This window comes from Micropterus salmoides, unplaced genomic scaffold (genome assembly GCF_014851395.1).
Source record: "Micropterus salmoides isolate LMB-PRFRI ecotype aquatic unplaced genomic scaffold, ASM1485139v1 Ms_hic_scaffold_7, whole genome shotgun sequence".
NCBI lineage: Eukaryota > Metazoa > Chordata > Actinopteri > Centrarchiformes > Centrarchidae > Micropterus > Micropterus salmoides.
Window position 1 is genome coordinate 36,044,795 of NW_024044459.1, and position 144,179 is coordinate 36,188,973.

The 144,179-nt window shown below is 41.0% G+C and overlaps 3 protein-coding genes and 2 long non-coding RNA genes across 12 annotated transcripts; 3 read left to right on the plus strand and 2 right to left on the minus strand.

Moving 5' to 3' along the window:
* Positions 1-2,907: 2,907 nt before the first annotated feature.
* On the plus strand, positions 2,908-43,223 carry LOC119891540. 6 transcript variants are annotated; one of them, XM_038703260.1, is made up of 5 exons: positions 2,908-2,992; positions 37,735-37,817; positions 38,368-38,482; positions 38,859-38,928; positions 40,971-43,223. In XM_038703260.1, exons 2-5 carry the CDS (start codon positions 37,736-37,738, stop codon positions 42,939-42,941), a joined length of 2,238 nt encoding a protein of 745 aa, XP_038559188.1. In that variant the 5' UTR covers positions 2,908-2,992; position 37,735; the 3' UTR covers positions 42,942-43,223. The 6 variants fall into 6 exon arrangements, with proteins under 6 accessions (XP_038559188.1, XP_038559186.1, XP_038559189.1 ...); XM_038703259.1 differs by lacking the exon at positions 2,908-2,992 and adding an exon at positions 36,972-37,080; XM_038703258.1 differs by lacking the exons at positions 2,908-2,992; positions 37,735-37,817; positions 38,368-38,482; positions 38,859-38,928 and adding exons at positions 21,909-22,599; positions 24,258-24,348; positions 26,650-26,703 and having other exon boundaries at positions 41,193-43,223.
* On the minus strand, positions 30,239-31,216 carry LOC119891627. Its single transcript, XR_005442471.1, has 3 exons — positions 31,094-31,216; positions 30,937-30,992; positions 30,239-30,294 (listed from the first exon to the last, which is right to left on the minus strand). It is a non-coding gene; the product is annotated as an uncharacterized LOC119891627 (long non-coding RNA).
* A 9,219-nt stretch (positions 43,224-52,442) lies between the features above and the next one.
* Positions 52,443-72,269, plus strand: LOC119891543. Of its 2 annotated transcripts, XM_038703268.1 has the most exons (6): positions 52,443-52,580; positions 53,235-53,317; positions 54,740-54,854; positions 56,687-56,756; positions 57,603-57,635; positions 70,045-72,269. In XM_038703268.1, the coding sequence occupies exons 2-6, from the start codon at positions 53,236-53,238 to the stop codon at positions 71,926-71,928; spliced, it is 2,184 nt and encodes a 727-aa protein (XP_038559196.1). In that variant the 5' UTR covers positions 52,443-52,580; position 53,235; the 3' UTR covers positions 71,929-72,269. The 2 variants fall into 2 exon arrangements, with proteins under 2 accessions (XP_038559196.1, XP_038559195.1); XM_038703267.1 differs by lacking the exon at positions 70,045-72,269 and having other exon boundaries at positions 52,446-52,580; positions 57,603-59,884.
* Positions 72,270-76,396: 4,127 nt separating this feature from the next.
* On the plus strand, positions 76,397-102,156 carry LOC119891544. 2 transcript variants are annotated; one of them, XM_038703270.1, is made up of 5 exons: positions 76,397-76,461; positions 95,602-95,684; positions 97,106-97,220; positions 99,047-99,116; positions 99,957-102,156. In XM_038703270.1, the coding sequence occupies exons 2-5, from the start codon at positions 95,603-95,605 to the stop codon at positions 101,880-101,882; spliced, it is 2,193 nt and encodes a 730-aa protein (XP_038559198.1). In that variant the 5' UTR covers positions 76,397-76,461; position 95,602; the 3' UTR covers positions 101,883-102,156. The 2 variants fall into 2 exon arrangements, with proteins under 2 accessions (XP_038559198.1, XP_038559197.1); XM_038703269.1 differs by lacking the exon at positions 76,397-76,461 and adding an exon at positions 94,815-94,948.
* LOC119891623 lies at positions 100,954-102,670 on the minus strand. The gene is made up of 4 exons (XR_005442465.1): positions 102,583-102,670; positions 101,427-101,538; positions 101,205-101,273; positions 100,954-101,019 (listed from the first exon to the last, which is right to left on the minus strand). It is a non-coding gene; the product is annotated as an uncharacterized LOC119891623 (long non-coding RNA).
* Positions 102,671-144,179: the final 41,509 nt, after the last annotated feature.

Sequence of the window (144,179 nt, forward strand, 5' to 3'; positions counted from 1 at the left end):
ATGCAGCTTTCTCTTCCACACAGTGCTTAAAAGCTTGCATGAACGTTTTGAACTTCAGTGGGTCACCTTCAAAAACAGGCATTTGTCTTGGTGGCAGTTGGCTTGCTCTGTGTTGTTGAATGTGCAGCTCGGATATTTCATTTTGCTTTTGCAGAATTTGTCGTGTAGAATTGTCATCAACTGCATGTACAACATTTTCAGCGGGTCTTGCAACTGCAACAGGTAAGCCTTTATTTTTCCTCAATCCTGCAGACTTCTCAAACCTTGCTTCAGGAATGTCAGGTATTTCTTTCGATCTTTGTTTCTCAAAATAAGATCCCATTTTATCCTGATCTGAAAATGCTTGCAGTACTGCCAACTCTGCATCCGAGGCTTCAATCTCAGCATCCATTTCCACTTGTTCCATTCTTTTGCGTAATGACTCCACCACCTCCTCCATTTCATGTTTCTTTTTTAGCACTGCTGCGCGTGCCAGAAGTGCAGCTTTCTTGGCTTCTGCTTGTGCAACTTCAAATGCAGCCTTGCTTGATCGACTTGATCTTTCACTGGTGCGGCTGTTAATGCATGATGACGTGCCAACATTTGATACACTGTCCGTTGGCTTTATTTCATCCTCAAGGTGAACCTCTTCTGCAGTACCATTATTTGTACTCTTAAAATGATTTTCCACACACTGGCAAAATTCATGCACACTTAAAAGCTTTGCTTTGCTTCTCTTTTTCCTCTACGGGTAACAACTCAAGCAGATTATTATGTGCAACTTTTGCGTCATTAATCAAAGCTTGATATTTGCTGAAGCTGCCTTTTATTTCAGCTTCATAACCAGACTCACACATTAAACCTTGAACAGTTTTTTTTAGATTGGCGGCTTTACTTAATTTGGATTTTCTTAGTGTCTCCAAGTCATTTAGTTTAGAAAGCAATGCTTTTGCTGTAGCTTTTATAGATTTTTTACAGAGGCTTCTTCTTTATCATTTTGTGAGTCAGCCGACACCACATGTGTTACCTCGATACCTTGATCATTTTCATCCATTTTACATCACTTTTAACCAAGAAAAAGCAGACAAAAGAAAAACATTTCATTTAAATATGAAAACGAGAAATCAGAAATAAAGTATAAACACTTGACTTTTCTTGTGTAAACCCCTCGACCCAGATGTCTTATTTCAAGTCCTCGTTTACTTTAACCAGATGTCAATATTTTGTGTTCTCCTTTTATTCTTGCTGTTTATACTTTAATAACTGCAGCTCTTAATGCATACATCTTTTTATGTGTGTGCTAACTGCCGTTACCTCCTTTGTCTGAGTATCTGCATCAAAGTGCCCCTTCTTCACTGTCCAATGTGAAGCCGCACACAAACCTCCGTGACCGTCGCCTATGGTGTCCGTCCGTCTTTACCGCGTCCCATCCGGACCTCCTCACTGTTCACGGTCAGTCTCAAAGCGTTTTATACCGACGTCCGTTAACGATCTCGATCTCCGCCGTCCGTCACCTCCATGATGGCCGCCTCACTGTCCAATGTGAGGCCCGCTGCGCCATGGGCCTACTGCATCTGATGCGCCAGCGTTTCCATTCAGCCGATCACCGTTACACGGCACGAACAGCATAAGGACCGTGTCGTTTCAACTTGATCAGTCTTTTCCTCATACAGAGGTGGTTTGACTAATTGTTGGCGCACATTTAAGTTGTTTTGCACGCGTGTTTCAGGCGTGCTGTTTCCTTTGGCTTAAAATAATAAAATAAAATAAAATAATAAACTTTCAAAAGTCTAAACTTAACGTCGGATATGCCAATCCTTTTATTAACATAACAAAAAATAAAACATTTATTCAAAAATAACTTAACTCAAGTCAGTCTCCATAATTACACGCCGTGCCTCACGTTCAAAAACCATGCACCTCGTAGTGCGCCACACCTGCACTAATTACCCAGTGTCTTAAGTAGACTTGTGGCTGCACACAGCGCCAACCCATGGCTATACACAGAATGGCTCCAACAACCTTCATTTACATTTACTCATTTGGCAGACGCTTTTATCCAACGCGTCCTACATTTGAAGAACAACATACAAGCATCAATAAAGCGTATCTAGCATTTGTCATGTTGTACTTTTTGTTTTTGAATAAAAGACTGTTTATTAAAGGAGGAGTGCAAAGAGTGTAAATTATCTTGTTGAGTCCGATTACATTTCAAGATCTGTCACCAGTTTCATCTCTGTGTGCATTTCACTGGAGCATTTAGGAGACAACGAAAGGGAACTTCACCTGAAATAACTTTTACTTCATTTTAATATCTTTTTGTTTTTACAGTGTTTTATGAAAGATGCCTAATAAAGTGAATTATTACTATTAATAAAGGCTTGGGAACTTTATCTCAGCACTACAGTATACTCTCATAAAGGTTCTGGATGTTAAATACACATTTTATTTGCAAGTGTGTTAATGAAACCCTTTGGAAGAAAGATTTGTCCTTTTGGCTTCTGCTGTTGTATCGAGGGGAAACATGTTGCATGTTCTAAAGCCAGAGTAAAATGGTTTGATTCCGTAAAACAAACAGCCTGATTACATTTGTGGAACTGATGCAGTTGATCAGTTGATTGGGTTCCTGAACACCAACAGCTAACGAATGTGGTCCAGTTACAAAGTTACAACAACTACCAGGGTCCACTGACCTTCTGTAGCAGCCCAGGAGCTACAGTACAGCACACAGCAACTGTACTAAAACCACAAGGCAGAACTTAAGAGTAAGATAACAGATGCACTACCAATAGTAGTGATTGTAACATGTAAAATAGTGGTTTTTGAAAATCGTCCTTCCTGCCCAGTCCTAGGGGGGCGGGACTTGGCCTTAACCTGTCAGGCAACACCTGAACATATAAGAGGTCTGGATGAAGCCCTGCTCAGTCTGTCCCTTCGCTTGCTGCAGAGAGTCGGTCTGCACGTTATATTGCCCATCTTTCCCAGTTGGCTGAGCACCGGACGCAACATTTGGGTAAGTTATGGATATTTGTTTTAGGTACTGATGTTTCTGTTTAACAGCTCTCACCTCTGGGCTTCATGCTTCAACTGGCGTGTCAGTGCAGAGGCTTTTTAGATTAAACTACCACAAAGTAAAGTTTCTACAGTGGTAATAAAACAGTGGTAACGTCAAGAATGATCATAATTGTGATATTAAAGCATTAATGGTTGCACAAATGGTGGTGAACAACCTGGAGGCTGCACACCTCCCCGGCGATGAGACTTGACACCTGTTTAAAAAGAACTTTAGGGTATTTAGTTTGGATTATGGTGTCAGTTACTGGATCACTAGTGATGGGAATTACAGCTATTTTAAATAAATCTGCAAGATTCTTCATCTGCAATACAAAATACAAGATGGTTACAAAATAATGCCCTAATTAAAATGAAATAGTATGGTTAATAAATAATATTGCCACTCTATACAGACATACTAAAATTAACAATTAGTAAAAGTAATTAGTGTAAGGGTGATTTGTTCTTTGTCATGCTTTCTTTTCTCAGACAGGAGCTCCTATTGTTCACTTACTGTAAAAGAGCAGAGCGTTAAAGGAAAAGAGTTGACTCGTTTGCGACCGACACATCACCATAGATCACATAATTATTTATTTAATTAATAATTTAATAATTATTTATCAGATGGAGAGATGCTCTTTGCAGCCTATTTTTTCAGATGAATTTCCCTAATTGTAGGATATAAAGGAAATCATTTTGCTTTTGCAGTGTAATGGTAAAACTGTAGCCCACTTCCGTAACGTTTCAATCATTCAAATCGTGGAACTAACATGTTTGTTATTAGCTGCTGCATTAAGAAAGTTTTACTTTTGTTTTCTCTTAGAATCAGAGTCAGCTTTATTTGCCAGGTATGTTTACACAAACGAGGAATTTGACTCAGGACTGTACAGCCGGAGGACATCAGAGGGAAACCAGATATTGTGAAGCTGAAGTAATAATTGGAAAGGGTCAGTTCATCACTACCTTGATTATAAGAACTTTAAATGTTTTGCAGAATGATGGCCGGGCGGATAAAGAGCCGGAGGACTCTGAGTCTCATTATCCTCCTCTGCCTCTTCAGCCTCACTGAACTATTTGGTAAGAAATATTTTACATTCAGGCACGTTCAGGCTCTCTTTTACGTTTTCAAAGTTTTAACAATATTTGATTTGGCAACACCAGCGGTTACCGAGGTAACAAGGTGAATAAACAGCTTGAAACAAGACACAATGTGTGAAATCAATACAGTGACAAATCTGTGTTTTACAGCTTCATTAATTGAGAGAATTTCACTTTTGATCTGAGAAATCCAGAAAACGCACACCGCGTTCTGTGTTCAACAGGTGTGCATGAAACAAATAACAATCAATACTGCTGAGTCTTGTGTGTCAGCACAGGAAAACCGTCATGGCAAAAAGAACTGCTGCACCTCTGACGGTGCCATCAGGACGGCTGCAGGGTCATCAGCCATGAGCCGCCCTTCATTGATGTTTCGCACCATTATTCCCGGAACATCTTGGGATGGTGGAGCAACAGCAGGGATGTCTCCCTGCCGCCCCCTGCAACTGACCCTAGTATGTTTAAGACCCTTGGCTAACCCACGGCTTATCTTTCCTCCTCAACCAAAGCCAGAAACTCCTCTTCTCTGTCTCCTCAGCCAGCTCCCTCAGGGTCTTCCTCAACTTTGCCCCCTTGATGCCCGTGGTCTACAGGAAGCACCGGGTGGATGATCCCACAAAGCCTCTGCAGCCAACCTCAACAGGAAAGGTGGCTGCTCTCCACCCAGCTTCTCTGCACTCAGCAGCCACCTCTGAGTACTTTATCCTTTTTCTGTTCAAAGGTTGCCTCTATTCTTGCTTCCCATGGGACTGTTAGTTCTGCCATGATCACTGCTTTGTCAGTTGTTGACCATAGGACCATGTCTGGCCGAAGAGATGTTGGGATGATCTCAATTGGAAACTTGAGCTGTCCTTCAAGGTCAACCCTCAGATTCCAATTGCTTCCAGGCGTCAGGGTTGTTTTCCTTTGCTGCTCCTCATTGCCTAACAAAGTGAATCAGGTGTTGTTGCGTTAGCGAGTTATTGTGGTTGGCCTCCAGTCTGCTTACCTCTATAACCTCTGCCAGTTTCCTCAAGACTTGGTTGTGACGCCATCCATATCGACCTTTCACCAGCACTATCTTACAACTAGACAGGATGTGCTGCTGGCTTGGTTTGGGGTCATTGCAGAGCTGGCATCTTTCCTCTGAGCTGTACCACATATACAGATTGCCTGGGCTTGGCAGTGTGTTATATGTGCCCCCAATGAAGAAGCCTAACCTAGCTTGTGGAATCCTCCACATATCCGCCCAACTTGTGACCCAGTTGAATACGCCTTCTCAGGTTATCCAGCTCCCTTGCTGCCATTGCCCAACAGCTCTGACCCTGTATTGCCACTTCCAGATCTCCCTCACAAATGAGAAACAAGGAACAGATCTATAGAGTGAGCTGAGATAGCCATATGTTCTTTTAATGATATAATCAATGTGAGGAAACTCGTGATCAGTCCACATTCCAAGGTATTTAAATGAGTCCAATTTCCCCATGGGAGACCCATCCTCAAAATAAAATATGCAAATTAAGAGTACAAGGTTGTCTGTGCCTCGGAGCAAACATCATACAACAAGAATGGTGTTTGGGATGAGGCACAATGATTTTTATTTGTGAAGCCATTTTTGCGTCACAATTAAGTCGGTTAGTAATTTGTTCTGGATACATTGAATATCAGAATCAGCAGTCTAAATGACAGTATCATCAGCATAAAAATTAACCTTGCAGAAGGAACAGGTGTGAGATTAATCATTAATGAAGACTGTAAACAAAAGAGGTCCTAGAGTGGATCCTTGAGGAACCCCCTTATCAACCAATAAATAATCATACAATGTACCTTTAAAAGAAACACTGTCACCTATTGTGAAAATAAGATTCAAACTAATTCCATAGTTCCAAGCAAAATTTAATGATCTGCAATATCAAAAGCCTTACAAAGGTCAATAAAAATAGCACCAGTTACTGTACCTGCCCCTTATCAAAAGCAGAGAAAATGTCGTTGGTGAACTTCAATACAACTGTAGAAAGTTAGGCCTAAAGCGTAATTGGTATGGGTATAAGATATAACTTAATAATTGATTAAAAATCATTTTCTCAAATATTTTGGCATTGGTGTAAATAATAGAAATAGGCCGATAGTTATTCATATTAGAGGCATCATCTGCTTTGAGGAGACGGGTAACTTTTGCATATTTCCATGTGGTGGGAACAGTGCAAGTAGTCAAAGACAAATTAAATAAGTCCGTAAGTAGAAATACCAATACATGAGCAGCAAGTTTAATAAACCTAGGACCAGTATCAGGACCAGTATTACTGTTATCCTTATGAAAATATTTTCAAAGTTAACTGGATCCACTTAAGGAGTGATATATTCAGCATGAGGAACACCTATAACTGATCCTGTGGATCATGAAGTATGACATTTTTGTTTCAGAGGTGAGAGAGGATGAGTGGGAGAAGTTCAGTCCTGACATCGCAGCACTGTACCGACTCAGAAGATTGTCTGTACCCATGTTTCATGAAAGGATCAAGAACCCTTTAGACCAAAGGTATCTGGATAAATGTCTCTTTTACAACTGAACACACAGTATTCTATATATTTAAGCAAATATATGCATATATTAGGTGCCCCTGTCATCTTTCTTATGAAAATAAGGTTAAGCTGGGATGAAGAAGTTTCAGAGACTGATGAAGACTTAAACAGCATGTTTTATTGACCCCAGCCAGGAAGATACAGTACCAGCATACAATGTGTAAATATATGCAGGGCCAACACCAGATCTCAAGGGTACCTTCTGTCAGGGGATATTTACGCTTCCTAGAACTACAGAGATTCACTAAAGCCTCGAATATACAGATGTGTCAATACGAATACAAAGATACTACAACAAATAATTAAAAGACAATAGATATTAAAAACAAGATTAAAAGACAAATATGTGAAACTGAGCTAAAAGCCTGAAACTTTTTTAGCCTAGATTTGAAAGAGTCTAGTGTCTGGGCTAGACTTGTGGTCAAGCACGGCTCTGCATTCTGCGATCAGATAATGTTGGCTAGGGGTATATATTGGTCAGGTTCTATTGTCAGTACTTGGTTCCACATCTGGTTGTTTTAGAGTGTTTTTAATCGAGAAAATAAATTAAACAAGAACTGTATTTCATCTTAGGGACACATCCATCCATGGGGCCAGAGCTAAGAGATCCAGTAGAGGGTAAGGATACATTCACTCTTTCTTTTCAACTAAACTCTTTGGTTCAGATCTGTGAAAATACTTTTATTCAAAATCTCATGCAGAGCAAGCAGGAACCTCTGGGTCTGAAAAGTGAAGACAATGCTGAAGTGCCTTAAACCTGCACTCTCTCTAAAGGCCAGCCTGCTGCAAAAAGAAGTACGATTGTATAGGAGTCTAAAAGAAAATGAGGCGACTACTTAGCTGATATATTACCTCAGTAAACAAGTCTTTTTTTCCACCCAAGTCTTCTTCAACACAGCATGATGTTCATTTAGTAAATTGTGGTCCCATTTAGAGGAAAACAGACCAAAAAGCATGGGAGGCTTTAGGGTGGGACGACCTTGTGAAGTCGCAACCACAGTGACCTGTCAGGCATAGCAATGTGCATCCCTCCACAGCTCCACCCTCTTGTCCAAATATGGTCACTTCTGGTTCAAAAAATCCAAGATGGTGACAAGGGGTGTAGCGCAAAATTCTGGACCCTGTGTATAGGCTTCTTGATGGACCCCTTCCCACATCCACGGCTATTCATTCTACTATGTCTGTGGGGTCTCCTCACATGAGGGCCGTATATACCCAGCAAATAATCCTCAGATTAAGATGAAGTAAAAACAAAACACCAGTAGACGTATCGATCATAGTATGGAATAAGACCAAGATCTTTGTATCATACAGTATATCTCATCTTTCAGCTTCGATTACATTTTTATACAAATTAAAATGTGTTTGATTATGCAAAATATTTATATATTTATACCTATTATACTTCTTTCTTAGGGAAGGTACTCTCAATCTTAAGTCATTAACTTTTTCACAAGGTCTTCGTCAGGTTTTAACTAATTTGTGTAATTATTGTGACTACCCCTCTATTATAAGCATGTTAATCTTCTTTTAGGGTGGACATTGACCAAAGTTTGCATGGCCTTTTACAGCAGTGTGAGGAGGGGTTTACATCTTGTGAAACTCAGATAAAACAGGTTGGTGGATTTTAAAAGAAAATCAGTAAGCAACACTGAGTTTAGAATTTAATTCAATACTGGGATCTAAATCTAAGGGCAGAAATATGTGTCACTATACTGAATTTGAATAACATATCTTAAAAGTTCAACTTCAAATAGCACTGAATAAATTAGTTAGGTTGATTTTAAACCTCAATAATAGGACCCACGTCGGCTCTTCTGAATTTAAGAATCTAAAATGGCTGACAGTTGAAAACAGGGTGAGGCAGTTGAAACTGAGATTAACACGAAAGATTTTGCATAGAAATGAGTCATGGTATTTTAAAGATCAGTTTCTAGTGACACATTTCTGCCCATACAAAACAGTTAAATTAATAAAACTTGTTCAAAAGAACCTCAGAAAACATGGAGTGAGATACCATATGTTTCTTAAATGATTATCTTGATCGAATTTTTAATTATATTAAACTATTTATTTTTAACTTTCCAGCATGTTGATGACCAGAAGATACAAGTCCAGCAGGAGTACAGCATGGATCCTCATTACTCAGTAATAGTCAGCAAAGAATGCCTGTTCAATGTCTCATGTGTCCCAGAAGCAGACAGCGACACTGTAGTGAAGATATTTGGAAGAGTTTCAGAAGATGGACAAACTGTGTCTGGCCTTAAAGCAGTCTTAGAAACAAAGCAGGGGAATCACCAGATCTACCAGCTCATGAATCAACCTGACTCAGTTTCTCGCTACCAAATCCCACAAAGAGCGGTTGATCATAGCACACAGTATGACCACCAGCAGATCCTCATTATGCAGGATGACCCTACTGTCAGAAAAGCTGCTACTTCTCTTTATGAGAAACGTCCAGCAGTTACCTCTGTCTACGTTCTTGATCAAAACCAGAGACCCAAACTGATCCAGGGTGCCTCTGTGCCTCTGTCAGAGGACAGCAGACTGACGCTGGTAGGCCACGGCGAGAGAGACACCTCTGGAGAGACGAGACTGGCAGGGTACACGGCTCAAGACGTCGCCAAAATCATTCAACGAACCTTCAGGACGGGCGATAAAATCAAAACAACAAGTGTGGTGGCCTGTGAGGTCGGATCAGATGAAGAGTTTGTTGAAACCCTGCTGAGGGAGCTCCGTGAGACCGCCAACATCGAGACAGAGCTGCACCTCAGGAGTGCTGTGCTGCAGGTCAGACACACAGGAGAGATCATCACCCAAGAGATCTCTAAGGAAGGGCTGCGATGGAGACATAATGATGATAGCAAGAAGGTGGTGGCAACCCTCGATAGGAACGGAGACGTAATTATCAGAACTGAGCCTGGCAGGAGAGGAGAGGAAGTTTTTACTAATGAGAGAAACTTTCTAATGCCCCCAAAAAAGAACACACAAAAAAACCCTGGCGGTAAAGGAGAGGCAAGTAATACTCAAACAACCTACAGAAACAGCTGGCCTGAAGAGCCACAGAGATTTATTGACCAGAATGTTTTTAGTAGGTTTAAGGATCCTGTCCAAACACGTAATGTTTGTGATGAACTTGAAGCTCTGTCCTGGGGCTTCTTTCATGCAGACCTGCCACTCCCACAAAAAGTAAACACAGAAAACCTGAACCTAAACCAGAATTATGTAATAGGGATAAAAAAAATTTAAGAAAATGAGCTGTATGAGATTCAGGGGATAGAGAATGAGCAGGCCATTAAGCATCTTCTTTCCAAGTGTTATGAGATTAACACAGGAAAAGATGTCAGAAGTATCATCCATCATTATGCAAAGACTGGAGAAAATGAGCCCACATACCTGATGGTCAAAGACTGGATATACGTTGTTGATCCTGTAAATCTGTATGTGTATCCAGTTGGAAAAAAGCTTGACAACAATCAAAGAGAAGATGTCAAGAAACGTATTAGTGGACAGACTGACAGAGTGGATTACAGAAACCTTCAAGCTCAAATAAAAAAAACAACATATGCTAGTTATGTGAAAGATATTTTCCTTGGAGTGAAAACTTTCCTACAGCTAAAAGATGAGCCCTGGTACACCACATATTTCACTGCATCAGTTATAGCTGAATCTGCTCGAAACTTCCGGACATTTCCTCTGATTCTCATGGCTCTGGATATGACTGAAAGCAAAGACAACAACATCAAAGAGGAAGGAGAGAATTTTCTTTTTGAAGAGCATTCAATGGCAACAGGAGGTAGTTGGATTAACAAGGACCTACGTGGATTTAAAGGCTCAGCAACACCTGAAGTTTCCAGCAAACCAACTGCTTCCTCTAGTATAAAGTCTCCCCTTGAAGAAGTCATAGGCAGAGAAGTCAAACTGTATAATTTGTGGACAAATACAAAAGGTAGTATGTCTAATGAATTGGATATTGAAGAAGTATTCAAGATTGCAGAAAATTACAAGGTAACTGATCCCTTTAAAGACAATTACAACACTTTCAAAACAGAAATAACAGAAATCAGTGGAGCTTCAGCATCTGGCGCATCCAAGACCTAAAATCTGCCCTCGACTTGGAGAATTCCTTTAAACTCTAATCTTGTTTCTCCAGAGGAAGAGTATTTTCTGCTCAACAAATCCACAATCAGATAAAGACAAAATTTGGTGACACTCTGGCACAGCTGGACCTCCAGGAGGGCAGCGCCAGAATAAAGAACTGACAGTTCAGATTACTGTTCTCAAATGTTTCATAATTAAATCAAATCAACTGTGACAATCACATTTATTCTCAAATGCTTAAACACTGTAACCAGGCCATTGAAGTAAAATTTCTAAACCATAACTCCATTTTTCTAAAAGCACACCCATTTCTACAAACAAATCTCTTCATCCTCACCGCCTACACCATGTGGTCATTGAGAAAACAGTCAACATTGTTCACTCAACCAGCACAGCTTGAGCTTAATTAGCACACAGCTACCCAGGTGGAAACAAAGAGTCAAAGAGTCAGAGTCAGTTCATTCAGTTTAGGAACAATGGATTCAGAGAAATCTGAAGGAAGAGGAGGAGGAGGAGGAGCAGAAGTTGGGTCAGGGGGGAAGGAGTAGTGGGGAGAGGAGGAGGAGGTGGAAAACAAGAGTCTCTGACCTGTCCCAGACCAAAGAGAGGACGCTGGGGCAGAATAATTTGTTGTTTGTTGTGTTGTACTGTACAGCACATTAAGGAGAAAATGTAAATGCTCCGTACTTGTATAGCGCCTTTCTAGTCTTTTCAACCACTCAAAGCGCTTTTACACCACATCTGCATTCACCCACATTCACACACTGAGCCTAAGTGCTCAAACGGAAACTAACATTCACACACACTCATTCACTGGTGGAACAGCCGCCAGGGGCAAATCAGGGTTCACTATCTTGCCCAAGGACTCTTCAACATGCAGCCTGGAGGTGCTGGGGATTGAACCGCCTACCTTCCGATAAACGGGCAATCCGCTATACCTCCTGCACAACAGCCGCTCAGGAGGTAACAAAAATGTGCAAATGTTTAAATTTGTTATTTCTTTTCTGAGGCGGAGAACCACAAGCACCATCACTAATAATCAGTTTTTGTAGTATTCTTTTGAATTTCTCTCACCAGTGTGTCAGACTGTGTTGCTGTGTGTGTGTTTCTGAGGGCTTTTGTGTTTTGTCTGAAGGCAAAGTTTGGTTTTTCAGCAAGATTGAATGATTTTGAGTGGAAAGCTTCATTTTGACCTGAAAAATACGATGTTTGGGGAATTGGGTGAGAAGTTGTGGATTTGTGTTTAGAGTTTTGAGAAAAAGAGGCATAATTTAAAAACATGTGTTTAAGCAATCAAGAAAAATACTGTAAGAATCCTTTATCATTTATTCTTGAAAAATAAAACCATTCAAATTCGTATTTGTCTTGAAATATTATTTATCTCTAACTCTTGAAACAGTTTTTCCACAGAAAAGTCCACAAACCAACGGGTGACGTCACCATGACAATGTCATGGTTACAAAGAACCACTGGCCCGAAGCTGAAACAAGTTGGAGAACCTAAAATAAAGCCAGTGTTTCTGTTAATCTTGTTAATATTAATAACTTTCAGCCACACTGGATACAAGTCAGAAAATGGAAATATGTAGAAAGAATTAAACATAAAATAATTTTGAATGGTCATTAAAGCAAAACATCTTTTAAATGTAAAAAAATGTAAAAATCAAAAATACTCCCTGAAAGTAATTTTACCGTCAAAACTACAGCTGGATTTATGGGAATATTGTTTCTTGAGATGTGTGTTTGTGGTATTTTCACTCATAATGTACTTTTCAGCTAGAAAAAAACATGTTTAACAAAAATAAAATAAGATTTTAGGATCTTTTCACACAGTAAAGACAAGAACTCAGCTTGTAACAAAAAACACAAATAAGCCTGAAACATCCTGAACCTGAAGAATCCAGTTTGTTAAATGATTTTTTAAACCTGCAGTGAAACGACTCCAGTTTGTTTCTTACAAGCAAATCTGTTTGATATTTGAGACTTTTTGCACCAATTATTATTTAAAGCAGAGAATTAAACCCCACCGCTGGACTAAAACATAAAACAGTACTCGTGGAGTTCCTCAGGGCTCACTACTGGAGCCATTTGTGTTGAATTTGTACATAAATTACATTCTTCTAAAAAGGTTATCAAGTAATTTATGTTCACAAATACTTGGGCTCTGAGGAACAGACACAATTTGTGAACGAAGTGATTAGTTAGAATTGACAGATTAATCAATAATTAAAATCTTTAGTTGCAGCCATTTTCATGTGAGACGCTCGGGAGAGTCTCAGGGTTTTAATTTGATTCATTTTGACCAAAGATGAGGCTCAATTCTTTGACCTTAAATATTAATGTCAGTGCAAAAATCTCAAATATGAGGCTGGTAACGAACGTCTGATACACGAAGCTCACTGATGAAATGAAGGAAACATCTTATTTTTGAATCTTCAGATTTCAGCTGATTCTCCTGGTCATTTGAACAAAGCCAGATGTTTCTCACGGTGTAAAAGCCTTCAGACGTTCAGACCAACAGTTTTTATTCCTACTTTACTGTGTAATGTTCCAGATGTTTGTTTGGATTCACTAGTTTGGTTTCAGTGACGGAGGAATCACTCAGTTTTCAGTCTAACAGCTGTTTCAGGCAACATCTGGAGAAATGAAATAAAGAGCTCCAACTATTCAGGACGTTTCCAAAACATTTAGCAACGTGTTGATTTCCAAAGCGACCAAAGTGTGGAGGAACAAAAGCTCGAGGCTGAGGAAGTTACCAGGTGGTTGACAACAGATGTGATACCTGCAGACAGTTTCACCTCCTGTACCTGGTTTCTCTTTAAAAAAGGAAGTTTAATGTCTTTAAAGCACAAAGAGAAAAATAATCCATAAAGACGAAACATTGTGATTCAGCTTTTTATCTTTTTATGTTTCTTTACAGGCGTTTTACCGTCCATGAAACTGGAAATCCTTTGAGCAGATCCAGAGAGATCCAGTTCCAGCGCCAGTAAATCTTATTCTTAGTGAAATTAAAGAGTACAAGAATCATGCGTCCGTCTTCTCGGCGAAATTAAACGACACTCTGAGGCGGCAAACCAAACAAATCCTTAGAAACCTGAAGAAACGGGACCTTGAAGAACGCTGCTGATGGGATGTTCTGGGGGGGTTGAGTCTTTGGATGAAGCAGGTTTCCTGATGGAAAAATGCGGGTCAGTCGAGTCGCCTTCATTTTAAACCTCGTTCAGTCACTCACAGTGTTTTGCAAGAAAAAAGTCTTTCAAGATTGTCCGCCATTGTGTCTTTGACATCATCATCAGTCCACAGTTACAGTCTCAGAGTCCGGTCCAGTCCTGCTGAGGTGTGCTGGATCAGCTCTACAGTGTCTCTGACCTCCACGAGACCAAAGAGCAGTTTCTGAACGAGCCTGAAGCGTCTGTTCAAACTCCGCTCCTCTAAATTATTACAGTTTTTCTCAGTTGTTTACACACAAATTCTGGTACTTGAGACCACAACATGTAACTCATTCACCAACCCCCTGAACCATTTCTGCTAAACTACAAGCACAATTCCTGCTTTACACTCAAAATACAGTTCTAAAACACGCTTTTTTCAAAACACTACACACAATTCTCTGCACAAAGAACACACTGCCATTCAAATATGCACACTGACTCATCACAAGGGCAAACACCCGTCACAGTTTTCCAACTAGCAGTCAGAGCTTTAGCATAAGAGGGCAACAGGTAAGCTCGTGGATGCCAACATTGGAAACAGAGGCATAGCCAGAGGAGTGAGAGGACCAGGACCAGGACCAGGACCAGGACCGTAATCTCTGATGAGATCCGAGCCACTTTGGTTGATCATGTGGTCAACCATGGTCTAACAATGAGGGAGGCTGGGCAAAGAGTACAGCCAGTCTGAGCAGGTACACTGTAGCATCCATCATCCGGACTTTCCAAAATGAGAATAGATAAGAAATCTAGTCTCACTAGCAAATTGCAGTACTGCATATCAATACAGAACTCAATGAGTACAGAAGTACAGTATTGCCTGTGGACTGTTCTGTAGGACTGTAAAAATAATGTAAAGTATGTTTCAAGTATTTAGGAAATGTATAACTACTTTGTATTTACAGTGTTTTACTATTTGTTTGGCAGAACTGAAAGATTACCAACACAAGGTGGTCGGGAACGTCTTCTGTCTCCTGAACAGGAAACTGAAATCATAAACATGGTCCTAGAAAACACAACGCCATAACATTACAGCAAATACAAAGAAAAATAATAGAAAACAATGACATGTTTCCAAATATTGATAGGGTAAGCTTATCAACACTGGACCGTGTCTTGCGCAGAAATCATCTCAGGATGAAGCAGGTCTACAGGGAGCCATTTGAACACAATTCAGAAAGAGTCAAAGAATTGAGATATAACTATGTGCAAGTGAGTCCCACAATTGATGCACACTCAACACTGTATACAGTAAATTATACATATTTCAATATTGTAATCATAATGATGTCTATTTCTGATATTGTCTTGTGTGTTTCAGAGAGTCCTTGAGCTAGAGGTGGCTGCAGTGGAGCACCGGTTCATCTTCATTGATGAGGTTGGGTTCAACCTCACAAAAAGACCAAAGAGGGGAAGGAATGTCGTCGGCCAGCGTGCCATTGTTGAAGTCCCTGGCCAGCGCGGAGGGAACATCCCAATGTGTGCAGCGATTATCCACCATGGCGTCATCCATCACCATGCTACCCTTGGCCCCTACAACACCGCCCATCTGATCACATTCCTGAACACACTACACAACACACTCATTCCACCAGATCAGGTAGACGGCCCAGAGCAGCTCAGGTACGTTGTTATTTGGGACAACGTAAGTTTCCACAGGGCTGCTCTGGTTCGTAACTGGTTCACTACCCACCCACGCCTTTTAGTTGTTTATCTCCCTCCATATTCTCAGTTCCTCAATCCTATTGAAGAATTTTTTTCTGCCTGGAGATGGAAAGTGTCTGACCGACATCCACAAACGTGTATACCTCTTCTCCAAGCTGTGGAGGATGCATGTGGAGATATAGCAGCTGATGCTTTTCATGGCTGGAATCGCCATCCTAGGCCATATTTCCCCCGCTGCTTGGCCAGGGAAAACATTGCTTGTGATGTGGATGAGGTGCTGTGACCAGACCGCAACAGAAGAGAGGATGCAGCATAATTTGTTTTTAGGTTGTTTTTTTTTTACTGTAACTGTGTACAGTCAATTCTTCTGTTGTTTTGTATGTAGTGTATGTGCAACTTTGTGTTGGTTGGGAATGGGATGTACACTGTGTACATTGTTTTTGTGGGACAAATAAAATATTTGTTACCGTGTATTTGTGTGCAAGTATAAAAACAATATTCTCAAATATTTTACAACACACTTATGTATGTACTGTCTGTAGTAAGTGTAACACTGAACAAAAAACAAGTCATTATGATGAATGGAGAAGAAGTGTTTTCCATTCATCATAGTGTTTTACATTGAGCACATCAGTGTTCAACTGGTTCTAATGAATATCTATTCATATGATGGTTTGTGTGTCATTTGAAAACAAAATACCATTTTGAGAAGAAATAACATTGTTTTGAATGTAAAGTTTCATTTTGCAGGAGTTTGCCCATTGTGTGTTTTTTTTGTGTGTGTGTAGAGCTCTGAGAATATGAGGCATTAGAGAAAAACTGTAACAATCTTGAAAAGACTATGTGAGCATTTGCAAAACTGGCTGTGGATACACATGGGTTTTCTGGTGGATGACTGAGTGAGAAAATGATTATTGAATTTTGAAAGCTGTGGTCAGTGAATGTCTTTTGTGTTACTGTAAATCAATGCATTTTGTATTACAGCAAGGCAAGAGTGAGTCTCAGTTTGGTCCACATAGACTTTTGTTGTGCTAACAGTCTGAAGAGTTTTGAAAAAGTGAACTCATTATTGAAAAATACTTATTAGCAATTGTAAAAACGGTAAAAAGTATAGTAATCACAACTAAGTACAGTAAATATATAGTATACTGTAAGTACTGCAAGTAATGCAGTATTGAATATCTGTACATTCAAGTAAGCCCAAAGAACAAAGAAAACTATAAAGGAAAAGCACATTACGCTCAAAAATGTTGTGCAGCTCAAAGTCAAAGGGTGACATTGCCTCCACGCTGGCCAGGGACTTGACCCCATGTTGGTTTGATCACATCATTAGAAACAAGTGTGCAGAATTATCAGTTGTTGTGTGTAAAAGATGACAGCTGTGTTGTAGTTGTGTTTAACTTTTGCTTTTAGATTTTTGTGTCTTAGGTAGAGAATTGTGTGACAGCAGTTGTAAAAAAACTGTAAACAGCACATTTATTTCAGACTAATGGGTGGAGGATGGAGGAGAAAGTTGTTCTACTGTTTCTGCTTCACTATTTCTCTGTCAGCTTACTCAAAGGCACAACCTGCTGGGGGAAGCCCTACAACACAACCACACATATTACAGTGTTTCTGGATCGTTCAAACATTATAACCGGACTTGTGAACTAACATTTTAAAACCATAACGCCTTCATTTCTCTCTGCCTGAACCATGTGGACATTCAAAAGAGGAGGGAGGAGCAGGGAGAGGAGGAGGTGGACAACAACCAGAACTGCATTTGTAGGACCCTTGTTTACGCCATGTTACTCTTGACAGAAGCCCTTTACCCTAACCATCACAGGCCGTGCGCAAGACACTTAACCCCTCGTTGCTCCAGAGGTGTGTGACCTCTGACATGAATAGCAATTGTATGTCGCTTTGGATAAAAGCGTCAGCTAAATGAATAAATGTAATAAACATAATAATTAATTTATTTTAATGCATATGCAATTAATCATCATTCTGGTGTTCTATAACAGGGGTTGAGCTGAAACAATTAGCCAATTATTTGATAGACAGAAAATTAATAAATCAAAAACAGAGAAAGGCATAAAATCCTCCTGGTGATGATTTGATCAACATGTTCCATTAAACTGGAAAGTCAAAAGAAGAGTTCAACAGTTTCTCCACAGGGTGGCGCTGTTGGTTCTTTAATATTCTTATTGTTTATGTTCTGCAAGAGAAACATTGGATTGAAGAAGTGTGGTTAGTTGGTTGTCATGGAAACTATAAATGCCTAAATTTCCATTTTATTCCGAGCACCTCGTGAACTTTTCATCCTTGTTAAATTAAGTAATTAGTCTAATCTGAAGGCATTTTGATAATCAATTCGTCCTCATTTCATTATTTATTACCAGCTTCTCAAATGTTGAAATGATATCACAGGAAACTGAAAACCTTTGGGACATTTGGACATTAGAGTCGTTTTTCTGACATTTTATTCACTAAAACAAAATTCATTAAATTAATCAATCATTGATTTTAATATGACGACAAACTCAGGCTCTTATTTTCAATTATTAAACAAAAATTGCGGTTTTTAGTCTAAAGAGAAAAGTGTCTGTCTGTTTCCAGGCTAATTAATATGGGGTCTCTCTCAAATAAACTGAACATTAATTTAAATAGGCCAACAGATATTTGCATTAGCCTAGAGGCTATACAGGCTACTAGAATTACATATATTGAAAGAGAGAGAGAAAAAACAATAAAGGCCTTCTTTAAAAGTAAAAGTCCTGTATTCAAAAAGCTTAGATATATTAATTTTACCATATTTCTGAATAATGAATGAGTCATCATTATGGTAACTTCTTCCAGGTAAAGTTCTTAAACTATTTGAAGCCTCCTTATTCTTCAGTGAGTCAGCTCTGTTGATCTCGTCATTCAGTGAAGAATCGAAAGTGAAAGCAGCCTGCAGTGAGTTTAAAAAAGTTTCTGCGAGTCATTCTGATGAAGAACAGAAACAAACAGTTTCACTGCGACATGAACAACATGTAAACTGTAGAAACTCATTAGGCTATAATATCATACAATAACTTTTAGGCTACTAATTAATTATTAAATACTTTTTACTTTATCTGACAGCTTCAGTTACTAGTTTAAAAAAAAAGCTTTTCACAAAAAAACCTTTAAAAAATTGGATGTTTTGATTATAAATTAAATTAGGCTACTTAACAGTTTATACAAGTCCAGCAGAACTACATCAGTTAGGCTAACTGACAGAAATTTAATTGGCAACTGATTGGTATTAGTCATTTTTCATGTAAAAACATTTTATGGTTTCAGCTTTTACTTGATTATGTTAATGTATTTTTAATCAGTTTTAGGTTTGGACTGACAAAACAAGCATTGTGAAGGTGTCACTTCGGGAACTGTGACAGCATATTTTCAGAATTTATTACAATCGATTAATGTAGAAAAAATTATCAGCTAATTAAAATTAAAATAATCATTAATTGCAGTCTGATACAAAATAGTTCAACCTCAACCAACTACATTAATGCTTGAGGAAAAATAATCTAATGATATAATAGTAGACAGTGATATGGGACTTTTTTCTCTGCTTTGAGTAGGCTACTTTTGTTTTTAATAGGCTATTTCTACATTTTCCTGCCTACTTACATACTTTTACTTAATTTTCAATACAGTAGCCTAGGCCTACAGTGAGGTATTGGTACTTTTATTTTTATTTTATTTTATGAACAGGCCAATAATCACTTATGACGCATTTGCAATGGAAAGTTAGGCTAGTGGCGTAGACCAATCAGCTCTCTGGAAAATGACACCACCATCTGTTGGAAATCCCACAGATTGTTTTAATAGGCTGCTTTATGTTTGCTGCAGTGACGTGGAGAAACTCTTGTCTATAATCCTCCGGAGAGTGATTAAAAACCCCAGGTTACTGTTGCCTTGGCCTACAGGTTTTTCCAGTAGCCTACTAACGTGTGTTGAATGTGTTGAATAATATCCCGACCACACTGCTCATAATATTCAGCCTCACATAAGACAAATAAAACTCATTTATTTTAACGGCTGCGTCACAGTGTGTGAAACGGACTGGGAGCAAATAAACACATTTATTAACAAAGCAGTAAGTAGCTGTAAAACCCTGTAGGCAACAATTGCCTAAGGCTTTTAAACCATAAAGCAGCCTATTGGCTAAAACAGGATTTCCTACAGATGGTGACGTCATTTTTAGACGTAGAACCCACGTCAATTTTATTAGCACAAGTCATTTCTTTGTGTTAATTGTTATGATAACTAGCCTCTTACTGAAACGTGTGACTGAAATCAGATAAGTTGGGAAATTTGTAGTGAACTGTACTTGTACTGTAGCCTATGTATGAATGCATACATAGGCTACAGTAAGTTATTCTTAGTGTGGAACATTTGCTTTTATTACAGACTTGCTTATGGTTTCCTTTGTGTGAATTGTGTGTTCATCTATTTAAAACTAGTACGTTGCTGGACCCAGTACAGAAAGCTCGGCTGCTGCAGAGTCAAGTTCAGTGGAGGTAGGAAAACAGCAATGATTACTCTGTCATACAGGTTTGTTTGTCTGTGTACCAACATATTTACATTTTTAAATCCGATATGATATACAATTATTTTTGAGTTAACATAAAGTATACAAAAATGTTACTAGTTTTTGCTGCTTGTGCTTTAGTTTATGTGGTATAAAGGTGAGTATGATATCTATCTCTCTCTACATACATACATACACAAACACAATTTTTATGGCCTTTTATTCCCCAACTGGATTTATGGCAGTTGGTGGTTATACAAAACACAGGAATAACTTTATTACTTATCTTTTGCTTATTGCATCTGATCTCAACTATGTGATTTAACCATACCACAATATGTAAACAGCTGCCATAAACTAGTTTACAGTCACACTGGTAGACTTCAGTTACTTCGAAACAGGAACTCTGGACCTAAATCCTTGACAACAAAATCTATAAAACAGACAAAATCTAGACTAGAGTAGTAGTGGCCTTTTCTAAATAGAGAAGAGAGTTCATAAAAGGTGAAATATTTGAATTTACCAGAAAACACACCATACATTCATATCCAGAACACAATTGCCCCAACACAGAAACTCAGAATTAACATTTTATGAATGAAATCAGTAACTCACTGTTCTAATGTCCAGTGTGCGCCCTCAGGACGCCCACACACCAGGAACGCGTCTCCCCTCTAAGTCAGCAGAAAAATATGAAATAAACATTGTTTATTTACTGCGTCAATATACACACTAAAAATTTTTTTTTGTTTGTTAATACACTTTGTTGTCACTCACGCTGTCGCCGCTGGTCAGAGTCTCTCCCCCTCATGGTGAACATGCGCGCGCGCACACACACAGCTAGTTCACTCTTCCGTCTGCCGATCTTAAGGATTATTAATGTACTTTATGGGTTATGGAGATATCCTCCGTATCGATAATCCAAAAGTACATCCTGTGCCGTTTCCATAGATAGTTTATTACTGGGCGAAGCCACCCCGCTGATTTGAATGGAGAGCAGTGAAGCCAGTTTTATACTACTACAGGGCCTGTAGTAGTATCTTGCTCATGGGAGTGTTGGTCTTAAAATGAGCTGAGGCCAGGCACATTGTTGGCGCGTTGCTATTGAGGCAGCAGAAAGCGATTGTTTTTGTTACTTTAGGGGCGCATTACTGTGACACTGTGCGCATTTACGCATTTGGCACAGCAGCGTAACTTCATTGATTATTAAAATCTCCTGACACGCCGACAGGATCGGTCAGGATCTAAAGTTAATGATGTTCTGTGTTCTTTTACAAATCCAAAAGCTCTCACACAGAAACTCTTTGGTGAACAGCAGCCGTCCTCCTGATCAGTCCTCCATCAGAGCGTCGAAATTATTTCAGAAGCTAAAAGTTGAATTCTGTTTCCTCTGTCATGTCAAGTTTATAACTTCAGTTTTTTTCTGTTTTTGCTGCTCAAATACCCCACAATATTTGTTGCGACTTTATTGCGCACATGAAGTTTAAATGCTCCGTACTTGTATAGCGCCTTTCTAGTCGACCACTCAAAGCGCTTTTACACTACATCAGCCGCCCCGTTTAAAATGCACTTTCTCTAATCATGAAAGTAAATCGTGTAGGGGAGAGACGTGACCCACGACCCGTTCATCATAGTTTATATTAACGCAGTGCAGTGAGGATAATGGCGATCGTACCACAAAATAGCTACTTGAGGGAATTTGAAGTCGTCTCCAACGCGTAATGGTGCAAACAATCACGTCTGCCATGGCATGTGGTTAACACTTCATTTTATGCAGAATATAATTACCTACAAAAACCTGCTGCTTGCATTAAGGATGTAAATAGAGCTCTTACTGTATGCAAGAAAAAACAGTAAACACGATGCTAACGCTAGGATACGACAAAATCCATCACGATCACACACACATGCACTCAAACACGATTCTGATGACCTCAAAATCAATGATTTCAGTTATTTTGCTTTGTGTACATACACATTGCAAAATAACGAGGCGACTCTTCCACGCCACCAGAGCCAACTTCATCCATCTCATCAACAAACAAGGCTTTAACCAGAGCTATGCAGGACAAAATGGTAACCAAACCATTGTGTTGCAGCCAGGTTCAACATTTTTTGGCCTGACTGGAGTCTGCAGTTTTTCATTGTACTGTAGTTGGAACACGGGCTGGATGTTGTTGTTTTTTTCCTTTTCTCTAGCTGCAATGTACGGCAGTGGCTCTTACTTTGCAGTGGACCTGGTCTACTCGGCACAAGGCTACGCCAAGCCCAACGCCATGAGGCACAAGCGCATGTATCTGGCCAGGATCCTGGTCGGAGACTTCACCCAGGGTAGAGCTGGCCTGATCACCCCGCCCGCCAAAAGCTCTAGGAATTCTGCAGACCTGTAAGACAGTGTTAAAACTTGATAAACCTGCCAACCCAACCATGTTTGTCATCTTCAATGACATCCAGGCATACCCAGAATACCTGATCACATTTAGATGAGCTGCTGGTAGTGCAACAACTCTGATAAAACAAACCTCTGTCATATGTGCTCTAGTTTAACTAATTAATTAAGTAATTATAGAGTTGCCAATTTCTTGAATTAGTTTTCAAACACTGTAGAAGAAAGTGTCAAACTGTATCTGAGTTAATGATTTAAGTCAACTAGAAAAAGTTCCAATAAATTAACAAAAAGCGCTTAAAGTGAGTGAATATTTTAAAACCGTCAACCTTCATTTATGATATTCTATTGTTTTGTTTTGGAATATCATTGCAACCATTGTGAATTGAGTTAAATTTAGTGACTGTCAGTACTTGTGCTTTACATGGTTCAACATCTGTTTGTTATAGTGTTTTTAATCAAAGGAAAACAGGAACTGTATTTCATCTTAGGGACACATCCATCCATGGTGCCAGAGTTAAGAGATCCAGCAGAGGATGCATTTACTCTTTGTTCTCATCTAAGCTTTTTGGTTCAGATCTGTGAAAATGCATTCAAACTCTCAGGCAGAACAAGCAGGAACCTCTGGGTCTGAAAACAACCAGCAGGGGGCGACTCCAGCAGCTGCAGAAAGAAGTGTGATTGTATAGAAGTCTGTGAGAAAATGTTTCTACTTGTCAGCTGATTTATTCCCTCAGTAAACACTTTCCTGATGAGTTTCTGGTCTCAGTCGCTAGTTTCAAGTCTTCTTCAACACAGCGTGATGTTCATTTAGTAAATTATGGTCCCATTTAGAGGAACCAGGAAGCAGGGGAGGCTTTAGGGCGGGGCTACAAGCTGACTGACAAGTCAACGGCAACCTGTCAGGCATAGAAATGGTATCCCTCCCCAGCTCCTCCCCCTAGTCCAAATATGGTCACTTGTGGTTCCATAAATCAAAGATGGTGACTGCAACTATGTGAAACTCAAGGCTCCAAAACGGTAGTCCACAATGCAATGGGTGACATTTATAAACTTGTTTTTTTCAGTCTGTGGTGCGGACCAAACCACCGCGTTGATACCACTGAAAAGACGAGTCTCACTGTGAGCACCCGTCGCCTACTTTTCTTCGTCTCATTCGATTAATGTAGCTGATTATTGTAATTTTCCAAGAACAAATGCCAAACATTTGAAGTTTTCCATCCTCTCAAAAGTGATAATGTTCTAATTATTAATAATTTCGTTTGTCTTATATTAAATTGAACATGTTTTGGTTTTGGACAATTAGTTAACAAAACAAGACATAATGACATCACCTTGTGTGAACAGGTATTTTTCACAGTTTTCTAATCTTCATGAATCGATAATATTTATTCAGTTTAAGTAAAAACAAAACACAAGTAGACATATCGAACATAGAATGGAATAAGACCAAGATCTTACAGTATATTATGTCTTTTAGAGTCAATATGAATTATAAAATCCATCAAAATATTTCATTTACGTGTTGTTATTCTTCTTTCTTAGTTCTCTCAATCTTAAATCCTTAAATTTTCACATGGTCTTTATCAGGTTTTACTGAATTTGTGTAATTATTGTGTGAACGCAGCCTCTATAATATCATGTTCATCTTCTTTTAGGGTGGACACTGACCAAAACCCAATGAGTTTGCAGTGTCCTTTGCAGCAGTGTGAGGAGGGGTTTATATCCTGTGACACTCACACAAAACAGGTTGGTGGATTTTAAAAGAAAAATCAGTAAACACCACTGAGTTTAGAAGAACTGAATTCAATACTGGAATCTAAATCTATGGTAAGAAATATGTGTCACTAGAAGCTGAATTTGAACAACCATAACGACAACAACAAAATCATATCAGGCTACAAACCTGTACTGGACTCCTGCTGGAGGAAAATGTTTTTGTTGTGTTTAACGCATTCATTAATTAATGCCAACTATTATTTTATTTCACGTTCACGCTTTTTTCAAGTTCAAGTTTTTATTATTATTTTGAAAGTCCGTTGCTCACTGGCTCTGAATACTCATACAGTCAAACTAGGGCTGCAGCTAATGATGATTTTAGTATTTGAAGCTTCTATAGATTATTTCAACGATTCATCAACGTGTCGTTTAAGAAGTACTTTTGCTTGGCAGCGCCCCCCCCCCCCCCCAAGTAACGGGATCAGCTGTGCAAGTTTATAGGTGATAGATATTTATTGGTCCTTTCGGAAATTCATTGTGTGTCATATAGCAAACATCAGACTGACAACCAGACAGCTGCTTTACAAACACAAACATCACCCGAGTACAAGGTATACTAAAGGCTCGTGCAGACTATACGACCTTCAGTGTTGGCCGATGGCCATGCCATTCACACAACTTGCCGTCATATGATGACAATTTTGCAGTCGTTGTGGCGTTCACACTACTTGACTGATCGGTGACAGGGGGTCACACACTATACAGGAGCTGAGGAGGCCGGCGTAGGAGGCCTGGAACCTCAAGTAACCAAGCTGGACTGAAGGCTGGCAAATGGACAATGGGGCTGAGGTCCACGGACGGAGCTGCTGGGCTGATGTCCACTGGTGAGACAGCTGGGCTGAGGTCCGAGAACTGAGCACAGGGAGGAGAAGTTGGAGGAGGAGCTGGTGCCGGTCGGACCACCGACGGGGGATGAGGAACAGGAGTTGGCTGGACCGCCAACGGAGCTGGTGCTGGTCGGACCACCGACGGGGCATGAGGAACAGGAGTGAGCTGGAGATTAGGTAGGCTGCTAGCAGCGCTAGCAGGCCGGGGATCAGGCAGGCTGCTAGCAGCGCTAGCTGGCTGGTAATAAGGCAGGGCAGGAAGGGGGCTAGCTGGCTGACAGCTAGCTGGTTGGCTGACTAGCAGTCCTTGGTCTGGTCCTCTGACTCTAATGCCAAGTCCATCAAAAAATGAGGCCAGAGAGCTTGATGTCCTGGAGTCCCCAACCAGCCTGGATGCCGGAACCAACATATGAGGGGGATGATCAGGCAGGACTTTCAGAGGGCTAGCAGCGCTAGCAGGCTGTGGATCCTAATGCTAATTCTCTTTTTAGCCTTCTACCATCAGGCAGAAGGGTAAGAAGCATCAGCTCTAGAACCACCTGTTTTTCAAATAGCACCGCAGGCTGTGAGGTCCCTCAATTCACACCAACAATCCTTATCTGCTCTGCCTATACAACTACGTCGTTCTCCTCAGTGTCACTAAACGTATTAGCACTCTGTCTGATTTTTGATTATCTGTTATATATACTCATTAGTATTGTTTTGTTTTTATGCTATATATTGTGTATGATGATGTGTGGTTATTTTTGTCCAATATTGTCTTGTACTGTCCTGAATGAAAATCACTAAAATGAATTCCAGACGACTTGCGTCGTTTTGGCAAATAAAGACTTGAACTTGGACACACACACACACACACACACACACAGGGTTAACGAGCTGGGAGGAGGTACACAGGTGATACTAATGAGACACAGGCAGGCCGAGAGAGAGCAGGGGAAAACAGAGAGACTGACATGCAGAGGGATCACTGGGGTTACTGAACACTAGACGACAGACAAGACCAGACCAGACCAACCGAACCCAACAGACCAAAATAACAGATAATAAACTGACCAAACTCAAAAGTGCAAAACATGGCAAGGCTGACAGGCAGATTGTGACACGCGCCCGCTTGTTGCTACACCTTGTGCTCGACCACTTCACCTACAGGGAAACCTGATGCTGAACATAGACTGTTTAGTGCTGCTCCCTGATAAAAGAAAAATGTTTAAGTTGAGATTTACAATAAATATTTTATTGGTACTGTTTAAAGGGAATACTGCTGGTAAAAATCACCTGATTTGTTTAAAGTGTATGAAATTAAAAGTGCACAAGCACTGCACTACTTTAAAATTCATTATTCACTTAATTTATTCAATAATAATGTGATTAATCGCAATTACATTTTCTAATTGTTGCCCTGCACTAATTAAGTTATTTATATTTTCATGTTGATGAACAGAAGATACAAGAGAGGCTGCGTAGCTCTTCGGAGATCTCCCACAGCTACAACCAAGTCATGAATCAACCTGACTCAGTTTCTCGCTACCAAATCCCACAAAGAGCGGTTGATCATAGCACACAGTATGACCACCAGCAGATCCTCATTATGCAGGATGACCCTACTGTCAGAAAAGCTGCTACTTCTCTTTATGAGAAACGTCCAGCAGTTACCTCTGTCTACGTTCTTGATAAAAACCAGAGACCCAAACTGATCCAGGGTGCCTCTGTGCCTCTGTCAGAGGACAGCAGACTGACGCTGGTAGGCCACGGCGAGAGAGACAGCTCTGGAGAGACGAGACTGGCAGCGTACACGGCTCAAGACGTCGCCAAAATCATTCAACGAACCTTCAGGACGGGCGATAAAAGTGTGGTGGCCTGTGAGGTCGGATCAGATAAAGAGTTTGTTGAAACCCTGCTGAGGGAGCTCCGTGAGACCGCCAACATCGAGACAGAGCTGCACCTCAGGAGTGCTGTGCTGCAGGTCAGACACACAGGAGAGATCATCACCCAAGAGATCTCTAAGGAAGGGCTGCGATGGAGACATAATGATGATAGCAAGAAGGTGGTGGCAACCCTCGATAGGAACGGAGACGTAATTATCAGAACTGAGCCTGGCAGGAGAGGAGAGGTAGTTTTTACTAATGAGAGAAACTTTCTAATGGGCAAGAAAAAGAACACACAAAAAAAACCTGGCGGTAAAGGAGAGGCAAGTAATACTCAAGTTACCTACAGAAACAGCTGGCCTGATGAGCCACAGATATTTATTGACCAGGATGTTTATAAAAATTTAAACAGTTATGTAAAAACTGGTTGTATAGAAACTTCAGCTCTGTCCTGGATTATCTTTCATGAAAAACTGCCACTTCCAGAAAAAATAAATACAGAAATTTTGAACTTAAACAATTTTGTAATAGGGGAAAGAATAAAAAAAAAGATAATAAGATAATAAATAATAAAGATAATAAGATAATAGATAATAAAGATAATAAGATAATAGATAATAAAGATAATAAGTATGATAAAGTGGATAGAGAATGAGCAGAACATTAAGCATCTTCTTTCGAAGTGTTATGTGATTAAATCAGGAAGAGATGTCAGAAGTATCATCCGTCATTATGCAAAGGATGGAGAAGATAAAATCACATACCTGATGGTCAAAGACTGGATATACGCTGTTCATCCTGTAAATCTGTATATACATCTAGTTGGAAAACAGTTTAACCATGAAAAAGATCAGAACAGATGGGAAGCAGTCAAGAAATGTATTGAACACCAGGTGAACATGGAACAATATAATCAGATTCGAAGTAACATTAATGATAAAAAACATAAATTAATATATACTAAATATGTGAAAGGTATTTTACTTGGACAGCACAGAGAGAATCTTAAGCTATCCATTGAAACGGAGGCCTGGTACACCACATATTTCATTGCATCAGTTATAGCTGAATCTGCTAGAAACTTCCGGACATTTCCTCTGACTCTTATGGCTCTGGATATGACTGAAAGCGAACACCAAGGCAAATCACTGGAGTTTTTTTTTGAAAAGCATTCAATGGCAAGAGGAGGTACTTGGATTGACCCGAACCTACGAGGATTTAGAGGCTCAGCAAAACTTCCACCAGATGCTTCCCCTAGTAGTAAGGCTAAACTTAAAGAAGTCCTAGACAGAGAAGGCGATTTATATAATTTCTGGATAAATACAAAAGATAATGCAGTATTGGATGATGAAAAGGTATTCGAGATTGTAGAAAAATTCAATCTAACTGAAGGTGATTCAGCTGAAATTGAAACAATTGTCAAAAATTACAGCGATTTCAAAACCAAAATAAACAGTGGACCTTCAGCATCTGGCCCATAATGGCGGCTACGCAACTTAGTGTTTGGTGTGCACATGTTGGAGTTGAAGCTTTCCCTGGTAGGATGAAGGAACGTTTCTCCTTTGGGATTCGTTCATAAATCCTTGGTAGTGTTGCAGTGAACGCGGTTAGAGCAGTTGTCTCGGGGGCACATCCCTGGAAACGAGGGGGGTTGCTGTTTATGCAGTTGCCTTTCTCGCTCCAGTGTTTTTCAGTGCATAAGTACCCACTGTAAGTAACTGCATGAAGACTAGGGTTGAGGTTAATAAGTTTCTGGGTAGGTAGTTAGTGGGACGGCTCTGATTTTTATAATTTTTGCACACCTGATACTATCTTGTTATGGCCGCTGTTGCAGGTTTCTGCCTCTTAAAGGAAGTTTTTCTTTGCCTCTGTCTCCTAGTGCTGCTCTTGGTGGGAACTGTTGGGTTTCTTTAAATATCATAGAGTACGGTCTATTCCTGCTCTTTATGAAAAAGAGCTGTGTGATAACTGTTGTGATGTGGTGTTATATAAATAAAAATGATTTGAATTGCTTGATGACATGTCTCTCTCTTCTCCTGGTCTGACGACTGATTCTGTTCTGTTTGTTTCTTACAGCCACACACTCCGCTCACATATACTGCGTACATACTGATCTGACAGACACCTACAATTGTATATTTTGCTTAATTAACTATCTAGCATTATTTTCAGACTGTGTGGTTTCCCTCTTTTGTCACCTACTGTTGAGCCAGGTTGTGACAAAATGGACAGTTCAGATTACTGTTCAACGGTTTCATAATCAAATCATAATATAAGGATTATATGTGACAACAGGGGCGATTAACACATAACAATCAGTAAAGCAACATGAAAATGCCAAACTCACAGGCTCAAAGTCTGAAGTTGGTATCGATCCATCCTTGGGCTTTAGTCTTAAAGTGAGTCCTGGTTTATAACGTTACCGGGCCTCTGTGTGAAATGGTGAGCACAGTGCAAACACCTTTTTCTGGAGTGCAGGAAATGGTCAAAAACCAAGTGTGCTGATTGGCTGAAAAGGAGTTCTGTTCATCTGCACTGGATTGCTCTTCCTCAATGAACCAGATGAGTCTTTCTGACTTTGAAATTTAATTTCAAGGAGGGAATTTGAATTCGGAGAACTGAATGTAAAAGTATACAGAGTTGAATTGTTAGTGAGGAACAACTGAATTTAATTTTATAATATTAAATTTAGTTTCAAGTTTATTGGAATTCAGTTTCAATCTAATAACTTTTGTTTGAAATGTTGCTTTTTTTAGAATAGAAGTATTCGAGTTTAGTATAAATTCAAATGATACTATTTAAATTCAGTTTTATACAATTAGTCAAGTTGAGCAATTCAGATTATAGTGAGAAATATCAGCCCATAGATAGAGGCGGCAGTGTGGATAAGGATTTTAGGTTGATGAAGGCATTTAAAAAGGAACATTAGTTTGTGGGTTTGTCATTAGTTTAATACCAACAGTAACTATTTATCACTATCACGCCGCACATGTGCAGCCTGAATCTTGACCAGTGCAACAGTTTGCATTCTGATTTCCCCAATGTGTTTGTTCAGAGTTGGTGAGAATATTTTCTACTAGAAACATTGAAAGACGCATTTTACAGGATGAGCAGCAAACGCTGAGGATGATCTGTTACAGCAGAGACTTCAGATGGTTAAAAGCAACAGCAAATAAAAACAGATTTAAGATCCTGGTGCTTTATTGTCCTCAATTCTGACACTGACAGCTTGAGTGAGAAGCAAAGAGAGAAGGAAGAAAGAACAAAAGGTGACCGACCGTTTCTGATACACAGTCAATTCTAATTAATCATAAGTGATTAATTAGAATTGACATCTTACTATATAATATCACAGATGTTTGTTTGGGTTCACTAGTTTGGTTTCAGTGACGGAGGAATCACACAGTTCAGTCTAACAGCGCTTTCAGGAAACATCTGGAGAAAAGAAACAAAGAGCTCCAACTATTCAGGACATTTTTACAACACATTTAGCAACATGTGTTGATTTCCAAAGCGACCAAAGTGTGGAGAGTGAAGTTTAAGTAAAGAAACCTGAAGGTGGTCATGTCGAGTTTGAATGAAGCAGGTCTCCTGATGTAAAAATGTGGGTCAGTCAATTCGCCCTCTTTTTAAACCTTGTTCAGTCTGTCAGTGTTTCACAAGTCAAAGTCTTTCTAGATTGTCTTTGACATCATCTGGAATCAGAGAATTTAGACTTTGTACTTTCCTTTAACTTTCTATCAAACAGAGTCGGAGGGAGGACACTGCTGCCTGCCACAGTGTCGTTCTTGCTGCTGCCACCGGGGGGCACCAGAGAGAGACTTGAAATCTGCACACATGTTCATTTTATCAGACAAACTTACTCCTCTGTGGTCTCGTTCTTCGTCTCCTCTGACAAACTCCCTTCTGGGTCAACCACCTGACACACACACACACACACACACACACACACACACACCGCAGTTACTACAACCACAATTCCAGTGAAGTAAACTTTGTGTTTTGCAAATATTCACTCACTTTGAATTTGATGCCTGCAACACATTCCAAAAAAGCTGGGACAGGGACATGTTTACCGCTGTGTTACATCACCTTTCCTTTAACAACACTCAATAACAGTTTAGCATCATCGATGTAAAAAGTCCTCCTCCTCTCATCTTGCCGGGGTCTGGCGCTGACAGCTCGGATCACGGACCACCTGCCGAGTGTCGAGGGGCCGGTCTCTGAAGAGGGCACAACAGTCTCAGAATTGCGTTGCTTGATCGACAGGAGTCCCATTTTGTACAGACCAGCATGGCTCCTCTTCTGGCTCTCTTTCCTCTCCTCTGAGCGATCGCCGCAAATTACTCACACGGGTTGGCTGAGTGCAGACTGGGGTGAGGAGCCAAACGCAGACAATGGCAAGGTGAGAGGATTCAGTTTATGGTGATTTATTAATTCAAAAAACTAAACTGAAACAGGCCTACATGGAGCTCGAGACAAAGTCCAAACAAAGGTAAACACAAGGACGTGACCAAGACTGGAGACAAAAGCAGGCATACATATACACAGGGACTAACGAGCGGGGCGGGAGCAACACAGGTGAGGCCAGCGCCAACGAGACAGAGACAGAGAGTCTAGCAGACAGGCAGAGAGACACCACACATTAACAACAAGGACCACAGGCTGAAGCAAGGACTAAACAGGACTCAGATTAGACATGGGCACAATAACACATAAGAACACAGACCAGAAGTGAACACTAAGACATGAACTAAGGTACAGGACTAAGAACTAACTAAACCAGACTACACAGAGAAACACAGAACCAAAAACTTAAACAGGAAACATGAACACAAAAACCACATTCCTAACAATTACTCCATAATTAAATAAATAATAATAAAGAAGACAAAGGAGAAGCAAAATCTGTCTGGCACAGCATGGTAACTCCTCATACTGTAGAGCAGGCTGCTGGGCGGGACGGGTAAAAAGAATAAAGTCAGTTAGATCCTCTAGTTCATTTAACGGAGCCACGAGCACCGAAGTATAATTCTTTGAGATGTACCGTGATGGTAAACAGGAGAGACGTTGGTGAAGGTGGTGACTCCCGACCTTTGGAGCCTCAGAGAGTCTGAAAAGAATCTAAAGGTTTTTCCATTAAAGAAAAAACTACGTAGGCTGCCGGTTCTTTAGTGTGAGGCTCTCTGTGCATGAGGTCGGCCTAGATCCTCTCTCTCAGATGAATAATTCATGTTAGGCCTATTTGATAATCTAATTTTTATACAAGTAATATTTATACTGGTTTAAATAAACAGTTTGATGGGATCTTTGCTGAGTAAAAGTTTTGTGGACAAAGAATTAAAGGCCTGTCCTAAATAAAGGCAGGTTGGGTTCAGTTACTGAAGCAAATTAAAGCCCGGGCTGTTAACTGAAGTCTGACGGTTGCAACAACCAGACATCTGTGTTGCTTATTGGCCTTTTGTGAGCCACGAACTTGATACTTATTCCAACCTTGACTGTTTCCAAATGTAGAAGTATACTTGTAGTAGTTTTGGAAGTTGTCCCACTCATCTCTGCTCCAAGTATTTAAGAGCATTTCCTCACTGGTGTTTTTTTACACACAGTAAACTCTCGCGACCCTGCAGCCTCTTTTTGTTCCACAGTACAATTTCACATTTATTCTGTTTTGTCTAAACTCCACACACAGATCCCTTCGTGTCTCACCGCCTACACCATGTGGTTACTGAGGAAGCACTGACATTCAGTACTGTTCACTCAACCAGCACAGGTTGAGCTCAGTTAGCACACAGCTACGCAGGTGGAAACACAAACATGCACAACTGATAACGCACCGATCAGAAGATTCAATAGAAAGATAAAAGGGCCAGAGTCAGTTCATCCAGTTTAGGACCAATGGATCCAGAGAAATGAAGGCGGAGGAGGAAGAGGAGGAGGAGGAAGAGGAGGAGGAGGAGGAGGTGGAGGTGGAGAACAAGCGTCTCTGTCCTGTCCCAGACCAAAGACAGGACGCTGGGGCAGAATAATCTGCTGTTTGGTGTGTTGTCCTGTTCAGCACAGTCAGGAATAAAAAAAATGTGTGCAAATCTTCACATTTGTTATTTCTTTTCTGTTCATCATGTGAAAAGGTTTCTGAGGCGGAGAATCACAAGCAACATGACTAATAAAGCAGTGTTTGTAGTGTTGTTTTGAATTTCTCTGGGGTTGAACTTGACCGACCTGCCTCATTTAGTTGGGTTGAATCGCACTAGAGTTCGTTTCCCCCTTTGTGCGGTTCGTTTGTGTGAATGCAGCAATCGCCCTCGGGTGCGCACCAAACACGGACCAAACAAGCGGACCGAGACCTCCTTGAAGAGGTGGTTTCGGGTTCCTGGGAATCAGCATCACAGAGAACCTGACGTGGTCGTCTCACGTCCCCACGCTGGTCAAGAAAGCTCAGAAACTGTATTTCTTGAGGAAACTTAAGAAGGCCAAATTCCCACGCCAAGTTCTTGTCAGCTTTTCCAGAGGAGCAACAGAAAGCATCCTGACTGGAAACATCACTAACTGGCACGGGACGTGCACGGCCCGGGACCGGAGGGCTCTGCAGCGGGGGATTAAAACTGCTCCAAAGATCACTGGTTCAGGTGTGATGAAGACGTTTCTGACACTGATGAAGACTTAACGTAGCATGGCTTACGGAGCCCGGCCGAGGAGATCCAGAGCCGTCACACAACATGCCAACACCAAATCTGAAGGATACTTCCTGTCTGATGATACAGTCATGGCCAAAAGTGTTGGCACCCCTGAAATTTTTCCAGAAAATCAAACATTTCTCACAGAAAAGTATTGCATTAACACATGTTTTGCTATACACGTGTTTATTCCCCTTGTGTGTATTGGACAAACAAAACAAAGAAGGAAAACAAGCAAATTGGACATAATTGCACACAAAACTCCAAAGATGGGCAGGACAAAATTAGTGGCACCCTTAACTTAATATTTGGAAAAAATAACTGAAATCAATCGCTTCCTATAACCATCAATAAGCTTCTTACACCTCTAACCCGGAATTTTGGACCACTCTTCCTTTGCAAACTGCTCCAGGTCTCTCATATTGGAAGGACGCCTTTTCCCAACAGCAATTTTAAGATCTCTCCACAGGTGTTCAATGGGATTTAGATCTGGACTCATTGTGCATTTCTGTGTGCTTTTTGAAGTATGTTTGGGGTCATTGTCCTGCTGGAAGACCCACGATCTTGGACGCAAACCCAGCTTTTTGACACTACATTGCGACCCAAAATCCTTTGGTAATCCTCAGATTTCATGATGCCTTGCACACAGTCAAGGCACCCAGTGCCAGAGGCAGCAAAACACCCCCAAAACATCTTTGAACCTCCACCATATTTGACTGTAGGTACTGTGTTCTTTTCTTTGTAGGCCTCATTCCGTTTTCGGGAAACCGTAGAATGATGTGCTTTACCAAAAACCTCTATCTTGGTCTCATCTGTCCACAAGACGTTTTCCCAGAAGGATTTTGGCTTACTGAAGTACATGTTGGCAAACTGTAGTCTTGCTTTTTTATGTCTCTGTGTCAGCAGTGGGGTCCTCCTGGGTCTCCTGCCATAGCGTTTCATTTCATTCAAATGTCGACGGAGAGTTCGTGCTGACACTGATGCACCCTGAGCCTGCAGGACAGCTTGAATTTCTTTGGAACTTGTTTGTGGCTGCTTATCCACCATCCGGACTATCCTGCGTTGCAACCTTTCCTAAATTTTTCTCTTCCGTCCACGTCCAGGGAGATTAGCTACAGTGTCATGGGTTGGACAAAGGAACATCTAGATCTCTGGAGATGGACTTGTAACCTTGAGATTGTTGATATTTTTCCACAATTTTGGTTCTCAAGTCCTCAGACAGTTCTCTTTTCCTCTTTCTGTTGTCCATGCTTATCTGCTTTCAGGTGTGATTTTTATATTGCCCACACCTGTTACTTGCCCCAGGTGAGTTTAAAGGAGCATCACATGCTTGAAACAATCTTATTTGTCCACAATTTTGAAAGGGTGCCAATAATTTTGTCCTGCCCATTTTTGGAGTTTTGTGTGCAATTATGTCCAGTTTGCTTTTTTTTGCATCTTTGTTTTGTTTTGTCCAATAAACACAAGGGGAATAAACACGTGTTAATACAATACTTTTCTGTGAGAAATACTTGATTTTCTGGAAATATTTCATGGGTGCCAACACTTTTGGCCATGACTGTATTTATCCTTCCTAGATCTACAGAGATTCACCAAGTGTCCAAATAAAGTTATTATTCTCTCCTCTATTGTTGAAAATGAGATAAATGTGAAGGAAAGTGCTTTGCCTGGTCTTAGTTTTAAGAGATAAAAACTGCTTAACTCAAACTGCTTGACTCATATTGTAAAAGTACAATCAAATCAATTTATCAACAAATATTAGAAAACATGTATTTAGTTGATATATTGTTAAAGTATTGTTTAACTATATTTGTTTCTTATTTTTGTGTTTCTATAGTCTCTATTGCTCTGAACTTTACGCAGTCTCTAGAGACCTTTGGGTGTACGTGACAAAACTTCACTTCACAACTTCAGTAAATGTTGCCAGTAAGGGGTGAAGCTATGGGCCGCGTTTGCTGGAAACTAAAACCGCGAGATAAACAGACAAGGCGTGCCTTCGTGACACACGTGCGCATTTTCTCACCCACAAGATGGGATGTTTGCAAAGAGGTGTGAAGAGAAAGTTTTACTTCTTGAATTTATATTATTAGTGTTAATTTTTAGTAAACTTTAAAAGTTGTTTTTGCGATGGTGATTCTCCTGTGCATTCATGGTGATATCAGTAAAGATCAGTAAAGAAGGCCCTATTTGATAATGTAGCACCAGCTGTTGTGGAAAGAACCTCATTTCATAACCTGGAAGTGTTGTTGTTTTTTATCTAAAAGGGACAGTGCGTATTAATGGACATCTTAGCTTTTCAGCAACGTAAATATGCCAGAATCAGCCAGAAGGCTATTTTCCATCAACGTACGAGGTAACACAGCCAAACATTGGAATTGGATATGATACAACACAGTTTAGCAGACAGGATTATGTAATATAAGGTGCTGTTTATGCAGTAAAGTACAATTTAATTATGTTAAAGTGCTGCTTAGTGCAGGAAAGTGCTGCAGCTAGTACGATAATCACACACGTACACAAACAATACAGCGAAGTCTGTTAGTGGTCACAAATTTGATGTGTCTTGTTCCAGCCGGTAACTTGTTCCAGATCTCTGTCCCCTTAACTGACAACACAGATTGTCCAGATGTTGCACGTCTGTAAGGCGCCGTACAGTCACCTCTCGTGGTTACAGTTGTGCCACCTCCAGTTGTTTTCAATTTAATATTCTCCCTCGGTGGTGGTGGGGTAAATCCATGTAGCATCTTATATATAGCACAGGCCTATTTGAACTTTGAAACAAAAAAATTCAAAGCTCAGCAAGTTATGTTTCTGCAGGATTAAGCAGCAATGAAAAGAAAATTATTTTCTATCGAATATTTTTAAGGTTCGTTTGAAAAGTGACTCTACTGGTTTGAGTGTTGTGGCATTTGTAAGTGACCGGTTTGCATTGAAGATGTTTATGGGGAAGAGACCTATATTTTGTTGTGCTTTTACACTGTGGCCTCCAATATCTGGCCTTTATTGGAATTCATCACTTTATTGTATTAAATTAGTTTGCAGAGACCTACATGAGATGTTTATTAATTCTTCTTTTTCAGTGATTTTCTTTCTCAACTTTTTTGCTCCTGTTCACATGTGTTGAAACCACCGGGCGGGAGGGGTAACCACTCGTAAAAGGAGAAGTGCAGCGTGAGAATGTAAAGACCAATCAATGTGAGGATCAAGCACTGGCAGCCAATGAGACCTGTCTGTCTGTTCTTTATTTAAGTTGCTGACCCTAGAGCTCCGGGGGCAGAAGAGCTGGTGAGGTAGATTTTTGTCAGACCGTTTTCCTTCCCCTGTTCCGAACTGGTAAGTTAGTTTTCTGATACTTCAACATCCACACTGCCACATTAACACACCTCATTACAGATTAAACAGTAAACTGGTCCTTTGTGCTCCCTGGAATCTAAAGGGAGAGAGGAGTGAAGTGGTTGACTAGGAAACTTTTGAATCTGGAGTTAAGACATTTAGTACAGACGGTCAGACCAGCACCTAGGATTGAAACTAGCTTGGTATCAGAGGTCGCCCTTTTTCCTAAGTGGTATCTGAATTCACAATGAGCTAAGGGCGCCCGGAGTTTCCTTGCAGAAGGGCCACTTGTCGTTACACTGTCCATGTGTGAAGAGTCTGTTGGTCATTGGTTCAAATCAAGACACGTCGTGTGTCCTTCAAGCCACATGCAGCACTTTGTACATAGAGCCAGTGCGTCTGTCTGTAATGACACAAAACAAAGGTTATCTAGACCGTGGCTTGCCCAACAAAATGTATGTAATCATATATAATATTGTCTAATATTTCTTAAAGGGGGAGTTTTCTTCCAGTACTAGTCACATTGTTTCACATTACATGCCCCATAGTGGTTACTGTAAAGCTCATCAGGACATCAGAGGGAAACCAGACGTTAAGCTGAAGTAATAATTGGAAAGGATCAATTCATTATAAGAAGTGTGAAATGTTTTGCAGAATGATGGCCGGTCGGATAAAGAGCCGGAGGACTCTGAGTCTCCTGATCCTCCTCAGCCTCCTCAGCCTCACTGAACTATTTGGTAAGACTGATTGCAGGATTCACATTTGCAACGTTTCTGTTTGTACTGTAATTTATTGTCAGAGCAGGTCTTTGTGATACAGAAAAGAAAAAGATGAGACAGTTTTACAGATCAGAAATATCTTAATACAGGAAACGGCCCTCAGACTTTATTTTTGTAAATGTGTCCGTTGTGATGTGGATGAGAATCTGTAGCCCGACAGCCGAACAGTCATGTAGAGAAATATGCTGACAGATTGCAAAAACAATTTGGCATGTAGTGACTTCAATTCTGATCTGAGAAAAACTGCAATGACTGAGGCACAGACCAAGTGTCCCCCAGGGGCCATTTACCAGGAGGGATCTCTTTAAATACTGAACTTCCCTGATTTGTTTTAACCAAAACACTGTCAGGAAACCTCGTAACTCCGATAACAAACTAACTCATACAGTGACAGTAAGTGTGGGTTAATACTGCAGGAGACTCACTGAGCTGCTGCTACATTTTAATAAAGTGTCAGCCAATAAGCACGAGGAACACCTACATACAAAGTATAACATTTCTGTTTCAGAGGTGAAAGATGATGAGTGGGAGGAGCTCGGCCCCGACATCGCTGCCCTGCACCGCCTCAGAGGACTGTCTGAACACATGTTTCACGAAAGGCTCCAGAACGCTTCAGACCAAAGGTATCTGGAGAAATGTTTAGATAAATATCTCAGGAACAACTTCATGGAATTTCTTCACCTATCGATAACCTGAATAAATAATCCACAGATAAAATTTAAGCAAAAACAAAACACAGCTAGACGTATTGATCATATCATGGAATAATAATAACCGAGATCTTACAGTATATCATGTCTTTCAAAGTCGATTGACATTTTTATACAAAATGTGTTCAAAATATTTCATTTATACCAATGAGTTGTTATTATTCTTCTTTCTTAGTTCTCTCAATCTTAAATCGTTAACTTTTCACATGGTCTTTATCAGGTTTTACTGAATCTGTGTAATTATTGTGTGAACGCAGCCTCTATAATAAACATGTTCTTCTTCTTTCAGGGTGGACGTTGACCAAAGTTTGCAGCAGTGTGAGGAGGGGTTTACATCCTGTGACACTCAGATAAAACAGGTTGGTGGATTTTAAAAGAACTGAATTCAATACTGGAATCCAAACCTATGGGCAGAAAGTAAATTAATTTGAATAATAATATCAGCCCCCCTGTACTTTTGATGAGAGTCCTGCTGCAGGACTACGTTATTGCTGAATAGCAGCTCTTCTACAGCTCAGGAGATGAAATTGTGATTCTCATTTCATTTCAGTTTCAATGTTGTCTGACCTGTTTCTCATGTGTTGCTCCTAAAATTCTCTCGGAGAAATCGGTGAGACGGAGCATTTAGCAGCAGGAGTCATATTTGAGACTTGAGGGAAATACTTTGCTCAGTCTCATTAATTATTTTCCTCCTTAGGAGAAGAAAATGAACAATAGGTTTGGATTTGAGAAGAAGGAGAAATGGCCTTTGTCTCACCTTAGTATTTAAAGGCCATTTGTGTCTTGGAGAAATTAAAGACTATCTCTTCTTGGATTTAGCTTTCCTACGGGCTCTGCTGTCCTTATATGTCTCGGGCGAATCGGTCTAGTCATCTCAAAAGTGGAGGTATGGCAACAGCTACAAGAAGTGCAAAAAGAGAGAAATCATTTTTATCAACAGGACATTTGATTTTGACTGTAACTGTTTGTTGGCCAGTGAACTTTTCTAAGTGAGATTCTGTGATGTTGAGATTGCAATGCGAGACTAATGACTGCAACAGAAGAGATCCAGGGCTGTTTTCCTATATGTATTTACACTGGAACTGTAACAGAGCTACAGGTTTGTCACTATTGCCGTAACGCAACGTGTATCTGTGAATCCGAATGTTGGTTGTGGTCTCGACCTGACTTTAAACACAACGCCCAGCGTGCTGCTACAGCTTTCGTTTATGAGCAAGTTAGCGGCTTAATCAAAGTTACCAAGCATTGCCAAAGTAGGCTACATCTATAAAGCAACAGTAAATTACCTCTGCTTGTATCGCCCCACAAAAGAACGCACAGCAACTCTGTCAACTGTCTCATTTTCTGTTGCTACCTTGTTTTCAAACTGAACCTTACACCTACTTTACCTATAAATCATTGAGCTACATTGTAGTTATTAAATATCCCAAGCCATACAAATACATTTATTATGATTTTTATAATTACTAATAATAATAATTAAAACTAATAACATTAATTTTGGGATCCTGCATTCTGGAAAATTTTTCTGCACCAATTTAATAAGGAAATGTATTTTTGTTATGTAAAAGGAAACACAAAATAATATTAAATTATAAAAAATATAGTGTAATATAATGCAGTAAGGCTCTCAGGCATTCAGTATTGCTGTCAGAAATGTTTATCCTGTATATCAACTATTTTAATTTAATTTCTTCACTGCTGAGTCAGCACACATGCAGGCATGACTGAAGTAACCTAAAGTCTTGAAAAGGTGCATGTGGCACCTTTCTTATCCACGTTGCTGCAAAAATAACATCCTACTTCTTTTATGTGATCTATTGTTGTTTATATGGGTTTGTATAACCTTAACTACTAATGAAGTAATAGCGCTAATAATTAAACAAATCTAACTCTAGTGTCTTGCTCATAAGAGCTCGCTCTGTTGAACTCTAGTGTGTACAATAGATGTTAGATACATTAGCCGCAGAGCGTGCTATCACAGATTTGAACGCTTTAACCTACTAAATAAAAACATTAACATGCCAAACTTTCAGGTTCGGTCTCAACCAACACAAGGATGTGCATTTCAACAACTTGACTTCGAATTGTGAAAACTGACAATTGTGAAAGTAAATAGACAGATGAATCTGAAGTTTAAAGTTTATTGGAATTTAGTTCTAAACTAATATTTAAAATTAATATTAATTTAAAATGATTCTATTTAAATTGAGCAAATTCAATTAAAATCTAAATTCAGTTTCTAGTGACACATATTTCTGTGTTAAATAAAAAAAGATTAAGAGTAAATTAAATTAAAAGAGTTCATCAGAAAACATGGAGTAAGATACCATATGTTTCTTAAATGATTATCTTGAGCTAATTTTTAATTATATTAAACTATTTATTTTTAACTTTCCAGCACGTTGATGAACAGAAGATACAAGTCCAGCAGGAGTACAGCATGGATCCTCATTACTCAGTAACAGTCAGCAAAGAATGCCTGTTCAATGTCTCATGTGTCCCAGAAGCAGACAGCGACACTGTAGTGAAGATATTTGGAAGAGTTTCAGAAGATGGACAAACTGTGTCTGGCCTTAAAGCAGTCTTAGAAACAAAGCAGGGGAATCACCAGATCTACCAGGTCATGAATCAACCTGACTCAGTTTCTCGCTACCAAATCCCACAAAGAGCGGTTGATCATAGCACACAGTATGACCACCAGCAGATCCTCATTATGCAGGATGACCCTACTGTCAGAGAAGCTGCTACTTCTCTTTATGAGAAACATCCAGCAGTTACCTCTGTCTACGTTCTTGATCAAAACCAGAGACCCAAACTGATCCAGGGTGCCTCTGTGCCTCTGTCAGAGGACAGCAGACTGACGCTGGTAGGCCACGGCGAGAGAGACAGCTCTGGAGAGACGAGACTGGCAGCGTACACGGCTCAAGACGTCGCCAAAATCATTCAACGAACCTTCAGGACGGGCGATAAAATCAAAACAACAAGTGTGGTGGCCTGTGAGGTCGGATCAGATAAAGAGTTTGTTGAAACCCTGCTGAGGGAGCTCCGTGAGACCGCCAACATCGAGACAGAGCTGCACCTCAGGAGTGCTGTGCTGCAGGTCAGACACACAGGAGAGATCATCACCCAAGAGATCTCTAAGGAAGGGCTGCGATGGAGACATAATGATGATAGCAAGAAGGTGGTGGCAACCCTCGATAGGAACGGAGACGTAATTATCAGAACTGAGCCTGGCAGGAGAGGAGAGGTAGTTTTTACTAACGAAAGAAACTTTCTAATGCCCCCAAAAAAGAACACACAAAAAAACCCTGGCGGTAAAGGAGAGGCAAGTAATACTCAAACAACCGACAGAAACAGCTGGCCTGATAAGCCACAGAGATTTATTGACCAGAATATTTATACGGCTTTCCAAACTGCTCTTAATGAACTTGAAGCTCTGTCCTGGGGCTTCTTTCATGCAGACCTGCCACTCCCACAAAAAGTAAACACAGAAAACCTGAACCTAAACCAGAATTATGTAATAGGGGTAAAAAACACAGTAAATAACCAGCTGTCTGGTATTCAGTGGAAAACGGAGCAGCAGGACCTAAAGAATATTCTTTCCAAGTGTTATGAAATTAAATCAGGAAAAGATGTCAGAAGTATCATCCGTCATTATGCAAAGACTGGAGAAGATGAGCCCACATACCTGATGGTCAAAGACTGGATATACGTTGTTAATCCTGTAAATCTGTATGTGTATCCAGTTGGAAAAAAGCTTGACAACAATCAGAACAAAACTGTGGTTGAGAACTGCATAGTTAAACAGATAGGTAAAGAAAAATACACAGACATGCGAAAAGAAATTCTTAATAATAAAAATAACTGTTCTCAATATATGAAAGATATTTTCCTTGGAGAGAACACAACTGACCTACAGCTTTGCGCTGAGCCCTGGTGCACCACATATTTCACTGCATCAGTTATAGCTGAATCTGCTAGAAACTTCCGGACATTTCCTCTGATTCTCATGGCTCTGGATATGACTGAAAGCAAAAACAACAACATCAAAGAGAAAGGACTGAAGTTTCTTTTTGAAGATCATTCAATGGCAAGAGGACAGAGCTGGATTGACCCGAGCAGACGTGGATTTAGTGGCTCAGCAACACCTAAAGGATCCAGCAAATTAGAAAATCAAAAACCTCGGTCCAAGGAGCAATTAATGACCGATCTTATAAATGTCCTAACAGAAGAAGTCAAACTGTACCGCTCGTGGATTCAAATGAAGGGAAACAAAATTGACTTTAAGGTATTGCAGACGGCAATTATGAATTGTGATATTGAGAAGGATTACAAAACTTTCAAAGAAACAATAAATACAATGTGTTAGGAAGCTACAATGACAGTTTCATAACTTTCTGAGAATTCCTTTAAATTAAATCATATTTCATCCAGAGGAAGAGTATTTGTTATTTATCTGAAGACAAATCCACAATCAGATAAAGACAACATTTGGTGACACAGAGCTGGACCTCCAGGAGGGCAGCGCCAGAATAAAGAACTGACTGTTCAGATTACTGTTCTCAAATGGTTCATAATCAAATCATCTGTGACAATCATTTTAAGATTCCTTTATCATTTGTTCTTGGAAATAAAAGCATTCAAATTATTATTATTTGTGTTGAAAGATTTCTTTCTTGTCCTTCTATCTCTAACTCTTGAACCAGTTTTTCTGTAGAAAGCATAGAAGCATTTTCCACAGAAAAGACTGAAATAAATGCTGAGACTGTCCTCAGACCTGAAGACACAGGTTCAACCAGAGACACAAAGACACAAGTTGGGTCAGCTGAGGTTCACAACAACAGTGGGTCACATGGTTCATGTTCCAGTCTGATCACAGCGACCTGCAATGACGGTTATGAAGCTGGAATAAGTAGAAAAAGGAAACATTGGTGTTGAAACTGAAATAACGTTACTCCAACTCTGCTCAGAGAGTGTAGCAAAGACAGACTTGAAACTTCTGCACACATGTTGATTTTATCAGACAAACTTACTCCTCTGTGGTCTCGTTCTTCAGGCCACTCGTTCAGTTTCCTCTGACGAACTGCCTGCTGGGTCAACCACCTGAAACACACACAGCAGTTAGTGTAAAGTGTTGAACCTCACGGCTTTCACGTGATCTCTGTGTGTTTCTGGGGATTCATCGTATTGGTCCGAATATAGGACTTTTTCAAGACTCATTTTTGGAAAAATACTTTCTGAAGACCAAATCTGAAGCAGAAGGAACTAAAGCAGAAGGAACTAAAGCAGAAGGATCTAAAGCAGAAGGATCTAAAGCAGAAGGATCTAAAGCAGAAGGATCTAAAGCAGAAGGATCTAAAGCAGAAGGATCTAAAGCAGAAGGATCTAAAGCAGAAGGAACTAAAGCAATGTCCAAACACAAATCAGGTTGAATTTATGTATAAAGATGGTTTCAAGGGTTACAGGGATGAAGAAGGGGGTGAATAATCAACGAGTGTTTCTGGAGCCAGTAATTCTCTTCAGTTTCGTTGTGTTGTTAATATTACCTCATTTTTCCTGAGTTGCTAAAATTTATTCTTTCCTTTTTAGTTAATTTTTTCCTTGTTTAAATGCTGTACATTTTAAATTGCTCTTGGGTAGATGTGTAAATATTTGGAATGCGGGTCGATTATTTGTAAGCTTAAAAAGTAACTTTAAAAAGTCTTTTGGAGTCCTTGAAGATCTATTCTAATCACTTCCACTTTCAACACACTGAATAAAGTAGAACAAGGTAGGTTGTTGTTTTTCACATCTTAATCATCAACATCATAAAATAACATTTTTAATATCTTTTTAAATGAAATGTCACATTTAAATTACTGATAAATAAAATGTACAGTGTAATTTAAATGTGACCATTTCATTTAAAAATATATTGAAAACTTTATTTTACTTAAAAGATGTTAAAAACAACAACCTACCTTGGAATCAGACCTCCTGCCATTTTGCCAATATTACATATATATATTTGGCGCCATCTGATGTTGTGGGTGTATATGAACATTTGAAGGGTTAGACCCATAGACTGTATATAAAAAGGTTAGACCACGAAAATGAGACAAGGTGAGTTTTTCAGAAGAATTTCCGGGGAAAAACCCGTCTAGTATTCAGACCAATATTATTTTATTATTATTATGTATTTCTTATACGCAGTCTATGGGTATGATACGCGGGTACGGATTGTTGACAGCGGAAAGACAAACAAAGATGTTTTTGGTGAGTTTTATTTTGTTTCTGTCCAGTTTGAGTGAAATGTGTAAAATTCCTGTTTTTCCTCAATGGAGTCTGGTGGGCCGTGGGGCTCATTTCTTTTTGGTCTGACATGCTGGTGCTGTGGTGCAACATTAATGTGGCACACAGCTCCTTTTGTTAGGAGACGGGACAGAAAGGACCCAAACGCAACGCTCAGAGGGAAGGAGGTTTTATTGAGGGTTCACGGAGGGGGCTAGGGAAGAGGTGAGGGAGGAGAGGTGGACGCTGAGGAACAGGCGAGGAGCCGGGAGGAGAGGACCGGAGGATGAGCCCAGCCGACAGGACGGATGACGAGGTTGAGTGAACCGGGTACGGAGCAACGACGATCAAGCGAGGATGGTGTGGAGAACCGGGGTTGAAACACAGGCAGGGATGAGGTTGATTACTGGCAGGTGTGGCAGGCTGACGAGGTGGCTGACGAGGTGGCTGATGAGGTGCAGGTAGTTGGCTGGGCTCAGGAGCAGAGGAAGAGAGGAGGAGAACACAGGGAGGCAGGCAGAGCAAAACAATGGGTGAAATAAAGTGAGGGAAAAAAAGGGAAACCAGGACACTCACCGTCAGCTGGGCTGTCCCCACAACACCTTTAACATGGCAGCACTTCACAGCTGTGTGCAGATGTTTTCTGTTCCTGCCACGACAGCAGGTTTTCACATCCAAACAGACCAGCAGAAACCTGACTGAACACCCTGCATAAATTAACTTACAGGGTTAACAGAGGTTCAGCAGGTTGAACTTAATAAATCAGAGTGCAGAAAACATGATCAGACCAGACACAGTGTGAAAGTATGATGGGGATGATACAGCCTAGATTGATCTATTAGATCGTTTTCTTGATTCTTCACACAGCTGCTTCTGTCACTTCTCGTTCACCGACCGAGGTCAACACCGTGGGCACCATTTTAACATTAAGCATACGGCGTGACTTGCACGGAGCAGTTACGTTTGGGGCATCCAATTCCAATTTCGGTCGTTTAACAGCGAAAAAAAAAGGGTTGAACTTCATGCATTCATTTCAACACCCGAAATGCTGTCTGGCATTTGTAGCTGTTTCAGCACCGTGGCTCTATGGATGGCAGTTAAAATGATTTACTAAATAAGTTTCAGTAAGGACACAAACACTTTACAGAAGCTAAACCAATTCAGGGAAATTATAATCAATCGAAAGCCTTAAGACCTCAGCGACGCAGAGAAACAGAAACTGCAAATAATTCAGAGAATTTTAGCGCATCTGACTTCATCAAGCACAAAAAGATTTTGTGAATAAATTATTAAAGTTTACAGGAAAATGCAATCAACATCAAGTGATGACGACCTGCTGCTCCTTTTACTAGATAAAAAAGAAAACAGAAGACCTGGGTACACAGTGCAGACGAACTTGGTTCCACTGCTGGTTTCAGGAGCTTAAACGTATCACATAGAACGTAGACGGGTTCTAGAGAGGCCATGGAGCCAAAGCATAAGAGTTTTTCATTTTAGTATTTGTTGTTTTACCATTTGTTTGTAAACAGTTCCAGCTGTCACAATGTTTGTTGGTCGCATGTAGCCTTTAGTTTAGTGCATACAAATAGAAACGTTTAAACTTTTGTCAGTATGGACATGCTACACATCGTTAGATCAGAGTCTATTTCTCCTTTACAAGAAACAAGGTTGTTTATTAGTCATTATACAGCACAGGGCTGCAAAACAAAACAAAATTTGTAGTTCCTTCATGCTACACACACAACATTAAGTGAAGGCCTGTATTAAAATACAATAAAACAATATATACAGTTATTTATACACATATCTACACGTTCCACAGTGCATATTTTAAATTAGCATCTGGGGTGAAAGTAAACAGCAGCAACCAGATGAGAATATGAAAGTTTCATCTTCACAATAAACAGTCTGACATCTGGGAAACAGAGTCCATCTTGACTGAGTCTGAGCACCAAGCATCTGTAGAGCAGCAGAGCTGTAGAGCAGGCTGCTGGGCGGGACGGGTAAAAAGAATAAAGTCAGTTAGATCCTCTAGTTCATTTAACGGAGCCACGAGCACCGAAGTATAATTCTTTGAGATGTACCGTGATGGTAAACAGGAGAGACGTTGGTGAAGGTGGTGACTCCCGACCTTTGGAGCCTCAGAGAGTCTGAAAAGAATCTAAAGGTTTTTCCATTAAAGAAAAAACTACGTAGGCTGCCGGTTCTTTAGTGTGAGGCTCTCTGTGCATGAGGTCGGCCTAGATCCTCTCTCTCAGATGAATAATTCATGTTAGGCCTATTTGATAATCTAATTTTTATACAAGTAATATTTATACTGGATTAAATAAACAGTTTGATGGGATCTTTGCTGAGTAAAAGTTTTGTGGACAAAGAATTAAAGGCCTGTCCTAAATAAAGGCAGGTTGAGTTCAGTTACTGAAGCAAATTAAAGCCCGGGCTGTTAACTGAAGTCTGACGGTTGCAACAACCAGACATCTGTGTTGCTTATTGGCCTTTTGTGAGCCACGAACTTGATACTTATTCCAACCTTGACTGTTTCCAAATGTAGAAGTATACTTGTAGTAGTTTTGGAAGTTGTCTCTCCTCCAAGTATTTAAGAGCATTTCCTCACTGGTGTTTTTTTACACACAGTAAACTCTTGCAGCCTCTTGTTTTGCTCTGTTTTGTCTAATCGGCTGCATGAAATCATTTTAGAGACAAAATACCCGTGAGCTTTGGCTAGAGACAAATAAATTAAACAGCACATTTATTTCAGACTAATGGGTGGAGGATGGAGGAGAAAGTTGTTCTACTGTTTCTGCTTCACTATTTCTCTGTCAGCTTACTCAAAGGCACAACCTGCTGGGGGAAGCCCTGCAACACAACCACACATATTACAGTGTTTGTTTAAACATTACAACCGGACTTGTGAACTAACATTTTAAAACCACAACACCATTTATCAAGAAGCACATCCATTTCACTGGAAACTATAAACACTATTCTCTGTTTGACTCATGATTCAGATTTGTTGAACTGTTTCTCTCTGCCTACACCATGTGGTCATCAGTGCTTAAAATAGGCGCCAGTAAAAGTTTGCTGATTGTTGTAAAGTGGTGGGGACATAAGGGCTCAGATTAGGGGGGAGGCGCCACACTCGGGTCACGAGAACAAGATGAGAATTTATGTGTGCGGGGGGGGGGGGGGTCTTTTTATTTTATTGAGTTGTATTGTTGGCTTTCGGCTATAAATTCAACTTGTAAATGAAAAATTGATTAAATAGAAGTAAAACCCCTTAATTAACAGACAGAATTATCATATTTTGTACATATATTCTTTTAAGGGTCAACTACTGATATATTTTGAGAAGTATACTCCTGCATACAGTTTAAAAAATGCCTTTGCCTTTGAAAAAGTGATAGCGATGTCTCAGATAAGTAGACTATTGAATGGCAATCTAGAGGTCAACTATCTGGCGGATGAGGCAGATGTTCAGGAGAGCCAATTGCTTTGAGATGAGCGGTGGCGACGGAGCAGTGGCTTAGGCACATGCCTTTGGTGTGACAGATTTCCACTGTGACACATCCACCAACGTGTCCCTGAGCCTGCTGCTCCAGAGGCGTGTAAACTAATTAAATATTTTTTATTAATTATGTCAAATACCTATATAGTGCAAGCCAGTGTGAACAAGGACGAGTTGCTGACGTTCTATGGGGATGTTCTCACATCTTCTCACATCACAGTTCTGTGTCTTGGTCACAGGACCCTGATGTCTACAATGCAGCAATCTCAAATGCAGCAAGAAGGAATCGCTTTGATGAGATAACGGCCTCAATCCATGTGACAGACGAGCCTTTCTACAAAACACGGTGACAGACGAGCCTTTCTACAAAACACGGCCCGTCTTCAGTGCACTGAATCAGTCTTACAAAATGATGCCATAGCCAAAATGGTTATGATATCATATTATTATAAGCATGGGGGGCATCAGGGGCCATCAGGGGCCAACCAATCCAGTTTAGGTATGAATTGTGGAGCCTTTCATCACCTACAGGGTTCATGTGTAGAGGGAGAGGGCAGAGGAGAGGACCTGCAGCTGGGGAGAAGTCCCGGGACGCCAAAGGGTAAAATGTGGAAGAACACGCTGTTGCACCCACACTGGCCAAACACACAGTTACAAGGTTTATTCTCCCATTCAGCACAACGTATCTGTCTGAGAGCCTCCGGGGCCCTTTTAACAATAAAAGGCCCGTAGCAGGCTGGAAGTACACAAGGACTTTAGGCTGGCTGTCACTAGCATCACACCTGACTTTCCATCCCTACTCAGAGGTAATCAAGCCCAACAGTTTATCAATGAACAGGAGGAGAAAGTAAAAAACCTTAATGAGAAGTTATGAAGTGATTATTATTGTTACTGTTGGAGCCGAATTAATACTTTTATTTTTTATTTGGATATGCACCAACTCCCCTGTTTCAGTTCTTTGTTCTGAGGGAGATCTAATATGTTCTGTATGTAATGATTAATCATTTACTACTCAGATACTAATACTAATGAGTTATAGTTCTTTTGGTAAGGACGGTGTGTAAATGCCTGCTGTGTTGTGTTGTTTATAAAGAGAAATGAGGAAAGAGACATTTACCAAAGGTTAAATGGTCTAAGAATGAAAACAGTCACACTCGTTTTTTGTTTGTTTGTTTTAAATAAAGAATTGAAGGTAAATACATAAACTTTGTGTGTGTGTTTGTGGCTGTTGGGAGGGGCTCAGGGGGGCATCAAGGAAAAAAGGTTGGGAACCACTGACCTGCAGGGTTCATGTATATTATGGAGCACTATGGCAGAACGCACACACAGTATGCAATGCCCTAGTACGTTCTGCACTACGTCTTAAGGCACAGTTTATGTCTGCCTGCTCTGACATGCTGAATGTTTTTGAAATGAGAATGTGTTTTTTTATGTTGTTTTGCTTGAACTTGCTGGATGATAGACCCGACTCATCTTCTGGCAAAGATGTTAATCACTGTTAGCCAATCTCACTCTGTTACTTCTCCAATTTGATGGTTTTGTAAATGAGTAGGCAGTTTTTAATTTGAAAAGGGAAACATCGTGACAATGGAAGGTATGGGGGGTTTGCAGTAACATGTTATTTTAGATTTAAATGAGTAAATAGGTCTAATTGAAGAATTTGTATCAATTTTGACTCCCACTACTGTGAGAATAAAACCTAATATTTCACTAACTTCACCAACACCAAATCAAAAAGGCCATACAGTTTGTGTGTTAGGGAGGTCTAAGGAGTAAAATGCATTTTTTGGACAATGCACATTCTTACTGTGCATTATTTCATTTGTTATTTACAGTTTTTCTCAATTGCTTAAACACTATAACCAGGCTTTTGAACAAAAACTCCATTTTTCAAAAAGCACACCCATTTGTCTAAACTCCACACACAGATCCCTTCGTGTCTCACCGCCTACACCGTGTGGTTACTGAGGAAGCACTGACATTCAGTACTGTTCACTCAACCAGCACAGGTTGAGCTCAGTTAGCACACAGCTACGCAGGTGGAAACACAAACATGCACAACTGATAACGCACCGATCAGAAGATTCAATAGAAAGATAAAAGGGCCAGAGTCAGTTCATCCAGTTTAGGAACAATGGATCCAGAGAAATCTGAAGGAGGAGGAGGAGGAGGAGGAGGAGGAGGAAGATGAGGAGGTGGAGAACAAGCGTCTCTGTCCTGTCCCAGACCAAAGACAGGACGCTGGGGCAGAATAATCTGCTGTTTGGTGTGTTGTCCTGTTCAGCACAGTCAGGAATAAAAAAAATGTGTGCAAATCTTCACATTTGTTATTTCTTTTCTGTTCATCATGTGAAAAGGTTTCTGAGGCAGAGAATCACAAGCAACATGACTAATAAAGCAGTGTTTGTAGTGTTGTTTTGAATTTCTCTGGGGTTGAACTTGACCGACCTGCCTCATTTAGTTGGGTTGAATCGCACTAGAGTTCGTTTCCCCCCTTTGTGCGGTTCGTTTGTGTGAATGCAGCAATCGCCCTCGGGTGCGCACCAAAAGCGGACCAAACAAGCGGACCGAGACCTCCTTGAAGAGGTGGTTTCGGGTTCCTGGGAATCAGCATCACAGAGAACCTGACGTGGTCGTCTCACGTCCCCACGCTGGTCAAGAAAGCTCAGAAACTGTATTTCTTGAGGAAACTTAAGAAGGCCAAATTCCCACGCCAAGTTCTTGTCAGCTTTTCCAGAGGAGCAACAGAAAGCATCCTGACTGGAAACATCACTAACTGGCACGGGACGTGCACGGCCCGGGACCGGAGGGCTCTGCAGCGGGGGATTAAAACTGCTCCAAAGATCACTGGTTCAGGTGTGATGAAGACGTTTCTGACACTGATGAAGACTTAACGTAGCATGGCTTACGGAGCCCGGCCGAGGAGATCCAGAGCCGTCACACAACATGCCAACACCAAATCTGAAGGATACTTCCTGTCTGATGATATTTATCCTTCGTAGATCTACAGAGATTCACCAAGTGTCCAAATAAAGTTATTATTCTCTCCTCTATTGTTGAAAATGAGATAAATGTGAAGGAAAGTGCTTTGCCTGGTCTTAGTTTTAAGAGATAAAAACTGCTTAACTCAAACTGCTTGACTCATATTGTAAAAGTACAATCAAATCAATTTATCAACAAATATTAAAAACATGTATTTAGTTGATATATTGTTAAAGTATTGTTTAACTATATTTGTTTCTTATTTTTGTGTTTCTATGGTCTCTATTGCTCTGAACTTTATGCAGTCTCTAGAGACCTTTGGGTGTACGTGACAAAACTTCAGTTTAGATAAATGTTGCCAGTAAGGGGTGAAGCTATGGTCCGCTTTTGCTGGAAACTAAAACCGCGAGATAAACAGACAAGGCGTGCCTTCGTGACACACGTGCGCATTTTCTCACCCACAAGATGGGATGTTTGCAAAGAAGTCTGAAGAGAAAGGGGAAGTTTTACTTCTTAAATTTATTTCTTAAAATTAAAATATCTTAAAATTATTTTTAAAGTTAGTGTTAATTTTTAGTAAACTTTAAAAGTTGTTTTTGCGATGGTGATTCTCCTGTGCATTCATGGTGATATCAGTAAAGATCAGTAAAGAAGGCTCTATTTGATAATGTAGCACCAGCTGTTGTGGAAAGAACCTAATTTTATAACCTGGAAGTGTTGTTGTTTTTTATCTAAAAGGGACAGTGCGTATTAATGGACATCTTAGCTTTTCAGCAACGTAAATATGCCAGAATCAGCCAGAAGGCTATTTTCCATCCCCGGCAGTATTCAATATGAGAAAAGATTATTTTCATTTGTGTAATGCATTTAAGATGTTTATGGGGAAGAGATCTATATTTTGTTGTGCTTTGACACTGTGGCCTCCAATATCTGGCCTTTATTGGAATTCATCACTTTATTGTATTAAATTAGTTTGCAGAGACCTACATGAGATGTATTAATTTTTGTTTGTCATTGATTTTCTTTCTTAACTTTTTTTGCGGGTGTTGAAACCACTGGACGGGAGGGGTAACCACTTGTGAAAAGAGAAGTGCGTGAGAATGTAAAGACCAATCAAGCTGTTGAGAAATTGGCGAGGCCCTTCCTGTCTGTCTGTTCTTTATTTAAGTTGCTGACCCTAGAGCTCCGGGGGCAGAAGAGCTGGTGAGGTAGATTTTTGTCAGACCGTTTTCCTTCCCCTGTTCCGAACTGGTAAGTTAGTTTTCTGATACTTCAACATCCACACTGCCACATTAACACACCTCATTACAGATTAAACAGTAAACTGGTCCTTTGTGCTCCCTGGAATCTAAAGGGAGAGAGGAGTGAAGTGGCTGACTAGGAAACTTTTGAATCTGGAGTTAAGACATTTAGTACAGACGGTCAGACCAGCACCTAGGATTGAAACTAGCTTGGTATCAGAGGTCGCCCTTTTTCCTAAGTGGTATCTGAATTCACAATGAGCTAAGGGCGCCCGGAGTTTCCTTGCAGAAGGGCCACTTGTCGTTACACTGTCCATGTGTGAAGAGTCTGTTGGTCATTGGTTCAAATCAAGACGCGTCGTGTGTCCTTCAAGCCACATGCAGCACTTTGTACATAGAGCCAGTGCGTCTGTCTGTAATGACACAAAACAAAGGTTATCTAGACCGTGGCTTGCCCAACAAAATGTATGTAATCATATATAATATTGTCTAATATTTCTTAAAGGGGGAGTTTTCTTCCAGTACTAGTCACATTGTTTCACATTACATGCCCCATAGTGGTTACTGTAAAGCTCATCAGGACATCAGAGGGAAACCAGACGTTAAGCTGAAGTAATAATTGGAAAGGATCAATTCATTATAAGAAGTGTGAAATGTTTTGCAGAATGATGGCCGGTCGGATAAAGAGCCGGAGGACTCTGAGTCTCCTGATCCTCCTCAGCCTCCTCAGCCTCACTGAACTATTTGGTAAGAAATATTTTACATTTTAACACGTTCAGGCTCTTCTACATCTTTAAAGTTTCAGTAATCTGTGATTTGGCAACACCAGCGGTTACCGAGGTAACAAGGTGAATAAACAGCTTGAAACAAGACATGATGTGTGAAATCAATGACAAATCTGTGTTTTCCAGATATTCTCAGTCAATCAATAACATTTCAAAAACATTGAGTGTTTCTCAAAACAATTTGCAAAATGCATCACAATGACAGGTCCTCGTGTTATTGGTTACAAACAATCAGTCAACGTGTTCAACATGTTGTCAGTTCAAGTATTTTCTGATCTAAACTATGGCTGAGGTTTGAATTACAACGACTGAAAATGCACAAGGCTGCATTTCTTCTGTACGAGTCAATTTCAACAGTACAAAGTTACACAAGAGATTGGACTTTACTGTTTGTACTGTAATTTATTGTCAGAGCAGGTCTTTGTGATACAGAAAAGAAAAAGACAGATCAGAAATATCTTAACCCTTTCACGCATAGTGGACCGCTATTCAGAAGCCATTTAATTGAATGGGCAACTTAAATTTGTCAAAACCAAGATGGCCTACAGACGTTGAGAAACACTGTGCAGCTCAGGTAAATCTTGCCATTCCTCCAATTATAGGAGACCCCTGCAGGTAAATAAAGTTTGGTAACATCTGGTAACAACTAAGGAGTAATGCAGTTGTTAAATTTTCCAAGTATTGATTTTATGTTACAATTAATCACCTGTCCACTAAATTGGACATTATGTGGACATTATGTTAAAATATGTGACCACATTAGTTTGACAGCATTAAAAATATAGTTTTCACATACTATATCATTTTATTCTTTAGTTTGTTAAACAAATACTTCTTCAGTTAATACCTTAGGCGCACGCTGTCCACCTTAGTGGACATGTAAGAAACTCCTTGAAAAATGTGTGTTTAAAAAGATTCTAATTTTATTTTGCCTAAAGAGACATAAGAACACATAGGACCAAAAAACTGTTAAAGGCTGATGTTCCTGTCTGTCGGGCTACAGATTCACACAACGGACACATTTACAAAAATAAAGTCTAACAGTCATGTAGAGAAATATGCTGACAGATTGCAAAAACAATTTGGCATGTAGTGACTTCACTTCTGATCTGAGAAAAACTGCAATGACTGAGGCACAGACCAAGTGTCCCCCAGGGGCCATTTACCAGGAGGGATCTCTTTAAATACTGAACTTCCCTGATTTGTTTTAACCAAAACACTGTCAGGAAACCTCGTAACTCCGATAACAAACTAACTCATACAGTGACAGTAAGTGTGGGTTAATACTGCAGGAGACTCACTGAGCCGCTGCTACATTTTAATAAAGTGTCAGCCAATAAGCACGAGGAACACCTACATACAAAGTATAACATTTCTGTTTCAGAGGTGAAAGATGATGAGTGGGAGGAGCTCGGCCCCGACATCGCTGCCCTGCACCGCCTCAGAGGACTGTCTGAACACATGTTTCACGAAAGGCTCCAGAACGCTTCAGACCAAAGGTATCTGGAGAAATGTTTAGATAAATATCTCAGGAACAACTTGATGGAATTTCATTTCCTTTGGCACAAAAGTCGATTTAGACTCAAGGATGAACTGATTAAAATTTGTGGTTAAAAGGTCACTGCGTCCTCACAAAACCCGTTTTTGGCCACAAGTAAATAACTCATACGCTCATTATGACTCAATTTCACACAAATGTCTGGTAGGATAAAATAAAGGGACGACATTTTATATGCAAAAGGTCAAAGATCGACTTCACTGTGAGATCATAGTGTTCTGCAAAACACTTTTCTGGCCGTTACAACATTACAGAGAAACAGAATGGTGCGTTTTAGAACACAGCCTTGTATTTTATATCAACATGTGAGATGGACTTTTATTTCTGTGAGGCGTGAGCAACATGCACTTTTGTTTATTTATGAAGCACCTATTTCAAAACTGCCTCTCTATATATCCTGCCTAATTTCCACTAGATAAATAAATATAAACACAAGATGACAGACGTTGATTAGAGACTCCAACAGTCTGCACAGAGTTGGGTAGGAGCTGTTTTCAGTTCCTTCGCTCCATATTTATGGAACAATCTGCAGACCAAACTCAAAAGTCTTGTATGTTTTAAGTACTTTATATATATTCACTTGTGTACAGTACACAACTTTGTGCGTCTATTGTACATGTTAACTTAAAAAGAGATTCTGGTCTGTTTTTCCCTGTTAAAATAAAAATAAAATAAATAATTCACATTTTGTGAATACTGAATTAATATAGATATTCTGTGCGTGTGTGTGTGTTTGAAGCATCCATGTTTCAGAATTTGTAGCTTCTTTGCAGCAACATCCATATTTGAAGCATTGTAATCCACCACGAGCTCACTGGATCTGCTGAGAGTGAGGGTTCAGGTGAGTAGTAGTAAAGTGAAGGCAACACGTTTCTCACTGGAAATTAATCTAGAATCAAACAGGCAAGACAGCTTTTTTATAAAACACCTTTCCTACACTGCGGCCATTCAAAGTGCTTTACAGATGTGAAAATACAAAGATACTTCAGGATAAATAATTAAAAGATGATAGATTTAACAATGGAATTTAAATTTCAGCTAAAATCCTGAAACGTTTTCAGCCTAGAATGAAAAGAGTCTATAGTGTCGGGGCTTGACTTGTGGTCGAGCACGGCCCTGCATTCTGCGATCAGATCATGTTGGCCCTGGGTATTTATCGGGCAGGTTCTAGTACATGTGCTGTACTTGGTTACACAACTGTTTTAGTGTTTTTAATTTACATTAAAACAATAAAAAAAATAACATTGACAAGTCGCTGCCACGACAACCTGTCAGGCATAGCAGTGCGTATCACATCCCAGCTCCTCCCTCTTCTTCAAATATGGTCAATTCTGGTTCCACAAATCCAAGATGGCCAATATGTCAATGTTCTAATAATTAATAATTTCCTTTGTCTTAGACAATTAATTGAACAAAACAAGACATATGATGGCATCACCTCGTGTTTTTTTTCTTCACCAATTGATAACCTGAATAAATAATCCACAGATTAAATTTAAGCAAAAACAAAACACAGCTAGACGTATTGATCATATCATGGAATAATAATAACCGAGATCTTACAGTATATCATGTCTTTCAAAGTCGATTGACATTTTTATACAAAATGTGTTCAAAATATTTCATTTATACCAATGAGTTGTTATTCTTCTTTCTTAGTTCTCTCAATCTTAAATCGTTAACTTTTCACATGGTCTTTATCAGGTTTTACTGAATCTGTGTAATTATTGTGTGAACGCAGCCTCTATAATAAACATGTTCTTCTTCTTTCAGGGTGGACGTTGACCAAAGTTTGCAGCAGTGTGAGGAGGGGTTTACATCCTGTGACACTCAGATAAAACAGGTTGGTGGATTTTAAAAGAACTGAATTCAATACTGGAATCCAAACCTATGGGCAGAAATATGTGTGACAAGTAAATTAATTTGAATAATAATAATTAATCATTTGTCATTTACATGACGCTTTAATCCAAAGCAATTTACAATTGCTTTTCTATATCAGCCTCTGGAGCAACTAGAGTCTAAGTGTCTTGCTCAGAAGAGCTCGCTCTGTTAAACTCTATTGTGTATAATAGATGTTAGATACATTAGCCGCAGAGCGTGCTATCACAGATTTGAACAGTTTAACCTACCAAATAAAAACATTAACATGCCAAACTTTCAGGGTCGGTCTCAACCCATCCTTGCACTTCAGTTGTGAATCAATTCCTGGTTTGTAACGTTTCTTTGTAAAATGGTCAGCCTTCCACACACACAGTTTTCCAGGAGTGACAGGCATGGTTAAAAAGACGTGTGCTGATTGGCCAAAAAGGAGTTTTGTTAATCTGCACTCGATTGATTCTCCTCAAGAATGTGCGTTTCAACAACTTGACTTTGAATTGTGAGAACTGAATGTGAAAGTAAATAAACAGATGAACTTTCAGTGAGGAACAAATTCAGTTTCAAAGCAAATTATTTCAATTTTATAATATTCAGTCAGTTTAAAGTTTATTGGATTTAAAATTATTAAAATATTTAAATTGAGCAAATTCAATTCAATTTCTGGTGACACATATTTCTGCCCATACAAAACAGTTGAATAAATAAAACTAGTCAGAAACCATGGAGTAAGATACCATATGTCTCATAAATGATTATCTTGACCTAATCTTTATTTATCTTAAATTATTTATATATTTTTATTTTCCAGCACGTTGATGACCAGAAGATACAAGTCCAGCAGGAGTACAGCATGGATCCTCATTACTCAGTAATAGTCAGCAAAGAATGCCTGTTCAATGTCTCATGTGTCCCAGAAGCAGACAGCGACACTGTAGTGAAGATATTTGGAAGAGTTTCAGAAGATGGACAAACTGTGTCTGGCCTTAAAGCAGTCTTAGAAACAAAGCAGGGGAATCACCAGATCTACCAGGTCATGAATCAACCTGACTCAGTTTCTCGCTACCAAATCCCACAAAGAGCGGTTGATCATAGCACACAGTATGACCACCAGCAGATCCTCATTATGCAGGATGACCCTACTGTCAGAAAAGCTGCTACTTCTCTTTATGAGAAACATCCAGCAGTTACCTCTGTCTACGTTCTTGATCAAAACCAGAGACCCAAACTGATCCAGGGTGCCTCTGTGCCTCTGTCAGAGGACAGCAGACTGACGCTGGTAGGCCACGGCGAGAGAGACACCTCTGGAGAGACGAGACTGGCAGGGTACACGGCTCAAGACGTCGCCAAAATCATTCAACGAACCTTCAGGACGGGCGATAAAATCAAAACAACAAGTGTGGTGGCCTGTGAGGTCGGATCAGATAAAGAGTTTGTTGAAACCCTGCTGAGGGAGCTCCGTGAGACCGCCAACATCGAGACAGAGCTGCACCTCAGGAGTGCTGTGCTGCAGGTCAGACACACAGGAGAGATCATCACCCAGGAGATCTCTAAGGAAGGGCTGCGATGGAGACATAATGATGATAGCAAGAAGGTGGTGGCAACCCTCGATAGGAACGGAGACGTAATTATCAGAACTGAGCCTGGCAGGAGAGGAGAGGTAGTTTTTACTAATGAGAGAAACTTTCTAATGCCCCCAAAAAAGAACACACAAAAAAACCCTGGCGGTAAAGGAGAGGCAAGTAATACTCAAGTTACCTACAGAAACAGCTGGCCTGATAAGCCACAGAGATTTATTGACCAGAATGTTTTTGGCAAGTTAAGTCGTGATGACCAAACTGCTATTAATGAACTTGAAGCTCTGTCCTGGGGCTTCTTTCATGCAGACCTGCCACTTCCACAAAAAGTAAACACAGAAAACCTGAACCTAAACCAGAATTATGTAATAGGGGTAAAAAACACAGTAAATAAGCAGCTGTCTGGTATTCAGTGGAAAACAGAGCAGCAGGACCTAAAGAATATTCTTTCCAAGTGTTATGTGATTAACACAGGAAAAGATGTCAGAAGTATCATCCGTCATTATGCAATGACTGGAGAAAATGAGCCCACATACCTGATGGTCAAAGACTGGATATACGTTGTTGATCCTGTAAGTCTGTATGTGTATCCAGTTGGAAAAAAGCTTGACAACAATCAAAGAGAAAATGTCAGCCAAAGGAATGAAGTCAAGAAACGTATTGAGGGACAGACTGACAGAGTGGATTACAGAAACCTTCGAGGTGAAATTAAAAAAACAACATATGCTAATTATGTGAAAGATATTTTCCTTGGAGAGCAAACTTACCTACAGCTAAAAGATGAGCCCTGGTACACCACATATTTCACTGCATCAGTTATAGCTGAATCTGCCCGAAACTTCCGGACATTTCCTCTCATTCTTATGGCCGTGGAAATGGTTGAAAACCCGGCCAACAAAGACGAAGGAGAGAATTTTCTTTTTGAAGAGCATTCAATGGCAACAGGAGGTAGTTGGATTAACAAGGACCTACGTGGATTTAAAGGCTCAGCAACACCTGAAGTTTCCAGCAAACCAACTGCTTCCTCTAGTATAAAGTCTCCCCTTGAAGAAGTCATAGGCAGAGAAGTCAAACTGTATCAATCGTGGATAATCACAAAAGATACCCACGAATTAAATGATGAAAAGGTACGTGAGATTGCACAACATTTCCAGTTAACTGAAGGTGATCCAGTTAAAAATTACAACGATTTCAAAACCAAAATACATTAAAACAGTGGAGCTTCAGCATCTGGCCAATAAAGAGGCTACAATGACGGCTACGCAACTTTCCAAGACCTAAAATCTGCCTTCAAGTTGGAGAATTCCTTTAAACTTGAATCATATTTCAACAAATCCACAATCAGATAAAGACAACATGGTGACACAGAGCTGGACCTCCAGGAGGGCAGCGCCAGAATAAAGAACTGACTGTTCAGATTACTGTTCTCAAATGGTTCATAATCAAATCATCTGTGACAATCATTTTAAGATTCCTTTATCATTTGTTCTTGGAAATAAAAGCATTCAAATTATTATTATTTGTGTTGAAAGATTTCTTTCTTGTCCTTCTATCTCTAACTCTTGAACCAGTTTTTCTGTAGAAAGCATAGAAGCATTTTCCACAGAAAAGACTGAAATAAATGCTGAGACTGTCCTCAGACCTGAAGACACAGGTTCAACCAGAGACTCAAAGACACAAGTTGGGTCAGCTGAGGTTCACAACAACAGTGGGTCACATGGTTCATGTTCCAGTCTGATCACAGCGACCTGCAATGACGGTTATGAAGCTGGAATAAGTAGAAAAAGGAAACATTGGTGTTGAAACTGAAATAACGTTACTCCAACTCTGCTCAGAGAGTGTAGCAAAGAGCTAGCTACATTAGCCGCAGAGCATGCTAATGCTAAGTTCAACAGGCTAACACATAACAAACAGTAAAGCTACATAGAAATGCCAAACTCACAGGTTCAAAGTCTGAAGTTGGTATTGTTGAGTTTTAAAAAGCAAACTTAATGTACTCCAGTGTTTCATTGTTTTCCTTCAAATATAAACCTGCTGGGTTTTCGGCCAAACGATTGCATTAGAATATTGATTAAACCATTGTTTGTATCCTCTTTGTAATATAAAGAAAACTGACACCTCTTTGTTTAGTGCCAGAAGGACAGTTTTTTGACTGTTTCATTGACACTTAAGACAGGGTGTCAACCATTTTGTAGACAAGCCCTGTTGTTCTCCATTAGTTTAGAGCAAAAGACTGTTTATTCCTGTAGATTGAAGGGGGTTTCACGTCTGGGAATTGGCGCTCTTTTTTTCGACCAAAGAAACATAGAGCAGTAAGGTACACCCTTCCTAATTGGGTGACGAAGAAGTAACCAAACGACCAAAGGCTATGGTCCTGAGCCATTTGGAGGAAAAGACCCGCCCACATACCTGGAGGATATTAACAATTTATTTTGTGAGAATCAGGACTGTAAGCTGTAAATCTGAAAAGAGGAACAACTTTTTAGTCCACTGCAGTGTTTTTGTTTCATGTTTGTTCTGTAATGCCATCTTTTATTCACCTATTTTTTAATTAAATTTTCTTGTTAATTTTCATCGGATCAAGCCTCTCCTTTCTCAAAATCTGAAAAAAACACAACAGTATCGATCCATCCTTGGGCTTCAGTCTTAAAGTGAGTCCTGGTTTGTAACGTTACCGGTCCTCTGTGTGAAATGGTTAGCACCGCCGTTTTCAGGAGCGCTGGAAATGGTCAAAAATTAGTGTGCTGATTGGCTGAAAAAGACCACCAGAGGTACTGGTCCCTGGTCTTGCGTAGCTGGATCAGGTCTGGTTTGATGCTGTTCATCTTCTTGTCGATCTCTCTGTAGACGGCAGCTTGTTTCTTCAGGTCCACCTCCAGGTGTCGCTTACTGTTCACAATCTCGCTGATCCGAGACTTCAGCTTGTCGTAGTTCTCCATGATCCTGTGCAGAGATTAGAGACTTTTACTTGCTGCACACTTTAACTCAGTCAGTCCTCCATGTTTTCCATGAGATCTGCTATTTGTTACATTAAGTCTGTGGAGATATAGATGTTAATTGAATTAGCATATTCTGAAAAATATAAAGTGACTGACTTCTGAGTTGACCATAGGTTGCAGTGAGGCAAAAAGTGCCACGCCCACTTTGCGCAATCATTACCAATTTTTATACATCAACTGAGTTGAGACCCGAGATCGTACAAACCGAATTTTGTACGAATCCATCCAGAGACTTACGAGGTATAAACGTTTTGCTAGTGTAGCACCACCTAGTGGAAGAATATCTCAGGACTGCTCAGCAAAGCTCGGGCCGAGCATCTGAAGAGATGAGCCAAGTTTGGTTACAATAGCTTAAGCCAAATTTGATTTACGGGAATTTATGTAAAGTTGTACATAATTACACAAAAGTAAAAACTTAAGAAGAAAAAAACAGATTGACGTATCAAAATTCTTTTGATGACTTTTGATCAGTGACATCCGTGGATGATCCTGTCAAAGTTTCAGGTCCGTTGGCGAAACCATCTGAGACGAGTTCGCAAAAACAGGTTTTAGAGAAAAGTGATAGAAAGTCATTTAAAATTACATTTTTAGAGCAGAAGACCATTGGAGCAAAGATGCAGATATATCCAGAGATTAAAATGATTAAAGAAGTTTGACTCTAAACAAAGCCGTTTTTGAGATAAATGCAAAAACGCAAAGTTGATTTTATAGCGCCACCATGAGGGCCATTTTTTTTGTCTGAGTAGTGTGTGGAATTTTGGTGAGTTTTCGTCCAGCAGTTTTTGCATCCCAAAAACTTTTAGCGGAGAAAAAGAAGAAAGAAGAACTTTATTTTATTTAAAAGATGTTAAAAACAACATATACCATCAGAACTCCTCCTCAGCTGTTGATCTACTTTTGAGCCACTTTGTTGGACAGATCGCTGTTTCTCTACATGTTTCAGTGGGACGGTGACGCTTCAGTCCGGAGGGCAACATGCGCTTTGACGATATTTGCCGCCAAGTGCTGTTGTGGGTGTATATAAACATTTGAAAAGCTAGACCCAGAAAATGAGACGAGGTGAGTTCTTCAGACGAATTTCCGGTAAAAAAAAAATCGTCTGGTATTCAGACCAAGATGGTATTTTACGTATATGGATTGTTGGAACAGAGGAAAGATAAACACAAGACGCCCGTTAAACAAATAAGGACGTCTGATAAAATGCCATATACCTTCACACATTGGGGCCTCCCAGTTAGAAAGTCCATCATCCAGCTCATGAGGACAAGCTCGATGTGGATGCTCTGTAGACTTTCTGCTCTGTAGACTTCATAATTAAAGAGTAGGCTCTTTAATGAAACTTATAGTTAGGGCTGCTCAGGTGAGTCCTGAACCATCCCTAGTTATGCAGCTATAGGCCTAGACTGCCAGGAGACTTCCCATGATGCACTGAGCTCTTCTCTATCCCTCCATCTAAAAAGATGCTCTATATGAAAAGTGCAACGAGAAAACGTTTGTTATGATACGGAGATATAAAATTTAAATGTTATCATCTTTAATGACACCCAGGCACCAGACTACCTGAACACATTTACATGAACTGCTAAAATCTGAAAAAATGTACTTCTGTCAGATGTGTTCTAGTTTAAACTCAGTTAACAAAACTATTTCAACTAATTCTAAGTAATATTGTATAATATATGATATTGGCTAATATTTCTTAAAGGGGGAGTTGTCATTTTCTTATTTGGTTTCCAAACACTCATGAATTAAATTAGAAGAAAGGGTCAGACTGTTTCTGAGTGAAAGATTTAAGTTAAGCTAGAAAATGTTCCAATGGAAAAACAAAAAGCACAAAAAGTGGGTTTGAATATTTTAAAACCTTTATCTTATGAATTGGAGCTATAAAAAACTTCATTTCATTGTTATCGTCTTTAATGACACCCAGGAACCAGACTACCTGAACACATTTGCATGAACTGCTAGGAACTCTTTGTGCAACAGCTCTGATAAAAAATGTACCTCTGTCCTATGTGTTCTAGTTTAAACTCACAGTTTACACAACTATTTTTTGATTTCCAAACACATGTAGGAGAAATAAATGCTTGGGAGCAGCATCATAACTTTATCTCAGCATTACAGTATACTCTCATAAAATGTTAAATACACATTTTATTTGCAAGTGTGTTGATGAAACCCTTTGGAAGAAAGATTTGTCCTTTTGGCTTCTGCTGTTGTATCGAGGGGAAACATGTTGCATGTTCTAAAGCCAGAGTAAAATGATTTGATTCCGTAAAACAAACAGCCTGATTACATTTGTGGAACTGATGCAGTTGATCAGTTGATTGGGTTCCTGAACACCAACAGCTAACGAATGTGGTCCAGTTACAAAGTTACAACAACTACCAGGGTCCACTGACCTTCTGTAGCAGCCCAGGAGCTACAGTACAACACACAGCAACTGTACTAAAACCACAAGGCAGAACTTAAGAGTAAAATAACAGATGCACTACCAATAGTAGTGATTGTAACATGTAAAATTGTGGTTTTTGAAAATCCTCCTTCCTGCCCAGTCCTAGGGGGGCGGGACTTGGCCTTAACCTGTCAGGCAACACCTGAACATATAAGAGGTCTGGATGAAGCCCTGCTCAGTCTGTCCCTTCGCTTGCTGCAGAGAGTCGGTCTGCACGTTATATTGCCCATCTTTCCCAGTTGGCTGAGCACCGGACGCAACATTTGGGTAAGTTATGGATATTTGTTTTAGGTACTGATGTTTCTGTTTAACAGCTCTCACCTCTGGGCTTCATGCTTCAACTGGCGTGTCAGTGCAGAGGCTTTTTAGATTAAACTACCACAAAGTAAAGTTTCTACAGTGGTAATAAAACAGTGGTAACGTCAAGAATGATCATAATTGTGATATTAAAGCATTAATGGTTGCACAAATGGTGGTGAACAACCTGGAGGCTGCACACCTCCCCGGCGATGAGACTTGACACCTGTTTAAAAAGAACTTTAGGGTATTTAGTTTGGATTATGGTGTCAGTTACTGGATCACTAGTGATGGGAATTACAGCTATTTTAAATAAATCTGCAAGATTCTTCATCTGCAATACAAAATACAAGATGGTTACAAAATGGTAAAACTGTAGCCCACTTCCGTAACGTTTCAATCATTCAAATTGTGGAACTAACATGCTGCATTAAGAAAGTTTTACTTTTGTTTTCTCTTAGAATCAGAATCAGCTTTATTTGCCAGGTATGTGTACACAAATGAGGAATTTGACTCAGGACTGTACAGCCGGAGGACATCAGAGGGAAACCAGATATTGTGAAGCTGAAGTAATAATTGGAAAGGGTCAGTTCATCACTACCTTGATTATAAGAACTTTAAATGTTTTGCAGAATGATGGTCGGGCGGATAAAGAGCCGGAGGACTCTGAGTCTCATTATCCTCCTCTGCCTCTTCAGCCTCACTGAACTATTTGGTAAGAAATATTTTACATTCAGGCACGTTCAGGCTCTCTTTTACGTTTTCAAAGTTTTAACAATATTTGATTTGGCAACACCAGCGGTTACCGAGGTAACAAGGTGAATAAACAGCTTGAAACAAGACACAATGTGTGAAATCAATACAGTGACAAATCTGTGTTTTACAGCTTCATTAATTGAGAGAATTTCACTTTTAATCTGAGAAATTCAGAAAACGCACACCGCGTTCTGTGTTCAACAGGTGTGCATGAAACAAATAACAATCAATACTGCTGAGTCTTGTGTGTCAGCACAGGAAAACCGTCATGGCAAAAAGAACTGCTGCACCTCTGACGGTGTAACAAAGTGAATCAGGTGTTGTTGCGTTAGCGAGTTATTGTGGTTGGCCTCCAGTCTGCTTACCTCTATAACCTCTGCCAGTTTCCTCAAGACTTGGTTGTGACGCCATCCATATCGACCTTTCACCAGCACTATCTTACAACTAGACAGGATGTGCTGCTGGCTTGGTTTGGGGTCATTGCAGAGCTGGCATCTTTCCTCTGAGCTGTACCACATATACAGATTGCCAGGGCTTGGCAGTGTGTTATATGTGCACCCAATGAAAAAGCCTTACCTAGCTTGTGGTATCCTCCACATATCCGCCCAACTTGTGACCCAGTTGAATACGCCTTCTCAGGTTATCCAGCTCCCTTGCTGCCGTTGCCCAACAGCTCTGACCCTGTATTGCTCCTCCTCCATTCTGACCACTTCCAGATCTCCCTCACAAATGAGAAACAAGGAACAGATCTATAGAGTGAGCTGAGACAGCCATATGTTCTTTTAATGATATAATCAATGTGAGGTTTAAAGGTAAACTTGTGATCAGTCCACATTCCAAGGTATTTAAATGAGTCCAATTTCCCCATGGGAGACCCATCCTCAAAATAAAATATGCAAATTAAGAGTACAAGGTTGTCTTTGCCTCGGAGCAAACATCATACAACAAGAATGGTGTTTGGGATGAGGCACAATGATTTTTTATTGTGAAGCCATTTTTGCGTCACAATTAAGTCGGTTAGTAATTTGTTCTCAGCAGTCTAAATGACAGTATCATCAGCATAAAAATTAACCTTGCAGAAGGAACAGGTGTGAGATTAATCATTAATGAAGACTGTAAACAAAAGAGGTCCTAGAGTGGATCCTTGAGGAACCCCCTTATCAACCAATAAATAATCATACAATGTACCTTTAAAAGAAACACTGTCACCTATTGTGAAAATAAGATTCAAACTAATTCCATAGTTCCAAGCAAAATTTAATGATCTGCAATATCAAAAGCCTTAAAAAGGTCAATAAAAATAGCACCAGTTACTGTACCTGCCCCTTATCAAAAGCAGAGAAAATGTCATTGGTGAACTTCAATACAACTGTAGAAAGTTAGGCCTAAAGCCTAATTGGTAAGGGTATAAGATATAACTTAATAATTGATTAAAAATCATTTTCTCAAATATTTTGGCATTGGTGTAAATAATAGAAATAGGCCGAAAGTTATTCATATTAGAGGCATCATCTGCTTTGAGGAGACGGGTAACTTTTGCATATTTCCATGTGGTGGGAACAGTGCAAGTAGTCAAAGACAAATTAAATAAGTCCATAAGTAGAAATACCAATACATGAGCAACAAGTTTAATAAACCTAGGACCAGTATCAGGACCAGTATTACTGTTATCCTTATGAAAATATTTTCAAAGTTAACTGGATCCACTTAAGGAGTGATATATTCAGCATGAGGAACACCTACAACTGATCCTGGGGATCATGAAGTATGACATTTTTGTTTCAGAGGTGAGAGAGGATGAGTGGGAGAATCTCAGTCCTGACATTGCAGCACTGTACCGACTCAGAAGATTGTCTGTACCCATGTTTCATGAAAGGATCAAGAACCCTTTAGACCAAAGGTATCTGGATAAATGTCTCTTTTACAACTGAACACACAGTATTCTATATATTTAAGCAAATATATGCATATATTAGGTGCCCCTGTCATCTTTCTTATGAAAATAAGGTTAAGGTGGGATGAAGAAGTTTCAGAGACTGATGAAGACTTAAACAGCATGTTTTATTGACCCCAGCCAGGAAGATACAGTACCAGCATACAATGTGTAAATATATGCAGGGCCAACACCAGATCTCAAGGGTACCTTCTGTGAGGGGATATTTACGCTTCCTAGAACTACAGAGATTCACTAAAGCCTCGAATATACCGATGTGTCAATACGAATACAAAGATACTACAATAAATAATTAAAAGACAATAGATATTAAAAACAAGATTAAAAGACAAATATGTGAAACTGAGCTAAAAGCCTGAAACTTTTTTAGCCTAGATTTGAAAGAGTCTAGTGTCTGGGCTAGACTTGTTGTCAAGCACGGCTCTGCATTCTGAGATCAGATAATGTTGGCTAGGGGTATATATTGGTCAGGTTCTATTGTCAGTACTTGCTTCCACATCTGGTTGTTTTAGAGTGTTTTTAATCGAGAAAATAAATTAAACAAGAACTGTATTTCATCTTAGGGACACATCCATCCATGGGGCCAGAGTTAAGAGATCCAGTAGAGGGTAAGGATACATTCACTCTTTCTTTTCAACTAAACTCTTTGGTTCAGATCTGTGAAAATACTTTTATTCAAAATCTCATGCAGAGCAAGCAGGAACCTCTGGGTCTGAAAAGTGAAGACAATGCTGAAGTGCCTTAAACCTGCACTCTCTCTAAAGGCCAGCCTGCTGCAAAAAGAAGTACGATTGTATAGGAGTCTAAAAGAAAATGAGGCGACTACTTAGCTGATATATTACCTCAGTAAACAAGTCTTTTTTTCCACCCAAGTCTTCTTCAACACAGCATGATGTTCATTTAGTAAATTATGGTCCCATTTAGAGGAAAACAGACCAAAAAGCATGGGAGGCTTTAGGGTGGGACTATCTTGTGAAGTCGCAACCACAGTGACCTGTCAGGCATAGCAATGTGCATCCCTCCACAGCTCCACCCTCTTGTCCAAATATGGTCACTTCTGGTTCAAAAAATCCAAGATGGTGACAAGGGGCGAACGCGCAAAATTCTGGACCCTGTGTATAGGCTTCTTGATGGACCCCTTCCCACATCCACGGCTATTCATTCTACTATGTCTGTGGGGTCTCCTCACATGAGGGCCGTATATACCCAGCAAATAATCCTCAGATTAAGATGAAGTAAAAACAATACACCAGTAGACATATTGATCATATAATGGATTAAGACCAATATCTTACGTATATCATATCTTTCAGAGTCCAGATGGATTATAAAATCCATCAAAATATTTCATTTATACCAATGTGTTGTTATTCTTCTTTCTTAGGGAAGGTACTGTAAATCTTAAGTCATTAACTTTTCACATGGTCTTTATCAGGTTTTAATGAATTTGTTTAATTATTGTCTGAACTAAGCCTCTATGATAAACATGATTATCTTCTTTTAGGGTGGACATTGACCACAGTTTGCAGGGTCATTTGCAGCAGTGTGAGGAGGGGTTTACATCCTGTGACATTCAAATGGAACAGGTTGGTAGAAGAAAATCGATAAACACCACTGAGTGTAGAAGAGTTGAATTGGGGGGTGGTGATGGCGCAATGGATAAGACACCCACCTTTGGTGTGAGAGACCCGGGCTCAACTCCCCGCTGTGAAACACCAATGTGTCCCTGAGCAAGACACTTAACCCCTAGTTGCTCCAGATGCGTGCAACCTCTGACACATATATATAGCAAATGTAAGTCGCTTTAGATAAAAGCTTCAGCTAAATGAATAAATGTAAATTTCCAATACTGGAATCCAAATCTTTGGGGAGAAATATGTGTCACTAGAAACTGAATTTGAATAACAACAACATTAATAATAATTAGTGCTGGGCAACGATTAAAAAATGATTAATTATGTTGTCATGCTCAAAATTAATTAATGAATTCTAAATTAGTGTAGTACGCACTTTTAATTTAAATGTACTGCTATATACACAAAAGTACAATAACGTGGTATGCAAACACTTTAAACCAATAAGGTGCTTTTTACCAGCAGTATTCCCTTTGCACAGTAGCAATAAAATATTTCTTGTAAATCTCAACTTAAACATTAATGTTATCAAATCAAAAAAAAAACAAAGCTATTTGCCACTGCCAGGGCATTACCTTTTATCTAGCTTTTTAAAACAAGTTACCATCAGAGTCCAGAGCCACGATCATAACATCATGACAGGCACCTTCTGAGCAGCACAAATCAGAGAGACTGATCCTCGCAGTTTGTGAGTTTCCAGAATCTAAATAGTTATCAGGACATCAACAGGAGGGAATTCGCACGGCAGAGCATCCCCGCAAAACTAGTTTTCTCCATTAATGTTGTGCAATTTTCACTTAAGTTAAATAGGCAACATCTGTGTAAGGGACTACATAGGCAGAGTGTCGCTTCCCGTGTGAAAAGACCTTAAAATGCAAAATACACAGAAAAGCAACATATAAATGTCAAACTTGCAGGTTTGGTATCAACACACCCTTGCACTTCACAGCTGTGAATCAAATCCTGGTTTCTAACATTATTGGTACTTGTAAAATGGTTATCGCTGCACACACACAGTTTTCCAGGAGTGACAGAAATGGTAAAACAAGATAAGTGCCGTTTGGACAAAAAGAAGCTCTGTGAATCTGCACTTCATTGATCCTCCTCAAGAATGTGTGTTTCTACAACTTGAATTTGAATTGTGAGAACTGAATGTGAAAGTAAATAGACAGATGAATAATTAAATATCATAATTTTACAATCAGTTTAAAGTTTATTGAAATTTAGTATTAAACTAATACATTCAATAGTAAATTATTCAATTTAAATTGAACAGTTCAAATTTAAATCTAGTTTCTAGTGACATATATTTCTGCCCATACAAAACAGTTAAATGAATAAAACTAGTTATCAAAAGGGTTCAACCTCAGAAAACATGGAGTGAGATACCATATATTTCATCAATAATTACCTTGACCTAATTTTTTATTTATATTAAATTATTTATTTTTAATTTTCCAGCATATTGATGAACAGAAGATACAAGTCAGGCTGTGTAGCTCTTCAAAGATCTCACACAGCTACAGCCAAAAACTTCTGGTCATGACTGACAAAGAAAAGTCAACAGAGGACAGAGTCCAGCAGGAGTACAGCATGGATCCTCATTACTCAGTAATAGTCAGCAAAGAATGCCTGTTCAATGTCTCATGTGTCCCAGAAGCAGACAGCGACACTGTAGTGAAGATATTTGGAAGAGTTTCAGAAGATGGACAAACTGTGTCTGGCCTTAAAGCAGTCTTAGAAACAAAGCAGGGGAATCACCAGATCTACCAGGTCATGAATCAACCTGACTCAGTTTCTCGCTACCAAATCCCACAAAGAGCGGTTGATCATAGCACACAGTATGACCACCAGCAGATCCTCATTATGCAGGATGACCCTACTGTCAGAGAAGCTGCTACTTCTCTTTATGAGAAACATCCAGCAGTTACCTCTGTCTACGTTCTTGATCAAAACCAGAGACCCAAACTGATCCAGGGTGCCTCTGTGCCTCTGTCAGAGGACAGCAGACTGACGCTGGTAGGCCACGGCGAGAGAGACAGCTCTGGAGAGACGAGACTGGCAGGGTACACGGCTCAAGACGTCGCCAAAATCATTCAACGAACCTTCAGGACGGGCGATAAAATCAAAACAACAAGTGTGGTGGCCTGTGAGGTCGGATCAGATAAAGAGTTTGTTGAAACCCTGCTGAGGGAGCTCCGTGAGACCGCCAACATCGAGACAGAGCTGCACCTCAGGAGTGCTGTGCTGCAGGTCAGACACACAGGAGAGATCATCACCCAAGAGATCTCTAAGGAAGGGCTGCGATGGAGACATAATGATGATAGCAAGAAGGTGGTGGCAACCCTCGATAGGAACGGAGACGTAATTATCAGAACTGAGCCTGGCAGGAGAGGAGAGGTAGTTTTTACTAATGAGAGAAACTTTCTAATGATCAAAGGTCTAGAAATTACCTACAGAAACAGCTGGCCTGATAAGCCACAGAGATTTATTGACCAGAATGTTTTTGACAAGTTAAGTGGTGATGACAAAACTGCTCTTAATGAACTTGAAGCTCTGTCCTGGGGCTTCTTTCATACAAACTTGCCACTTCCAGAAAAAGTAAAGACTGAAAAGTTGAACACAAAAGACTATGTAATAGGGGTTAAAAAAATGACAGAAAAAAATGAGCTGTACGAGATAAAGTTCCTAGATACTGAGAAGGATCTTAAGCGTCTTCTTTCCGAGTGTTATGTGATTAATACAGGAAAAGATGTCAGAAGTATCATCCGTCATTATGCAAAGACTGGAGAAAATGAGCCCACATACCTGATGGTCAAAGACTGGATATACGTTGTTGATCCTGTAAGTCTGTATGTGTATCCAGTCGGAAAAAAGCTTGACACCAATCAAAGAGATGATGAGAAGCAAAGGAATGAAGTCAAGAAACGTATTGAGGGACAGACTGACAGAATGGATTACAGAAACCTTCGAGGTGAAATTAAAAAAACAAGATATGCTAATTATGTGAAAGATATTTTCCTTGGAGAGCAAACTTACCTACAGCTAAAAGATGAGCCCTGGTACACCACATATTTCACTGCATCAGTTATAGCTGAATCTGCCCGAAACTTCCGGACATTTCCTCTCATTCTTATGGCCGTGGAAATGGTTGAAAACCCAGTCAACAAAGAGGAAGGAGAGAATTTTCTTTTTGAAGAGCATTCAATGGCAACAGGAGGTAGCTGGATTAACAAGGACCTACGTGGATTTAAAGGCTCAGCAACACTTCCACCAACTGCTTCCTCTAGTGAGAAGAACCTTAGAGAAGTCATAGACAGAGAAGTCAAACTTTATAATTTGTGGATAAATACCAAAGACAGTAAGGTTTCAGATGATGAAAAGGTACGCGAGATTGCAGAGCATTTCCAGTTAACTGAAGGTGATCCAGTTAAAAATTACAACGATTTCAAAACCAAAATACATTAAAACAGTGGAGCTTCACCATCTGGCCAATAAAGAGGCTACAATGACGGCTACGCAACTTTCCAAGACCTAAAATCTGCCTTCAAGTTGGAGAATTCCTTTAAACTTGAATCATATTTCATCCAGAGGAAGAGTATTTGTTATTTATCTGCTCAACAAATCCACAATCAGATAAAGACAACATTTGGTGACACAGAGCTGGACCTCCAGGAGGGCAGCGCCAGAATAAAGAACTGACTGTTCAGATTACTGTTCTCAAATGGTTCATAATCAAATCATCTGTGACAATCATTTTAAGATTCCTTTATCATTTGTTCTTGGAAATAAAAGCATTCAAATTATTATTATTTGTGTTGAAAGATTTCTTTCTTGTCCTTCTATCTCTAACTCTTGAACCAGTTTTTCTGTAGAAAGCATAGAAGCATTTTCCACAGAAAAGACTGAAATAAATGCTGAGACTGTCCTCAGACCTGAAGACACAGGTTCAACCAGAGACACAAAGACACAAGTTGGGTCAGCTGAGGTTCACAACAACAGTGGGTCACATGGTTCATGTTCCAGTCTGATCACAGCGACCTGCAATGACGGTTATGAAGCTGGAATAAGTAGAAAAAGGAAACATTGGTGTTGAAACTGAAATAACGTTACTCCAACTCTGCTCAGAGAGTGTAGCAAAGAGCTAGCTACATTAGCCGCAGAGCATGCTAATGCTAAGTTCAACAGGCTAACACATAACAAACAGTAAAGCTACATAGAAATGCCAAACTCACAGGTTCAAGTCTGAAGTTGGTATTGTTGAGTTTTAAAAAGCAAACTTAATGTACTCCAGTGTTTCAGTGTTTTCCTTCAAATATAAACCTGCTGGGTTTTAGGCCAAACGATTGCATTAGAATATTGATTAAACCATTGTTTGTATCCTCTTTGTAATATAAAGGAAACTGACACCTCTTTGTTTAGTGCCAGAAGGACAGTTTTTTGACTGTTTCATTGACACTTAAGACAGGGTGTCAACCATTTTCTAGACAAGCCCTGTTGTTCTCCATTAGTTTAGAGCAAAAGACTGTTTATTCCTGTAGATTGAAGGGGGTTTCACGTCTGGGAATTGGCGCTCTTTTGTTCGACCAACAGTAACATAGAGCAGTAAGGTACACCCTTCCTAATTGGGTGACGAAGAAGTAACCAAACGACCAATGGCTATGGTCCTGAGCCATTTGGAGGAAAAGACCCGCCCACATACCTGGAGGATATTAACAATTCATTTTGTGAGAATCAGGACTGTAAGCTGTAAATCTGAAAAGAGGAACAACTTTCCAGTCCACTGCAGTGTTTTTGTTTCATGTTTGTTCTGTAATGCCATCTTTTATTCACCTATTTTTTAATTAAATTTTCTTGTTAATTTTCATCGGATCAAGCCTCTCCTTTCTCAAAATCTGAAAAAAACGCAACAGTATCGATCCATCCTTGGGCTTCAGTTTTAAAGTGAGTGGTTTGTAACGTTACCGGTCCTCTGTGTGAAATGGTTAGCACCACCGTTTTCAGGAGCGCAGGAAATGGTCAAAAATTAGTGTGCTGATTGGCTGAAAAAGACCACCAGAGGTACTGGTTCCTGGTCTTGCGGAGCTGGATCAGGTCCGGTTTGATGCTGTTCATCTTCTTGTCGATCTCTCTGTAGACGGCGGCCTGTTTCTTCAGGTCCACCTCCAGGTGTCGCTTACTGTTCACAATCTCGCTGATCCGAGACTTCAGCTTGTCGTAGTTCTCCATGATCCTGTGCAGAGATTAGAGACTTTTACTTGCTGCACACTTTAACTCAGTCAGTCCTCCATGTTTTCCATGAGATCTGCTATTTGTTACATTAAGTCTGTGGAGATATAGATGTTAATTGAATTAGCATATTCTGAAAAATATAAAGTGACTGACTTCTGAGTTGACCATAGGTTGCAGTGAGGCAAAAAGTGCCACGCCCACTTTGCGCAATCATTACCAATTTTTATACATTAACTGAGTTGAGACCCGAGATCGTACAAACCGAGTTTTGTACGAATCCATCCAGAGACTTACGAGGTATAAACGTTTTGCTAGTGTAGCACCACCTAGTGGAAGAATATCTCAGGACTGCTCAGCAAAGCTCGGGCCGAGCATCTGAAGAGATGAGCCAAGTTTGGTTACAATAGCTTAAGCCAAATTTGATTTACGGGAATTTATGTAAAGTTGTACATAATTACACAAAAGTAAAAACTAAAGAAGAAAAAAACAGATTGACGTATCAAAATTCTTTTGATGACTTTTGATCAGTGACATCTGTGGATGATCCTGTCAAAGTTTCAGGTCCGTTGGCGAAACCATCTGAGACGAGTTCGCAAAAACAGGTTTTAGAGAAAAGTGATAGAAAGTCGTTTAAAATGACATTTTTAGAGCAGAAGACCATTGGAGCAAAGATGCAGATATATCCAGAGATTAAAATGATTAAAGAAGTTTGACTCTAAACAAAGCCGTTTTTGAGATAAATGCAAAAACGCAATATATAGCGCCACCATGAGGGCCATTTTTTTTGTCTGAGTAGTGTGTGGAATTTTGGTGAGTTTTCGTCCAGCAGTTTTTGCATCCCAAAAACTTTTAGCGGAGAAAAAGAAGAAAGAAGAACTTTATTTTATTTAAAAGATGTTAAAAACAACATATACCTTGGCATCAGAACTCCTCCTCAGCTGTTGATCTACTTTTGAGCCACTTTGTTGGACAGATCGCTGTTTCTCTACATGTTTCAGTGGGACGGTGATGCTTCAGTCCGGAGGGCAACATGCGCTTTGACGATATTTGCCGCCATCTGCTGCTGTGGGTGTATATAAACATTTGAAAAGCTAGACCCAGAAAATGAGACGAGGTGAGTTCTTCAGACGAATTTCCGGTAAAAAAAAATCATCTGGTATTCAGACCAAGATGGTATTTTACGTATATGGATTGTTGGAACAGAGGAAAGATAAACACAAGACGCCCGTTAAACAAATAAGGACGTCTGATAAAATGCCATATACCTTCACACATTGGGGCCTCCCAGTTAGAAAGTCCATCATCCAGCTCATGAGGACAAGCTCGATGTGGATGCTCTGTAGACTTTCTGCTCTGTAGACTTCATAATTAAAGAGTAGGCTCTTTAATGAAACTTATAGTTAGGGCTGCTCAGGTGAGTCCTGAACCATCCCTAGTTATGCAGCTATAGGCCTAGACTGCCAGGAGACTTCCCATGATGCACTGAGCTCTTCTCTCCCCCCCCATCTAAAAAGATGCTCTATATGAAAAGTGCAACGAGAAAACGTTTGTTATGATACGGAGCTATAAAATTTAAATGTTATCATCTTTAATGACACCCAGGCACCAGACTACCTGAACACATTTACATGAACTGCTAAAATCTGATAAAAATGTACTTCTGTCAGATGTGTTCTAGTTTAAACTCAGTTCACAAAACTATTTCAACTAATTCTAAGTAATATTGTATAATATATGATATTGGCTAATATTTCTTAAAGGGGGAGTTGTCATTTTCTTATTTGGTTTCCAAACACTCATGAATTAAATTAGAAGAAAGGGTCTGACTGTTTCTGAGTGAAAGATTTAAGTTAAGCTAGAAAATGTTCCAATGGAAAAACAAAAAGCACAAAAAGTGGGTTTGAATATTTTAAAACCTTTATCTTATGAATTGGAGCTATAAAAAACTTCATTTCATTGTTATCGTCTTTAATGACACCCAGGAACCAGACTACCTGAACACATTTGCATGAACTGCTAGGAACTCTTTGTGCAACAGCTCTGATAAAAATGTACCTCTGTCCTATGTGTTCTAGTTTAAACTCACAGTTTACACAACTATTTTTTGATTTCCAAACACATGTAGGAGAAATAAATGCTTGGGAGCAGCATCATAACTTTATCTCAGCATTACAGTATACTCTCATAAAATGTTAAATACACATTTTATTTGCAAGTGTGTTGATGAAACCCTTTGGAAGAAAGATTTGTCCTTTTGGCTTCTGCTGTTGTATCGAGGGGAAACATGTTGCATGTTCTAAAGCCAGAGTAAAATGGTTTGATTCCGTAAAACAAACAGCCTGATTACATTTGTGGAACTGATGCAGTTGATCAGTTGATTGGGTTCCTGAATACCAACAGCTAAGCCAGGACTGTGGTCCAGTTACAACAACTACCAGGGTCCACTGACCTTCTGTAGCAGCCCAGGAGCTACAGTACAACACACAGCAACTGTACTAAAATCACAAGGCAGAACTTAAGAGTAAGATAACAGATGAACTACCAATAGTAGTGATTGTAACATGTAAAATTGTGGTTTTTGAAAATCGTCCTTCCTGCCCAGTCCTAGGGGGGCGGGACTTGGTCTTAACCTGTCAGGCAACACCTGAACATATAAGAGGTCTGGATGAAGCCCTGCTCAGTCTGTCCCTTCGCTTGCTGCAGAGAGTCGGTCTGCACGTTATATTGCCCATCTTTCCCAGTTGGCTGAGCACCGGACGCAACATTTGGGTAAGTTATGGATATTTGTTTTAGGTACTGATGTTTCTGTTTAACAGCTCTCACCTCTGGGCTTCATGCTTCAACTGGCGTGTCAGTGCAGAGGCTTTTTAGATTAAACTACCACAAAGTAAAGTTTCTACAGTGGTAATAAAACAGTGGTAACGTCAAGAATGATCATAATTGTGATATTAAAGCATTAATGGTTGCACAAATGGTGGTGAACAACCTGGAGGCCGCACACCTCCCCGGCGATGAGACTTGACACCTGTTTAAAAAGAACTTTAGGGTATTTAGTTTGGATTATGGTGTCAGTTACTGGATCACTAGTGATGGGAATTACAGCTATTTTAAGGGAGCTGGATCTTATAGATCTGGTCCTTCCACAGAGCTCTTTCAGCACAGCTCACTGCAGAAATAAATCTGCAAGATTCTTCATCTGCAATACAAAATACAAGATGGTTACAAAATAATGCCCTAATTAAAATGAAATAGTATGGTTAATAAATAATATTGCCACTCTATACAGACATACTAAAATTAACAATTAGTAAAAGTAATTAGTGTAAGGGTGATTTGTTCTTTGTCATGCTTTCTTTTCTCAGACAGGAGCTCCTATTGTTCACTTACTGTAAAAGAGCAGAGCGTTAAAGGAAAAGAGTTGACTCGTTTGCGACCGACACATCACCATAGATCACATAATTATTTATTTAATTAATAATTTAATAATTATTTATCAGATGGAGAGATGCTCTTTGCAGCCTATTTTTTCAGATGAATTTCCCTAATTGTAGGATATAAAGGAAATCATTTTGCTTTTGCAGTGTAATGGTAAAACTGTAGCCCACTTCCATAACGTTTCAATCATTCAAATCGTGGAACTAACATGTTTGTTATTAGCTGCTGCATTAAGAAAGTTTTACTTTTGTTTTCTCTTAGAATCAGAATCAGCTTTATTTGCCAGGTATGTTTACACAAACGAGGAATTTGACTCAAGACTGTACAGCCGGAGGACATCAGAGGGAAACCAGATATTGTGAAGCTGAAGTAATAATTGGAAAGGGTCAGTTCATCACTACCTTGATTATAAGAACTTTAAATGTTTTGCAGAATGATGGCCGGGCGGATAAAGAGCCGGAGGACTCTGAGTCTCATTATCCTCCTCTGCCTCTTCAGCCTCACTGAACTATTTGGTAAGAAATATTTTACATTCAGGCACGTTCAGGCTCTCTTTTACGTTTTCAAAGTTTTAACAATATTTGATTTGGCAACACCAGCGGTTACCGAGGTAACAAGGTGAATAAACAGCTTGAAACAAGACACAATGTGTGAAATCAATACAGTGACAAATCTGTGTTTTACAGCTTCATTAATTGAGAGAATTTCACTTTTGATCTGAGAAATTCAGAAAACGCACACCGCGTTCTGTGTTCAACAGGTGTGCATGAAACAAATAACAATCAATACTGCTGAGTCTTGTGTGTCAGCACAGGAAAACCGTCATGGCAAAAAGAACTGCTGCACCTCTGACGGTGCCATCAGGACGGCTGCAGGGTCATCAGCCATGAGCCGCCCTTCATTGATGTTTCGCACCATTATTCCCGGAATATCTTGGGATGGTGGAGCAACAGCAGGGATGTCTCCCTGCCGCCCCCTGCAACTGACCCTAGTATGTTTAAGACCCTTGGCTAACCCACGGCTTATCTTTCCTCCTCAACCAAAGCCAGAAACTCCTCTTCTCTGCCTCCTCAGCCAGCTCCCTCAGGGTCTTCCTCAACTTTGCCCCCTTGATGCCCATGGTCTACAGGAAGCACCGGGTGGATGATCCCACAAAGCCTCTGCAGCCAACCTCAACAGGAAAGGTGGCTGCCCTCCACCCAGCTTCTCTGCACTCAGCAGTACTTTATCCTTTTTCTGTTCAAAGGTTGCCTCTATTCTTGCTTCCCATGGGACTGTTAGTTCTGCCATGATCACTGCTTTGTCAGTTGTTGACCATAGGACCATGTCTGGCTGAAGAGATGTTGGGATGATCTCAATTGGAAACTTGAGCTGTCCTTCAAGGTCAACCCTCAGATTCCAATTGCTTCCAGGCGTCAGGGTTGTTTTCCTTTGCTGCTCCTCATTGCCTAACAAAGTGAATCAGGTGTTGTTGCGTTAGCGAGTTATTGAGGTTGGCCTCCAGTCTGCTTACCTCTATAACCTCTGCCAGTTTCCTCAAGACTTGGTTGTGACGCCATCCATATCGACCTTTCACCAGCCCTATCTTACAACTAGACAGGATGTGCTGCTGGCTTGGTTTGGGGTCATTGCAGAGCTGGCATCTTTCCTCTGAGCTGTACCACATATACAGATTGCCTGGGCTTGGCAGTGTGTTATATGTGCCCCCAATGAAAAAGCCTAACCTAGCTTGTGGAATCCTCCACATATCCGCCCAACTTGTGACCCAGTTGAATACGCCTTCTCAGGTTATCCAGCTCCCTTGCTGCCGTTGCCCAACAGCTCTGACCCTGTATTGCTCCTCCTCCATTCTGAATACTCCCAGATCTCCCTCACAAATGAGAAACAAGGAACAGATCTATAGAGTGAGCTGAGACAGCCATATGTTCTTTTAATGATATAATCAATGTGAGGTTTAAAGGTAAACTCGTGATCAGTCCACATTCCAAGGTATTTAAATGAGTCCAATTTCCCCATGGGAGACCCATCCTCAAAATAAAATATGCAAATTAAGAGTACAAGGTTGTCTTTGCCTCGGAGCAAACATCATACAACAAGAATGGTGTTTGGGATGAGGCACAATGATTTTTTATTGTGAAGCCATTTTTGCGTCACAATTAAGTCGGTTAGTAATTTGTTCTGGATACATTGAATATCAGAATCAGCAGTCTAAATGACAGTATCATCAGCATAAAAATTAACCTTGCAGAAGGAACAGGTGTGAGATTAATCATTAATGAAGACTGTAAACAAAAGAGGTCCTAGAGTGGATCCTTGAGGAACCCCCTTATCAACCAATAAATAATCATACAATGTACCTTTAAAAGAAACACTGTCACCTATTGTGAAAATAAGATTCAAACTAATTCCATAGTTCCAAGCAAAATTTAATGATCTGCAATATCAAAAGCCTTACAAATGTCAATAAAAATAGCACCAGTTACTGTACCTGCCCCTTATCAAAAGCAGAGAAAATGTCGTTGGTGAACTTCAATACAACTGTAGAAAGTTAGGCCTAAAGCCTAATTGGTATGGGTATAAGATATAACTTAATAATTGATTAAAAATCATTTTCTCAAATAGTTTGGCATTGGTGTAAATAATAGAAATAGGCCGATAGTTATTCATATTAGAGGCATCACCTGCTTTGAGGAGACGGGTAACTTTTGCATATTTCCATGTGGTGGGAACAGTGCAAGTAGTTAAAGACAAATTAAATAAGTCCGTAAGTAGAAATACCAATACATGAGCAGCAAGTTTAATAAACCTAGGACCAGTATCAGGACCAGTATTACTGTTATCCTTATGAAAATATTTTCAAAGTTAACTGGATCCACTTAAGGAGTGATATATTCAGCATGAGGAACACCTACAACTGATCCTGGGGATCATGAAGTATGACATTTTTGTTTCAGAGGTGAGAGAGGATGAGTGGGAGAAGCTCAGTCCTGACATCGCAGCACTGTACCGACTCAGAAGATTGTGTGTACCCATGTTTCACCTAATGATGAAAATAAGGTTAAGGTGGGATGAAGAAGTTTCAGAGACTGATGAAGACTTAAACAGCATGTTTTATTGACCCCAGCCAGGAAGATACAGTACCAGCATACAATGTGTAAATATATGCAGGGCCAACACCAGATCTCAAGGGTACCTTCTGTCAGGGGATATTTACGCTTCCTAGAACTACAGAGATTCACTAAAGCCTCGAATATACAGATGTGTCAATATGAATACAAAGATACTACAACAAATAATTAAAAGACAATAGATATTAAAAACAAGATTAAAAGACAAATATGTGAAACTGAGCTAAAAGCCTGAAACTTTTTTAGCCTAGATTTGAAAGAGTCTAGTGTCTGGGCTAGACTTGTGGTCAAGCACGGCTCTGCATTCTGCGATCAGATAATGTTGGCTAGGGGTATATATTGGTCAGGTTCTATTGTCAGTACTTGGTTCTACATCTGGTTGTTTTAGAGTGTTTTTAATCGAGAAAATAAATTAAACAAGAACGGTATTTCATCTTAGGGACACATCCATCCATGGGGCCAGAGCTAAGAGATCCAGTAGAGGGTAAGGATACATTCACTCTTTCTTTTCAACTAAACTCTTTGGTTCAGATCTGTGAAAATACTTTTATTCAAAATCTCATGCAGAGCAAGCAGGAACCTCTGGGTCTGAAAAGTGAAGACAATGCTGAAGTGCCTTAAACCTGCACTCTCTCTAAAGGCCAGCCTGCTGCAAAAAGAAGTACGATTGTATAGGAGTCTAAAAGAAAATGAGGCAACTACTTAGCTGATATATTACCTCAGTAAACAAGTCTTTTTTTCCACCAAAATCTTCTTCAACACAGCATGATGTTCATTTAGTAAATTGTGGTCCCATTTAGAGGAAAACAGACCAAAAAGCATGGGAGGCTTTAGGGTGGGACTACCTTGTGAAGTCGCAACCACAGTGACCTGTCAGGCATAGCAATGTGCATCCCTCCACAGCTCCACCCTCTTGTCCAAATATGGTCACTTCTGGTTCAAAAAATCCAAGATGGTGACAAGGGGCGTAGCGCAAAATTCTGGACCCTGTGTATAGGCTTCTTGATGGACCCCTTCCCACATCCACGGCTATTCATTCTACTATGTCTGTGGGGTCTCCTCACATGAGGGCCGTATATACCCAGCAAATAATCCTCAGATTAAGATGAAGTAAAAACAAAACACCAGTAGACGTATTGATCATATAATGGATTAAGACCAATATCTTATGTATATCATATCTTTCAGAGTCCAGATGGATTATAAAATCCATCAAAATATTTCATTTATACCAATGTGTTGTTATTCTTCTTTCTTAGGGAAGGTACTGTAAATCTTAAGTCATTAACTTTTCACATGGTCTTTATCAGGTTTTAATGAATTTGTTTAATTATTGTCTGAACCAAGCCTCTATGATAAACATGATTATCTTCTTTTAGGGTGGACATTGACCACAGTTTGCAGGGTCATTTGCAGCAGTGTGAGGAGGGGTTTACATCCTGTGACATTCAAATGGAACAGGTTGGTAGAAGAAAATCGATAAACACCACTGAGTGTAGAAGAGTTGAATTGGGGGGTGGTGATGGCGCAATGGATAAGACACCCACCTTTGGTGTGAGAGACCCGGGCTCAACTCCCCGCTGTGAAACACCAATGTGTCCCTGAGCAAGACACTTAACCCCTAGTTGCTCCAGATGCGTGCAACCTCTGACATATATATATAGCAAATGTAAGTCGCTTTAGATAAAAGCTTCAGCTAAATGAATAAATGTAAATTTCCAATACTGGAATCCAAATCTTTGGGGAGAAATATGTGTCACTAGAAACTGAATTTGAATAACAACAACATTAATAATAATTAGTGCTAGGCAACGATTAAAAAATGATTAATTATGTTGTCATGCTCAAAATTATTAATGAATTCTAAATTAGTGTAGTACGCACTTTTAATTTAAATGTACTGCTATATACACAAAAGTACAATAACGTGGTATGCAAACACTTTAAACCAATAAGGTGCTTTTTACCAGCAGTATTCCCTTTGCACAGTAGCAATAAAATATTTCTTGTAAATCTCAACTTAAACATTAATGTTATCAAATCAAAAAAAAAACAAAGCTATTTGCCACTGCCAGGGCATTACCTTTTATCTAGCTTTTTAAAACAAGTTACCATCAGAGTCCAGAGCCACGATCATAACATCATGACAGGCACCTTCTGAGCAGCACAAATCAGAGAGACTGATCCTCGCTGTTTGTGAGTTTCCAGAATCTAAATAGTTATCAGGACATCAACATGAGGGAATTCGCACGGCAGAGCATCCCCGCAAAACTAGTTTTCTCCATTAATGTTGTGCAATTTTCACTTAAGTTAAATAGGCAACATCTGTGTAAGGGACTACATAGGCAGAGTGTCGCTTCCCGTGTGAAAAGACCTTAAAATGCAAAATACACAGAAAATCATCATAAAAATGTCAAACTTGTCGGTTTGGTATCAACACACCCTTGCACTTCACAGCTGTGAATCAAATCCTGGTTTCTAACATTATTGGTACTTGTAAAATGGTTATCGCTGCACACACACAGTTTTCCAGGAGTGACAGAAATGGTAAAACAAGATAAGTGCCGTTTGGACAAAAAGAAGCTCTGTGAATCTGCACTTCATTGATCCTCCTCAAGAATGTGTGTTTCTACAACTTGAATTTGAATTGTGAGAACTGAATGTGAAAGTAAATAGTAAATATCATAATTTTACAATCAGTTTAAAGTTTATTGAAATTTAGTATTAAACTAATACATTCAATAGTAAATTATTCAATTCAAATTTAAATCTAAATTCAGTTTCTAGTGACATATATTTCTGCCCATACAAAACAGTTAAATGAATAAAACTAGTTATCAAAAGGGTTCAACCTCAGAAAACATGGAGTGAGATACCATATATTTCATCAATAATTACCTTGACCTAATTTTTTATTTATATTAAATTATTTATTTTTAATTTTCCAGCATGTTGATGAACAGAAGATACAAGTCAGGCTGCGTAGCTCTTCAGAGATCTCACACAGCTACAGCCAAAAACTTCTGATCATGACTGACAAAGAAAAGTCAACAGAGGACAGAGTCCAGCAGGAGTACAGCATGGATCCTCATTACTCAGTAATAGTCAGCAAAGAATGCCTGTTCAATGTCTCATGTGTCCCAGAAGCAGACAGCGACACTGTAGTGAAGATATTTGGAAGAGTTTCAGAAGATGGACAAACTGTGTCTGGCCTTTCTGGTTCATCACTTGCAGAGCTGATGTTGAAACCGTCGCTGGAAGATGCACCAGTGTTCTCTCTTGATGGAAACACAACCACAGACTTCCAACATCACTTCATCCGTGTCTTTGTGGTCCGAGGCATCAAAGCAGTCTAAGAAACAAAGCAGGGGAATCACCAGATCTACCAGGTCATGAATCAACCTGACTCAGTTTCTCGCTACCAAATCCCACAAAGAGCGGTTGATCATAGCACACAGTATGACCACCAGCAGATCCTCATTATGCAGGATGACCCTACTGTCAGAAAAGCTGCTACTTCTCTTTATGAGAAACGTCCAGCAGTTACCTCTGTCTACGTTCTTGATCAAAACCAGAGACCCAAACTGATCCAGGGTGCCTCTGTGCCTCTGTCAGAGGACAGCAGACTGACGCTGGTAGGCCACGGCGAGAGAGACAGCTCTGGAGAGACGAGACTGGCAGGGTACACGGCTCAAGACGTCGCCAAAATCATTCAACGAACCTTCAGGACGGGCGATAAAATCAAAACAACAAGTGTGGTGGCCTGTGAGGTCGGATCAGATAAAGAGTTTGTTGAAACCCTGCTGAGGGAGCTCCGTGAGACCGCCAACATCGAGACAGAGCTGCACCTCAGGAGTGCTGTGCTGCAGGTCAGACACACAGGAGAGATCATCACCCAAGAGATCTCTAAGGAAGGGCTGCGATGGAGACATAATGATGATAGCAAGAAGGTGGTGGCAACCCTCGATAGGAACGGAGACGTAATTATCAGAACTGAGCCTGGCAGGAGAGGAGAGGAAGTTTTTACTAATGAGAGAAACTTTCTAATGCCCCCAAAAAACCCTGGCGGTAAAGGAGAGGCAAGTAATACTCAAGTTACCTACAGAAACAGCTGGCCTGATAAGCCACAGAGATTTATTGACCAGAATGTTTTTGGCAAGTTAAGTCGTGATGACCAAACTGCTATTAATGAACTTGAAGCTCTGTCCTGGGGCTTCTTTCATGCAGACCTGCCACTTCCACAAAAAGTAAACACAGAAAACCTGAACCTAAACCAGAATTATGTAATAGGGGTAAAAAACACAGTAAATAAGCAGCTGTCTGGTATTCAGTGGAAAACAGAGCAGCAGGACCTAAAGAATATTCTTTCCAAGTGTTATGTGATTAACACAGGAAAAGATGTCAGAAGTATCATCCGTCATTATGCAAAGACTGGAGAAAATGAGCCCACATACCTGATGGTCAAAGACTGGATATACGTTGTTGATCCTGTAAGTCTGTATGTGTATCCAGTTGGAAAAAAGCTTGACAACAATCAAAGAGAAAATGTCAGCCAAAGGAATGAAGTCAAGAAACGTATTGAGGGACAGACTGACAGAGTGGATTACAGAAACCTTCGAGGTGAAATTAAAAAAACAACATATGCTAATTATGTGAAAGATATTTTCCTTGGAGAGCAAACTTACCTACAGCTAAAAGATGAGCCCTGGTACACCACATATTTCACTGCATCAGTTATAGCTGAATCTGCCCGAAACTTCCGGACATTTCCTCTCATTCTTATGGCCGTGGAAATGGTTGAAAACCCGGCCAACAAAGAGAAAGGAGAGAATTTTCTTTTTGAAGAGCATTCAATGGCAACAGGAGGTAGTTGGATTAACAAGGACCTACGTGGATTTAAAGGCTCAGCAACACCTGAAGTTTCCAGCAAACCAACTGCTTCCTCTAGTATAAAGTCTCCCCTTGAAGAAGTCATAGGCAGAGAAGTCAAACTGTATAATTTGTGGATAAATACAAAAGATACCCACGTATTAAATGATAAAAAGGTACGCGAGATTGCACAACATTTCCAGTTAACTGAAGGTGATCCAGTTAAAAATTACAACGATTTCAAAACCAAAATACATTAAAACAGTGGAGCTTCAGCATCTGGCCAATAAAGAGGCTACAATGACGGCTACGCAACTTTCCAAGACCTAAAATCTGCCTTCAAGTTGGAGAATTCCTTTAAACTTGAATCATATTTCATCCAGAGGAAGAGTATTTGTTATTTATCTGCTCAACAAATCCACAATCAGATAAAGACAACATTTGGTGACACAGAGCTGGACCTCCAGGAGGGCAGCGCCAGAATAAAGAACTGACTGTTCAGATTACTGTTCTCAAATGGTTCATAATCAAATCATCTGTGACAATCATTTTAAGATTCCTTTATCATTTGTTCTTGGAAATAAAAGCATTCAAATTATTATTATTTGTGTTGAAAGATTTCTTTCTTGTCCTTCTATCTCTAACTCTTGAACCAGTTTTTCTGTAGAAAGCATAGAAGCATTTTCCACAGAAAAGACTGAAATAAATGCTGAGACTGTCCTCAGACCTGAAGACACAGGTTCAACCAGAGACACAAAGACACAAGTTGGGTCAGCTGAGGTTCACAACAACAGTGGGTCACATGGTTCATGTTCCAGTCTGATCACAGCGACCTGCAATGACGGTTATGAAGCTGGAATAAGTAGAAAAAGGAAACATTGGTGTTGAAACTGAAATAACGTTACTCCAACTCTGCTCAGAGAGTGTAGCAAAGACAGACTTGAAACTTCTGCACACATGTTGATTTTATCAGACAAACTTACTCCTCTGTGGTCTCGTTCTTCAGGCCACTCGTTCAGTTTCCTCTGACGAACTGCCTGCTGGGTCAACCACCTGAAACACACACAGCAGTTAGTGTAAAGTGTTGAACCTCACGGCTTTCACGTGATCTCTGTGTGTTTCTGGGGATTCATCGTATTGGTCCGAATATAGGACTTTTTCAAGACTCATTTTTGGAAAAATACTTTCTGAAGACCAAATCTGAAGCAGAAGGAACTAAAGCAGAAGGATCTAAAGCAGAAGGATCTAAAGCAGAAGGATCTAAAGCAGAAGGATCTAAAGCAGAAGGAACTAAAGCAGAAGGATCTAAAGCAGAAGGATCTAAAGCAGAAGGATCTAAAGCAGAAGGAACTAAAGCAGAAGGATCTAAAGCAGAAGGATCTAAAGCAGAAGGAACTAAAGCAGAAGGATCTAAAGCAGAAGGATCTAAAGCAGAAGGATCTAAAGCAGAAGGAACTAAAGCAGAAGGATCTAAAGCAGAAGGAACTAAAGCAGAAGGATCTAAAGCAGAAGGATCTAAAGCAGAAGGATCTAAAGCAATGTCCAAACACAAATCAGGTTGAATTTATGTATAAAGATGGTTTCAAGGGTTACAGGGATGAAGAAGGGGGTGAATAATCAACGAGTGTTTCTGGAGCCAGTAATTCTCTTCAGTTTCGTTGTGTTGTTAATATTACCTCATTTTTCCTGAGTTGCTAAAATTTATTCTTTCCTTTTAGTTAATTTTTTTCCTTGTTTAAATGCTGTACATTTTAAATTGCTCTTGGGTAGATGTGTAAATATTTGGAATGCGGGTCGATTATTTGTAAGCTTAAAAAGTAACTTTAAAAAGTCTTTTGGAGTCCTTGAAGATCTATTCTAATCACTTCCACTTTCAACACACTGAATAAAGTAAAACAAGGTAGGTTGTTGTTTTTCACATCTTAATCATCAACATCATAAAATAACATTTTTAATATCTTTTTAAATGAAATGTCACATTTAAATTACTGATAAATAAAATGTACAGTGTAATTTAAATGTGACTATTTCAGTTAAAAATATATTGAAAACTTTATTTTAGTATTCAGACCAATACGGTATTTCTTATACGCAGTCTATGGGTATGATACGCGGGTACGGATTGTTGACAGCGGAAAGACAAACAAAGATGTTTTTGGTGAGTTTTATTTTGTTTCTGTCCAGTTTGAGTGAAATGTGTAAAATTCCTGTTTTTCCTCAATGGAGTCTGGTGGGCCGTGGGGCTCATTTCTTTTTGGTCTGACATGCTGGTGCTGTGGTGCAACATTAATGTGGCACACAGCTCCTTTTGTTAGGAGACGGGACAGAAAGGACCCAAACGCAACGCTCAGAGGGAAGGAGGTTTTATTGAGGGTTCACGGAGGGGGCTAGGGAAGAGGTGAGGGAGGAGAGGTGGACGCTGAGGAACAGGCGAGGAGCCGGGAGGAGAGGACCGGAGGATGAGCCCAGCCGACAGGACGGATGACGAGGTTGAGTGAACCGGGTACGGAGCAACGACGATCAAGCGAGGATGGTGTGGAGAACCGGGGTTGAAACACAGGCAGGGATGAGGTTGATTACTGGCAGGTGTGGCAGGCTGACGAGGTGGCTGATGAGGTGCAGGTAGTTGGCTGGGCTCAGGAGCAGAGGAAGAGAGGAGGAGAACACAGGGAGGCAGGCAGAGCAAAACAATGGGTGAAATAAAGTGAGGGAAAAAAAGGGAAACCAGGACACTCACCGTCAGCTGGGCTGTCCCCACAACACCTTTAACATGGCAGCACTTCACAGCTGTGTGCAGATGTTTTCTGTTCCTGCCACGACAGCAGGTTTTCACATCCAAACAGACCAGCAGAAACCTGACTGAACACCCTGCATAAATTAACTTACAGGGTTAACAGAGGTTCAGCAGGTTGAACTTAATAAATCAGAGTGCAGAAAACATGATCAGACCAGACACAGTGTGAAAGTATGATGGGGATGATACAGCCTAGATTGATCTATTAGATCGTTTTCTTGATTCTTCACACAGCTGCTTCTGTCACTTCTCGTTCACCGACCGAGGTCAACACCGTGGGCACCATTTTAACATTAAGCATACGGCGTGACTTGCACGGAGCAGTTACGTTTGGGGCATCCAATTCCAATTTCGGTCGTTTAACAGCGAAAAAAAAAGGGTTGAACTTCATGCATTCATTTCAACACCCGAAATGCTGTCTGGCATTTGTAGCTGTTTCAGCACCGTGGCTCTATGGATGGCAGTTAAAATGATTTACTAAATAAGTTTCAGTAAGGACACAAACACTTTACAGAAGCTAAACCAATTCAGGGAAATTATAATCAATCGAAAGCCTTAAGACCTCAGCGACGCAGAGAAACAGAAACTGCAAATAATTCAGAGAATTTTAGCGCATCTGACTTCATCAAGCACAAAAAGATTTTGTGAATAAATTATTAAAGTTTACAGGAAAATGCAATCAACATCAAGTGATGACGACCTGCTGCTCCTTTTACTAGATAAAAAAGAAAACAGAAGACCTGGGTACACAGTGCAGACGAACTTGGTTCCACTGCTGGTTTCAGGAGCTTAAACGTATCACATAGAACGTAGACGGGTTCTAGAGAGGCCATGGAGCCAAAGCATAAGAGTTTTTCATTTTAGTATTTGTTGTTTTACCATTTGTTTGTAAACAGTTCCAGCTGTCACAATGTTTGTTGGTCGCATGTAGCCTTTAGTTTAGTGCATACAAATAGAAACGTTTAAACTTTTGTCAGTATGGACATGCTACACATCGTTAGATCAGAGTCTATTTCTCCTTTACAAGAAACAAGGTTGTTTATTAGTCATTATACAGCACAGGGCTGCAAAACAAAACAAAATTTGTAGTTCCTTCATGCTACACACACAACATTAAGTGAAGGCCTGTATTAAAATACAATAAAACAATATATACAGTTATTTATACACATATCTACACGTTCCACAGTGCATATTTTAAATTAGCATCTGGGGTGAAAGTAAACAGCAGCAACCAGATGAGAATATGAAAGTTTCATCTTCACAATAAACAGTCTGACATCTGGGAAACAGAGTCCATCTTGACTGAGTCTGAGCACCAAGCATCTGTAGAGCAGCAGAGCTGTAGAGCAGGCTGCTGGGCGGGACGGGTAAAAAGAATAAAGTCAGTTAGATCCTCTAGTTCATTTAACGGAGCCACGAGCACCGAAGTATAATTCTTTGAGATGTACCGTGATGGTAAACAGGAGAGACGTTGGTGAAGGTGGTGACTCCCGACCTTTGGAGCCTCAGAGAGTCTGAAAAGAATCTAAAGGTTTTTCCATTAAAGAAAAAACTACGTAGGCTGCCGGTTCTTTAGTGTGAGGCTCTCTGTGCATGAGGTCGGCCTAGATCCTCTCTCTCAGATGAATAATTCATGTTAGGCCTATTTGATAATCTAATTTTTATACAAGTAATATTTATACTGGATTAAATAAACAGTTTGATGGGATCTTTGCTGAGTAAAAGTTTTGTGGACAAAGAATTAAAGGCCTGTCCTAAATAAAGGCAGGTTGAGTTCAGTTACTGAAGCAAATTAAAGCCCGGGCTGTTAACTGAAGTCTGACGGTTGCAACAACCAGACATCTGTGTTGCTTATCGGCCTTTTGTGAGCCACGAACTTGGTACTTATTCCAACCTTGACTGTTTCCAAATGTAGAAGTATACTTGTAGTAGTTTTGGAAGTTGTCTCTCCTCCAAGTATTTAAGAGCATTTCCTCACTGGTGTTTTTTTACACACAGTAAACTCTTGCAGCCTCTTGTTTTGCTCTGTTTTGTCTAATCGGCTTCATGAAATCATTTTAGAGACAAAATACCCGTGAGCTTTGGCTAGAGACAAATAAATTAAACAGCACATTTATTTCAGACTAATGGGTGGAGGATGGAGGAGAAAGTTGTTCTACTGTTTCTGCTTCACTATTTCTCTGTCAGCTTACTCAAAGGCACAACCTGCTGGGGGAAGCCCTGCAACACAACCACACATATTACAGTGTTTGTTTAAACATTACAACCGGACTTGTGAACTAACATTTTAAAACCACAACACCATTTATCAAGAAGCACATCCATTTCACTGGAAACTATAAACACTATTCTCTGTTTGACTCATGATTCAGATTTGTTGAACTGTTTCTCTCTGCCTACACCATGTGGTCATCAGTGCTTAAAATAGGCGCCAGTAAAAGTTTGCTGATTGTTGTAAAGTGGTGGGGACATAAGGGCTCAGATTAGGGGGGAGGCGCCACACTCGGGTCACGAGAACAAGATGAGAATTTATGTGTGCGGGGGGGGGGGGGTCTTTTTATTTTATTGAGTTGTATTGTTGGCTTTCGGCTATAAATTCAACTTGTAAATGAAACATTGATTAAATAGAAGTAAAACCCCTTAATTAACAGACAGAATTATCATATTTTGTACATATATTCTTTTAAGGGTCAACTACTGATATATTTTGAGAAGTATACTCCTGCATACAGTTTAAAAAATGCCTTTGCCTTTGAAAAAGTGATAGCGATGTCTCAGATAAGTAGACTATTGAATGGCAATCTAGAGGTCAACTATCTGGCGGATGAGGCAGATGTTCAGGAGAGCCAATTGCTTTGAGATGAGCGGTGGCGACGGAGCAGTGGCTTAGGCACATGCCTTTGGTGTGACAGATTTCCACTGTGACACATCCACCAACGTGTCCCTGAGCCTGCTGCTCCAGAGGCGTGTAAACTAATTAAATATTTTTTATTAATTATGTCAAATACCTATATAGTGCAAGCCAGTGTGAACAAGGACGAGTTGCTGACGTTCTATGGGGATGTTCTCACATCTTCTCACATCACAGTTCTGTGTCTTGGTCACAGGACCCTGATGTCTACAATGAAGCAATCTCAAATGCAGCAAGAAGGAATCGCTTTGATGAGATAACGGCCTCAATCCATGCCCGTCTTCAGTGCACTGAATCAGTCTTACAAAATGATGCCATAGCCAAAATGGTTATGATATCATATTATTATAAGCATGGGGGGCATCAGGGGCCATCAGGGGCCAACCAATCCAGTTTAGGTATGAATTGTGGAGCCTTTCATCACCTACAGGGTTCATGTGTAGAGGGAGAGGGCAGAGGAGAGGACCTGCAGCTGGGGAGAAGTCCTGGGACGCCAAAGGGTAAAATGTGGAAGAACACGCTGTTGCACCCACACTGGCCAAACACACAGTTACAAGGTTTATTCTCCCATTCAGCACAACGTATCTGTCTGAGAGCCTCCGGGGCCCTTTTAACAATAAAAGGCCCGTAGCAGGCTGGAAGTACACAAGGACTTTAGGCTGGCTGTCACTAGCATCACACCTGACTTTCCATCCCTACTCAGAGGTAATCAAGCCCAACAGTTTATCAATGAACAGGAGGAGAAAGTAAAAAACCTTAACGAGAAGTTATGAAGTGATTATTATTGTTACTGTTGGAGCCGAATTAATACTTTTATTTTTTATTTGGATATGCACCAACTCCCCTGTTTCAGTTCTTTGTTCTGAGGGAGATCTAATATGTTCTGTATGTAATGATTAATCATTTACTACTCAGATACTAATACTAATGAGTTATAGTTCTTTTGGTAAGGACGGTGTGTAAATGCCTGCTGTGTTGTGTTGTTTATAAAGAGAAATGAGGAAAGAGACATTTACCAAAGGTTAAATGGTCTAAGAATGAAAACAGTCACACTCGTTTTTTGTTTGTTTGTTTTAAATAAAGAATTGAAGGTAAATACATAAACTTTGTGTGTGTGTTTGTGGCTGTTGGGAGGGGCTCAGGGGGGCATCAAGGAAAAAAGGTTGGGAACCACTGACCTGCAGGGTTCATGTGTATTATGGAGCACTATGGCAGAACGCACACACAGTATGCAATGCCCTAGTACGTCCTGCACTACGTCTTAAGGCACAGTTTATGTCTGCCTGCTCTGACATGCTGAATGTTTTTGAAATGAGAATGTGTTTTTTTATGTTGTTTTGCTTGAACTTGCTGGATGATAGACCCGACTCATCTTCTGGCAAAGATGTTAATCACTGTTAGCCAATCTCACTCTGTTACTTCTCCAATTTGATGGTTTTGTAAATGAGTAGGCAGTTTTTAATTTGAAAAGGGAAACATCGTGACAATGGAAGGTATGGGGGGTTTGCAGTAACATGTTATTTTAGATTTAAATGAGTAAATAGGTCTAATTGAAGAATTTGTATCAATTTTGACTCCCACTACTGTGAGAATAAAACCTAATATTTCACTAACTTCACCAACATCAAATCAAAAAGGCCATACAGTTTGTGTGTTAGGGAGGTCTAAGGAGTAAAATGCATTTTTTGGACAATGCACATTCTTACTGTGCATTATTTCATTTGTTATTTACAGTTTTTCTCAATTGCTTAAACACTATAACCAGGCTTTTGAACAAAAACTCCATTTTTCAAAAAGCACACCCATTTGTCTAAACTCCACACACAGATCCCTTCGTGTCTCACCGCCTACACCATGTGGTTACTGAGGAAGCACTGACATTCAGTACTGTTCACTCAACCAGCACAGGTTGAGCTCAGTTAGCACACAGCTACGCAGGTGGAAACACAAACATGCACAACTGATAACGCACCGATCAGAAGATTCAATAGAAAGATAAAAGGGCCAGAGTCAGTTCATCCAGTTTAGGACCAATGGATCCAGAGAAATGAAGGCGGAGGAGGAGGAGGAGGAGGAGGTGGAGAACAAGCGTCTCTGTCCTGTCCCAGACCAAAGACAGGACGCTGGGGCAGAATAATCTGCTGTTTGGTGTGTTGTCCTGTTCAGCACAGTCAGGAATAAAAAAAATGTGTGCAAATCTTCACATTTGTTATTTCTTTTCTGTTCATCATGTGAAAAGGTTTCTGAGGCGGAGAATCACAAGCAACATGACTAATAAAGCAGTGTTTGCAGTGTTGTTTTGAATTTCTCTGGGGTTGAACTTGACCGACCTGCCTCATTTAGTTGGGTTGAATCGCACTAGAGTTCGTTTCCCCCCTTTGTGCGGTTCGTTTGTGTGAATGCAGCAATCGCCCTCGGGTGCGCACCAAAAGCGGACTAAACAAGCGGACCGAGACCTCCTTGAAGAGGTGGTTTCGGGTTCCTGGGAATCAGCATCACAGAGAACCTGACGTGGTCGTCTCACGTCCCCACGCTGGTCAAGAAAGCTCAGAAACTGTATTTCTTGAGGAAACTTAAGAAGGCCAAATTCCCACGCCAAGTTCTTGTCAGCTTTTCCAGAGGAGCAACAGAAAGCATCCTGACTGGAAACATCACTAACTGGCACGGGACGTGCACGGCCCGGGACCGGAGGGCTCTGCAGCGGGGGATTAAAACTGCTCCAAAGATCACTGGTTCAGGTGTGATGAAGACGTTTCTGACACTGATGAAGACTTAACGTAGCATGGCTTACGGAGCCCGGCCGAGGAGATCCAGAGCCGTCACACAACATGCCAACACCAAATCTGAAGGATACTTCCTGTCTGATGATATTTATCCTTCTAGATCTACAGAGATTCACCAAGTGTCCAAATAAAGTTATTATTCTCTCCTCTATTGTTGAAAATGAGATAAATGTGAAGGAAAGTGCTTTGCCTGGTCTTAGTTTTAAGAGATAAAAACTGCTTAACTTAAACTGCTTGACTCATATTGTAAAAGTACAATCAAATCAATTTATCAACAAATATTAAAAACATGTATTTAGTTGATATATTGTTATTAAGTATTGTTTAACTATATTTGTTTCTTATTTTTGTGTTTCTATGGTCTCTATTGCTCTGAACTTTATGCAGTCTCTAGAGACCTTTGGGTGTACGTGACAAAACTTCAGTTTAGATAAATGTTGCCAGTAAGGGGTGAAGCTATGGGCCGCTTTTGCTGGAAACTAAAACCGCGAGATAAACAGACAAGGCGTGCCTTCGTGACACACGTGCGCATTTTCTCACCCACAAGATGGGATGTTTGCAAAGAAGTCTGAAGAGAAAGGGGAAGTTTTACTTCTTAAATTTATTTCTTAAAATGAAAATATCTTAAAATTATTTTTAAAGTTAGTGTTAATTTTTAGTAAACTTTAAAAGTTGTTTTGCGATGGTGATTCTCCTGTGCATTCATGGTGATATCAGTAAAGATCAGTAAAGAAGGCCCTATTTGATAATGTAGCACCAGCTGTTGTGGAAAGAACCTCATTTTATAACCTGGAAGTGTTGTTGTTTTTTATCTAAAAGGGACAGTGCGTATTAATGGACATCTTAGCTTTTCAGCAACGTAAATATGCCAGAATCAGCCAGAAGGCTATTTTCCATCCCCGGCAGTATTCAATATGAGAAAAGATTATTTTCATTTGTGTAATGCATTTAAGATGTTTATGGGGAAGAGACCTATATTTGTTCTGCTTTGACACTGTGGCCTCCAATATCTGGCCTTTATTGGAATTCATCACTTTATTGTATTAAATTAGTTTGCAGAGACCTACATGAGATGTTTATTAATTTTTGTTTGTCATTGATTTTCTTTCTTAACTTTTTTTGCGGGTGTTGAAACCACTGGACGGGAGGGGTAACCACTTGTGAAAAGAGAAGTGCGTGAGAATGTAAAGACCAATCAAGCTGTTGAGAAATTGGCGAGGCCCTTCCTGTCTGTCTGTTCTTTATTTAAGTTGCTGACCCTAGAGCTCCGGGGGCAGAAGAGCTGGTGAGGTAGATTTTTGTCAGACCGTTTTCCTTCCCCTGTTCCGAACTGGTAAGTTAGTTTTCTGATACTTCAACATCCACACTGCCACATTAACACACCTCATTACAGATTAAACAGTAAACTGGTCCTTTGTGCTCCCTGGAATCTAAAGGGAGAGAGGAGTGAAGTGGTTGACTAGGAAACTTTTGAATCTGGAGTTAAGACATTTAGTACAGACGGTCAGACCAGCACCTAGGATTGAAACTAGCTTGGTATCAGAGGTCGCCCTTTTTCCTAAGTGGTATCTGAATTCACAATGAGCAAGGGCGCCCGGAGTTTCCTTGCAGAAGGGCCACTTGTCGTTACACTGTCCATGTGTGAAGAGTCTGTTGGTCATTGGTTCAAATCAAGACACGTCGTGTGTCCTTCAAGCCACATGCAGCACTTTGTACATAGAGCCAGTGCGTCTGTCTGTAATGACACAAAACAAAGGTTATCTAGACCGTGGCTTGCCCAACAAAATGTATGTAATCATATATAATATTGTCTAATATTTCTTAAAGGGGGAGTTTTCTTCCAGTACTAGTCACATTGTTTCACATTACATGCCCCATAGTGGTTACTGTAAAGCTGATCAGGACATCAGAGGGAAACCAGACGTTAAGCTGAAGTAATAATTGGAAAGGATCAATTCATTATAAGAAGTGTGAAATGTTTTGCAGAATGATGGCCGGTCGGATAAAGAGCCGGAGGACTCTGAGTCTCCTGATCCTCCTCAGCCTCCTCAGCCTCACTGAACTATTTGGTAAGAAATATTTTACATTTTAACACGTTCAGGCTCTTCTACATCTTTAAAGTTTCAGTAATCTGTGATTTGGCAACACCAGCGGTTACCGAGGTAACAAGGTGAATAAACAGCTTGAAACAAGACACGATGTGTGAAATCAATGACAAATCTGTGTTTTCCAGATATTCTCAGTCAATCAATAACATTTCAAAAACATTGAGTGTTTCTCAAAACAATTTGCAAAATGCATCACAATGACAGGTCCTCGTGTTATTGGTTACAAACAATCAGTCAACGTGTTCAACATGTTGTCAGTTCAAGTATTTTCTGATCTAAACTATGGCTGAGGTTTGAATTACAACGACTGAAAATGCACAAGGCTGCATTTCTTCTGTACGAGTCAATTTCAACAGTACAAAGTTACACAAGAGATTGGACTTTACTGTTTGTACTGTAATTTATTGTCAGAGCAGGTCTTTGTGATACAGAAAAGAAAAAGACAGATCAGAAATATCTTAACCCTTTCACGCATAGTGGACCGCTATTCAGAAGCCATTTAATTGAATGGCAACTTAAATTTGTCAAAACCAAGATGGCCTACAGACGTTGAGAAACACTGTGCAGCTCAGGTAAATCTTGCCATTCCTCCAATTATAGGAGACCCCTGCAGGTAAATAAAGTTTGGTAACATCTGGTAACAACTAAGGAGTAATGCAGTTGTTAAATTTTCCAAGTATTGATTTTATGTTACAATTAATCACCTGTCCGCTAAATTGGACATTATGTGGACATTATGTTAAAATATGTGACCACATTAGTTTGACAGCATTAAAAATATAGTTTTCACATACTATATCATTTTATTCTTTAGTTTGTTAAACAAATACTTCTTCAGTTAATACTTTAGGCGCACGCTGTCCACCTTAGTGGACATGTAAGAAACTCCTTGAAAAATGTGTGTTTAAAAAGATTCTAATTTTATTTTGCCTAAAGAGACATAAGAACACATAGGACCAAAAAACTGTTAAAGGCTGATGTTCCTGTCTGTCGGGCTACAGATTCACACAACGGACACATTTACAAAAATAAAGTCTAACAGTCATGTAGAGAAATATGCTGACAGATTGCAAAAACAATTTGGCATGTAGTGACTTCACTTCTGATCTGAGAAAAACTGCAATGACTGAGGCCCAGACCAAGTGTCCCCCAGGGGCCATTTACCAGGAGGGATCTCTTTAAATACTGAACTTCCCTGATTTGTTTTAACCAAAACACTGTCAGGAAACCTCGTAACTCCGATAACAAACTAACTCATACAGTGACAGTAAGTGTGGGTTAATACTGCAGGAGACTCACTGAGCTGCTGCTACATTTTAATAAAGTGTCAGCCAATAAGCACGAGGAACACCTACATACAAAGTATAACATTTCTGTTTCAGAGGTGAAAGATGATGAGTGGGAGGAGCTCGGCCCTGACATCGCTGCCCTGCACCGCCTCAGAGGACTGTCTGAACACATGTTTCACGAAAGGCTCCAGAACGCTTCAGACCAAAGGTATCTGGAGAAATGTTTAGATAAATATCTCAGGAACAACTTGATGGAATTTCATTTCCTTTGGCACAAAAGTCGATTTAGACTCAAGGATGAACTGATTAAAATTTGTGGTTAAAAGGTCACTGCGTCCTCACAAAACCCGTTTTTGGCCACAAGTAAATAACTCATACGCTCATTATGACTCAATTTCACACAAATGTCTGGTAGGATAAAATAAAGGGACGACATTTTATATGCAAAAGGTCAAAGATCGACTTCACTGTGAGATCATAGTGTTCTGCAAAACACTTTTCTGGCCGTTACAACATTACAGAGAAACAGAATGGTGCGTTTTAGAACACAGCCTTGTATTTTATATCAACATGTGAGATGGACTTTTATTTCTGTGAGCAACATGCACTTTTGTTTATTTATGAAGCACCTATTTCAAAACTGCCTCTCTATATATCCTGCCTAATTTCCACTAGATAAATAAATATAAACACAAGATGACAGACGTTGATTAGAGACTCCAACAGTCTGCACAGAGTTGGGTAGGAGCTGTTTTCAGTTCCTTCGCTCCATATTTATGGAACAATCTGCAGACCAAACTCAAAAGTCTTGTATGTTTTAAGTACTTTATATATATTCACTTGTGTACAGTACACAACTTTGTGCGTCTATTGTACATGTTAACTTAAAAAGAGATTCTGGTCTGTTTTTCCCTGTTAAAATAAAAATAAAATAAATAATTCACATTTTGTGAATACTGAATTAATATAGATATTCTGTGCGTGTGTGTGTGTGTTTGAAGCATCCATGTTTCAGAATTTGTAGCTTCTTTGCAGCAACATCCATATTTGAAGCATTGTAATCCACCACGAGCTCACTGGATCTGCTGAGAGTGAGAGTTCGGGTGAGTAGTAGTAAAGTGAAGGCAACACGTTTCTCACTGGAAATTAATCTAGAATCAAACAGGCAAGACAGCTTTTTTATAAAACACCTTTCCTACACTGCGGCCATTCAAAGTGCTTTACAGATGTGAAAATACAAAGATACTTCAGGATAAATAATTAAAAGATGATAGATTTAACAATGGAATTTAAATTTCAGCTAAAATCCTGAAACGTTTTCAGCCTAGAATGAAAAGAGTCTATAGTGTCGGGGCTTGACTTGTGGTCGAGCACGGCCCTGCATTCTGCGATCAGATCATGTTGGCCCTGGGTATTTATCGGGCAGGTTCTAGTACATGTGCTGTACTTGGTTACACAACTGTTTTAGTGTTTTTAATTTACATTAAAACAATAAAAAAATAACATTGACAAGTCGCTGCCACGACAACCTGTCAGGCATAGCAGTGCGTATCACATCCCAGCTCCTCCCTCTTCTTCAAATATGGTCAATTCTGGTTCCACAAATCCAAGATGGCCAATATGTCAATGTTCTAATAATTAATAATTTCCTTTGTCTTAGACAATTAGTTGAACAAAACAAGACATATGATGGCATCACCTCGTGTTTTTTTTCTTCACCAATTGATAACCTGAATAAATAATCCACAGATTAAATTTAAGCAAAAACAAAACACAGCTAGACGTATTGATCATATCATGGAATAATAATAACCGAGATCTTACAGTATGTCATGTCTTTCAAAGTCGATTGACATTTTTATACAAAATGTGTTCAAAATATTTCATTTATACCAATGAGTTGTTCTTCTTCTTTCTTAGTTCTCTCAATCTTAAATCGTTAACTTTTCACATGGTCTTTATCAGGTTTTACTGAATCTGTGTAATTATTGTGTGAACGCAGCCTCTATAATAAACATGTTCTTCTTCTTTCAGGGTGGACGTTGACCAAAGTTTGCAGCAGTGTGAGGAGGGGTTTACATCCTGTGACACTCAGATAAAACAGGTTGGTGGATTTTAAAAGAACTGAATTCAATACTGGAATCCAAACCTATGGGCAGAAATATGTGTGACAAGTAAATTAATTTGAATAATAATAATTAATAATTTGTCATTTACATGACGCTTTAATCCAAAGCAATTTACAATTGCTTTTCAGCCTCTGGAGCAACTAGAGTCTAAGTGTCTTGCTCAGAAGAGCTCGCTCTGTTAAACTCTATTGTGTACAATAGATGTTAGATACATTAGCCGCAGAGCGTGCTATCACAGATTTGAACGCTTTAGCCTACCAAATAAAAACATTAACATGCCAAACTTTCAGGGTTGGTCTCAACCCATCCTTGCACTTCAGTTGTGAATCAATTCCTGGTTTGTAACGTTTCTTTGTAAAATGGTCAGCCTTCCACACACACAGTTTTCCAGGAGTGACAGGCATGGTTAAAAAGACGTGTGCTGATTGGCCAAAAAGAAGTTTTGTTAATCTGCACTCGATTGATTCTCCTCAAGAATGTGCGTTTCAACAACTTGACTTTGAATTGTGAGAACTGAATGTGAAAGTAAATAAACAGATGAACTTTCAGTGAGGAACAAATTCAGTTTCAAAGCAAATTATTACAATTTTTAATATTACAGTCAGTTTAAAGTTTATTGGATTTAAAATTATTAAAATATTTAAATTGGGCAAATTCAATTCATTTTCTGGTGACACATATTTCTGCCCATACAAAACAGTTGAATAAATAAAACTAGTCAGAAACCATGGAGTGAGATACCATATGTCTCATAAATGATTATCTTGACCTAATCTTTATTTATCTTAAATTATTTATATATTTTAACTTTCCAGCACGTTGATGACCAGAAGATACAAGTCCAGCAGGAGTACAGCATGGATCCTCATTACTCAGTAATAGTCAGCAAAGAATGCCTGTTCAATGTCTCATGTGTCCCAGAAGCAGACAGCGACACTGTAGTGAAGATATTTGGAAGAGTTTCAGAAGATGGACAAACTGTGTCTGGCCTTAAAGCAGTCTTAGAAACAAAGCAGGGGAATCACCAGATCTACCAGGTCATGAATCAACCTGACTCAGTTTCTCGCTACCAAATCCCACAAAGAGCGGTTGATCATAGCACACAGTATGACCACCAGCAGATCCTCATTATGCAGGATGACCCTACTGTCAGAAAAGCTGCTACTTCTCTTTATGAGAAACGTCCAGCAGTTACCTCTGTCTACGTTCTTGATCAAAACCAGAGACCCAAACTGATCCAGGGTGCCTCTGTGCCTCTGTCAGAGGACAGCAGACTGACGCTGGTAGGCCACGGCGAGAGAGACACCTCTGGAGAGACGAGACTGGCAGGGTACACGGCTCAAGACGTCGCCAAAATCATTCAACGAACCTTCAGGACGGGCGATAAAATCAAAACAACAAGTGTGGTGGCCTGTGAGGTCGGATCAGATAAAGAGTTTGTTGAAACCCTGCTGAGGGAGCTCCGTGAGACCGCCAACATCGAGACAGAGCTGCACCTCAGGAGTGCTGTGCTGCAGGTCAGACACACAGGAGAGATCATCACCCAAGAGATCTCTAAGGAAGGGCTGCGATGGAGACATAATGATGATAGCAAGAAGGTGGTGGCAACCCTCGATAGGAACGGAGACGTAATTATCAGAACTGAGCCTGGCAGGAGAGGAGAGGAAGTTTTTACTAACGAAAGAAACTTTCTAATGCCCACGGATCCAAATAAACGTTTTAAGGTCTACAGAAACAGCTGGCCTGATAAGCCACGTAGATTTATTGACCAGAATGTTTTTAATGGTGATGAACAAAAACGTACTGCTTGTGATGAACTTGAAGCTCTGTCCTGGGGCTTCTTTTATGCAGACCTGCCACTCCCACTAAAAGTAAATACTGAAAACCAGAATTATGTAATTGGGGAAAGAAAAGAAATAAATAATAATAAGCATGAGATTCAGTGGCTAGAGAATAACAAAATAAAGGATGTTCTTTCCAAGTGTTATGAGATTAAATCAGGAGAAGATGTCAGAAGTATCATCCGTCATTATGCAAAGACTGGAGAAGATGAGCCCACATACCTGATGGTCAAAGACTGGATATACGTTGTTAATCCTATAAATCTTTATGTGTATCCAGTTGGAAAAAAGCTTGACAACAATCAAAGAGAAAATGACGTTAAGAAGTGCATAGTTGAACAGATAGATAAAGAAAAATACCCAGACATACGAAGAGAAATTCTTGATAAAAATAACTGTGCTCAATATATGAAAGATATTTTCCTTGGAGTGCACACAACTCACCTACAGCTTTGCGCTGAGCCCTGGTGCACCACATATTTCACTGCATCAGTTATAGCTGAATCTGCTAGAAACTTCCGGACATTTCCTCTGATTCTCATGGCTCTGGATATGACTGAAAGCAAAGACAACAACATCAAAGAGAAAGGACTGAAGTTTCTTTTTGAAGAGCATTCAATGGCAAGAGGACTGAGCTGGATTGACCCGAGCAGACGTGGATTTAGTGGCTCAGCAACACCTGAAGGTTCCAGCAAATTAAAAAATCAAAAACCTCGGTCCAAGAAGGAATTAATGACCGATCTTATAAAAGTCCTAACAGAAGAAGTCAAACTGTACCGCTCGTGGATTCAAATGAAGGGAAACAAAATTGACTTTAGGGTATTGCAGACGGCAATTATGAATTATGATATTGAGAAGGGTTACAAAACTTTCAAAGAAACAATAAATACAATGCGTTAGGAAGCTACAATGACAGTTTCATAACTTTCTGAGAATTCCTTTAAATTAAATCATATTTCTCCAGAGGAAGAGTATTTTCTGCTCAACAAATCCACAATCAGATAAAGACAACATTTGGTGACACAGAGCTGGACCTCCAGGAGGGCAGCGCCAGAATAAAGAACTGACTGTTCAGATTACTGTTCTCAAATGGTTCATAATCAAATCATCTGTGACAATCATTTTAAGATTCCTTTATCATTTGTTCTTGGAAATAAAAGCATTCAAATTATTATTATTTGTGTTGAAAGATTTCTTTCTTGTCCTTCTATCTCTAACTCTTGAACCAGTTTTTCTGTAGAAAGCATAGAAGCATTTTCCACAGAAAAGACTGAAATAAATGCTGAGACTGTCCTCAGACCTGAAGACACAGGTTCAACCAGAGACTCAAAGACACAAGTTGGGTCAGCTGAGGTTCACAACAACAGTGGGTCACATGGTTCATGTTCCAGTCTGATCACAGCGACCTGCAATGACGGTTATGAAGCTGGAATAAGTAGAAAAAGGAAACATTGGTGTTGAAACTGAAATAACGTTACTCCAACTCTGCTCAGAGAGTGTAGCAAAGAGCTAGCTACATTAGCCGCAGAGCATGCTAATGCTAAGTTCAACAGGCTAACACATAACAAACAGTAAAGCTACATAGAAATGCCAAACTCACAGGTTCAAAGTCTGAAGTTGGTATTGATCCATCCTTGGGCTTCAGTTTTAAAGTGAGTCCTGGTTTGTAACGTTACCGGTCGTCTGTGTGAAATGGTTAGCACCACCGTTTTCAGGAGCGCAGGAAATGGTCAAAAGCAAGTGTGCTGATTGGCTGAAAAGGAGTTCTGTTCATCTGCACTGGATTGCTCTTCCTCAAGGAACCTCAACTTTGAAATTGAATTTCAAGAAGGAAACTTGAATTCGGAGAACTGAATGTAAAAGTATACAGAGAGCTGAATTGTTAGTGAGGAACAACTAAATTTAATTTCATAGTTGTGCTTAAATTTAAATAATATACATTCAAATGATACTATTTAAATTCAGTTTTTATGCAATTATTCAACTTAAGCAATTCAAATTCAGATTATAGGGAGACAAATATCAGCCCATAGATAGAGGTGGCAGTGTGGATACAGATTTGGGTGTTACGAGGTGTGGTGTGAGGACAGAGAGGACCCAAATGCAGCACTCTGAGGGAAGGAGGTTTATTTAGGGAAAAGGGGTGAGAGGGACTGGAGGGGAGGGAGAGGTGGACGTCGGGGAAGTTCAGGCACAGGGAACCAAGGAGTCGGGGAACACAGGGGCCGAGGAAGCGAGGAGAGGCGGGGAAACAGGGAGGACGCCGTGAGGGAAGTCCGAAGAGGAGTGGGCCAGTGGACGAGCCCAGCCGAACGGAGGACGTGGGTGAGTGTACCTGGGAGGGAAACAGACAGAGAGACAAGGTTAGGGAAGACAACGACAAGGCACAGGGTAAGTATGAAAAAAACAAGAAACATGGACGCTTGAACACAGAAGTGGCACCAGGTATGGAGCAACGACGATCAAGCGAGGATGGTGTGGAGACCCGGGGTTGAAATACAGGCAGTCATGAGGTGATTACTGGCAGGTGTGGCAGGCTGACGAGGTGGATGATGAGTTGTGAGATGGTAGTTGGCTGGGCTCAGGAGCAGAGGGAGAGAGAGCACACAGGGGAGAAAACACAGGGAGGCGGGCAGAGAACAGGAAACCAAGGAAAAAAGCAGAAAACTGATAAAAAAGGAGAAAAAACCAGGACACTCACCGTCAGCCGGGCTGCCACCATAACATTGGGAATGATGAAGGCATTTAAAAAGGAACATTATTTTGTTTGTGGGTTTGATGTTTGTTTACCACCAACAATAACTGTTTTTATCACTAATGCTCCGCACATATGCAGCCCGAAATCTGCTTTATAATTTCCAGTGCAGCGTAGTTTGCATTCTGCACGATTGTTAAACAAATATGAATAGGATGATCTGTCACAGCAGAGACTTCAGATGGTTGAAAGCAACCGCAAATAAAAAAAGAACAAACAGATTTAAGAGTCGAGTCTGACACTGACAGCTTGAGTAAGAAGCAAAGAGAGAAGGAATAAAGAACAAAAGATGACCGACCATTTCTGATGCAGAAAATACACTTTATATATTTTATGGAATGAAGATTTATAATTGAGTTCAAACACAAAACCTGGAACAGATTTCATCACCAGCGTGAAGAGGAAACAGGTTCATCTCCGCCGTCCAACATGGTTATGAAAAATATAACGAGCTTGATATTGTCCCATCCCGGCTCATTGAATGTGACAGTAAGGGGGAGACTGTCACGGCTGGCTCAAAACCGCATCAAGATAACCCAGGACAATGACACAAACTGCAGAAAAGGTCCCATTTATTTCAAACTAAACAGAAACAACAGGATGATTATCAGTAAATCAGTCATGTCAGCGGGTATGCATGCTTGAAAGAATAATGTGTGAAGTGTTGTATGAGCGTAGGGAACAGGGTATCCCTCCTCTCTAGCCCCCATTGCAGAACAAACGACGCGCTCTTATAGTGAAGACCACCGGGCCCAGGTGGTTCCAACAGCTGATGATTTTAGCCACGCCTCCTGACATCTGCAACACAGGACACAAAGAGACACACATCCCAGCAGCCAAAAGACGGGGACATCACAAGACCAAGCAGATTAAAGTGTCAAAAAAGAATGTTTTATTAAATAAATAATAAACAACATAACTATTTACAACAGAGGAAACGTGATTATCAGTGGCATCAGTGTTGAATGGAATGCATTGATAGAAGAAGATATACTTTATTTATTTAATCCCCAGAGGGGAAACTCAATGTTTTCACTCTATTATACACACACGCACATGCCAGTCAGTACGTCTCCTTCTGCGGTACCCAGGAAGTGAACTGGCACCTCTCCAGCTACCAGTCCACGGGAAGAAATTATTTCCTTATAGTAGTTCTGGGCATAATACGACGAGACATGATCCACCACACAGGTCTGGCTGAGGACTCTCTCAATCCGACAGAAACAGCAGAGCCACAGCCGAGCTCCCTACAGACCTACCAAATCTAGGGTGTGGCCACATTTCTGTGTTGGCCCCATGACATGCTGAGTAAAATCAAAGGACATTAAAAGCTAAAATAAAAACGACCATCCAAATGCCAATTGACAATGCAATGCTGATGGAACGCAAGAAGCGTAACCCGCGGAAGAGCAGCACCTGGACCAACCGCAGTGCACACACAACATAGACCAGTGCTCCCTCCCCACCCAGCACCCCACCACCGCGCAGCGAACAACCAAAACGGCCAGATGCCACGCAATCATCAACATCAATGCACAAGTGACGAGACCAACGCGCGCAATGCGCGAGCACGGCGACACCCAATGCCACAGCACGCCCCCAGGCCATCGTGCAACACCAGTCAAACCAGCAACGAGGCAAAATCAACCAGTTAAGCTGCATTCCACCACCAACCCACCCACCCGTCAAGGGCCGAGAACTCCAGGCACAAGCCCAGAATAAACCGGAGCACAGCCCTGCCCCGCACCCACGCTGCACATCCCGAAAACTAACTTTATACTTCAGTATCCAGAGGGGTCCAACAACTGGCCGACAGAGAAATGGGGAAGCATAGATCCGAGGCCAACGAAGCGAACCACGGACGCAAACTGGTCCCTCCAAGTCAACAAGGAAATGCCTCCCCCGGACTCCAATGCCCAAACTAAACGCCCAGCAGCCATCCTGAGACCCTGCACAGGGAAGGGAAAAAAACAAACAAAACAAAAAACACAATGCATCAAGATGCATCAACAATCGCCCCCACCGCAGCCCTCCAAACCGCAACCTGATCAACCCCCAAGCCGTCTGTGTCTAATATGTAATTAAAATTGAGGGGCGGCCGGTGGGGGAGGAAGAAGAGCGAGGCCACAATAAAGCAGCCCCACCCACCAAACGCCCTGCAGCCTGCCCGCCCACAGTCCTAAGAGTGTATGTAGTGAGACATGACCAAAGGGTGGATGGTGAATGAGGTCATAGGGAGGCTAGAATGGTCCTCCCCACTCGGACCAGATTCCTGACTGGCCCCATCATTCAGTCCCGTCCCCCACCCCGCTAAGCAGGAGGACGCCAGGTCCCTCCAGCCCAGGGCTTATAGCAAGAGCCCCTCTAGCACCGGCAGCACCCCAGAGTCAGCGACAACCCCACCCAGCCCGAGGACGGGTGCAGGGCCCCAGACCCAGAGGTTTCAAAGCCCCGAGCCCCAGACCCCCACACACCCCCGAGTCAGCTCAGCGCGAATTGTGTGATCTCTCCTGATGTTTAGGGATGTTGGTCTAAATATTGTTCCTAAATCTTTGTTAGACCAAGACACCAGCTGTTCAACAGCAACAGCCTTTCATATTGTTGTTTGATTTTCTCCCAGGTCCAATAAAGACATCTGAATTCTAACACATGATGTTTAAAGCAGAGTCCTACCTGAGCTCCACAGCAGCACCATCAGCACCACCAACAGGTGATCCATGTCCAGGCAGACCGTCTCTCTGGCTGTCTGCCTGCTCTCTGCTCTGATCATCATCTGCTGTCCTCAGTGTATATCTGTGTACAGGAAGAGGTGGAGCTTTACTGGAACACATCTCATGTAGTTGTCTCTAGTTTCACAATAAAGAGTCCTCGTCTCTGTCAGGATCAGGGTTTTCTATTGACCATGTTTCCAGTTTGACCAGTTGTGTTCATGCTGGGGTCCAGTCTGAGAGCAGATCTCCATCTGGGCTGACACACACATCAGTGTTGGGTTTCTTCTTTGTTAAAGTGTTCACAGCAGAAAAAAGAGTCATAGAAGCCAACTCAGTTTTCTGCTAACAATTTCTGCAATTTTCATCACATGAAATAAAATTTGTTGCCACTCGTACTTCTTGCACATCAGTCAGGTTGTTGCAGTGTAACAGGAACAGTTCAGCCATTTTGTCCATGGATGTCTAATAATCTGGTCAACATGTGTTCATGTATGAGTCTTGAAAGAGTCAATCTTATTTCATGAGATTGTAGCTCATAAAGAGAAGTTCAGGAGGTTTAATGTGACGTGCAGTAAATATCTCTCCTGATGTTTAGGGATGTTGTAACTGTAAATAAACTGGATGATCGGGGATTAATAGTCATAACTGAACAGAAACAAATACTTCAGAATGATGGTGACAGTATAACTTCTGCTTTTATGGTGCAACGAGCCAAAAAAGAGAGTGTGTGTGTGTGTGTGTGTGTGTGTGTGTGTGTGTGTGTGTTGGCTGGCCTGAACCATCCCTTAGTTATGCTGCTATAGGCCTAGACTGCCGGGGGATTTCCCATGATGCACTGAGCTCCTCTCTCCTCTACTTTCTCTCCCTCTGTATGCAACCTCATCCCATTATTGCATGTTACTAACACAACTTCTCCCCTTTCCGGTAGTCTTGTGCTTTCTCGTCTCTCTCCTCTCTCCTCCTGTCACTTCCTGCAGGTGTTTCTGGCTCTGGAGCTGTGGAGTCTGGATCTGTGGCTGCGGGTCACCTGCTGCCCCCGTGTTCCTGCCCGACACCCTCTGCTGCAACGACTATTGTTGCTAGTCTTATTGTTATTATTGTTATTATAATCATTAACATTACGATTGTTATCATTAACACTACTAAAAATATCTTTACCATTTTTCATTTAGTCTACAGCAACATCACCTTTCCTGTCTGTACCTCTGTGTGGATATTGTGTTGGCTTGAATTGAATTGAAATTCTCTTGTGCTTTAACTCTGATGGCCTGTGTTGTAAGACTGATAATTGTTGCCTGCTTACCTCAGATTGCAGTAGTACAAAGATAAAGTAAGAAAGATGCTTTGTTTGAAATACTGTTATATTTTAGTGTCTCTGCAGTCTCTTGTGTCTAGACCTTTGCTGGGCCTCCAGAGACCTATGTTTTCAGATTAGATGTTGTACCAAGCTTCCGGTCAGCAAACTGATGCAAACGCGGTCCCTTAAACCTACATTCTATCAAACGGCCAGCAGGGGGCAACTCTTCTTATGGTCCTATTTCGTGGAAAATAGACTATAAAGCAGGGTAGGCTTTAGGGCGGGATTATCAATTATTGACAAGTCATTACCATGTCAACCTGTCAATCAGGCTAGAGTGACTCGTAACCTTGGCACAGTGTAAATTTAACCAGTGGCGTTGGAAAAGCTTATTAGGAGTTGGCTGTTCACTTTCTCTGGTGAGTACATTTAGTTATCAGCCCTGTTAAAATGACAGTTTAGGTGAATTACAGATGCACCTAGCTAAGCAAGCTAGCTAGCTCAAAACTGCTGGTAAAAAATGAATATGGCAGCACCCTATCGGTCAAACTTGAGGCTTCAAACAGCAGTCCACAAGCCAACGGGTGACGTCACGATGACTACGTCTGTGGGTTGTACATGAGCAGATTTAAGATTAGACGGTGATTTCTAGTAAAGAGGAAGCAAAAGTCCGCTCTTGCTGGCAACTCAACCCTTTAGATAAATGAAAAAGGCCTCCCTGAGGCACTCAGAGATGCTCACAAGCCTTTGAGCCAGAGTCCAAGTCAAGTCTGAAGTCACTATGTGTGCGACTTACAGTAAGTCTGACTCAACTCAAGTCCCCATCGCTGCTCTCGCTCACATGAAGGGGTGTGAAAATAAAAGGAGGGTCAAGAGTTTTCATCTTTTAAATCTATATTATTTTTGAGTTTATAATATTCTTTAATACATTTTATAACTTGTTTTTTGAGATAACATCCTTTATATGTATCCCCTAATGATATTTGCTAATGTGACATCAACAGTTGTGAAGAGACAAGCACCTTCATCAAGGAGGAAGGCCTTTTCTCTCTTTTTAAAGTCAGAAAGACATGAGGAGAGTAGGATGACTGTTGACATGAACTGATTTAATGTATTCTGCATTTGGTGTGATGCATTTAAGATTATGTAAGAGAAGGAACGGTCATCTGTTTTCTTTAAGAAGTGTGGCCTTCTATATTTGGCCTTTATGAGTTGGAAATATAAAGGATCTGACCAGCATGATATGTTTTATTACCTTATTTGGTGAAACATTTGTGAACTGAGGCAAATCAGTGTTGCAGCTACTGGACAGAAGGACCATCTACTCATAAAAGGAAAAGGAATGTAAAAAAAAAACAACAATGTGATATTCAAGTTCTAATAGCCAATGATTGTTTGAGAAAAGGATGGGGTCCTCCCTGCCAGTTTCCTTATTTACAGTAAGTTGCTGACCCTAGAGCTTTGGAGAGTAGAGAAGTAGTTGATAGATGATTTTTGGTTAGATATAGGAGATTCCTCTACTGTTAATTCTTTTATTTTTCAATACTTATTTTAGAAGCTCCCTGGTGAGGCAGAAGAGGCACTCCTTTTTTAAAAGGGAGGACATTACCTGTTGCCTGAAGGGTCCAGGCAGAGCCCAGGATATTTTAGGGAATGCTTTTTAGCATTTTTAGAAAATAAATACGTTTCTCTTTGGATGAATGCCCAAAGTTTTTTTGCAATTTGTCTTTGTTTTCTTCCCCTCTTCTGGTCACAGACAGAGAGCTGAGATGAGGGCAAGAACAGCACAGCCCAAAGCGCTAGTTTATGGTAAGACTGATGATGATATAGCTTATTTATTTTGGGGTGGTGACGGCGCAGTGGATTAGACGCATTCCTTTGGTGTGGGAAACCCAGGTTTAACTCCCCACTGTGACCAGCCACCATTGTGTCCCTGAGCAAGACACTTAACCCCCTCGTTGCTCCAGAGGCGTGTGACCTCTGACATTTATAGCAGATGTAAGTCGCTTTGGACTAAAATGAATAAACGCAATTTATTTATTTATTTGTTTATTTATTTATGTATCATATTCAATGGCTAGGCTGAGGTTATCACTTTACTTTAGGAGAGATAGATGGAGTTTCTAGTTTGGAAAATGTATTTAAATGGCTCACAAAGTTATGTACTCTACTTGCACAAATTCTCAAGAATCCAGGAATAAAAGTCTCTAAAGACCCAGAGGCCCCGGCAAATACTTTGACTGGAGAGTGGGCTGACCAGGGACAAACTCCTGGGCCACTTTTTGGCCTCAGTCTTTGACTTTTCAATTCAATTCAATTTTATTTATATAGCGTCAAGTCACAAAAACGATGTCTATGAAGATTCTCAGTCATCCAGGTCATAGTTATCCAACGAAGGTTAAAGTCAAGGGCAACTGGACTTGGTTGAAGATACTGGAAGACGTTTCGTCCCTTATCCAAAGGACTTCTTCAGTTCTGACTGACTGGCAGGGAAACTCAGCTATTTAACCTCAGTGGGGTCGTTGGCCCGGGTCATCGATACCGCTGGTTCGTTAGTGTTCCTTGTTGCTGTGACGACAGTCGTTACAGTCGTTGAGACTACCTGTGGCCAAGACTGAACGACCATCGTTGGTATCTTCACCTGAGGCCAATAGGTTACGTTTGTTGAGTTTCCTGGGAAGTGATGAAAGGACAGCATTGTAAGTGGGGGATAAGTGGTGGCGTAGACCCCCTCCCCTGTTCAATGACGGCTTCTCAACCCTGGTGTAGATGCTTCCTTGACACCTCTTTCAAACCATCCATCTTCTCTGTCTAAAATGTGCACCTGGTGGTCCTCAAACGAGTGTCCTCTGTCCTTCAGATGTAAGTAGACAGCAGAGTCTTGACCTGAGGAGTTGGCCCTTCTGTGTTGAGCCATGCGTTTGTGTAGTGGTTGTTTAGTCTCCCCAATATACAGGTCTGTGCATTCCTCACTGCATTGGACCGCATACACTAGATTGCTTTTCTTGTGTTTGGGTGTGCGGTCTTTGGGGTGGACCAGCATCTGTCTTAGTGTGTTCTTGGGTTTAAAAAACACAGGGATGTTGTGTTTGTTAAAAATCCTCCTGAGTTTCTCTGATACTCCAGACACGTATGGAATCACAATGTTGTTGCGTTTGACCTTTGACGAACCAGCGGTATCGATGACCCAGGATAACAACCCCACTGAGGTGAAATAGCTGAGTTTCCCTGCCAGTCAGTCAGAACTGAAGAAGTCCTTTGGATGAGGGACGAAACGTCTTCCAGTATCTTCAACCAAGTCCAGCTGCCCTTGATTTTAACCTTCGTTGGATAAGTCACAATAACAGTTATCTCTGAGCGCTTTTCATAAAAGAGCAGGTTAACAGGTCCATTTGACCGTCCTTAATATAGATAAAGACGTGCTGCTTATTATTTACTGAGATGTGCATCATATCACCCAGTCTGTCCAGCTAATCAACATTTTAATAGTCAACAGGTGCGCTACATAGGTGAGTAATAACAATGTAATGAGGTCTGGTACAGAATGTAGCGTAGTCAAAAGTCGATATTTGGCTTTGAAATGTAGCGAAGTACATGATGCATAGATGATGTCACTGATGGGCTTACCTGAGCAGGTGATATCCAGGATGGAGGAAGAGTAACATGAAGCACAGAAGCAGTTTCTTCCCACAAGCCATCACTCTGATGAACAGCTGATTTCTGACTCACAGTGTCAGGAACAATTCCTGTGCAATAACCCAGTAACTCTGTCTCTAATCAGCCACCTGTTTACTGGTTTCCACTTATTTATTTATTTATTTATTTATTCAACATTCTCTGTTTCAGGGCTGTTCATACTAAGTCATATTGTATATACTGTATACCAATACACCTACCTCAGGTCATAAGGTCATAGGTCTTATTTATTTCTTCCAACATCCTTTGCACTATGCTCCATCACACTGTGTACATGTGTACATGTATGCATGTACATGTATGTGTACCTGTATATCATATCCACCTTCAACATGTACATAATGAGAATAATAGTTTACTCTTGCATCCTATGCACTCTGATCACTGCACTATTTGTCAATTTGTCTATTGATTTGTTCATAGTGTGTATGTTAGTGTTGTCTATACTGTAGTTTGTGTGTGATTTTATTTTATTATTATTTTATTATTGTGTTATAGTATTTTTGTATGAGTAAGCACATCATGAGCAATGTACAATCCTGAGTCAAATTCCTTGTATATGTACACATACCTGGCAATCAAGCTAATTCTGATTCTGATAATCTTACACACTGTGAGAAATAAATTATAGGTTGGAGATTCTTAGGATTCACTATAATTAAATTTGAGAAATTATGCTAATACTGCAGATGTGATTTGCCATTTGTCTTTGTAGTTACTGTTGTGTTTGTACTTGCTTGTATTTAAGAAGAGGAAATGCTGAGTTCGGGAGAGAAACTGTGCTTTCTCTCTGTGGCCACGTGCATTAAAGAATGATTCATCGCATCTATCTGACTCTATTTAAACTGAAGAAGTCCTTTGGATGAGGGACGAAACGTCTTCCAGTATCTTCAACCAAGTCCAGTTGCCCTTGATTTTAACCTTCGTTGGATGTTTGACTCTGTATTCTTTGGGAAGATATGATTTCCTTATAGTAGTTCTGGGCATAATACAACGAGACATGATCCACCACACAGGTCTGGCTGAGGACTCTCTCTATCCGACAAAAACAGCAGAGCCACAGCCGAGCTCCCTACAGACCACCTCTGCATCCTGCTGGTTAAAGTCAGCTTCACACACTGAGGACCACCACTGGTTAGACTGGTTGGACTGGTTAGACTTCACCTCCAGTCTGCCTGAGCACAGACTAGTCCCGTCCAGCAGCCTGACAGAGTCTGGAGAGATAATAGAAGATGAAATAGAGATAAAGACACCAGACAAAAAATAAAAACATGTCCTGAAACAACAATTCAGTGATTCCAGTGTCTGGTCAATAGCACTGACTGGCAAACCTAACATGTGCTCGGTGGTGGGGGAAACCGGAGCAAACCCACACAGACAGAAGATGCAAACTCCACACAGAAAGGCCGGGGCAACCAGGGATAGGGGTTTTTGAATATGTCACCATGGACTGTGTTCTACGGCTCTCCCTCTTCAGAATACGTGTTTTCTCATTCTTCCAAGGAATAACAGTGGACTGGGATTTCTTCTAGGTTTTCAGAGGGGCAACAATGTTGAGGGCTGAGTCTAGTTTGAGATTCAAATGCTTCACTTTATCATGTACTGAGGAAACAGCAGAGAAGGGACGGGAGGACTGGTGTTTTGGAAAGTCAATGGATGGTGGACTAAAGATACATCTTTTAATAATAATGTTATTTGTGATTTTTGCAGAATAAAAGACAGTCATGTTAAAAAACAAACCGTAGTGATCTGATAGTCCAGTATCAACAATTCTATCCAAGGTGCTATTCAGTCCTGTGTGCTGGCCGCATGACATGCTGAGTAAAATTAAAGGACATTAAAAGCTGTAAAAAGTCCTTAGCCTTGCTATCAGGGATATTGTCGACATGCAAATTCAGGTCCCCGGAGATAAGAATTCTGTCATAATTAATAAAACAGTTTGACAGTAGTTCTGATATTTCAAGTATAAAAGAAGCTGTGTGCTTGGGGGCGGCTGATAGATGGTGTTTAGTAGTATGGGAGAAGAATCAGAAGATTGCCTGATATTCAAAAGATGAGAAACTACCAAGTTGTAAATGCTTACATTTGAAAATTTCTAAGACTTTTCTTTCTACCACTGCCTTTAATTAAATCAAATGTAAAACTGTAGATTAATATCGTACACTGCACTGTGACTTTTACGGTCTGTTCTAGCCTGTTTTTATTTCCTATTTAACTCTTTAAAATGTATTTTATCCTGTTTTTATTTTTTATTTTATTTCACCATTTTAAAAATGATTATAATTATTTCAATTCTTTCCTCCCACCGTCCAAAAGACATGCAGGCTAGGTTAATTGGTGTCTCCAAAATTGTCCTTAGGTGTGAATGTGAGTGTGAGTGGTTGTCCAGGGTGTACCCCGCCTTTCTCCCGATGTCAGCTGGGATTGGCTCCTGCCCCGCTATGTTCTGATGCCCTGCTCCTTGAAGCTGCTGAGGGGAGGATTGGGGGGTTAACTGGGAAGCGTTTTGAACCTGGAGTTGGACATTTGATTATTGAGGTCAGCCAGAAACTCATGTTGGAACTAGCTTGTTATCAGGGGTCTCCCTCCATCCTGAGTGGAATCTGAATCGTAATGCGCTAAAGTCTTTGAAAGAGAGCGGGGTTTAAAACATGCAAAACATTAAGCAAATTTATTATGAATACACAAAATTTATTACAAAACGGTGTTTTTACCAAACTGAACCAATTTTGTGTCTCCAGCCCTCGATGCCTCCAGATCTACAGATCCAGCAGCAGGAGGCTCTGTGACCTCAGGATTCAGTTGTTCCCAAATGTGATTTGCACATCAAGTATTGTGAAACCAAATACAGAGGATCTGCGCCAAAGCTTCACTTCTATTTAAATTTATTATAAAAAAAACAGGACTTGGCCAACATTGTTTCAGAAGGACTTCCAGATCGGCCTGGGTCGGCATGGCTTTGGTTCTGAATTGTGCCGGGTGTTTGGACCCTGATACTCAGTTTTAAAATGAAACTATATATTTGTGAGGACTTTTTAAAGATTGACGTCTTCAGTAGGAACCAATGGGCTTGGAGCTGAGAGCCACAGACAGGAAGTCTGAAAAGACTAATGCTGCTTTGCTCTTTTCATGTTGAGAGTAATAAAAATAGAGTTTCTAATGTAATCTAATAATTCCAGACGGATTGTTTAAAGGGAACATCAGTATAAAAGTGTAAAATCCTGGACTGAGCTGATGGTGGGTTGTGTGGCAGCTGAAATGAGCTCCTTGGAGGTCCTACTCTGCTCCCTGAGCTCCTTCCTCTTCAGTCAGCTGCAGAAACACCCAGGTTATAATAATCCAGCTGAATGTCCTCCTGCCTGCCCGGCTTCTGCCCCCTGCTGGCCTGGAGAGACATGACAGCACATGTGAGTTAGTGCATCACTCCTCCTCTTCTTCAGTAAACTCAGACCGAGTGCTTCATCTCAGTCCTCTGAACAACAGACACAGTCAGTACCTTATAGTAGAAATAAAGGGCAACGTTCACCAATGCCAGCACCAGCAGCAGAGTCAGCGGTCGGACGACCAAAATGATGAGAGGATCTGTTGGACCTGATCAAACACAAGGACAGTCATCACATCACACACCATCATGAGTCCATCAGCTCCCATTAAACACAAACTGTAGTGACCTGGAATCTCCCAGAACCACTTCAACATGGAGCTGTGGGATTCTGTCTGTCAGTAATCTCTATCAACAGATATCTGAACACAGAATCTGGAGGCAGGGGACCAGGTTTTAGTATCGGCAGAGTTTTGGTTTCTGTTTGTATTCTGACAAATCACGTTTGAGTGGGCTTTGGTTGCATGGAGGTAAACAGCAAAAGAGGAATACAGTGGCCCAAATGAACTCTGGGTATCAACTATCATCTAATGGTGATTTAGGTTTAGGTAAAATGTATCTGCAGATAACAGCAGATGGGTTCTGAGATTGATCCAACAGAAACTTATCTCTTAAACTTCATTTATTCCACATAATATTTACTCACTTCACTGTGTTTGTTCATGTAGTTATTTTCCTACTGGTCCATCGGTCTACTCTGTAAAGACAACATCTGTTTCCTGCCTGTCTGATCTGAAGGGGGATATCTCCTGTAATGGTAATTCCATAAATATCATCTCCAAACATATTGCATGTAACCCTGGACAGAGAGACTCATGTGTGATGTGGCACTGAATCTGTGTAAACGTAACAGTCAAATAGAATACACATATATACACACTATAAACATAAACAGACAGACACATTGAGACAATAGTGCAATGAGCAGAGTGCAAAGAATGCAGGAGAAAATTACTATTACCATTAATGTTAATATTATGTACAAGTCAGAGGTGGATGTGATGTACAGGTGCACGTACACATACAAGCATACAAGTACACAGTGTGATACGAGTAAAGAATGCTGGGATAAATAAGTATTATGTGCAGGTCTTATGTACATGAGGTAGGTGGATTTGATATACAGTATATATAATATGACAATATGATGATATGAACAGTATGAACAGCTTTGAAATGGAGAATGATGAATAAAAATAAATTGTAAGTGGTAGCCAGTAAATATGAATTAAAACTGGATGATTGGGCAGATTGAGCTTCCTGAGCTGGTGCAGGAAGTACATCCCCTGCTGGGCCTCCTTGATGATGGTGTCAGTGTTGGGCTCCCACTTCAGGTCCTGGGATATAGTGGATCCCAGAAACCTGAAGGATTTCACAGCAGACACAGGGCTGTTGAGTATGGTGATGGGGGGGCAGAGTGGGGGGGCTCCTCCTGAAGTCCACGATCATCACCACAGTTTTGAGCGTGTTAAGCTCCAGGTTGTTGTGACCGCCCCACAGAGCCAGCTGATCAACCTCCCGTCTGTAGGCCGACTCGTCACCGTCCCAGATGAGGCCGATGACCGTTGTATCGTCAGCAAACTTCAGGAGTTTGACGGATGGGTCTCCTGAGGTGCAGTCGTTGGTGTAGAGGGAGAAGAGCAGGGGGGAAAGCACACACCCCTGGGGGGCGCCAGTGCTGATAGTCCGGGTGCTGGATGTGATGTTCCCCAGCCTCACCTGCTGACTCCTGTCAGTCAGGAAGTCTGTGATCCACTGACAGGTGGAGGCTGGCACAGTGAGCTGGGTGAGTTTGGTGCTGAGGATGTCTGGGATGATGGTGTTGAACGCCGAGCTGAAGTCCAAAAACAGGATCCTTGCATATGTCCCTGGAGAGTCGAGGTGTTGCAGGATGTAATGCAGTCCCAAGTTGACAGCATCATTTACTGACCTGTTAGCCCTGTAGGCAAACTGCAGGGGGTCCAGCAGGGGGCCTGTAATGTCCTTCAGGTGGGCCAACACTAGTCTTTCAAAGGACTTCATGACTACAGATGTCAGGGCGACAGGCCTGTAGTCATTCAGTCCAGAGATGGAGGGTTTTTTAGGGACCGGAATGATTGTGGAGCGTTTGAAGCAGGAGGGAACTTCACACTGAAGATCTGTGTGACGATGGGAGCCTTCCTGATCTGATGAAGAGCTGGCGCACTTCCTCTTCACAAATCATGAGTGCAGGTGAGGGGTCAGAGACGGGGGTTGAGAGCGTGGCAGTAAGGGAAGGTAACTGTTTAAAGATGGTGACTGTGGGCTTCTCAAACCTACAATAGAAACCATTCAGCTCGTCAGCCAGCCAATTAGTACCAGCAGTGTTGGGGGATGGTCTGGGGTGCCTGTGGCTCAGGAGAGCGGGTTGGCTGTTAATCGGAAGGTCGGTGGTTCAATCCCCCGCTCCCCCAGGCTGCATGTTGAAGTGTCCTTGGGCAAGATACTGAACCCCGAATTGCCCCTGGCCAGTGTGTGAATGTTAGTTTCTGTTTTAGCACATAGGCTCAGTGTTTGAATGTGTGTGAATGATGCAGATGTAGTGTAAAAGCACTTTGAGTGGTCAAAAAGACTAGAAAGCGCTATACAAATACGGAGCATTTACATCTCTTGTAGATAGTGAGTGTCCGCAGGCCTCTCCACACTGACGCAGGATCGCTAGCTGTGAAGCCGTTTCCTAGCTTTTCAGCGTAGCATCTTTTTGCTGCTTTGACCTCTTTAGTCTTCAGTCAGTGTTCTTGGCCTGGTTATACAGGACTCTGTTGCCACTTCTGAAGGCCTCCTCTATGATATGCTTGACCCTAAAGGTGGATACATAACAGGCTCACTAAGCTCTCCTTACTCTTTCGAGCATACATGTACACGTCGTATGTGTTGTTGTGAGTTCCTTCTGCAGAAGACGAATAAAATTCACAAAAAGACATGTGCTTGCCTGACATGGTTTTTTGAAAACTGGAATTTCCATCACAATTTTGGCAGGATCACTCGGGCGAGAGGACTTGGACACTTAACTGAAGGTGAAACCGTGCACAGCTGGAATCTGAGATGCTGGACTTCAAACCTCCCCAACAAACTATGGGTGAGATGTTGAGGGCCTGACGCCTGAGTGTCCGAGGCTCGCTCACTGCTGTGATCCGTAAGAACATGAGTGCACGGCAGACGTGTTAATAGGGAAGCCCTGGGGCTGCTGTGTGGATTGACAAAGCTTTGGTGTAAAAATACTATAGTCAGGAAATCACTGTTGGACAGTGGATTTCTTTTGGGTCTGGGACCCATAATAAAATGTAAGTAAAAAGGGTTTTCACTAAGGGTGCAACTATTCTAAAGGAATGCAAATTGAATATATGGCATTGTTTAACATTGACATGAGCATTTGTTTACTGCAGATGTATGACTGTATTGTGAATGAGTTTTAATTTCTGTCTGTTGTTAATCGTTGTTGTTTTCATTGTTATTTTAATTTTTTTATATTGTCAATTTATATATTTATGCACACATCCTCTTCCGTTGCAATACGTCTGCACAACACAAACCAGAGTAATGCACATGTAAATATCTGCCACGTTGTCCTTTCTCTGCAAATAGTTGTATTATTTTTCTGTATTCTTCTATTATTCTTACATAAATTGCATTTGTTTATTCCATTTTTTGTTATGAGTATCCCTATGGGTTTCTGAGTTTTGCTGTTGTGTCATTTGTCCTTCTGTTTGCCTCTGTTTCTCTCGTACAGTTCATGTTTAGTGTCATTCCTGTTCTGTGTACTTCTGTATTATTTTGTCCATGTTTGTGCTGTGTTCTGTTTAATCTTAGTCTGTTTTCCCTGTTAGTTGTAGTTTATTGGTATATTTGTGATCTGTCTGCTTATGTTCTTGATCAGTTATTTACATTCTGTTTCTTCCTGGTTATTAGTTTCCTTATGGCTTTATTGTAGTCTCTCTGTTTTCCCTGCTGTCTCTCGGTGTCTCGTTAGCCTCATGTCTTTCACCTGTGTTGTGTACCAACCGTGTGGTTTTGTGCATTTTATATTAAATAATTTGGAGACCCAAATTCCTCCTTTTCTCTCCCAGAGAGAAAGAGACAGCCGAAGCGACTCCAAGGAAGGGGGTTGAAAGGCTGCTTTCCCTAAGTGCTGTTTCTGGGAAGCCTGGTCGTAAAACTGGCCACCTTTGGCAGCAGCCGTGATAAGCCTGACTGTTTAAAATGACAAAAGGAACACTCAACAGAGATTACCTCTCTCCTGAACAGCCTATCAAAACTCTTCTTAAAGAGAGGGCAGGAAACCCTAAACTGCGCCTCCCCCTCACACGTAACCATGGCAACTGACCTTGATCGTTGCTTGATTATCTCACCTCAAAGGAGATACCCCTTTTCACGGCCCGATGTAAATTTGGAAAGAACACCAGAGACACAGCCCTGAATTCCTTTGTGCAAACAAATCCTGATGCGAAAGGAGGACTTAACAACTCCTACCTTCTTGAGCTAAAACAATGTTTCATTATAAACTGTTGTTCTCTTTAAATAATAATCCTCGCTAAGTTAGTAGTGGCGCTGCCTCTTGGGTTAGTAGTTATGTTACCATGTTGTTGCTATCTGTTGTTTAATTGTTGCTGAAAAGAATCTAAATAAGTTTATTTTTGCAGTGTTTTAATTTTCAGCAAGGTTAATGACATTCCTTCAGTTTATGTGTAACCAATGCTTGTTCACAATACTTTCTGACACCTCCTTTAGAAATGATGATAAAGAAATGTCATCCTGTACTCGATTAATTTGCCAGCTTGAATTTAAGGTTAAATAACTAAATTTCCCAGTTCCTGAGCAAACATTGTCTTGGGGTTGATCCAATCCAATTTTTGATTAACTTTAATATGTCTAAAGAAGAAACAGGCCCACAGGGAAACGAAGGACTGCCATCTGGGAACCACGCCCCAACCAACAAAAGCGCGACATATGCCGTCGTTCACTCTCTGGTTCTTCTCTCTTGTCCCTGCTGGTTTTGTTTGTTTCCAAGCCACACACGCGAAGCGCCGCGACCTCAGCTTTCCCTCGTTCCAGCAATTTACTTGCTTTTTATTTTCTTTTGTCTGTTAAAAGTTATTAGGCCAATTACACTAGTCTAATTCAAGAACGACCAAGTTCCCCTTTTAAGCTTCATTCGTCGAGTTAACTTCACCGAGGTTAGACCAAGACACGTGGTCTCACCAGCGGCAAAAAAGGACTCCTGAAGAACAGCCTAATTGCAAGACTGAGGACGATCAATACTGGAGTGCATTTCTTCATTCAGACACGGAGAACCCTGGAGAATTCCTTAGCAAAAAGCCGGGAATCGAAAATTCATAATTGGGTATTAATTCTCATAAATGTATTAAAACAATGTAGACATGCTACACCTGTGTTGCTCCCGCCCTAGTCATTATCCCTGGTATATATGTGTGGTGTTTCTGTTCAGCCCTTGTCCGGTCCTTGTCGTGGCTTCAGTTTCCCTATCTCATTTGGTGTTTTGTCCTGCTTATTCCCAACTCATGATCCTGCCTGTCTCTTGGAGTTTTGATTACCTGTTTGGATTTCCGTTTCATTTGCTCATGTGAATTTAATGCCATTGGATTTTCTGGACTCAGCCACTCAGTGTGTAAGTGTGCTTGCTTTTTGTTTATGGAAATAAATCTCTTGAACTGAACCTGCCTGTTTCCCGTGTCTGCGTTTCTGAAAATAATTTCAGTGAGATCTAAAAAAAAGCCTTGTTAGAACGAATTGCGAATGAGAAAACAAAACTAACAGAGCAACCGAGAATGGAACAACAGCTTTTTGTAATTGGGAAAAGAATGTTTTCAGAGTTTTTCCATGGTATACAATATAAAAGAGAGAGAGACATTTTGGGCATTTTGTGGTTTAAGAACTCAAAGAAAAGGGATTCAACTAACGAAACAAGATCCTCCTATGTCTGCAGTAATGACTTCTCCTAATATTAATTACATGATTACCAACTATGGTAACTGACGTTCGACATTTGGGTGAAAGAATGTGGGTTTCCAGTAACAGGCAGCTTCAGTCTCAATTAAAATAAAGTAAGTTAAAAGAAAATGAAAAGACAAAACCTTTAGAACAGACTGGACAGCATACAGATACACAGATGAGATACACAAGACAGCAGCAGCCTGGATGTGTACCACCGCTCCCACAACACAGACAGGAACACAAAAGCTGTCAAAAACTAGAGTAAGAAAACAGGCAGCCAATGCCGTTCTGAAGAGCTACCCTCAACTCGACACCTTGGTTGAGGGAGAAAGTGCATTTCATCCACAAATGGTGCAGAAAATGTCTCCAGAGTGCAGGAAATTACGTGTTTAATGCTCAATATCTTCTGGGGGAGGACCCCCAGATCTCCCTATTCAATATTTCAACTATAAATATTTGCATTTGCATTTGGATTTGGTTTACTCTCTTTTCAAACGGGGGAATCCAAATTAGTACCTGGGTCTTGCGTGTGTGTCCCTCCAGCCAATGACGTCACTACTCAAGAGGGATCTACCTTTTTTACCCACCAAACAATGGATTATGTTAGCAGGCTCGCTGGCGTCTACCTTAGAGATAGGGTGAAAAGCCAAGTCGTCCATGAATAACTCGGAGTACAGTTGCTGCACCTTTGCATTGAAAGGAGCTACTTGAGGTGGTTCAGGCATCTGGTAAGGATGCCCCCTGGGTGCCTCCCTAGGGAGGTTTGGGGACCCCTTCTGAGATCTCCTTGTGACATCACCAATTTCAAAACAAATGCATTTAGAAAAAATACAGAGTGAAAAAACACAATACACAATGCTGCAAGTAGCACAGAAGACCGTGGAAACTGTTTCCAGGGGAAACTAAAAAGGGATGAACATGCCGAGCGCAGCAGGGAGTTCGCAGCAGCTCAGTTTTCAGTGCGTTAAGGCCTCAGGGCCACCGTACATGACAGGAGTCACAGTGTCACTCAGACACACAACATGCTTGGAAACTGATCATTGTCAGTCAGTTTGGACGGATCATTATTTCATCTTGTCCAAACCTGCATGGAAACAGTCAGTGTGACGTTTCAGCTGCTCTGCTTCAGCTTACCTGAGACAGTGAGAGACAGCCGACGGCTCTCAGAGGAGAAGTCATGAGAAAAAACATGGACGTGATAAACACAGCTGTAGCTTCCTTGGTGGGCGGGCTCTGCAGCAGGAAACAGGAAGTGGGCAGAGTGATTGACAGCTGGCTGGTTGTAGTTGTGTGATGTGATGGAGGAGGTGAAGGCGAGCTGGAAGGAGCCTCCTGGGTACTGTGGCTGGATGGAGCAGCTGATGGTGAAGTTGGAGCCCCTGGACACCTGAAAGCCCTGCTGCTGGGCCTCGGAGACCCGGTCCCCGGAGGAGGACACAGAGATGTTGGGCTGAAGCAGCAGGTCTGTAAACACACAGATGATGAAAGGTCACATTCACCCTCCGTTCAACAAAATGGCCCCTGAAGAAGGAAGTGATGTCACAGGTCTGACAAACATGGAGCAGAGTGATGACAGACTGTGAAAAGGAGGGACTGGATCCACCTGGTGGGACGTCCCCAAACACAGAGACAGACAGACAGACAGGTTCCTCCAGGTGTGTCCTGTCAGGTGAAGCTTCCAGAAACAAGCCCACCTCTCTACACTTTAGGACGTCACTGTCCTGGAGAACTTTACAGTTCAGTCCAATGGAAACCACTGAGACACTGAGACAGAGGAGAGGACACGCTGGAGACATTACTGTCACATATGATGTCATAGATGATGTTACTGATGGGCTTACCTGAGCAGGTGAGATCCAGGATGGAGGAAGAGGAAGCTGATCCTACACACTCCCTCAGAGCAGATCCAGACTGAACACAGTCATACCAGATTGACCAAACAGGTCTGTCTGAGGAGTCGTTTCTCCGTCTTACAGAAACAGCAGAGCCACAGTCCAGCTCTCTACAGACAACAGCTGCTGTCTTCAGGGTCCAAATAGAGTCATAGTAATAGTAACGCTCTGGTCTCCACACAGAGTCCCTCACTGGTCTCCAGACTCCCTGATGTTTCACCTCCAGTGTTCCTGCACAGCGACTGGCTCCTCCCACCAACCTGACATCATCAGGCTCTGAACAGAAACGAGAGTCATCAGTAAAACAAGAAAGTGAGTTTCATCAGAACAAAAAGGAACCAAATCAAAGCTGCAGCTCCTCTTCTACCTGAGCAGGTGAGTCCAACAGCTTTTCCAGGTGAGCAGGTGTTTCTAGCTGAGCCTGAGCTTCTACAGTCCAGGAGAGCAGACTCATGGCCTCCACACTGGAACTCTTTGGTCCACATCGGAGCCTCCACTTCTCCATAGAGCGCCCCCTGGAGGACTGAAGGAGCCCCACAGCCGAGCTCCCTACAGACCACCTCTGCATCCTGCTGGTCAAAGTCAGCTTCACACACTGAGGACCACCTCTGGTTAGACTGGTTAGACTGGTTAGACTTCACCTCCAGTCTGCCTGAGCACAGACTAGTCCCGTCCAGCAGCCTGACAGAGTCTGGAGAGATAATAGAAGATGAAATAGAGATAAAGACACCAGACACAAAAGAAAAACATGTCCTGAAACAACAATTGAGTGATTCAAAGTGGACTCAGCACAACTCCAACATCAGTTCATCATTAACAACAGAACACATCTTTCTAACAGCACAGACTGCAGCACGTTCACCAGCCCATTTTTATTTAATACATTCTCACATGGGGCTGTGAGGTATGATGATTAACATCATTTGATGACAGAAAAACATCTATCTTTTAAAATTATGTTCTATCATTTCATCAGAAACAGAAATACTAACATTGCACATCAAAGTATAAAGAAATAAAACTAATAATAGAAAGTTGATAAATAGCTTATAAAGGAATAAACAATTTAAAATAAATATCATAATATAAATAAGAATGTGGAAAATGTAAAGTATTTCAGGCTATGTGAAAGAAGAGCAATGATAAATAATATTAACAATAATTAATAATAGATGGTGTTGAATGAATTAAAATCCTTAAAAACTGGACAGAGTAGAGAATACTGCACATCAGTTTCTGACCATGTGACTCTCTGAGGGAGTGGTCAAAGAGTTTGATGGCCACAGGCAGGAAGGACTTCCTGTGGCGCTCTGTGGTGCATGTTGAGTCTTGCACTAAAAGTGCTCCTGTGTTTGACCATCACTACATGGAGTGGGTGGAGACATTGTCCAGTATAACATGTAGCTTGGACAGCATCCTCCTCTCTGACACCACCGACAGAGTCCAGCTGTTAGGATTTGGTCTGGTGCTGTTGTTTTTACCTATGTTTATTTGATACTGTCATGGTTTGGAGTTTGGTAGTCTAGTTTATTTTGTTCATTCGCTTTAAGTAACTGTCTTGTCTCTTATCGTATTTCCTTAGTTCTGTGTCTCAGTTCATGTCTTAGTGTTTTCTCCAGTTCTGTGTACTTCTGTATTATTTTGTCCATGTTTGCCCTGCGTTCTCTTTAATCTTAGTCCAGTCTGTTTCCCCTGTTGTAGTTTTTGGTATATTAGTGATCTGTCTGCTTATGTTCTGGTTCATTCACTATTTCATTCATGATGTCATAGATGATGTCACTGACCTGAGCAGGTGAGATCGAGGATGAAAGTAGAGGAAGCTGATCTTAAACACTCCCTCAGAGCAGATCCAGACTGAACACAGTCAGACCTGATCCACCACACAGGTCTGTCTGAGGACTCGTTTCTCTCTCCTGCAGAAACAGCAGAGCCACAGTCCAGCTCTCTACAGACAACAGCTGCTGTCTTCAGGGTCCAAATAGAGTCACTCATTGGTCTCCAGACTCCCTGATGTTTCACCTCCAGTGTTCCTGCACAGCGACTGGCTCCTCCCACCAACCTGACAGGCTCTGAACAGAAACCAGAGAGTCATCAGTAAAACAAGTTTCATCAGGACAGAAATGAACCAAATCAAAGCTGCAGCTCCTCTTCTACCTGAGCAGGTGAGTCCAACAGCTTTTCCAGGTGAGCAGGTGTTTCTAGCTGAGCCTGAGCTTCTACAGTCCAGGAGAGCAGACTCATGGCCTCCACACTGGAACTCTTTGGTCCACATCGGAGCCTCCACTTCTCCATAGAGCGCCCCCTGGAGGACTGAAGGAGCCCCACAGCCGAGCTCCCTACAGACCACCTCTGCATCCTGCTGGTCAAAGTCAGCTTCACACACTGAGGACCACCTCTGGTTAGACTGGTTAGACTGGTTAGACTTCACCTCCAGTCTGCCTGAGCACAGACTAGTCCCGTCCAGCAGCCTGACAGAGTCTGGAGAGATAATAGAAGATGAAATAGAGATAAAGACACCAGACACAAAAGAAAAACATGTCCTGAAACAACAATTGAGTGATTCAAAGTGGACTCAGCACAACTCCAACATCAGTTGGGGTGGCGATGGTACAATGGATAAGATGCCTGCCTTTGATGTAAGAGACCCGGGTTCAATCCCCCCCGTGACCATCCGCCGTAGGCTCTTATTTATCTTATCTTAAAATGCTCTTATTCTGAAATGCTCCCTGAGGGATCTGCACATCGCACTGAAAACGGGCCACATAGAGCTGTGAAGAAGGCAGTAGAAGCACAAAAAGGACATATTAAAAACAAGTCAATAACGTGGGACAGGCTGCACGCTCCGCTGCTATAACACTAGGCTTCCACTGGAAGTTGAGGATGGAACTCAACCGTAGCGCACAGCCGCCTGTTTGAGTCCGGGCTGACATATAGCAGCCAGCCTAAGTCTGTCCCTCAGAATTCCCATGATACATGGCGGTGAAGGGAGTTTTGTTTAAATTAGTCTCCTATTTGTTGTCATTCTTGTGGTGTTTTTTTATATACAGTCTATGGATTCACTATTGAAACCAGGAGTGAAGTGCCTGTTTCATTTGATAAGAACGGCTGCACTGGTCCCTGATAAGTGGTTGTTACCCGATAGCAATTCTCTTATGCTGTCATGTTATAAAGCTATTGACAACAAGGTTGCACCCCACAAAGCGGGGCCACACAGGATTTAGAGCTCATCATAGCACAGAGACAGCACTGGTGAAAATTACTAATGACCTCCTTATTGCATCAGACAAAGGACTTGTCTCTGTACTGGTTTTATTAGATCTTAGTGCTGCATTTGATACCATTGACCATCAGATCCTATTGCAGAGACTGGAATATTTCATTGGCATTAAAGGAACCGCTCTAAGCTGGTTTAAGTCCTATTTATCAGATCGATTTCAGTTTGTACATGTTAACGATGAGTCCTCCATGCACGCCAAAGTTACTCATGGAGTTCCTCAAGGATCTGTCCTTGGACCAATCCTCTTTACTTTATATATGCTTCCTTTAGGCAATATTATCAGGAAACATTCCATAAGCTTTCATTGTTATGCAGATAATACTCAGTTATATCTATCAATCAAGCCAGATGAAACTCATCAGTTAGCTAAACTTCAAATGTGCCTTCAGGATGTTAAAACCTGGATGACCTGTAATTTTCTCATGTTAAACTCAGATAAAACTGAAGTTATTGCTCTGGGGCCTAAGAACCTCCGTGACGCATTATCTAAAGGTATAGTTTCCCTGGATGGCATCGCCTTGGCCTCCAGCACCACTGTGAGGAATCTTGGAGTTATCTTTGATCAGGACATGTCGTTTAAGTCTCACATTAAGCAAATTTCAAGGACCGCCTTCTTTCACCTACGTAATATTGCGAAAATCAGGAACATCCTGTCTAAAAATGATGCAGAAAAACTAGTCCATGCATTTGTTACTTCTAGGCTGGATTACTGCAATTCCTTATTATCAGGCTGCTCGAAAAAGTCCATTAAGACTCTTCAGCTGATCCAGAATGCTGCAGCACGTGTTCTGACAGGAACCAGGAAAAGAAATCACATTTCTCCTGTTTTAGCTTCTTTGCATTGGCTTCCAGTAAAATCCAGAATAGAATTTAAAATCATTCTTCTTACCTACAAAGCTCTTAATGGTCAGGCACCATCTTATCTTAAAGAGCTCATAGTACCTTACTACCCCACCAGAGCACTGCGCTCCCAGAATGCAGGGTTACTTGTGGTTCCTAGAGTCTCCAAAAGTAGACTAGGAGCCAGAGCGTTCAGCTATCAAGCTCCTCTCCTGTGGAACCAGGTTCCAGTTTGGGTTCAGGAGGCAGACACCATCTCCACATTTAAGAGTAGGCTTAAGACTTTCCTCTTTGATAAAGCTTATAGTTAGGGCTGGCTCAGGTGAGTCCTGAACCATCCCTTAGTTATGCTGCTATAGGCCTAGACTGCCGGGGGATTTCCCATGATGCACTGAGCTCCTCTCTCCTCTACTTTCTCTCCCTCTGTATGCAACCTCATCCCATTATTACATGTTACTAACACAACTTCTCCCCTTTCTGGTAGTCTTGTGCTTTCTCGTCCCTCTCCTCTCTCCTCCTCCTATCACTTCCTGCAGGTTTTCTGGCTCTGGAGCTGTGGAGTCTGGATCTGTGGTTGCGGGTCACCTGCTGCCCCTGTGTTCCTGCCCGACACCCTCTGCTGCAACGACTATTGTTGCTAGTCTTATTGTTATTATTGTTATTATAATCGTTAACATTACGATGGTTACCATTAACAACTATTATAAATATCTGTACCATTTTTCATTTAGTCTATAGCAAGATTACCTTCACTGTCTGTACCTCTGTGTGTATATTGTGTAGGCTGCCTCCCTCCCCTCTCTCTCTCCTTACATCCCTCTCTTTTTCTCTCTCTTTCTCTCTTTCTTTCTCTCCCTCTCTCTTTCTTTCTCTCTTTCTTTCTCTCTCTTTCTTTCTCTCTCTCTCTTTCTCTCTCTCTCTCTCTCTCTCTCTCACCCCAACCGGTCGAGGCAGATGGCCGCCCACCCTGAGCCATGGTTCTGCTCGAGGTTTCTGCCTCTTAAAGGAAGTTTTTCCTTACCTCTGTCGCCTAGTGCTGCTCTTGGTGGGAACTGTTGGGCTTCTGTAAATATCATCATAGAGTACGGTCTAGACCTGCTCTTTTATGAAAAGCGCTGTGAGATAACTGTTGTTGTGATTTGGCGCTATATAAATAAAACTGAATTGAATTGAATTGAATTGAGTGCCTTGTGTTGTCCCACCTTAAATCCATCACAGACCCACTCCTGGACCCCCTGCAGTTCACCTACAGAGCGAACAGGTCTGTAGATGATGCAGTAAACATGGCCCGTCACTACATCCTTCAGCACCTGGGCTCCCCAGGAACCTACGCCAGGATCCTGTTTGTGGATTTCAGCTCTGCTTATAATACCATCATCTCGGCCCTGCTGCAGGACAAGCTCTCCCAGCTGAACGTGTCTGACTCCACCTGCAGGTGGATCACAGACTTCCTGACGGACAGGAAGCAGCACGTGAAGCTGGGAAAACATGTCTCTGATTCCAGGACCATCAGCACCGGTTCCCCTCAAGGCTGCGTTCTTTCCCCCCCTTCTCTTCTCCCTGTACACCAACAGCTGCACCTCCAGTCACCAGTCTGTCAAGCTCATGAAGTTTGCGGATGACACCACCCTCATTGGGCTCCTCTCTGGTGTGAGTCCGCCTACAGGTAGGAGATTGACCATCTGGTGACCTGGTGCAGCTAGAACAGTCTGGAGCTCAACGCTCTGAAGACCGTGGAGATGGCAGTGGATTTTGGAAAAAGTCCAGCCCCACCCTCCCCCATCATCCTGAGTGACCTCAAGTGGGAGCTGAACATCACCTCCCTCACCAAGAAGGCCCAGCAGAAGATGTACTTCCTGCGGCAGCTGAAGAAGTTCAGCCTGCCAAAGACAATGATGGTGCACTTTTACATCACCATCATTGAGTCCATCCTCACCTCCTCCATCACCATCTGGTACGCTGCTGCCACCGCCAGGGACAAGGGCAGGCTGCAGCGCATCATTCGCTCCGCAGAGAAAGTGATTGGCTGCAATCTTCCTTCTCTTCTGGACCTGTACGCCTCCAGGACTCTGAGGTGAGCAGGAAAGATTGCAGCTGACTCCTCCCACCACGGACACAAACTGTTTCAGACTCTCCCCTCTGGCAAGAGGCTGCGGTTCATCAGGACCAAAACCTCTCGCCACAAAAACAGCTTCTTCCTGTCTGCAGCTAGCCTCATTAACAAGGCCCGGGTCCCCCACTGACACTCCCCCCTTTCAATTAATACAAATGTCTCCGTACTTGTAAATACTATTTCATTTTGCATCATACACAAACCTGGCATTTTGCACATATTGTTGTTAGTCTATATTTTTATATTTTGACAAATATATATTTCAGTACACTATATCCTCTCCCATTGCAATACGTCTGCACAACACAAACCCAGAATGATGCACATGTAAATATCTGCCACGTTGTTCTTTCTCTGCAAATATTTGTATTATTTTTCTTTTATTATTCTTATACAACTTCCATTTGTTTATTTCATATTATATATTTCTACATTCATTTATGGCAACGCTGTGTTTGTCTACGCGTAGCACCTTATCACAAAAGCAAATTCCTCGTACATGTTAAATACTACTTGGCAATAAGGCTCTTTCTAAACCTAAACAAACATGGAGGAGAGAGAAGTTTACTCAGAGCTGGGTAATACTGAACAGGAGAACTCAGACAATGCAAGCAGAAACAAGGAGCTCATACTGACCATAAAACTGGCATCTTTTTGATTCCGAAGCTGATAACGCGGGGCCTGACTGTTAAACTGACAAAGGGACATGAACCAGCCATTAGCATCTCCCTGAAGAGCCTATCAAAACTGGCCCCCCCACACATGTTTCCGTGGCAACTGACCTTATTCTTTGTTTTATTACCACATCAAAGGGATACTCCTTGTCTCACCCAAGTGTGACATGGTCCAGGACAGCCAAATTTTGAATGGCTAAGGACTGCAGTCTCCAAAGACTCAAAGTATTTAATTAAGTTTATCGCAAGACACTCCTTCGTCTAATGTAATCCAAGCTTTCCTCGTGTAACCTGAGCTCCCCCAAGTGGACGAAATAAGTATTACATGCCCTCGTTGGAAATGCCGTTTAAATGTATAAATATCCTGACCAATAATGTGACAATTGTTTCCTGTTACCAAATGCTTAGAACAGTACAACTGTTTGACCATTGAAGTTCGATTGTGGAAAATATTTGATTATAATACGCGCAAATAGATTTCTTTTCTTTTAGACCTTAAGTTTAGAAAGGCAGTCCCTCGGGAAACCTGAGACGCTCCCTGGGGAACCACAACCCAAGCAACAAAAGAGCGACACAAGACCTCGCTTCTCTCTTCTCTTCGCTGTTGGCTCTCTTCCACGCTCTGCTCGCTGGACGCTTCGGCACGCGCGTGGCGTGCCTCGCCAGGCAGCGCCCTCAGAGTCGACCAGCGAAACCGGCCTTTTGTTCGCCTGAAGCTACACACCTGAAGTGCCGCGACATCGATCTGCCTTCAGTTTGTTCAATTTTCTTTGTTAAAGTTATCACTCCTTTAAGTTACACTGGACTAATTCAGGAACGACCAAGTTCCATTTTAAGCCTTTTTCGTCGAGCCAACTTCACCGACGTCAGACCAAGCCACGTGGTCTCGCCAGCTACAACCAAGGAAACCTGCAAACAGCCGAATTGCCAGACGGAGGAGGCGTTTTCAATCAGACACGGAGAACCCCGGAGAATCCTTAGCAAAAAGCCAGGATCAGCAGCTAGTGGTACCAGCAACAGGCCAAGCAGGCCGCCGGCAAGCAGTAAGCCCTAACACATCTTCTGTGATCAGATATTTCCCTTTTTTAACTCTTAAAATCATAGCATTAGTTTACATTCATTAGCTCTTCTAGGCCGTATGAGTCAAATGCTTCCCACAATCGAACCTCCAGGCTCATTACTCAGCAAATGTTTATGTTCCCTGTATCCAACCATCTTTTTATCACATTAGTTAGAGAATAAATTCACTGTAATATAATCAAGAGCTGTGTGTGTTGCCTATTTCTACGTCCCTGCTGAGAGAATTGACCCTTTAGATATGAGACTGACTGACTGATTTAAGATAACTGAGCGATTATTAACTAACTGATCACTAGTAATAATTGTATAATTATTAAAACTACCTAGAGGTCCGAAGACTCTAGGATTAACAACTCCGGTGGGGCCCTTAACGAGGAACATTGTTTGATTTTATGAACCTTAAAAATTCATAATTGGGTATCAATTCTCATAAATTTATTAAATTGCATAACTAAATTTTAGGTTTGCTAAAAGAGTCAGCAGCAGGACGACCACTAAGATGAGAGGATCTGTTGGATCTGATCAAACACATGGACAGTCATCACATCACATCAGATGATGTTACTGTTGGGCTTACCTGAGCAGGTAAGATCCAGGATGTAGGAAGAGTAAACTGATCTTATACACTCCCTCAGAGCAGATCCAGACCGAGCACAGTCAGACATAATCCACCACACAGGTCTGCCTGAGTATTCTCTCTGTCTTACAGAAACAGCAGAGCCACAGTCAAGATCTCTACAGGCAACAGCTGCTTCCTTCAGGGTCCAGACACGGTAACTCGCTCCATGCCTCCAGTAAGAGTAAATCACTGGTCTCCAGACTCCCTGATGTTTCAGCTCCAGTGTTCCTGCACAGCGACTGGCTCCTCCCACCAACCTGACAGGCTCTGAACAGAAACAAGAGAGTCATCAGTAAAACAATAAAGTGAGTTTCATCAGAACAGAAAGGAACCAAATCAAAGCTGCAGCTCTTCTACCTGAGCAGGTGAGTCCAACAGCTTTTCCAGGTGAGCAGGTGTTTCTAGCTGAGCCTGAGCTTCTACAGTCCAGGAGAGCAGACTCATGGCCTCCACACTGGAACTCTTTGGTCCACATCGGAGCCTCCACTTCTCCATAGAGCGCCCCCTGGAGGACTGAAGGAGCCCCACAGCCAAGCTCCCTACAGACCACCTCTGCATCCTGCTGGTCAAAGTCAGCTTCACACACTGAGGACCACCTCTGGTTAGACTGGTTAGACTGGTTAGACTTCACCTTCAGTCTGCCTGAGCACAGACTAGTCCCGCCCACCAGCCTGACAGAGTCTGGAGAGATAATAGAAGATGAAATAGAGATAAAGACACCAGACACAAAAGAAAAACATGTCCTGAAACAACAATTGAGTGATTCAAACTGGACTCAGCACAACTCCAACATCAGTTCATCATTGGGGGTGATGATGGCGCAATGGATAAGACACATTCCTTTGGTGTGAGCGACCTGGGTTCAATCCCCCACAGTGACCCAGCCACTACTGTGTCCCTGAGCAAGACACTTAACTCCTAGTTGCTCCAGAGGCCTGCAACCTCTGACATAAATAGCAATTGTAAGTCACTTTGGATAAAACGTCAGCTAAATGAATAAATTTAAATGTAATCATTAACAACAGAACACATCTTTCTAACAGCAATTTCACCAGCACATTTACATTTAATACTCTGTCACACTTCTGAATCCACGTCTGAACACTTTCAAACAACACCACAACATCCAAGGAAGGTTGAGATCCAGGGCAACTTGGTTGAAGAAAAACTAGAAGACGTTGTTAGAACCACTGGTGGCCAAGTCTGAATGACCATCGTTGGAATCTTTACTTTTTCTTTAGTTTACTTGGAAGTGATGAGAGGACAGCATTGCATTGCAATGATGTTGCATTTGACCTTCTTCTCCTCATCCCTTGTAGTGTTGGTCTTCTTCCTGGATCTTGTGGCTGTTTTCACAAAGGTCTATTTAGGGTATCCACAGGCTGCAAGTGCCCCCTTCAGGTGGTTCTGTTCCTTCTCTCTGGCTTTTGCACTTGTTGGTATGTGGTCTGCTCTGTGGTGCAGGGTTCTGATGACCCCTAGCTTGTGTTCCAGTGGGTTGTGGGAATCATAAGTAAGTATTGTTCCGTGTGTGGGGGTTTCCTGTAAATACCAATTTGCAGGCTCCTGTGCTCTTTAATGTGTACAGCACAATCCAGGAATGCCAAACTATTGTTGTGGAAATCTTCTTGTGTGAACTTGATGTTACTGTCCACGGAGTTGATGTGTTCTGTAATAGCTTGCACTTCCTGGGTTTTAATTTTGACCCAAATGTCATCCACATACCTGTACCAGTGGCTCGGTGCTGTTCCTCTGAAGGAGTTGAGGGCTTTGCTCTCCACTTCTTCCATGTAGGTGTTAGCCACAATAGGGGATACCGGTGAGCCCATGGCACAGCCAATAGGTGGTGTTTAGACTGAGGTCAAGTAATTTACAGATCTGGTCAGGGCTGAGGCTAGTTGTGTTGTTTGGGTGTTGTCTTTTAGTAGCCGTTTCCTTACGGATTCTACTGCCTCCATGGTGGGGATGCAGGTGAACAAAGAAGTCACATCATAGGACACCATGGTTTCATCTGGGTCCAGTTTCAGTCCTCAAACTTTGTTTACAAAGTCAATGGAGTTTTGGATGTGGTGGGGTGTGTTACCAAGCAAAGGGGCTAAGATGGTAGATATGTGTTTGGAAATGTTGTAGGTGACTGAGTTCATGGTGCTGACGGCTGAGTGGGGCTCCTTCTTTGTGTATTTTGGTTAGTCTATTTATGCAAGGAATGGCTTCTCCAGGATACGAACGGTAATACTGTTCCCTGGTGATGGAGTTTTCTTTCTGAAGTTGTTGTAGGAATTCTATGGCCTTCTTCTTGTACCCGCTGCTTGGGTCCTGCCTCAGTGTCTCATATGTGTTTGTGTCCTTAAGTAGCGTGTTGACTTTGTCCTGGTAGTTCACTGTGTTAAGGACTACAGTGCATCTTCCTTTGTCCGCCGGTGAGATGGTGATGTTTTGATCCCTGCTCAGTGATGTCACGGTTCTCCATTATTGTATGGTGAGGTTGGAAGGGGGTGCCTTCGCATTTGAAAGGGCTGTCGATATCTTTAGCCTGAGCTGTTCTTCTTCTGTTTCGGTTAATTTGGTTTTCCTAATGCCCAATTCTGTGATGAGGTCCACTATAGGTAGCTGCTGTGGTGTGATGGCAAAGTTTAATCCTTTGGCCAAAACGTCTTGCTCTGGTTGGTTGAGTTCTCTATCTGACAGATTTGTTCTGTTATCTGTTATCTGTTTCCTGTGTTGTGGGGATGTCGTCCTTACTCCTCCAAGACAACTCTCCTGTTTTGCTTGTGTTACTAGCTCTTGCCTGTAGTTTTTGGAATTTTTGGGTCTGTCTTTCCTTGCTCTTGTTGTGTTGAGATAACTGTTCTTTCTTGATGAACTCCATGACCTTTCGAGTAAGTTGTCTGATTCCTTGTTCAGGGCTTCAATGGTGAAATGGATCTGTCTCGCTCTCTCATTCAGTAGCTGGTGTTGTACCTTCTTTAAGATTGTATCGGCTCTGTCCTTTCACAGTGGAGCGTAAGTGTAGGCTGTTGGGTAAGATTTTCGGCATCTCAGGTTAAATCTTAGGTGGTTTATGTAGTCTGCAATTTTCCTGGCTATCCTTTCCTGGTTATCCTTTCATACTCCTGTACCAATCTGAGGGTGTAGCAACAATCCTAGCTAATGATCCCACAGAGGTTAAATAACTGAGTTTCCCTACCAGTCAGTCAGAACTGAAGAAGTCTCTTGGATGAGGGACAAAACGTCTTCTAGTTTTTTCTTCAACCAAGTTCAGTTGCCCTTGACCTAAACCTTTGTTGGATAACTGGGAACCTTCACAGACAACAATACAACATCATCTGCAGATTTCTCTGTTCTGTTTGTCCCGCTCAGGTAGTCCACAATCTTTGCTCTCCACACAAACAAGTTCAACACTTTTCATTCTGTCTTAATGTTCTAAGAAGATCTATAACCCAGAATAAAACCCTGTTTAGAAAATGCGCCAACAACTCTAACAGGGATATGGGCTGGAGTCTTTCCTTTGGCCCAGGGGACTCCTGAAGCAACAGACATGTTTCAGATATACATACAGTATATAAAACTTGGTGCATTCAGCACCTGATTCACTGAGACAGCAGCTCATCAGACTCCATCATGGCTGCCAGAGACAGTCTGCTGCCATTCTAGCTGGTGAGTGTGTGTTGACCTGGGTACTGTCATAGATGATGTCAAAGATATCACTGATGGGCATACCTGAGCAGGTGAGATTCAGGATGGAGGAAGAGGAAACTGGTTTTACACACTCCCTCAAAGCAGATCCAGACTGAACACAGAAAGACCTGATCCACCACACAGGTCTGACTGAGGACTCCGTTCTCTCTCCTACAGAAACAGCAGAGCCACAGTCCAGCTCTCTACAGACAACAGCTGCTTCCTTCAGGGTCCACTCAGAGTCATGGTAAGACACTGGTCTCCAGTCTCCCTGATGTTTCACCTCCGGTGTTCCTGCACAGCGACTGGCTCCTCCCACCAACTTGACATCATCAGGCTCTGAACAGAAATGAGTGAGTCATCAGTAAAGAAGTGAATTCAAGAGACTAAACTAAAACTTGACTGCTGACTCTGCTTCTGTGATTCTTTCTTTCTCTTTTCTTTCTCTCTTTACCTGTTGAGGTGTGTTGTCCTTCAGCCTGGATTCCTGTGATTGGAGCACAGCCGTGGACAGAAAAAACACTCAGGTTGTTTTGTAAAGAACTTTCCATCAGCTCAGAAACATCTCAGTGAACTCCCTCTGGAGTCATTTTACCAGTTTACTGTAGGTGAGATGAACATGTGAATACACAGAACACCAACCAGCAGACTGGTTTATATAGAGTTAAAGGAAAAGCTCAGTATTCAGTGAAGTACGCTCGCTCAGTTTCACTTCATCAGGATGGAAATCAGTATTTGGATTCATGCAATAAGAGCTGCAAAAACACGTCAATAACTACAGCTGCTTGAATCTGCTGCTACGAGATGAAAATGCTGCTTTTTGCTCACAAATGACAAAAGTTCCTCGTTCTCTGACTTTTGCTCAACATATTTTGTGCACCTGAAGCACAAGGAGGGGGGTCAATGTACTCGGCGGCCAACGGATTTTTGTTTTGAATTCGAAAAACACAAGAACGTTTCCAATTACCATTAGTAAATAGGGAAACAAAGAACGGAAAACAAGCCATTTTTCATTTTTCGGTTTGATCTAAAAAACGGAGAGCGAAAAACAATCTCGTTATCTGATTTTCTTTGATGTGGTTATGGATGAAAATTGGAAATTAAAATATGTGTATAAATCTTATTCCTCAATTTTGCATTGGTTTTTTTTCATGACCTGGAAGCTATTGTAAGAAGTAAGCGGCTGTGGGGTGCAGACCCAGAAGTGAGGAGTTCCGAGGTGTAGGCTACATCTAATGTTCCGAAGATAGAAAAGCGCATCTTTGACCTGTGCGTTCTCATGTTGTTTTAATACTTGGTCAAGGCCCTTTGGCAGCGCTTTTTAACGCCACGGGTACCCCTGTAGTGACATTTTTACACGTTTAGGGCTCCACAGTCAAGTTAGCAAAGCTTAGCAACAATAAATATGCAACGTCCGGTTAGACTTTAAAAACAAAAGGCTTGCTTTACAAAACATCGCATTGAAATATTTAATGTTGACATGTTTCACACAGGACAAGTCATGGTTCTGGCCCTCCAATCCACCTCCTATCTCAGTCTTTTCTGTTATGCAAATGCAAATATATATGCAAATATCACATAACTACCTTTAACGCCGATTAAGTGTTCAATTCTCTGTAGTAAAATGATCAATTGTATCAAATGCCGCACTTAGATCTAACAAAACCAGTACAGAGACTAGTACCTTATCTGATGCTGTTAAAAGATCATTAGAAATTTTCACCAGTGCGGTCTCTGTACTATGATGAATTCTGAAACCTGACTGAAATTTTTCAAATAAGTTGTTGCTATGCAAAAATTGAGTTGATTTGCAACAATTTTTTTCAAGGATCTTGGATATGACAGGAAGGTCAGATATCGGTCTGTAACTGTCTAAAACCCCTGGATCAAGGGCTTTTTAAGAATTGCTTTAATAACCCCTTCCTTAAAAACTGAGGTACATAGCCTGTTAACAATGGGATGGGGTCTGTGAGGCAGGTTGTTGGTTTAGACGAGGACACAACTGAAGTAAGTTGGTGAAGGTTGATGGTAGCAAAACAGTCCAAATATCCATTGAGCTTTAAAGGTGCTTCCGAGGAGACTAAGGGAAGATCGGCATCCCTTGAAGGCAGGAGGCACTGAATTTTATTTCTAATAACTAGGGATGCAGCGATTTCCGGATTTCACTATTAACCGCGCTTTAAAACATCACGGTCTTTCTCTTGCACGGAACAAAACTGTGGCAACTTGCAGAAAACAAAAACAAAGTTACAGGAGCAACGCACCAGCTTAAGTGTCGTGCTTAGAGGCTACTGTACACTGGCTAAACTATGGCAGAGGGACCAAAGTGTGAAGCTTTATTTCCACCAAAGAAACGGCAGAAGTGGGCAGTGTGGCAGCACTTCGGGTACACAAAGTCTGACCAGGGCGTTACTGAAGATGATGGATCACCTGTTCAAAAACTTGCCGTTAAAAAGTTCCTGCTAAAGGAGCGAATAATTACATCAAACTTTAATGCAGCACCAGCGGGATCACCACCTAGCTTTGCACGTCCAAGTAAAGGCAGGCCTAATGCATTATATTAACCGTACGCCGCGGTCAAAGTAGTTGAACATTAGCGCTGAGCAGCTTCCACGCAGTGCAAATCGCTTCTTTTCTGAAAGGGCCTTTATGGAAGACTCTCAAGACCTTCAGTCTTATCTATCATTACATCCTCCTGTCTGTGTTGAGAAAATGTTGCCAGGTGTAAAACACTAACATACATCAGGAGCTTATAGACTTTCAGGACTATAGGCTACCAATTAATTGCATTTCAGTTAACACTGCACTCAATTTCTTTCTCTCATTTTCACTAAAACATATGTATGGATGAGATGATGACAGTAACTGTACAGTTTATTCCCCTCCTTTATAACAATTTCCCCAGGTAGATAGAAGTTAATATTCCTCTGATATTAATACTTGCATATTATAGAAATATAATTGTTAATGTAACTAAATATTAAAATCAACTTAAGTCATTACTAGTAATGTGAAATTAATTAATGCATAATAATCATAATTGTGAAACTGATTATTTCTCTGACAATAATCGTACCAACAAAATCAAATCGTTGCATCCCTACAAATATAACTAAAATTTTGTTGTCAAAATAGTTCATAAAAATGTCACTACTGAGGTCAAGAGGGACACATTGTTCCTTAAAGCTGTAGCTTTCTGTCAATCGGGCCTGTACAAAAACATTATTTAAAAAAAAAAAAGGAAACTCAACATCCTGCAGTTGTTTGGCAACTCTTGGCACGCACCAGTGTCCAATACAGAGTTGTAGTTACGTGACGAGAGGTTGTCAAATGTTATTTCTCTAATCTCAAACATGCGGCAACCTCTGAGTTGAAAGTGAAACCATGCAGACAGAACTTAAAGCTGCCTTCAGCCAACAGGAAGAATAATGGTACAATGTTTCTACTTGTCAGCTGATTTATTCCCTCAGTAAAAACTTTCCTGATGAGTTTTTGGTCTCAGTCGCTAGTTTCAAGTCTTCTTCAACACAGCATGATGTTCATTTAGTGTATTATAGTCCTATTTAGGGGAAAATAGACAATAATGCAGCGTATGCTTTTGTAAAAATTGTCTTTGGGTAAGTAAGTTTCAAACACACTGGCCCGGTGGGGCCAGTTGCAAAAAAGTTTAACGTTGAGCGCTGATGTGTTTGACGCCATTTCCTCTCAAGTTTCCGTGATGCTCTCTTTACAGTTTTTTCCAATTGCTAACACAATTATTTAAACGGCCACACAGAGAGCAACACTTCTTCTCAAGTCTCCAAAAGTCTAAACACATTTTCTGCTTTACACACATTTTGCATTTCAAAATGCCACTTTTTAATGCACTGAACACAGTTCTCTGCATAAGACACAACAATCTGACAAAAAGTCACGTGTTTGCCATTTCAAAACACTACCATTCAAAATGACACTACATGAGCTCATTGCCCAATTACATGTGCTACCTGGCCAAACACCTCAAGGCTGCATTGTCCAAGCCCTATATTTTTTTATTTTATTGTTTCTAAAGGACTGAGAGACGAGACCATGGTGGAGGAAGGGGCCAAATGTTTACCGGGGTACAGGAAGCTGGCATTGTAAACTTGGTTTTGGAACATAATGAAATCAGGTAACGAGAAATTCAAAGCCACTTCATCCAAGACAACACCTTATTCAACAACATTCAACGAGTCAGTCTGTCCACATTGGCTCGCATTCTCAAGCGAAACCAAATCAGAATGAAACAACTTTATAAGGGGCCGTTTGAGAGAAACTCGCAAAGAAACAAAGAGGTCAGACGAGCATATGTCGATGTAAATACTATATTGACTGCAGTACAAAACACGCAACATTGTTTCCCAGTGTACTGGATAACACCATATTGACTGATTTTTGTTCTTTGTTTTCAGGGAGTACTAGAAATGGATGCTCATGCAATCCCACATGAGTTCATCTTTATAGATGAGGCTGGGTTCAACCTAGCAAAGACCAAAAGAAGGGGGAGAAACGTCATTGTAGATGTTCCTCACCAACGTGGTGGGAACATCACGATGTGCGCTGCCATCTCCACCGTCATGCCAACCTTGGACCATACAACACAGCCCATATTCTCACATTTCTGGACAGACTTCACAACATTCTCATACCACCAGAGCGTATGAATGATGCAGACCATCAAAGAAACCGGTACGTTGTAGTATGGGACAACGTGAGCTTTCATCGTGCAGCACCAGTCCAAAACTGGTTTGCTGAACACCCAACATTTCTCGTGCAATACCTCCCACCATACTCACCATTTCTGAACCCCATAGAGTTCTTTTTGGCATGGCGGTGGAAGGTATACGACCCTTTGTGCGCATGCCTCTTGTGCAGGCCATGGAAGAGGCATGTGATGAGATTGATGTGGGTGCAGTTCAGGGATGGATAAGGCACTCAAGGCGCTTCTTCCCTCGATGTCTGGCAAGGGAAGATATTGCCTGTGATGTTGACGAGGCGTTGTGGCCAGACCCAGCTGTGCGGCAAGATGCTGCCTAATTATGCTTCTTGCGCCTAATTATTTTTTTTGTGTGTGTGTGTGTTTGGTCTCAACTAAAGCTAGGGCCCTCACTCCTGCTTCCAACTTCCCTTTATTAATTATACCAAAGCCACAGCTACTATGGTGAGGCTGATTTGCTAATCAGTGGCCAAACTGTCCATCAAATCAGTGAATCAGAACTATAACCAAAAATATGGGAAGTCTTAAAATAATAACTACTGTTCTTTAATATAAACAAAAACTGCTATTTTGGCTCCTACACAAACGCCTGCTTATAGTGTTTTAGCAATGGAGGAAAACTGTAAACTACATTTAGGCCTGTTTGTTTCAGCTGCACCACAGTCATCCTCACTCAGATATATCATCTTCAGTAGGCCTATGATAACTACGATAGGAATGTTCCAATTAGAGCGATTACAATATGAAAGATTAGGCTTGATCGGTTTTACAGGTTACATATTAAACAGTGATTACTGCAGTAATGTCGCGCACAATAAGTGTTTTCAGTGCAACTGTCCGCAGAGTCTCGGGAGGAGGTTAAGGTCATATCATCAGTTGCTGGAGTTACTGATCTAGGGTTTATCTGATCTCGCTCTCTAAAACAGAAAACCCAGAGTTTCCATCATCTCAGGCTGAACATTCTCAGAATTTTCACTAATCCCGCTTTCTGAAACGAGGCCCAGGTCACACAGCCACTCCTCACATGTGCAAACACTAACTGCTTTACTGATCACCAACCAATCACTGCTTTAGTATACAGCAGACCTATACATAGGTCAAAGGTCAGATTACTTGTTTTGAACAATGGATGCCAGTAATGGACTGTTTATAGTGTACTTTCAGCCCCTCTCAGCAGATTACTTTCACTCTGGAACATTGTATGGAAACGTACACATAACCCTGTGAAAGACTAAAGAGCTTTAGATTTAGAACAACAGTGTGTGCATGGTATATCCAATAACTAACTTATGAAAAAAGTGTTTGCCATCTGATGCAAATGCTTCATTTTGAGATGTGTTTATGGCATTTTAAATGCAGTGTTTTATTTTGAAGGAGAAATTAGGCATTTTGCATTTTGTGTGAGCAGTTTTGGGAATTTTTTGTAGAGTTTTGAAAATGTGTGTAAGCAGTTGTAAAAAACTATAATCCACAACTAATCAAGTTCACTCCTGACCTCATCAAGCAGGTTAAGGTCATTTGACCCCACTCAGTAGCCCCCACTAATCTGCATGCTAATAAGCAACTAGTTTATGGTGAATATGTGTACCTTAATGTAAAGTGTTACCCGCATGTGTTTGCAGTTGTTAACAGTGGGCTTTGTGAGGTTTTTTCATCCTCTGGTTCCAGTCCAGCTTGGACTACAGGTACGGAGTGTGGACTGGTAGCTGGAGAGGTGCCAGTTCACCTGCTGGGCAAACCTGGTGGGCCTTGAACAAACCCCTGAACCCCCTACTGCTCGAGACGCCGCACTGAGTCACTCTGACATCTGTCCATGTGTTTGTGCATGTGTGTGTGTGTGTTTCAGACTTGTGTGTGTATAATACTATAAATATTAACAACAGAGTGAAAAAACGTTGAATTCCCCTTGCAGGATTAATAAAGTATGTCTTCTAGCTGACTTATCCCTTGTATCTCTGACAAACTGAGGACTCCGAGTCCCTCCTATACTTTCCCACACCGTGTTGAATTGTTGTTCTCTAAAAAGTCCAAACGTCAATATTTGAAACAGGTCCTATTTTCGTTGCTTTACTCATGTGTGTATATATATAGATGATTATCTCATGATGGGCTGTCACTGAGTTTGAACATTACACCCCACATTTCAAAAAAGGAAAAAAGGACAAAAGAATATTTGAAACCTTGAATATTCGTCAGGGGAGTTTTTGGGACTGAACAATGACAAAGTACACATACACACTGAAAATATTCACACCACACAAACTTCACACAGAGTAGGATACAGGCTACTTGTCTGTGTGTATCTAAGTGTGTGCCAGTGAAGTCATTTCAGTGCCTGTTTCATTGTAACAGGAAGTCACTAATGCAACTAGCTATATATATCCATGGTCAAAATACATGTAGAATGAGTATAATAAGCTCAGCAGATCATTGCATATTGTAAATCATAAAGTGAAGTGTTGTAGGTTTCATGTGAATAAGAAGACAGAGACTTCCTGTTACACTACAACAGCTTCCAGGCGCACTAAAATAATTTCACACGCACACACTCAGATACCCCTGTATTTCAGTGTAAATGCGCACAGTGTCAGTGCGTGTGTGACAGTTTTCAGTGTGCGTGTGTCTGTTTTTTAATGTTTTCACCCTAATCGGCCTCTCATAGAAGAGCATTATATATTAAATGTGAAATGTGCAGTAAATATCTCTCCTGATGTTTAGGGATGTTGGTCTAAATATTGTTCCTAAATATTTGTTAGACCGAGACACCAGCTGTTCAACAGCAACAGCCTTTCATATTGTTGTTTGATTTTCTCCCAGGTCCAATAAAGACATCTGAATTCTAACACATGATGTTTAAAGCAGAGTCCTACCTGAGCTCCACAGCAGCACCATCAGCAGCACCAACAGGTGATCCATGTCCAGGTAGACCGTCTCTCTGCCTGTCTGCCTGCTCTCTGCTCTGATCATCATCTGCTGTCCTCAGTGTATATCTGTGTACAGGAAGAGGTGGAGCTTTACTGGAACACATCTCATGTAGTTGTCTTTAGTTTCTGACTGAGTCTCTGTGAGGATCAGGTATTTTTTAATAAATCCTGCCCACCACATCAGCTCTCACTTGTGATCTGCATTTGGGCCCAAAAACTCTCTTTTCCAGCTTTGGCACTCAGCCATTCCTGACAGTACAACATGACCAATATGGGCCCAGCAGACATTAGGATGGATTATTATATCTTAAGTGTGGACCTTAAAGAGATGATCTCCATTTAAGAGAAATTACGTCGAGCAGTTGACTATTCAGTGTATTTGTTTATACCTCGAGGGAAAGGACAATTTTGGCCAGACAAGATTCCCGTCATGGCTAATTCGAATTGTTTGCTCAGCTAAAGAAAAATCTGCAGCCATGCCTGGACACTTCTGTTGACTCTGCGATTAGCACTCAGCTCACTAGCCACCTCACTAACCACCAGCACTCTGCCTGCTAACTCTCAGCCTCATCGTTGTTTGGTCAGCTGCTGCCAGTCTGATCTGGTGCCAGTAAGCCAACAACCAGCTAGCATCTTCCTGATCCCCGGCCTGCTAGCTGCCAACTGGAGCTCCAGCTATAGGCTCCTATAGCATTCTCCTGCTGGCTAGCGCCACTGTGGCAAGCCACCTGCCTGCTTGCCTGATCCTCTGACTGTTTCCCCTGGGAGGTCGGATCCACCTCTTCCCATCTAGCTCTCTGGTTTGTTTTTTATTGGACCTTTCATTAGAGCCAGAGGGCACCCAGATAGCTAATCGCCCAACCGGCTAGCCATCAGCCAGAAAGCAACCGGCCTGCTATTAGCCTGCTAGCCAACATCCACCTGTCTGGTTCCTGGCCTGCTAGCATCACATCAGCTAGCCCTCGAAACACTAGCTAAATGACTAGTCATTTCCCGAGGTCCTCATCTGAACCACCTCTAGAGAAGCCATCTGGAGGGGGATGTGGATCCTACAGCTGCGAGCAAATCTGTCAAGAAAACACAATGATAATCTACTAGAAATGATCTGATTCTGATAAAATTCAAAAATAAAATAAAGTTCACAATGGGTCCAAAGAAAAACAAGCAGACTGATGAATTCGATGATTTTGAAAAAAATCACTCGACTTCCTAACAGAGGAAATTTCTGCTGTCAGGCTGCAGCAGAAAGGTATCCTGGATCTGGTTGAGGTGGTGACGGCTTTACGGACTCAGAATGCTGAGAAGGAAAAGAGAATCGCATACCTTGAGAGCAGAGTGGCGGACTTGGAACATGGAGGTGAAATGGAGGCTAACTCAACGGAGCAACAGGTGGCTGCCTTCTTACAGGCCAAAGGGATTCAGTTGGACTGTAACTCCACTGACGCTTGCCAACCTCTGCCAAGGAAAAACGCAAGCGATAAATCAGTGGGCATTATGAGGTATGTTAACCGAAAACATAAGGCCGTATTGTTAAAACAGGGTAGAAAACTTAAA

Bases quoted from the DNA above. Each gene is read 5' to 3' on its own strand.
- LOC119891543 (XM_038703267.1), top strand. From the start codon at position 53,236: ATGATGGCCGGTCGGATAAAGAGCCGGAGGACTCTGAGTCTCCTGATC. The intron at 53,318-54,739 runs GTAAGAAATATT...TTTCTGTTTCAG, and splicing joins CAGCCTCACTGAACTATTTG to AGGTGAAAGATGATGAGTGG. The intron at 56,757-57,602 runs GTTGGTGGATTT...TTTATTTTCCAG, and splicing joins GTGACACTCAGATAAAACAG to CACGTTGATGACCAGAAGAT.
- LOC119891540 (XM_038703258.1), top strand. From the start codon at position 22,052: ATGCAAGAAAAAACAGTAAACACGATGCTAACGCTAGGATACGACAAA. The intron at 22,600-24,257 runs GTAAGACAGTGT...ATCTTCTTTTAG, and splicing joins TCTAGGAATTCTGCAGACCT to GGTGGACACTGACCAAAACC. The intron at 24,349-26,649 runs GTTGGTGGATTT...GTTGATGAACAG, and splicing joins GTGACACTCACACAAAACAG to AAGATACAAGAGAGGCTGCG.
- LOC119891544 (XM_038703270.1), top strand. From the start codon at position 95,603: ATGATGGCCGGTCGGATAAAGAGCCGGAGGACTCTGAGTCTCCTGATC. The intron at 97,221-99,046 runs GTATCTGGAGAA...TTCTTCTTTCAG, and splicing joins CAGAACGCTTCAGACCAAAG to GGTGGACGTTGACCAAAGTT. The intron at 99,117-99,956 runs GTTGGTGGATTT...TTAACTTTCCAG, and splicing joins GTGACACTCAGATAAAACAG to CACGTTGATGACCAGAAGAT.